Here is a 144179-nt window from a genome sequence, read left to right on the forward strand (position 1 = left end):
GTAGCTATATAGACTTGTCAGGGTCCTATTTCAGGATAGGGAGGATGCTGATGTTGAATAAACTGACGTTGGAAATAACACTAAACTGTGTGAAGAAACACTCTCACAAAAAAGATAGAATTTCTTAAAACAATGTAAGCATCATTTGGTTTATGTGTAATCTAAATGTAATTTAAAGTTAATGTGGAGTATAAATCAGGGAAATCGATGTATTTACTAATGAGGAAAAGAGTAAGATGATAGTAGCGTCTATTGCTTGGACCGTACTGACACCAGTGTGACTGTATAATATCTTATTTCATTCCCCATTACTGTAGTCTCCCTAAAAACAGAAATTGAAAACAATGGGTTTAATGTTTAAAGGTATCTTTTTTCGACATTTAGTTCGTACTAGACCGAAGTGATATGGAAGGATAAAACTTTTTATGTCATAATAGACTACACTGAAAGTTTCTTGTGAAAGATTGCATTGTGGATCTTGATCTTGGCAGAAACATATTAATATTATGATTTAATTGTCTCTGATCTTGATTAGTAGATCAGTAAAAACGAAATATAAGATAAATGAATTGTTATTCGAAGCTTTTTACACAAGTATTGTAATACTTCAATGTGAATTTATCTGTTACACCAGTTCCATGTAGTAAAGATTTACGGGCTTATTAGCCCCTTTTTGATACACAACAGTGTGGGAAACCATTTTTTCCCTAACTTTCCATTCTGGCTAGTGGAATATTGACTTTGCTAGCCAAATATAAATTCAACTAGCCAAATTATTTCCATTCATTAAAAAAAATGTCTATGCTCTTCACATTTTGGTTTTTTTTTTCTGTACAAATTTGCTACAAGAATTACATTTATTATTGAAGTTTTGATAATTTTCCACGAGAGACCCTGTTCTGTTGACATTTTGAACCGTAATAGAGAGTAGGTGGAGCTTTTTACTTTTGGAATGGAAGGGTAGCGGGCACGTAATTTTTCAGCGGAATTTTGAAATATTCTGTTAGATTCTGGTTTTAAAAATCATTTCTGCTCCGTTCCATTCCAAAGATAACAAGCTCCACCTACTCTCTATTACGGTTCAAAATGTCAACAAAACAGGGTCTCTCGTGGAAAATTATCGAAACTTCAATAATAAATGTAGTTTTTGTAGCAAATTTGGTATCAGCATACAGGAAAATGATTCTGGAATCGAACTAGGTAGGTGTGACATGCACAATTTCAACTTGAAAGTTGTTACAAGCTGTTGAAGGGCGATACTCTGCAGTACCGCTAAATCTCCAACTTTTTGTATGGCACATCATTCTGACCCCAACCCGACATATCAATATCCAAATAAAAAAGAGGAGGGTTGCAGGGTCAGAGGGAATTCGGACTATACTACCATCTGTTTTCTCTTGGAAGTGACTACCTTCTGCCTTTCCTTTTCTTTCTTCAACTATCTTTTCATTTGTGTTTAAATTTATCAAAAACTTTTCCATTTTCGAATATTCCCTCTCATTGAAGTTTTTCATGTACTTTATAGTAACAGAATAAGTACTCATTTCTGAACTTATATTTACAAAAAAATAAAATTATATTTCAACAGATTCATCATCATGAATTAAGAAAATGTTTATCATTTGCTTCTTGTTCATTTTTATTTTGACAATAAACAACTAATTTGCAAGGTAACATATCTTAAATTACCAAGATAATTTCATTTGAATACTAATATGAGATTGGAACCGTCGCATAGGTTTTGGCACATCCCGTTTACTGGAAATTAAAATGGCAGATCATAAACAATGCTTTACAAGTCAATAAAATCGTGCATATCATTCAAAAATTCACTTAACATATTCAAGCTAAACTTCTTAAAATGTAGGGAACATATTTTTAATGTAACGATGTTAACGGATGTTTTACTAAATAACTGGTTGGCTGGTTAACTTTCCTTGGAACTCGCCAATCAAATGACAGTCGCCAAATTGATGAATGTAAGCTAATGAGAACTTGCCAAATTACACATCTACTTGTATTTGGCAAGTTGGCGAGCAGTGGTTTGTTTCCGACACTGCACAACGTCACAAGTTAAGTATCAGTGTTAATTTAACCGTGTCTGGTTATTGTAAAATGATGACACTTTGCTTTACTTGCCTGCTAACTTTCAAAAATTTTTATTTGGGATTTTGCATATCATGACAACATACATGTACTACAATATGTAAAGGAACAATTTTGCAGGATGTCTTGCTAAAATATTTTTTTACCACTTTGATATAAAGTGTATCATGATAACTTTCAGTTCTACATGTAGAAATCAGACAAAGTATTGCATATGCATTTTATAAATTGTCAGTTAGTGAATTCTGGATTTTCTAGAGCATTTTTGCAAACAATTACTAATACATGTACATGTACCTCATGCTCTTATTATGTATCAATGTCATTAATTTCATGGAAAACACATGTTTTTTTATCAATCAACATCAAAGGGATTTGTAGCACCCCCGTGCTTCATAATATTTTCAATACTGTTACACTCCTCATTTATTTTTCTGTACTTAACAGAAATGACATTAAAGTGTAAGAATCATTGAATAAATTTTTGTACATGTAGTTGTAATCATAACAGGGTTTGAAATAAGCAGGGGCCCACTTGCCAATGACCCCTAAAATTTGGTGTGGGCTGCTTAAATTTCTACTGTGATGGTAAAGATCTATACATATTGGCTACAAAAAATTAGCTATATGTTTACAAGCAAAAATTTCAAGTTCAAACCCTGCATAAAAAGTAAATTACAGAAAAATTCTGAATCAATGACTCAGTGACTCCACTCAAAGCCACTGTGGAGAGTGGATAAATTAAAGTTAATGTTCACAGTAGTGTACATGTAGGTATCCATGGTAACTTAGTGTTATGAGACTAACCAGCAGGTACATGTATGTGGATTAGCTTTCTGATCTAATTGGAGTCTCTTTCTCTATCCTACTTTCAAATATGTAAAATATGTACACTTCAAATTTGTTAACTTTATTTATTCATAAACTGTAGTGTTAATTTCCACATAAGGACATTGTACCAAAATAAGGATGTACATGTAAATGAATGCTTGGAACAATTGACAATCGATCGACACTTAGTCAAGTTGTCCTGTTTCTTGGTACCGTACTTGCATGCTATCTACAGCTATTTATTATTTGAAGGTTGTGAGATTTTTGAGTATAGGTTAGTTTGCACAGTACACAAGTACTTAGATTGAAGAAGATTCTAAAATTGCCCTGGTACACAAAATGTAGAGTAAATTATTCTCCACCTTCAATTTGAAGGTGCCCATGCATGTTTATGAATAAATAATTGAGTTAATTTGTTCACATTTGAGATTCATTTAAAACATCACTGTACATTGTTTCTATAAAATGTTAATTCTTATTTAGGATTGTGACATTATAAATAAATTTTGTACATTTATTTATAGGTACGTTTTAACATGGCTGTGAGTTTGGTGATATGTTTGTTATCCTTCACCTTTGTCGTGTATCTTCTTCACTACTCCCATCACTCACTAACCATCCATAATGGACTGCAAGGAATTATCATACAGTTATGGATCTGTAAGCTAAAAATACTAATCTTCTTATTTTCTATATGTATATTCTTTAGAAAAAAAAATCCAAAAGATGTTGTTGTGGAGTCTACGTTAAATTCCTATAATTTTGCTATATAATAGTATAGCATCTTTTTATATAGATAGCAGTGCATGTTAGAATTTTTCCAGTGTAAATAAGTTATGTGAAATAGTCATGCACCGTAATAGGTCTATTACATATTTAATTTAATTTTTCGTGAATAATCTAAGTATAATCCTTTGTGCCACACACTTGTTAATTATATATCCTATTAATAACATTTACATGAGGACACACTTACATGCATGTGTAATTATTACACAATTACACATTGACAGATAGTTACATTTCTTTAAACAATTAGGCACCTACCATTTTTATTGGGGGAGGGGGCTGGGAATTGATGTGGGATAAGAATTTTTTTTCATCCAAGTGCAAAATTTTTACTTTGATTTCAGCAGCATACAAAATAAATATTTTTTTCAATGGTTGAGTAAAAAAAAAATTCCCCAAAATTTGGAACATTTAATCTATTTTTAAAAAAAGATCCCCCAACCCAGCTAATAAAAGAGTTAGTGCCTTAGCCAGTTAGTGAGTGAAATACATCCCAGGGAAAATGATATTAACTTGTAAGATTTCATTTCATTTTCTGTTATGGGAAGGTTTACGGTAATTTGTTGTAGCATCTTTACCATGTTCATGTATATAAAGGGAAAATCATTGTTATCTTCAAGCTGTATAATTTCTGTATTAAATGCTAGTGCTTTAGTGTTTAGTGTGATATCTTGTTTTTCTTATCTTCAGTTTTTTTTTATGTAATTGTATTTTATACTGTTCCCTACATGGTGAAGGTCTCTGTTTCCTGTTTCATGTTAAGTTGATGTACTTGGGTTTTGATGCATCTGAATTGTCCTGTTATTGACATTTCTTTTTTTTGCTGATATGAATATTTCTTGAGATTGTGAAATCACATTATACAAAAAACCCAATATATAGGCACCATATTTTACATTGAAATCTTTGGTTTCCTGGTTTAAAATAACTTCAATTATAAATTGTATGTTGCAGTAGAAATATAATAACACTGAGTTGAAAAATTTGATGTACATAATGCTCTCCATTTCAGTTCATTTTAAGTTTTATAAATTCATTAGGGCTATTCCAGTTAGATTTCTCAGAAGGGGATGGAACACCACAATTCATAAGGGGTAACCAAGAGAATTGATTTCATTTTTGCAAAGCATTAAATTATGTAAAATATTAGAAATATCCCCAACCAAGGTTAAAATATTTAAATGGTGTTCCACCTCCTTCATTGAAATTTTACTGGAATAGCCCTTAGTTTTATATTAAGTCAGCACTGTTTTATTGTCTTCATGATACCATTTGACTAACACTTCCAGTCTCACATTATTTCAGGGGTTCTAATCTCAGTGTTCAGTGTGACGGGATATGTATGTTATGATTTCTACAAACGTATAGTCACCCCCAACCATACAATAAGGACTTCTATCAATCATTATATAGCTGTGTCATCACTATCATGGATTGGTTGGTATAAAAGACAACATTTGGAAAGAGGAGCAAAGAATGTTAAACAAACTCAAGAACAACTACTCTTAAAAAGACTTAAAAGCAATAGTGATACTCTTTATGGGAAGAAATATAAATTTTCTGGGATCAAATCTCGTGAGGAGTATGTTCAAGCACATCCTTTAACTAGGATTTCACATTATGAGCCATTTATACAACAAATGTTACAAAAGAAGGACTGTGAGAATATTCTGACTCGTACCAAGCCTATTCAGTTTGCTGTGACTTCAGGGACTTCTGGGAAGAGTAGTATACTTCCTATGACAGGAGAACAACGTCTAGCGTTCTTCACACAGGGTATAGCTGTTGTATACAACAGTCTTCTCCAGACATATCCAAAGAACGGAAATATTCAGAAAAGTTTGAAACTGTTTTACACTCCCCGATGGAGGACATCTGATGGTGGACTACCGATTGGGCCAAACTCTTCATCACCGACTAACTCCAAGTCTCTATTGAGTATATACTCTACACCCAAACCAGGTTTTGACATTTTATCAGAACCAGAGGCTTTGTATGTACATCTGTTATTTGGTCTGAAAGATAAATATTTAGGAATGATAGAGGCTAACTTTGCTTCTATTATACTGATTGCTTTCCAAGCACTAGAAGCTCACTATAGAGATCTTATTCGTGATATTGAACTTGGCAGAGTGAATCCTGAACTGAATATACCAAGTGAAACACGTGAGGAACTGAACAAACTGATGTCTCCCGATAAGATTCGAGCAGATGAACTGAGAAATGCTTTTAAGGAGGGTCCTTCTGGACTTGCTCGAAGGATTTGGCCAAAATGTAATTTAATTCTTGCCGCTGACACTGGTGTCTTTACACTTCCAGCCAGTATTCTACAGAAAACTTACTGTAAAGGTATTGCATCCTATTCACCTCTGTATGCTGCTTCAGAGGGATTATTAGGGGTTAATATTTGGCCTGCTCAGACACCCAGTAAATATATGCTGGTCCCTGGATATATGTTCTTTGAGTTTATACCAGTAGAAAATTGTGATGAAGATCAACCAAAGACATTATTTCTTGATCAGGTATAACACATTTTATGCTAGAACTCCCTTGGGCATCTATGGATGGAATATAGCTGTTGCAATAATAAAAAAAACAACATCTTTTTGTGCTGACAATATACAAAATGTAATTCATCACTTATATATACCAGTAAACTTAAATTATAAAAAAATATAAGATATATTACACCTTACAAAAAAGAAATTCTTAAATAAATCAAGCTCATCCATTGAACATTTAAGTGACTATGATGACAATGTTCCAACATACTATAGGGATGAAGAAAAGAAAGATAACTCTGTTTTGGAAAATTAAAATAAAAGAAACCAAAAGCTGTATGTACTTACACTAAGGTTTGTTATTATTTATTTTTCACCTTATTTTTCCTGAATTTTAAAATTTGTTTCATTTTAAGTCATTGAAATAAAAACTCTTTAATTGGGGACACTTTATCTGATGGTAGGTTTATTTCCTTTTTGGAAAAAGACAATTGATTGTTTACAGTTAACATTAAATTGTTGATTTTTTTTACCACATTTTCAGCATTGGTTTGAAGTCTCTTTCCTAGCATTCTATTTTATACTTTCAGGTAGAGTTAGGAAAGGAATATGAACTGGTGATCACCAATGCTGGAGGATTATATCGATACAGGTTTGGTGATGTGATTAAGATTTCTGCATTTTATCATCAATGCCCTGTGATAGAATTCATGTACAGGTAACATTTCAATTAAGAAATATAGTGATATGTATTGTGTTGTCGAGAATTGTGTCAAACATTACAAGTATTGGTTTAATGATAGATAAAAGTTTAATAAAATGTTAATGAAAAAATTACCAAAGCTGTCAAGTTCTTACACAGCTAGTGAGAAGCATGTAGCCCTAGCAGAGCAGGTCTCACACTAAAACAACACACTCTCAGTAAAGAAAATAGTCTTGTGTCCTGCTACCAGCAAGAAAAATAGATAGTGTAGATAGGTAGTAAAAAAGTGTGTGAACCAAAATGACCATAAAATGTTTAGGATATGCACTAAACATTAGGGTAGGTAGGGAGCAGGAAACAAACATATTATTTTTTTTGCCTTACCAGTCACTCTCTAGAAGGTAACCACATTCTTGCACTCTCTATACAATTACACTATTACAGACAAATATAGTAGGCCTGAGATCCCATCCTTGTTTTCCTGACATATACAGTAGGCTTGACAACAAGATATCCCCACCCCTGTTTCCTGACAAATACAGTAGGCTTAAGATCCCCACACTTGTTTCCTGACAAATACAGTAGGCCTGTGATCCCCACCCTTGTTTCGTGACAAATACAGTAGGCTTGAAATCCCATCCTTGTTTCGTGACAAATACAGTAGGCCTGAGATCTCATCCTTGTTTAATGACAAATACAGTAGGCTTGAGATCCCCACCCTTGTTTCCTGACAAATACAGTAAACATGAGATCCCCACCCTTGTTTTCTGATAAATACAGTAGGCCTGAGATTTCCACTCTTGTTTCCCAACAAATACAGTAGGCCTGAGATCCCATCCTTGTTTCCTGACATATACATTAGGCTTGACAACAAGAGATCCCCACCCTTGTTTCCTGACAAATACGGTAGGCCTGAGATCCCCATCCTTGTTTCCTGGCAAATACAGTAGGCTTAAGATCCCCACCCTGTTTCCTGACAAATACAGTAGGCCTTAGATTCCCACTCTTTTTTCCCAACAAATACAGTAGGCCTGAGATCCCCACCCTTGTTTCCTGATAAATACAGTAAGCTTGAGATCCCCACCCTTGTTTCCTCACAAATACAGTAGGCCTGAGATTCCCATCATTATTTCCTGACAAATGCATGGCACTTGTCATTGACAATAAAAATCTGAAAATACTGCTATTATAAACAAGCTTAAATGTTACTAATACATTGACTGAAGAAATAAAATTATTTTATCATTAATTGCCTATCAACCTCAAAACAGTAGCTTGATATATTTGATACAATATTATACAAATTTTAGGCAAGGCCAATTTTTAAATGTTCGTGGTGAGAAAACCTCAGAGAAGACATTCTACAATGCTTTAATGGAGACTGTATGTAGATGGGATGGGTTAAAACTAACAGATTATTGTTGTGCTGAGAACTTACTGATTACCGAAGAAGGTATAAGTTACTTTAAAGAGCAACCATTTAATTTTTAGGGGTGGCTAGGATCAAATTTTTTTGGTGTAAAGCCTATCCTTTTTATTTTTGATTCCAGCTTGTCCTGGATTTTTTTCATGATATATATATACAAATATGACAAATTAAAGTGTTTACAAAAAACATATACTGATTTTTTTCAACAGATGTATCCTGCCTTTTTTCTTACCCGAATGGTCATCCTGGATTTTTTTTTTTGCAATATGCTACCATCCTGCCTTTTTTCTTACCCGAATGGTCATCCTGGATTTTTTTTTTTGCAATATGCTACCATCCTGCCTTTTTCTTACCCGAATGGTCATCCTGGATTTTTTTTTTTGCAATATGCTACCATCCTGCCTTTTTTCTTACCCGAATGGTCATCCTGGATTTTTTTTTTTGCAATATGCTACCATCCTGCCTTTTTCTTACCCGAATGGTCATCCTGGATTTTTTTTTTTGCAATATGCTACTATCCTGCCTTTTTCTTACCCGAATGGTCATCCTGGATTTTTTTTTTGCAATATGCTACCATCCTGCCTTTTTCTTACCCGAATGGTCATCCTGGATTTTTTTTTTGGCAATATGCTACCATCCTGCCTTTTTCTTACCCGAATGGTCATCCTGGATTTTTTTTTTGGCAATATGCTACCATCCTGCCTTTTTCTTACCCGAATGGTCATCCTGGATTTTTTTTTTTGCAATATGCTACCATCCTGCCTTTTTCTTACCCGAATGGTCATCCTGGATTTTTTTTTTGCAATATGCTACCATCCTGCCTTTTTCTTACCCGAATGGTCATCCTGGATTTTTTTTTTTGCAATATGCTACCATCCTGCCTTTTTCTTACCCGAATGGTCATCCTGGATTTTTTTTTTTGCAATATGCTACCATCCTGCCTTTTTCTTACCCGAATGGTCATCCTGGATTTTTTTTTTGGCAATATGCTACCATCCTGCCTTTTTTCTTACCCGAATGGTCATCCTGGATTTTTTTTTTTGCAATATGCTACCATCCTGCCTTTTTCTTACCCGAATGGTCATCCTGGATTTTTTTTTTGGCAATATGCTACCATCCTGCCTTTTTCTTACCCGAATGGTCATCCTGGATTTTTTTTTTGGCAATATACTACCATCCTGCCTTTTTCTTACCCGAATGGTCATCCTGGATTTTTTTTTTGGCAATATACTACCATCCTGCCTTTTTTCTTACCCGAATGGTCATCCTGGATTTTTTTTTTGGCAATATGCTACCATCCTGCCTTTTTCTTACCCGAATGATCATCCTGGATTTTTTTTTTGGCAATATGCTACCATCCTGCCTTTTTCTTACCCGAATGATCATCCTGGATTTTTTTTTTTGCAATATGCTACCATCCTGCCTATCTTTCAAATTTAATCCTAAGCTCCCATAACAATCAAACGGTTGCTTCTTTAGTTATGACTATTGTCTGAAGAGGCTGCCTCTGAGAAAATCTTGTAAAATCATCCAACTTTTTGAGAAACTGAGCTTGATTAAAACTTTAAGATCAAGACATCCCTTCTGATAGAAAAAATTAGAGCCACCATGAAAAACAAATGAAAAAGATATGAAAAAGCTAGTAGTCCTATATTTGTGTAATTTATATTCAGTTTCTTTATTTCCATTGTAACAAGGGACTTAGATATTTTTGAACTGATTTTTTAGGGATGTTTAATTGTGTAAAATTTTTTCCACAGTGGCCAGATTTTAAGGAGGAAGGATTGTGATCATACCAATTTACTTTAACCCCACCACAATTTTTATGCCAGTCCCAAGTCAGGAATTTCTGGCCTCTGTATGTCTTGTTTTGTTTTCACCTTTAGTTTATTTTTTATATTACTTTAGTATACAAGGGCAACTCTTTCACTTTTCCTGTGTATAATGATGTTTTTGGGCCAGCTTCAGCCTGCCCAGTGGTATGTGGGTTTCCTAGTTGTTTATTGATGACCAATAGGTGGCCTTGGGCTGACATTTTCACCCTGGTGGGGTTGTCTCTTTGACATATACATTTCTGTACATTTGTACACATTCCTATTCTCGTTATATGTTCTCAATTAAATATAAATATAAATTCATATATTTTCACTTAGATTGGGGCAAATATACAGTTCATCAATTTTAACTTGCAAAAATAGATAAATGTCCATAGTGGTCCTGATCATATGTTTCCATATGTTTTGAAACATATGACAATTTCCTGTGTATAATTCCATACATTTATTGTACTTTCTTTTAAAAAAAGATAAAAAATGTTTGATAAAAGTGTATTTCATAAGATTAACAGGAAATGTATATTTGTAGAATGTTCAAGCAAGGATTATGTTTCCTTTTTCATAAGTTTTAGAAAAGATCATTTATTCTTATATGAATGTATGGGATCAACCTTTAAAACATTTGTTTAACCATTAGTTCTTAGGCCTCGATCATGCCAGTGGTAGGAGTGTTCATTTATTAAATTCTAAATGCCTGCTCTAAACATTGAGTTCTACTGGTTCACACATTACAAAATTTTCTGTGAAGCCAGGTTCTATATACAGATGGAGTTATTGAGTTGTCATATGTTTCTGTCTATTTATAGGAGCTTCCAGTAAGGATTATGCTCCCTTCTATTATGTGTTTTTGGAATTAGAATCTGGAAGTGAGAAGCCTTTGCTGTCAGAAGAACAAAAATCTGAGGTAAAAATTATTAAGAATTATTGTTTTCGTGGTTACTTAATAAAATAAATACAATGGGATTTATTTGATTCTGTGAGATCTTCACCCTTGCTTTTCTTACTGACTCAAGAAAAACTAAACAACAAAGGTACTTTGAAACTATGATAGAATTTAGTAGGATGAGTTATTAATTTACACAATTGGTTGACCTTATCTTGAATGATTTATACTCGTGTCACCTATTTTTGCGAATGTAGCATTCATGTTCCAATATTTTGCTTCTACTTTTATAGAAATAAAGACAGTCAATTTAAGAATGAAAGTGGCAAATTTCAAGAAATTTCAACTAGTTTTCATTATCAACCTGCTCCCTGCACTAGGGCAAGGTCAAAATTATGTTTTTTGCAAACTATGTAAAATTGTATTTACGGAAACAATAACGGTCATGTTTAATACAGAACAGAAATATTTAGCCTTGGAAATAAGATAACTGAGTCGACAAATGATGCAAGAAAAGGATGAAAAACGCAAAATTTTCCTATGAAGAAAACCATACCCTCAAGGAATCCATTAGCACTTTTAGAACATCAAATGACTGACTCCAAAATCATTAGAAGTCTAGTCCTGCTTTCTTGTGGATTGAAAGTAGTGTGGCAGCAAATAAAAATGCATACTTAGAAATGTCTTTTTTTTTTTTATACTTAATCAATTTCTTTTTTAGGAAATTTACTCTTATTAACATAGAGCATTTCTCGTGAAAATACATAAGGACTGATGTCTTTAAAGTTCATCATAACTTTCTTAATTTGGATAGTGATCACATGACAGTCACACAAATTCATTGAGCTATGTTCATAGAAGATCACAATTTCAAAACAATTTTCATCAATTTAACGTGTCTAAATTATCTTGGGCATTGAATATGGAGACAAATGGGCATTAGTGATAGCAAATAAAAATGGAGGATGTTATTTATTGACAATTAACTTAACACTTTTCTGTCATCATGACCTGTAGCCCATCACAGGTTTAGCAGATAGTCAATTTAAGGAGACATGTGCTGTAGTCTTAAATTGGAAATTTAGTTTTCAGAATATATTTTAGAAGTATTGAACTACAAAATTATTATTTTTTTTTAGATTGATGAAACTCTATGTAACCTCTCCTATGTATATGGGTCATTCAGGAAGAAAGGTAGTATACAGAAAATGAAGGTCCATGTTGTTAAGTCTGGTACATTCCAAGGATTAAGACAGTTTGCCATAGAAACCACAGAAGCATCAGCAAATCAATATAAAATTCCAAGGGTTGTAAAGACTAGAGAAGCAGCTGCATTTATGATGAAAAATGTGATCTAATATCTTTTAAACTTATTTTTTTGTGGTTATTATTGTAAAATTGTTGAGATATTTATTTTGTTTATAGTCAGTGACAGAGTTAGTATTATATGTGGTGTGTAGTACCATATCACTCATGTGCTTTCCTATCTGTTCACCAATGCATGAAATGTTTTATTGAATTTAGAATACACAAGTCACAATCTCCGACTTGATTTAATTGTTCACAGGTTGAGTAAAGATTGATATTACTAATCAAACATAACAGACTTGATTTTCAGTTATGAAAGATTGCACTGAATTGTGTACTGGTAATATTTGTATTGTTAACCTGTAATACTGTAAACATTCTGATATTCGTGGTGTACTAATATTCACGATTTTTGTGATATAGAGAAAGCGAAAAATAGTACTTACGAAATGGATTTTGTCATCATATAGCACTAATAATTTATTTTTGAAACTGCGAAAATTGATACCAACGAATATGTTCATTTGACAGAATCCACAAAATTTAGCAACCACGAAAATTAATTGGTTTTACAGTATTTTATTATTATTTACATTTTGAATAAGATTGAAACTGTACATTTATTTTGAAGTTATTTCATAGTATATGTCTTTACTGTTACATATGTGTGTGTGATTTATTAAATGTAGCAAGTAAAATGATAATACAATGATTGCAATGAAAAAGATATAATTAATCACAAAACATTTTTTTATGTACATGTATTAAAAATCTTTCTTTATAAGCAGTGATTAGCCTATCTTCAGTTAAGGGAGTTCCTACTTGGAAATCTGAAGACTCAGACAATATGATTTTAACTTTTCCATTTGTAGAAATATGTTTATCCTGCTTGATGAAAGATTTCTGTCTTTAATCCTTTTTTAATATGCTAAATATTTTGTTTTTATGGTTTAATAGTGTACTTGTGTGTACCTTTTTTTTTTTATGCCATCACAGCTGAACATTGGAGATTATTGTTATAACCTCATCCATTACCTGTCCACTATGCAAGTCTCACACAATAACTCAAAAATGCTTGCCGCTTTATCTATACATGTATTTGGAATTTATTTTCTTTAATATTCCAATTTTTTGTTTGAAAATGCAGCAACTTGTGTGATACATCAGAATTTTCATGATGATAATTGATCCAAACAGCATGGGGAAATCAATCCTATTTTCATACAACTGCAAATAATTTGCAATCGAACTTAAGTTGTGGTTGATTGTTATGAAATTTTGATATGAGGTTCCTATGTAATTTAAAGTTTGTGGGTCCTTTTAGAAGAAGATACCATATTTTCAGTGCTCTTTCATATCTTCACTTATACTGTATGAATTCATTCTTTCATTTGTAAGTCTAAATTTTAGAGTTAAATATTTATTAGATACACGTTGTACATTTTTAATAAATATTTATTTACAAGTTGTATGTCCTTACTTGCATAAATATTTTATTGTGACCAAAGTTTGGTCAGTCATGTTTGGTGTTGAGTAATAAGTGAAGTTTATGAAAATAAACCCATGGGAGTCTCTTGTATATAATCCAGATTATATACAAAAAATAAAAGCTTTGCCGAGTACAGCCATTTGAAATGTGTTCACTGGAGGCAGGTGTGGACACAATATTAGTTTTTGACAGACCAAACATGGAACTTTTTAGCCCTTATTCTTAAACAGTTGGGGACTATAACCCTTCAATACCAACTATGCCAAGTCAACATAGTAATACTAAAGTTGTTGCATGAAAAAGCACCATTCCAATATGCAACCACAATTTTTTTCGTGTACGTATAAAAACTTACATTTTTATATAACAAGATTCTGTTAAAGTAGCAGTCTTTGTAAGAATCATGCAAAATCTGAAAAATGTGATGCACCCCAAAAAAGTTACATATTTACATTTTTGTAATTAAGTTATTTTATGGGTCTATATTGTGAAATATGTAATTATTCATTCAAATCTGCCTGCTCTTAGGAGATAATCAACATTGAAAATCCAATAGATTCTATTGTATTTGAGTATCATTTACAGAATTATCTTCCCTAATTTTAAAATTTACAGTGTATTCTTTATAATTTTTATCTCCTATGAACATGGGTTATATGAAAAACCATGTTATTTTCTGTTTACTATGACATTTTAAACAAAAAATAAAAACTAAAAATATGTAGGCTTTCCAACTATGAATCACATTTTGCATGATTCTTATGTGGAATGCTACAAAACACTTAAATCAATGAAAAGAAATGGTCAATTTTCACCTAGTTTTATTGAAATGCTCATTTTTGGCTCCCATTCTCTTTACAGCTAGGGTCACAATACTCAAAATCAATCTAGATCTTCCTTTTGTGGTTATAAATATTGTGTAACAAAATTTGTACAGATCTAAATAGTAATACTTTAATTATTGGTTGAACATCAAAGGTCTTTGTAAAACTTTTGTAAAGGAAAACGATGTTATTACAACATAGAGACGGGGCATCAGTGATGTCCTATATATACTTGAATGGCTCAAAATTGTTTTGTTGGGAGTGCCCTATATAGTTAGGAAGTGATTGAACTTTTAATGTAGATGCATAGCGCATGTTAATGAGTCTGGCATATTCCCATTGGTCTAGACATCAAAAATAGAACAACATAGCGGTGCATTATCAAGTCAAATGTTATTAAAGTAGCTCCGTCTCTCATTCACAGCCTAAAATCATGTTACGTCCTAAAACTTGCCTCCCCCCCACCTCAACAAGGATATTATGTGATTTAGTGTTTATGTCGATTTCCATTTTTCATGTTATATTTTGGAACCAATTTTACATGTACAAATGTAACCAAAATATGACCAGAAGTGCTAAAGAATGTACAGATTTAACGAGTTCTTGGCACAAATAAATTTATTTAATCTATTCATGATAACCAATTGATTATCCTATTTATTTATAGTTTTTTTTTCAATTATTTATTGCATTTACAATATTGTGATTGCCAGATTGATATTCCTCAAAACATGAGAAAAATATGTGTGAATTATCATAGATTTGTAGACATGGGTCATTCCATTAACATAACTGCTACCTACATACATTTTTTTAAAAATGTAAGTTTTATAAGCGCTGCAAATTTCATTTCGGGACTTTGTTTCGTCGACATCCTACGTGACGTCACGTATGTTGTGCAGCAGTGATACACATCATTTGAAAAATAATTGGTTAACTATGATGGTCGCGTTTAAAATTTGTGGAATAATTTTGGGATTTATTAATTTTAATCGGGTAAGTTACTTCATTTAATCATTTTCCATTGTAGACTAGAAAATATTGCCACAAATTAGCCATTATTTCATATGCAGTAAACAAACAGACGGTTATTTGGGTTGTCAAATATTCTGATGCTGTTGCTTTTTTGTCGCGCGACGATAGAGAAACTGGCAATAATTTTCATTCTCACTAGACTGACGTAAGATTGAAAATTATGGTATACCAAGATCAAAGGGATTTGAAATAAAATCGCAATAAATGCATTTTTACAATTAAGACAAGTGTGGTCAGAAATAAAACATCAATTGTCACACACTAAGGACAGGTGTGGTCAGAAATAAAACAATAATTACCATACACTAAGGACAGGTGTGGTCAGAAATAAAACATAAATTACCATACACTAAGGACAGGTGTGGTCAGAAATAAAACAATAATTACCATACACTAAGGACAGGTGAAATGGTCAGAAATGAAACATTAATATAAACTAAGGACAGGTGTGGTCAAAAATAAAACATTAATTACTATACACTTAGGACAGGTGTGGTCAGAATTAAAACAATAATAACCATAAACTAAAGTCAGGTGTGGTCAGAAGTAAAATATTAATTACTATACACTAAGGACAGGTGTGGTCAGAAATAAAACAATAATACCTATAAACTAAGGACAGGTGTGGTCAAAAATAAAACATTAATTACTATACACTTAGGACAGGTGTGGTCAGAATTAAAACAATAATAACCATAAACTAAAGTCAGGTGTGGTCAGAAGTAAAATATTAATTACTATACACTAAGGACAGGTGTGGTCAGAAATAAAACATTAATTACTATACACTTAGGACAGGTGTGGTCAGCAATAAAACATTAATTACTATACACTTAGGACAGGTGTGGTCAGCAATAAAACATTAATCAATAAAACATTAATCACCATACACTAAGAACAGGTGTGGTCAGAAATAAAACATTAATTACCATACACTAAGGACAGGTGTGGTGAGAAATAAAACATTAATTACTTTACACTTAGGACAGGTGTTGTCAGCAATAAAACAATAATAACCATAAACTAAGGACAGGTGTGGTGGGAAATAAAACATCAATTACTATACACTAAGGACAGGTGTGGTCAGAATTAAAACAATAATAACCATAAACTAAAGTCAGGTGTGGTCAGAAGTAAAATATTAATTACTATACACTAAGGACAGATGTGGTCAGAAATAAAACAATAATACCTATAAACTAAGGACAGGTGTGGTCAGAAGTAAAACAATAATTACCATACACTAAGGACAGGTGTGGTCAGAAATAAAACATTAATTACCAAACAATATTTTATTTGCATTCACAACAAAACTATGATGTTACTTAACACCTTCCTCAGCACTAAACAATATCACCTAAACTACTGCATTGTCATCAATTGGAAAATAAAATATTACTAAAAATCATTAAGATGTACAATAAGGGAGACAACTCAATTTCTACTAAAATAAGAATGCAAATAACATTTTTTGACTGATGAGAATTCAATTGAGTGATAATTAAAAAAAACATATATTAAATATATACCTATTTCCTGATACACATAACAAAAATAAACATGGAGATCTTGGTTGTACAAAAAGTGAACATGTAGTGTGACTTGCTGTTTATAATACTACTGAGAAAATCTTATCAATTAACTGGAGGCTTGAATCACTCACCTAGAAATAGCAGAATTATTTTAAATTAATTATAAAGGCAACAGTTATATCAAGAATCAGAACTCTTCTAATAAGATTTATCAGAGGAAGACTTCATTACAATCCACTCAGTGGTTTCAAAGGAGAAGAGTCATTTAATCACATCAATGAAGAGATACGAAGTGATAGCATTACCTCACATGGACACTGACTTTTTGTCTTTATGAGCTAAAAAAGGACAAAACTGATGGTGCTAAGGCAGACTTTATTTAATTCTTAACAGATATTAATTTTGTTTTGTGACTGATAGCCATTTTGACCTAAAATAATTGTTCATTGAAGAAAATTATAATGAAGGAGGTACAGAATAACTATAAGGATGTATTCTGTGTGCTTTCAATGATTCCTGTGTTTATCGAATAAAATAATATGCATTATTTTATGTAGTTGAAAAACCGGGGTTCTTTAAGTATGAAGACTTGACATGTACATGTAGGATAAGGATATTGTTCAATATACATGTATTATTATAGTAATCACAGTGGATAATAAAGAATTATTCCATCAACAATAAATAATAAAAAATAAAATAAATTGGCAACTAGTATATGAATATATTGTTCATTAACAAACTTTGGGACTATATATAGTTTACATTTAGTTTTTGTTCATTCTATTACAATTTCACACATGAAAACCACAGAGAAATAAATATTAAAATCAGTATCTTTGGCTTGAATTATACATGGATAGAAAGCAGCAACACTATTATCTTATTTGTAGAATATCCTTTGACATACAAAGTCTAACGATCTCGGTCAGTTGATTTGTTACATGTACATTGTTTGAATAGAAAATATATCTTAACCTGACAAATAATGTATACATTCAAATGTATTTATTCAAGGTCAATTTTTTATTGTTTTTTTACCATCAATGTTTAGATGACTTACTAAATTCCCTTAATGACTTATTTCAATAACATTTAAAATAAAACACTGACAGAAACTGTTGTCTGGTACACAGTAAATAATGGTTTATAATTACAATCCCACAAAACAACCCACAGTCAACAGCAATAAGTAACATGCACCTACAATGACAAAAGTACACATACAGTACATGGTATTTAATCAAGGTCATTTTTGGTAAGTATCATGTGATATCAGCATTTCCAAGGAAGTGCTCCATAGAATGTGTTTTTCACAGATTCAACAAATTCTCTTATTTCTTCAAGAAAAACATAAAGCCAAGCGACTATAATAGTGAAAGGAGAAACTAAGACAATTTCTGTTCATATAAACAGGTATAAATAATGAGACAGTAAAGTGATTATTGTCAGTATTATGGTATTGAATTTATAATATAGGCCTCTGATATACAAAGTAACAAAGTACATATAACAAACAATGAAAATCCACGGAGATGAGACAAAAAATAAATACTAAACAAAATGCACAATTACAAAATACATAGAACACAAGCAGGTGCAGGAACTATCAGAGCTTAATCTGTTCACATCTACAAACTTAAACTTACTAACAAAATCTTCAACTATCAACTCAAACTTCAACCAATCAGATGAATTCAAAGACTCTCAAATTATTTTATTTTAAATGAAACTTGGTCAAAAACTTGTCATATCTATTTTAAAGCATTTTTGACACCTAGTCTTAACATAACACAGAGCACTAAAGGAATTCAATTAATACAACTGTTCACCAGCACGTACATTTACTCTGTGTTTATTGTTATAAAACGAAGATAAACTACACCTATCATGTACACATGTACTTCATCAATTTCACTGATAAATACATGTTACATGTACATACATTATATATTGGCAAAACTACTTGCAACACTGCAAAAAAAAAAAAAAAAAAAATGTGGATTGAGTACTATTTAATTATATAACATTACACCTAGTCTGGACATAACAAAGACCTCAGAACTAAAAGAATTGAATCAGTACAAGTTATACTGTTTACACCTAGGTGAGAAATACTGGATATTTACAAATTTTGCCAATTAAAGACTCAATTTTAGAAATAAATTTTATGGGACAAAACATTACGTAAAAGGATTGAAACTAGTTCAGGTTTGTTTAATGTTGTAGCAGAAAAGCTTTGAATGGATTATGAAATAAAAAATTTCCAAACTAGATACAATAATACTGTGCCTGGTATACTACCCGTGTGCAGAACAGTTTCTGGTTTATATATAATGTGTATAAAGCCACATCTACAGTGGTACTAACAGATTAACTTATCAGAACTGGTCTCTGCCTCGACGTACACTACAACAGATTAAATGGCTTATCAATCTCGAATTATGAAACAGATCCTAACATGTACATGCATCTTGCCGAAAGGACAAATTTTCTAGCTAAGTGCTTGGAATTTTTTAGATGGCTGAAGAAAAAAAAAAGGTATCTGTAAATGAATGCAAGTTCAATTTTAATTGACTAACAATGGAATGGAATTGGTATAGTAATTGCATCAATTGGATACATGTAACTGTTCATGCATATATTAGTTCACACAATATATATTCTTCCTGAAATCTTAATGCTTATTGTCAAACCAGATTTAACAACAGACATTTTACTTTTACTTTCACGTTTTATCTTACAAGGAAAACTTGAAGACTGACCGACCTATATAATGCACCTTTTTATCACACAAAAACAATATAGACAACAAACTAACAAGTAAACAAGACTTTCATTCATATATATGTTATAAACATCTGAGAATTTACTTGCTTGGTATGTACTCAGCTGTACAGAAAATTCTCATGCACTGACTGATTATCAATTAATATGTAAAAATTGATGAATTTCATGATATCAACATTATGACACTTAACGTGAGCCAAAATTAACTACCTAACTGATGTGTTATTCTGAACATTTCAAAGTCTCTGAAATTTTTAGTAAGCAATAATTATGATGAGAAGCATTAGAATCTTATTTGTTTGTATAGCATGTGGTAAAATAAACATATTCATATACAAGGATGCTCTTTCAAAATGGGAGAAAACTGATGTTGTACCTTGCCAGAGGGTCACATAGATGCAAATTTTCAATCATTTCAGGATGTTTTAAAGGGAACATTGATTCAAAAGTAATAATGACCCTACTGTCTGCAGGGAATCTATTATGCTCTACAACATATATATGAATGAAAACTGAGAATCTACTTATATTTCTAACAAGATAACATGTACTACATCAGTATATATATAATTAAACATCCTTTAATTCAATAAATTAATAAATCTCTCTCAATGAGCAAAAACCTATAAAAATTAAATATACTACACACACACTAGTGGATCTTAGTCAACACACACACTCTAGTGGATCTTAGTCAACACACACACACTAGTGCATCTTAGTCAACCACACACTAGTGGATCTTAGTCAACACACACACACTAGTGCATCTTAGTCAACCACACACACTCTAGTGGATCTTAGTCAACACACACACTAGTGCATCTTAGTCAACCACACACTAGTGGATCTTAGTCAACACACACTAGTGGATCTTAGTCAACCACATACCAGTGGATCTTAGTCAACACACACACACTAAAGCATCTTAGTCAACCACACACTAGTGGATCTTAGTCAACACAGACACTAGTGGATCTTAGTCAACACACACACTAATGGATCTTAGTTAATAAATACCATACACTTGTGGATCTTAGTCAATAAATACCACACACTTGTGAAAAAAAAGATATTTACACAAAATACCACAGACACTCACACACATACATGGTAAACACTCATTATGTACATTCTTTTTCTCCTTAATTTATTACTGGTGTGAGAAACAATCAACAAACACACTGTGTAATAATTATGTACAACTATTAAGCACTTTAAACTTTATAAAAGAAATATTTTTTTTTTTTTAAATAAGGATTTTCAAATAATTGACTTGTGTAGATTTTATGTCAAAATGCACCAGGTGGGTATCTCATTAAAGGACTTCTTACCAAAATTGAATGAAAAAGAATGGTCAGTATTTATTTACTCTATCAAAATTAATGATAAGGAATAATCAAGAACAAAAATGCAGCTGCACTTCTTATGTATTCTGAGGTAAAAAAAAAATCAACAAATTCAATCTGCACTACACCATACTGTGCTAACTGCCTATAACCAGTGCATACAGAAACATTTAGTACTTCGTCATCTGTGATGACGTTGCAGGACTAGGTCGTGAACATCTTTTGATGAGATCATCATATGTCCCTCCGTTCAGGAAACACACAAGAACAACAGTCATATTATCACATCCTAATCCTCCCATCTCACAATCAGGTGCCAAACATCGTGTCATCAACTCTTCACAAATCTGAAACATTAACAATACAGAGGATTTTTACAGGAAAACACTAAGGATTGCAGGTTTTGAAATTCTACCAACAATACAAAGGAAAAATTGCAACATACCTGGATGTTTTATATGAAATCATATGAATAGGACCACTCACCAATATATGGAAATATTCATTTTTGTGCATAGTAAAACACATAAAAACATGATTTTCAAAATCATAAAATATCATTCTCTCTTCATTTAAAAAAAAACATACAAAAAGTCCTATGAAAGTCATGTAATCATCATACTTGTTTTCTTGAATTAATTCCATAGTCATAAATATTTGATTTTCACCACATCTTTCTAAACATAAGAAAAGCATTACATTACTTTTTTTCATGTGTAGGATAGAGGGAAGGGACAAAAAATACCGAAGATTGTACTGAAGGAATGAATATGCAGATAAGATGCAAATAATAATTTTAATACTTATCACTGATTGACCAATCTAGTAACCTTACATTTTCCTTTTTGAAACATGTGTGTTACAATGCTTTCAATTAAAAGAAATTATTTGAACTTTATCTAAAGACACTGTCATTTAAAATGCAATGAAATGTAGAACCTAATTTTCCAGAAAGAAAACCTTTTTGTCTGGGATATACAGTTTTTACAATCTACCCTTATACCTTATGAGATATTAAAGGCAATTAAAACTTACAATATCTGGCTGCATTCCTTGGGCAATTCTATTGCGTACAAATGTCACAACTTCTTGATTTGTGAGGACGTCCCATATACCATCACATGCCATGATAATAAACTCATGATCTGGGGTTAAATGTTTCTGTATCACATCAGGAAAAGCTAAAAAATAGTGGGAATATCTTGACAAAATCATAAACATCCTTATTAGATTCTTTTGAAGCATCTGAATTATGAGCATATCTACATTTGAAAACCATACCCTCTGCCCTATAGTAAGAACAATAACATCTGTTTGATCAAGTGTAAGTAGGACACTTTTTATTTTCCATATCTGTTTTATTAATATACTAAACATTTCTTTATATCACTGATACCCATCATTAAAGGGCATGTTAATTCTTTTGTAGTGCAATTAAAATATGTTTAAACTTGACTCTTTTGTGGATAAAATAGGTCTTTTTTAAAGCAATGTCTGAATGAAGAATTAATAAAATTCTAATCACTATATATAAGATTTTCAAAGAGAGTTTTAAAATTAATTTCAATCAAATTACAGACTTTGGACTAGAACTAAAAACACTGTGATCAAACTTGCAAAGAAAATACACTCTCCCTGCCCCTTCAGATGCAGTTAAATGTATAACCTCTCTGTTCAATTTTCTCCCTTTGGGGTGTTCTGACAGTTAATTTATTCCTTCATACACATATACACATTATGCCCAAGGGTTCTATAAAGTTAAGTGATTTAAAGGAGTTGGGCTTACAAGATTTTAACATGTAAAACCCTAAAGCTGGGAGAAGACTTCATCCTCCCAGATTTTAGTGGAGTCTGAGCTACTTCTGTTACTTTGTATGTATTAATTCAGTTAATAATGTACTTTGTTGTGTTAGTCTGTTGTCCATGTCTAGTCTTTGTCCCTGGATTCTTTTGATTTCCACTAGAATCTTGGTTCCCTTGATTACTCTTTTATAAGTTTGACTTACTTGTGTCCTATCTCATTTGTTCTAGTTAGCAAATAAAATTGCTATTAACTAAACCTGCAGTTGAATTATCTCCCTTTTAAGTGCTCTGACCATATCTAAATTCCTTCATGCACATCTACAAATAATGCCCAACCTTCCTATAAAGTTTCCTTAAAATCTCTTGTGTGGTTTAGGAGAAATTGCTCTTTCAAGATTTTAACATGTAAAAACCCTTTAAATTAAGATTATTTCCCTTTCCAGAGCTCAAACATTAATTATATTCCTTCATAGACATTTCCATATGATGCCCAACCTTCCTATAATATTTCATCAAAATCCCTTGAAAGGTTAAGGAGGAATTATGCTTACAAGAAATGTGGACAGACTGGGTGATTCCTGTAAACTCCCCTCCTAAAAAAACATTGTTTTTGGGGGAATAACAATGAATGTATTTTCTGCCTGCAGTTGAAATGATGCTATCTCAGAAATGACCTTCAAATCAATGCACTTACCAGTGACTATTTGGTCTTCTGGTTTTTTGGTTTCATTTTTCTTGAAAACAAAATCTCCTAGTGCCCTTGATAATGCTAAATTACCTACAAAATAAAGGACAATCATTCATACATAAAAACTTTGATACCTTAACATCATCCATATCTCTTATGATTTGAAGCATGCTTTTAGTGATTCAATAAAACGTTTATTATATCATAATTAAGACCTCTCCTTTCACATCTACATTTTTGTGATATAGCTAATTTTACCATTCTTCATCTGGAGTCTTAAAAGAGTAATAATATTCATGGAGACATACATTTACATATATGATGCCCAACATTCCTAGAAAATTTCATCAAATTCCCCTGAGCCAGTTTTGACAAATAGAGAGACAGACTGATTCCTATTCAACCTTGGGTACCGTACATACTCAAGTATAATTCAATCCGCCTGTAAGTCAAGCCCCCCTTTTTAGTAAAAAAAAATATTCTGGAAAATAGCCTTGAAACGCCCTTAAAGTCAGACTGATTTCTAACAGCTGCATTGCTAACATTCCTTAATTACAATGAGTATACCTGTTTGTTTTGATAACCAATAAATGTTGAAATAAGTAATTACAAGCCAGAGTTTTTAACTTCATAGTAGTAAGTAATTAAATTCTTGACAAGCAACATGATTGTTTTAATACGGCCATTTTTTCAATTCATTCTAATTTTGGTACAAACAATAACACAATTAAAATCATAAATATAAGTGAACAACAAAGAATAAAACAGAAAGTTTATGATACTCTAACAACTCATTTTTGAAGATATTTCAGAATGTTAAGAGGTTTTATTTTAAAGTGTAAGTTCCCAATTTTTTCAAAATTTAAGTATGCATAGTCCTTACTTTAGTTTTCCCTTTCTGCTAAAAATGCCTAGTTTTGACCAAAAATGCATTTTAAAGATGCATTTCTTTGATCTTGAGGAGTCATGTGACTTTCACATTAAACGGCAATATGTCTAAATACCACAATATAAATGTGGAACCAACCATGACCTTTAATTGCAACCGTCATTTATTTGTGTTTGTCTAATATTTTCTCATTGACAAAAAGGAACAATTTTTGATAAAATTTAAGTTTTTTAGGGTGTCAATATGACGAAAACAACAAAAAAAAAAGAGAACCAATTATACATGAATTCTAAATCTCTTACAAATAATTTTTTTTTTTTATGTCTCATTATATTCACATCCATGAATTTCTAAATTCAGCTATTTGTATACTTTTATTTGCAAAACATTGTCTTGGTCTATCTGAACTTTAATTCTAAAAGTAAGTCTTAATCAACCTTTAGATATCATATTTGCACAAGTTTTTGTTGTCTAAAAACTTGTCACATGACTTTCTGATTTGTGCATGTAATAAAGAGTTTTGAAACCCATAAGTGTTACACTAAACCTGTATATAATAAGTTCATTTAAAAAACAAACCATTGACTCGGTTAAATTCTACGAATCCTCCAGCTGCAGTAATTCTACGAGCCTCAGTCTCGTTACTTGGTTTATGATCGTATGATAACTGTTCTACCACACCACGTACACTGGCTATTGATCTTGAATCTCCTACATTTCCCTGTTAAGTCAAAAGTAAATGCACCATTAACAGTTAAATAGCAGGGATTCCTAGCCTTCTTGAAATGAAAAGAACATTTTTATCATAGACAAATCAATTTCTTACATCTAATAGGCAGAAAAAAACATCAATATTGCAATTGTCCAACAAAACTTAACTAGGAATAATGTAAGCTCCAAGTAGATTTTTGTTAAACTCTGCAGACCCGACAACAAATATCCACATTCAAACATACTAACATATGATATCAAACCTTCCTCTAAGGTTTCTGTGGTTCAAGATGAGTTGAACTTACTGGGTTGTAACATGTAAAAGCTTGAAGGTAAATTATCTCCCTTTAGGCCATAATAAAAAAAAATTCTTAGATTTTCAAATCAAATTTCCTTGAATATTACATATCTTGCCCAGTTATTGTTTTATAGTATGTTCTGGTTTGTTAATCATAATTTTTTGCTGTTATTTTCTTTTTAATTGAATCAAAATCTGATGAAAACTGGTGTAGGTGTATCAGCAGCGACATGTGTACTTCTTGTTTTTTAATTTGTTGTGCTGGTAAAATCGATCAGTAAGCACAAATATAATGATGATGATAACAACAACAACACAAGTTTTTCAGCACAAGTAACAGAACTGAAGGGAAAATGAAAAATAAAATTAGCCCCCCCTCCCATATTTTTCAGAAAAGAATCTTGGATTTTTTTAATTATGGCCTTACAAGCATTATTATTTTCCTTAATGTTTATGACCTTATAACAATTTATAAAAAGCAACTGAGCTGGACTGAATATATTTATGGACAGAAGAAAGGACAGATAGATACACTAGGGGATTCCTATGCATATGCACATGGACCCCCCCACAGAAAAAGAAATGTTTGTAGGGATATAAATACATGGTTCCCCATGAAAATTGAAAAAAAAATTATAAGCCTTGGATTAAATGGTTCTTTTTTTTACAGGAGTTATCAATATCCCTATATATACATGACCCCTACAAGACTTACACAATATAAATATCCGCCCTTTAGTAGAATAATAACAGCAGTAGTTCCTGCAAGTTCATCTTTCATCAAATCATCCTTCATCATTTCCTCATCCAAAGCTAGAAATCCCCTTCGTATTGACTCACTTATGTTTCCCTGAGCTGAAAAATTAACAAAATAAGTCAAATCAGAAGCATTAATACAAAAAAAAACTGACCAGAGAAAAGGTTCCTAGTCCATGCCAGGGTTGTAACTCAGCAAAAAAATCAACAAACTGGAACAAACTTCAAACTTGATCTGAACCTTGTCATGGTATAGCAATACGCCAAACATCAATTATGAGGAAGAAAAGTGTGGAAAATGGATTTGCCAGACTCACAGAGGGACAGAGTGCAAATTTGAAATTCCTCTTCAACAAAGGTCATTGTTAGGGGACTGTAATGAATTACGAATAAAATCATCTACACCTAAGGGCAAGTTACATTGCATGTGCACACATAATATAATATTAATATTTCTTAAACAAGGAAATTTCAAATTTTCAGCATTTTGCAAATATGCTTTAAAAAAAACTTACAGTAATTTGAAACATACATGTACATGTATCTGATGTAAACTAAACTCACAGTAATATGGCTGTGCTAAAATCTTCTTGTGTAAATTTTGGCTAGCATACTGAGCTACTTTGGCACCTGAAATCATCATGAAAAAACATGCATTAACTTAATACTACCCAACAAATGCAAATATATAACACTGTAAAGTGTGACTGTTTTGTTTCATTGTGTACAGGTACATGTAAAAGTTCTATGCTACATATCCTATATTTTCCCAGACAAAAGTATCCTGACTTCTTTTAAACTCAATATAAATGTTAATTAATCTATTCCTGTGATAAACATAGTACATGAACCAGCCCTGTGTACTTGGATTTTCCAAACTTTTAAAGTCTAAATGCAGATTAACTTTTCCCCACATTTGAAGTTTGCTTTCTACCTAAAAATAAAAAGCTCTACAGTGTGCACCATAATACATCTGCCATGGTAAAACCCTAAACAGAGTGGACACAATATTAGTTTTTGAATTTGATGTATCTTAAGCGTAAGGACTTACAATTCATTTTGGACACAACAACTATATTCCACAAAATTTTAGAGTTAATTCAAAATTTTCAAATCAGACCAAAAATTAAAAAAATTGATTTTTGGGGTGTGGCCCTTCCACCCCTTATAACTTGAAAACTGTAAGAGATATCTGAAATCTGATTAAAAAATGCAGAAAGGGATTTTCATGAAGTATCCTATTAAAAGATTTTTTAAATCAGACCAAACATTAAAAATCTGATTTTTTTCAGGTGTGGCCTCTTTCTACCCTTTATAACTTGAAAAACCTAAGAGATTTAAAAAATCTAACCAAAATTTATAAAATGAAATTTTTTGGCCCAACTTTGACCTTTTCTAAGTGAAAATGATCCAAAACACATAAAATCTGCTGAAACATTTAATCTGCCAGAATTAAATAAAGAACACAATAAAAAAGAATAATTAAAATTGAGAAAAATACTTTCTACATGGGTTTTAATAAAACACATATTTTCACCCTTTTTGGCACTTTTTCTTAAATGGTAGGGGCCAAAAAGTCCAAATTGATTAGGAACCTTCCTTAAGTGGTTAGTAAAATAATATCAAAATTTCGGAACAATTTGGCGACCACAACATAAGTAATTGCACGGAACAAGGTATCACCAGAAGCAGACTGTATGTAACATTAAACGACCGCAAATAATAAAATTTTTTGTGGTTGTATAAAAATTGAATTTCTATTTGCCAAAGGGAAAGTGGGCCATTATAAACAACTTTCCCACACCAACAATACACTTGCCACTTGAAATTTATGAGTCAGAAAATTAATGTAAACAATCTGTAATTTGTTATTGTTGTGATTAGTACCAACACATAGTTAATGATGAACTACTTAAACACCAAATTAGTGCTAAACAACCAAACTATAAGTTAATGTCTCTTAAAAGGTTTTGGTATACGTATACATGTATGTCACATAAAAGGTCTTGATATACATTTACACATGTCACTTAAAAGATCTTGGTATACATATACATGTATGTACACTTGAAAAGTCTTAGTATACATATACATGTACATTGTATGTCACTTAAAAGGTCTTGGTATACATATACATATGTCACTGAAAAGGTCTTGGTATACATATACACATGTCACTGAAAAGGTCTTGGTATACATATACACATGTCACTGAAAAGGTCTTGGTATACATATACACGTCACTGAAAAGGTCTTGGTATACATATACACATGTCACTGAAAAGGTCTTGGTATACATATACATATGTCACTGAAAAGGACTTGGTATACATTTACATGTCACTTAAAAGGTCTTGGTATACATATACATATGTCACTTAAAAGGACTTGGTATACATATACACATGTCACTTAAAAGATCTTGGTATACATATACTTGAAAGGTCTTAGTATACATATACATGTACATTGTATGTCACTTAAAAGGTCTTGGTATACATATACATATGTCCCTGAAAAGGTCTTGGTATACATATACACGTCACTGAAAAGGTCTTGGTATACATATACACATGTCACTTAAAAGGTCTTGGTATACATATACATATGTCACTGAAAAGGTCTTGGTATACATATACATATGTCACTGAAAAGGTCTTGGTATACATATACACATGTCACTGAAAAGGTCTTGGTATACATATACACATGCCACTGAAAAGGACTTGGTATACATATACATATGTCACTTAAAAGGTCCTGGTATACATATACATATGTCACTTAAAAGGTCCTGGTATACATATACATATGTCACTTAAAAGGTCCTGGTATACATATACATATGTCACTTAAAAGGTCTTGTTATACATATACACATGTCACTTAAAAGGTCTTGTTATACATTTACTCATACATGTATGTATTTCTTTTACAGCAGATTAAACAGCCTTGTATTAAGATAAGAAGTTAAATCTGAAACACATCACACTGATGATCAAATTTAACAGAACTTGAAACTGAAACCCAAGTACTACCATTCTCCATTAGAATGGATTTTTCAAAACAATTTCCTACTTGTATAATATAGTACATTGTAGTATGGCAAGGAGATTTGTCTCTATAAAACCATTAATTAGTTGTAAAATGCACAGACCTATTGATCAGAAACAAGTGTAATTAAGTTCTTCATATATATGCAATATCTGACTATTCAGGAAATCTTTACTCTTAATGGAGTGAAAATATGTTTACTGAACAACTTCCATATCAGTCAATTATAGGAAATCAATAACTTTCTCTTTACTACATTTCTTTAATTTGGAAACTGAAAATTTTAAAAATGATTTAATTGAACAACTTGAAGACAATTAAAAAAATCAATACAAGTACAAGAAAGAATTGTGAACATTTAAATCAGTAGCCCCTTCTTATCTTTTTACTGATTTTTTGCAGTTTTACCTTAATTCAAAATACAAGTTTGTTCACCTTCAACAAGCTTTTATTACAAGCTGCAAAACTTACACTTAAGTTGACAATGCAGATATTTATACTGTAAATGAAATGCATCAGCTTGGTATGGCTGCAGGTATTGAACCTGAGCAATTGTGACAACACTGGGCACAATATTCAAAATTGATATAGCTATGAATTCTGATTGTGATGAAATACATTATATCTATTTTTCAAAATCTGTGATTTTGCAATGAAAATTTATTTTTTTTCAACAATAAATATTGGATAGTGACCCAAACTTGAACTGGTTATGAAAATTTAAACATAATTCAGTTTGATAGATGGACAAAGTAAAAAAAATTACCTTTAATAAAAAAAAAATAACCACTAATTTGAAATAAAAGTCATGGATATCTCTTTTCACCTAAGTTGCAGATATTTAAGTTAAAAAACTCAAATTACATACAAGGAGTTAACAAAATTCACCTGTGGAGACCGTGACCTTTGACTGACATGTAACCTTGAGAATCAATAAAGGCTTTCAAAGCACATTTTTGAAAGTCTCATAGTACACTTCATACACTATTCGGTCTAAATCTGTTGAAGATTGATTCTAGAAAAAGACATATGGAGGTCATGAAAATTAGATGGGAAGATTTTACATATGTGTATATATGATGGGCAAATCAATTCAGTATATGTCCTGTTAAACAACCAGGCATTCTGCTGAATTACTGAGAGAGATTTCATTCAAATGTGAATAATTACATTTACATGTCTACAAGTATGGAAGTCAGTAAAAAAATTGGAGAAATAGAGGGGGAGATAAAGACTAGAAACTGATATTTATATGTAATGATATATATGTACCTCCATGTCCATCAAAGACCCCAAAATAACTTGTGTCCTTATCTCCTGGCATAGATAAAACTTCTGTGTGGGCATCTTCCATATCTGTACAACCATAAGGAAAGATAATCATTTCATTAACTACAGTACCACCTGAAAATGGCCCAATTAATCAATAACAAATAGTATTGCATCTAAGCTTAATTAGTGCTTAACAGATTCAACTTAATTCAAATTCAGTTTACCAGTCATGGACACTTACCTGTACATATAGATAGAAACAAAGCTCTCAGGTATTCTATCTTTAGATATAAACATTACTTTTTTAAATTAGGCTGAGTCATTGTACAATAATTTATATGAGCCACAAAATACTGTGACTACATATATTCACAAGTGATAGATGTATTATTCTGACCTTTTTATTATGAATTTACAAACTTAAAATTATTTTGATGTTGAGAACTTTTCAAGATGACAATGTATTTGGATCAATATTGTTGTTTTTAGGCAAAAAAAGGACAATATAAAGTGTCTTCAAAATGTTCTGTGCTGATAACATCACTGAGCAATACACTTTATAAAAAGCTTTTTTTTCTGGAGAAAGGCACAGCTTATACATACAATGTAGCTTTTATAACATTTGAATAAATGAGAATTTGTAGTACATGTATGTGTGTGTCTAATGTATAAAGGATACTGATTCTCCATCCCTGCATACATGATGATGCCACTTTGACAAAGGAGTTCTGGCAAGAGCTGGTTGTCTTGGTAGTTACTGGTTCAGACAAAGTCTGGCCCATTTTCTATCTGTAAAAATATGGTTGACATTTACATTTGTATATTAACAGAAATTGTCATTATTAGATTTAACACAATGTCATATTTGTAAAGATGTTGTACTTCAACTTTGACATGTATAAGAGGCTGGCATTCCTTTACATTCCAATCTCTTCATAGTGCCATTTTCCAAACTGTCCCCTCTGCCATGCCATGATGCTGTAAACTTGTGTTCAAAGCATATCATTATTTAAATTATACATATAATTTTTTTTCAAATATTCATGAAAAGGTGAAATCTTCCTTGCTATAATACAACTTTCACAATAATTATTTTAATTTTCAGTATATTGTCAGGACTTCAAACATTGTAAGGTACTAGAAGTTATGATGGTACCATGGTATTGAATGAAGATGAAATCAGGGTTAGAAAATTATCATGATGAATTGAAATATTGTTGAAGTACAACCATACAAATGACCATTGCCAAATTTATAATATGTGTTATGCAGAGCCTAAAACCGAGCATCGCACTTCTACACTTAACTCACTTTTGTTCAGGCATTGAAAAAAAGGACGATAGTTGAAAGGAGCGAGATGGGATCGGTAAACGGTTGTCCATATTAAAAAAAAAAAAAAATTCAGAGTACTAAATTTTGATACCGTAAATATTTTTTTAATAATATTTTCTTGGTTTTCGATTTGCTTACTATAATTTTAGATTAATTTAAAGGCTACTTTCACTTTGAATTCACTTCCTTGACCTATTTTTGTGGGCCAGTATAACACCTTTTCAGGTTTGACTTCAGGACTATTGTTAGCTTCGGTATTAGAAATAATTATAGACATATTTGTTCTCAATCATGTCAGTACTTTGATTCAATGGAAACATTTTTCTAGGGACATAAAATAACCTCAGTTTTTGACAAGTAATTGTTGAGTGTTAAAGATACTGCATCAGAAAAATAAGTTCAATGAAATAAAGATTAGAAGTTATACTTTAAGACAAATTAGGAATCAGCTTTCCAGAGGCCCATTTTTAGGCTCTAGAAAACAATTCATTCCTGTGGGATTTCCTGTACTTGGCGATCATATAGACTGGTACATATCAGTATTGTACATAATACTGTTATAAAAAATATTTCCAGCATTTTTTCAAAATTTATACAATGTAATATCCAGGTATTAACATACCAGTATTAATTAAGATATTAGTATGTAATTGCATCGTTTTGAATTAAATCAAATCACAAATAAGTTTAAATAGTGTTACATTGAACATTAATGTTTTCAAGACTGTATAAATACAGTGTTTAACCTTTTAATGAATTTTGATTTATTTACATTTCGGAGGAGGTTGTCTACAAATGCATTTCAAATAGTAACAGTGAGTGCCAGTTTTTTGCCTAGCCCTACTTATGGAAAATAGAAATTGGATCACAATATTCAAATGTACACCCCTTCCTCCTCCAGCCCATACCCCATCCCTGTAGATGAGCAAAATTGACTGACATTGAAAGTGAAATCTGTAGGTGATGTGGTTACCCACAGATTAGTCATCAGTTTTAGCTGTGAATTATGTTTCTCTTCAGTTTGTTATTTGGTAACTTGTTGATACACCATATGCTATCTAATATACTGCTTGTGAGGTTAAGATATAGCATCGAATATTGGATATCTAGTTTGGCATGTTTAAATCACAAATTGTGGAAGACAAATAGAAAGACTATCCCACATATTTAGTTTCAAAAACATTTCACATGGTCTTAATAATGAATATATTGAATATGTTTATTAATACATGTACAATGCGTGTTAGACTATTTAGAAGGTATAAATAAAAATTGTGAGAATATAAGAATCTTTTTCTTTTATTTCAAAAAACTATGATTTCCGACTATACATGTAAGTTATCATATTTGTTTCATTTCAAAAACTTTTAAAAATCTGCATGTTTCCGTGGCTTGCTCAGTTTAACTTATTCTTTGACTAAACAGTTTTTAGAAGCAGATTTACAGCACAGTGATAGGTCTATGTAATCAACCTTTTTAGATTTTGAAACCTCTGCTCGCCTTAACTCAAATTTTGAAAAAATCTGGAACTTACATGTACATTTTTAGGTTTCACCTTCCTCACATTTATTGTATATAATCAAAATATTTCATATTTTTACTTACAAACTCATTACCAACTCAGGGAAATCAAAGCTGGGAGCAAAATTGTAAACCTTGGTCACCAAATTTATAAATATTAATACATGTACCTGTTCATGAAAATTTGACAAAATTAATAGTCATGTCTACATAGATATCTGAACATTTCCATGATACAGTATAAACTCATCATACATTCAAATCATAAACTATGATATGGTGATGATGCATAACATAGATCTAGCAAAAACTGGCAAAATTATAAACCGAGAACAAAATTAAGAAAGCATTCATAAAACAATATTTTTTCGAACAGTGTATCGGTGGCCCTAGGTCAAATAACTTCTGGCCGACAATCAAACATTTCTTCAGTAATAAAGACATAATACTGAAAGAGAATGATCAATTCATTAATGACCAAGAACAAGAATTTAACAACTTTTTAATAAATGTGGCAAAGGATATAGGATCAGATTTAGCTACCAATGAAGAACACCACCTAAGTATAACACAAATAAATAAACAAGATATTGAAATGTTAAAATTTAGAGAATGTAGAAAAACAAATTGATGGAGCTAATATTAAGAAAGCAACAGGCAAAGATGGTATTTCTCAAAAATTGCTAAAACTTCCTAAACCAGCCTATCACAAATTTGATAAATAAAAGTTTAATAACATCTAAATTTCTAGAAAAACTAAAAGAGGTCCAAATTGTGCCATGCCATAATAAAATAAAGAACTAGATAAGTCTAATTATAGACTTGTAAGTATTCTTCCCTATATTTCCAATTTTTTGGGAAAGGTCATAGATGTGCAATTGAATGAATTTTTCAACCATAGTTTCCATCCCTATCTTCCAGCCTTTTGGGCTGGCTATGGTTGTCAAACCCCATTATTGAAAACTGTGAAAGACAGGAAAAAGGCATTGGATGATAATAAATTTATAGGTGCAGTTTTGATGGATTTAAGCGAAGCATTTGATTGCCTTCCACATAATCTTCTCCGACATTGTCTGTCAAACTAGGATTCTCATTTAGTAAGTGGGAGAAAATTTATAAAGGGGTGCCACAAGGGTCAATTCTAGGCCCGGTATTATTCAATATTTTTCTATATGATATTTTCTATTTCATTCATGATTCTTCTCTCTACAACTACATTGATCACAATACTCTTTCTTATGCTGGATACAATCTCGATGAAGTCAAAACAAAATTGTCAGATACTGAGATAGCTTAAAATTGATAGATTGGTTTGCAGTGAATCACATAAAGCCGACCTTGATAAATTTCAGGCATCAGTGCCATTGGCTAGAGAGTCCATGTATCTATATTTTTAAGGAATGTGGTGATTATATTATGTTTAATAGATAGAACTTCTTTAGACCAGCATTTTGAGCCCTCATTTACTGTAATCGAACAAGGGGTTGCAAAGGTATGACATTTTTAAAGTCCCAAAATCATCCCCCTTTTTTTCCACTCGCAAAGAAATCAGAAAATGACTTTAAGCCATTTTTTGAAGGCAAATACTGAAGCCATTATTGAAATGACATCATTCAACATTTATTTTCTCAAAGAATGGAGTCTTTTTATTGAAATTACTATGTATTATGATCAGCCTTTTCCTCTTTTAGGAATATAACCAAGCCAAGTACTACGGCAAGTCTGTTTTGACGGGGTCAAAACAGCCTCCATGACCATTTTTCCCTTGCCAAAAAATAAAAATGCTTACTACAAACTTTTTTCTTGGCTTAAATCATAAGAGAACTACAAGAATTCTTCAGGATAGTAGTGTTAATAATCAATCCAAACATAAAATTTAAGATTGATCAACTACTTTATATCCCACTTCTACCATTTCAGCATGTAATGGCAAAATGGCACTATAGTATCTGTAGTGCAGTGCATCCAATTCAGTATAAGACTAATAACCCATATCACTTAATGTATCATATCTTTAAAAGTAGTAAAGATATGATCAAGAAAATTGGCATGCATTGTCATTATAGAATAAGCAAAATTTTTATTTTGGTTTTGAGTGTTGTCATGGAGAAATGGCAGCCATTTTGAATCAAGATGGCCACCAAATTATGACAACAGTTGGTTTTTTTCACTTAGTCCAGATTTTTTAAGCTAGTCCTTTCATGTTTTGTTATTTCCTGTATTATGACATTATTTATTTGTGTACTGTAGTATATTACATGAGAGACGAAAGGAAAGGCAGCCATTTTAAATAAAAATGGCCGCTGCTCTCGTTGATATCCATTTCGCAAACGAAAAGTTTATTTTCAGCAATAACTTTCTTAAAAATCAACCTATTTCTACAATCTTGGTATCATTTTAATCATTTAAATTGAATATTGTAAAAGTACATGCACATGTATAGATTTGATAAATCAAGGATTTTTATAACAGACAATATAAAAATCCTAAGATAAGTGAGGAACTTTAAAATGGTAAGTTTCAAACTGGTTATTTTTTTTTAATGTTTACTTCTTGTTTTATCCAATGCTTCAGATGCTTGCATGTAAAATTGACCAAGTTTTGTAAGGTTACTGACTGAATTGATTTAAAATAGTTGTTAAATCAAAATATCATGATTCTGCCATAATAGCTTTACCCTATAATCACATATGTCATTTCGGTAAGCGACTGTATTTGTGCAATGTAAGTGGTTCTCTTTTGTGTGTATGTGAAGTTTTTACATCTTCAGGCAGTAATAAGCAGAGCGAAATGTTGACTTTACTTCATTTATTGCTTTTCTTGATTAAGACAATATTTAAATATAACTGCCATCATGATCATACAGTGAGTCAAGACAAACCAAATCTAATCAAAAAGAAATATAAAAATCTATTTAAATATCAGTTAGTAAGAATATCTGTTGTAATTGCAAGAAATAATTACAAGAAAAATCAGTATACACATGTAAGAATGTAAATACAACATGATAAGATAAAAAATTGAGTCAATGCAGTACTTTTGCAGTGAAACTGACTGTATTTTTTTAAATGGTGTGATATTTTAATAGAAAATATATTTAATTTTCAAAATATTAATCTGATAAAACCACTAGAACAGTTATGTCAAGACATAAAAAATATCTAATTTTTTTAGGTGTCTTAATTAAGAATAATACATGCATTTTATGATAGCAGATATGATGCATGAAGTCAATTTCCCTACAACATAACATATGATTTTCCTATAAAAAACAGCAATTACATCTATATGGAAAGTCCAAGGATTCTCTACAATAAAAAATCATTAATTTAGTATGTGCACTAGATGCTATAAATAGATAAAAATTGGTAAACTCATTGTAGTACTGAAAGTATAACAGATATTAATTGTCTTGAATAAGTGTACATGTCATACACAAAGACCTAGGAAAAATATTCATCATAATACTTTTTATATTCAGAACAAATAGATTCAAACTGTGTTAAAAACCAGGTTCTACCACTGGTGTCCTTGGGGTTGATCTCAAAATCCGAATAAAAGATAAAAAAAATTTCAACAACACTAATGTCATCTTTGTTGGGCCATTTGAAGACATTTTTCTTAAGGTTAGACATTGACCAGCAACATCAACCTGAAACTAAAACATTACAAAACTGTGAAATTAGTGTTACAATATATACCATTCAGCATGTAATTATACCCTAACTCTTGGTAATATTTATTTGTGTATCCTCATCTACATGAAATATGCATGTCCTCCATAACATGTGCTTTCACTTCAAGTCGGCCAGTGACAATGTTACAAAAATGAATCTGATGTCCAGCAGCAGGTAGCAATCCACATTTGAAGATCCAAAATTGTCTTGCGAACTCATTAGCATCATAAAGGAATTAAGAATTGACATCAGTTAACTGAAAGAAACAAGAAGGGACCACAAAGAACCAGGCTCAACAAGCAAAAAGATTCAATTAGTAGTAAAAAATGTTGTCAAAAATACAATTCTACTTAAACTTTAATGAATTATTATTAAAAAGCTAATTTAAAAAGTAAAATTTACAAACTGCTTTAAAATTCAATATTGCTCAATAATTCTAAAATGACTCTATCTAGATTATAGCATTCTGTACATTTTATATTCAAATAAATCTTATCAATAAAAAGTTTGACGAAAGAACTAACCAGAATAGTTTCTGTCTGTCAGTAGTTGATATATCTCCCCCTTGGTGATCCCATTTGTCAACAAGTACTCATTAGTAATATTGTCCAATTATGTACTTGTTGATACATCATTTAACAATTCTCCAAGTGTAATACATGTAGTTCTTGACTCAACAGTGGCTAATAAAATAATTACAGATCAATGACTGTTTGTTTATAACAATTAGTATAACTCACAATATTCATTAACCATAGCCAGCAAATTGAATTATATAATAATATATCAAAACACCATAGACTGTTCAGAATATAGTAGTTGAAAAAATTAAATACATGTACATGCACTAAAATGTACAAGTAACAACTAAGGACGGAATTACTTTCCCTATCAAAATGCTAAACACTTACTTAATACTGCTTGAATATTTTAAGAGCATTGTTAATGTTGGAAAAAAGTAAACAAGCATCCCCCTTTTCCTAAATGTCGTATTCGGTAATAAATCAATCATATTCGTAGCAGAAGAGAAAAATAGAGATTTTAAATCCCATTATTCTTTAAATAATAAATTATCATTGATGTAAATCCTATGTAGAAACTCCAAATTTACTTACAAGCACAGTGCGAATCGATAACGGATTCCGTTAGGTCAGGGTCAGCCATGACGGTAAAAGTGTCTCGAACCTTCTATAGCCGCCTATTCCAACGCTTAAAATAAATATGTTCCTGATTACAAATCGAGAGCAAATTCAATTAAATTTAAAGAAAAAAACTTGAAGAATTGGAATATGCATGTCGTTAAGCCGTACTCTGTATATTTACCTTATTTTTTTCTCTTCAAAGTATTGAAAACAAAATTTCAAGGTCGATTTGGGAAGTGTATCGGAAACGACTTCCATTCTAAAGATATTTAAATCCTAAGCTCTTATTGGGTGTTATTTCTATTTCAATATGACGTCAGGAACATATTCATTTTTAAGTTTGAAAAACGTATACTCCGCTGAAAAAATCGTGCCGCGCGACGTTAAATCCGTATTGGTACCGTTACAAAAAATGACGATAATTGATCCCCATTCCGAGAACTATAAACAACAAGACTTATATTCACTACAAAAAGTATTTTATTAATTATTTATTCATAAAAAAAAGTAATAGCTAATGTAACCTCCAAAATAGAAGGATTTTGGCAACGTAAATACTAAGTCAAATTCTTTACCAGAAAACAAAATGGCGGCCATATATGGTCGCATTGGCATCTCTACATTGGCCGAAAAACTTACGATAAAAACATTTCTTTCAATCTTTGTGATAACATTATAAAATATGAGGATGAAGTAAAACTTTTGTGAGTAACAATAGATCACCAGATAAAATTTGATACTCATATAGCCAACACTAGCAAAAAGGCCTCTAAACAGTTAAATGTTTTAAAAAGGATAGGGAAACACTTAAATTAATTGGGAAGGTTAACAATTTACCACTCTTATTTTGTCCAATCTTAACTATTGCCCTGTCACTTGGCACTTTTGAAGCGAGGTTAATACTAATAAAATGGAAAAAATTCAACAAAGGGCTCTTAATTCCATCTATAATGACTATACTAGCACATGTGAGGAGCTTTCATTAAAATCAAAAATGCCATCACTGAAAGTAAGAAGAATTAGAAATATTGCATCTGAAACTTTCAAGATAATAAATAGACAGAGCCCTGTATATCTACATGACCTAATTGAAATAAAGGAAAAATAAATATAATTTCAGATATCAGAACACAGCAAAACTACCTAGTGTCAGAACATCAAGGTATTGGTTAAATCCCTTTAAATATTTTGATGCAAAAACCTGGAATGACCTGCCAGACCAATTTCGTACAGAATCCTCTTTAACCCTATTCAAGGATCTTCTAAACTCATGGAACAGCTTTTACACTGTTGACTATTTATAGTGCTGCTCTTTCATTTTAATCTGATTTTGCATTTGCTTTATTTGTTGGCTAGTGATTTAGGTATGTCTGAATGAAAAGGACTATAAATACATGCCATGTATCGTGAAATAAATATTATTTATTGTAGTGCATCTATTACGATTTTAAAAGCTCCCAGGAGCTTATGTTGTATTGTTTTAAAATACTGATGTTAAATTAATCTTTAGTATTGCATTTCTATGCTAGATTTCATCATGGACATCAATGACCCTGGAATCATTCTTAAATTTTGAATTGAAGCCATGGCATTGCCATTGTCGTTTATGTCATCCTTGCAAAACCTTTTAATACAGGTTTCTTATCTGAATATGAATTAAACACCCTTACGAAAGACATGGTTTGAAAGCAAAATATAGATGAAAAAAGATCAAACAGATTTATCAGAGTAGAGCTTAGCTGAACACTTAAAATACTCATTTACATTTATGCTTTTCCATCCATAATAATAAAAAAAATATTTGTTTAGTACGGCAAATTGGATTCCTTTAATACTTCTGCACTTACATCTTACACTGACGAGCAATTACATTTATGACTGACAGTCTATAAACAGAAACTTCACGACGGCATGACTGGAGTAACAGTTTCTATTTTCATTAAATTTCCCATTGACTTATCACAACCTTTGACATAAACATTCCGCCATGTGGCAGTCTGAATTCTCTAGGGAAAAAGTTTTTCTGGAGAAAAAGAAGTTGATAGCATTCTTGTTAGAAAAACTTGTATCACTGAAATCATTACGGGTTAAAGAAAAGATACATAAAAGCGAACTTTACAAAATTAAGGAAATTTCCGTTAGCGGAGTAATTTTAAAAAGACTAAAAAGCTAAACTGATTGACGGACAAATATTGAAATAATTTCCGTACTTTTAAAATTGACACGAATAAAAGAACTATAACGAAAAAGCGTATTTTAACACAACCGAACCAATATTGAATAAAAAGAACATAAAATAACCAAAATAATACGTACATAGAAACAAAAGTAAATGAGCAACTCGGACTCCACTAAAAACTGGGAGCATATATGGACCAGGTGCACCGGAACGGAGAGCATCCTCTGCTTTAATAATGTCACCGAAAGATAAAAAAGTCTGATTGACTTGTGTAAATTTATTAAAATTATAATCAAAAGAGTGAGTCCTGATGTCTAATTTCATCAATACTGTAATATATCTAACATGTCTGTAAATAGTTTTGTATAGCATAACCTGTATATATGTTATATGTCTCTATACAAAATATGTGGTTTATGAGAAATAAAAAAAGATAATAAAGGAAACAATAGAACTATTTCGCAATCTTTCGTGTGAGCTATGGACAAGCTGACTTTTTAGCTACAATTGACTACATTTCTTGACATATATAATGACACAAGCTATTAAGTCCACCGATCATGACAATTGAAACAAGTGGATTAATAACTTGTTATTAATAAAAATCTGTATTGTAAATAATTTTAATAAAATTATATTGCTTAAACATTAATCATTTTATTTCAAAGATGAATTCAAATAATTGCCTTATAAAGATAGAAATATACTTTTTAAAATATCTATCGTTTTAGTATGCTACATTTTTTTCCAAAAAAAAAAAAAAAAAAAAAAAAATATCACATTATTATTGTACTATTGTGTCTTTAGTCAATGAAATCATTTGAAATATCATCCAACATTTTTATTGGAAAAAGTAAAATACAGGTTAATATAAACTATCAAACCCTTTATAGGACCCAATAATCCCTAAACTTTATTGATGTTGTTTTAGTCTAATAATTGGATGTTGGAGAAACGTGAACACACCGAATAGGTCAGCAAGTAGAGGAGCACAATTTGTTCCCATTGGAATGACGATCGTTTGTTGAAAAATGCGTCCACCACACTGGACAAATATGTTGTCGATAAAAATTCCAGCATTTTGAAAACATCTTCTGTTTATTTGGAATTATTATTTTTTTACAAAGTATGAGGAATACCAAAAACTATATCTTTGTATGTAGGTGTACCATCTTTTTGGAGAAACAACGACGTATAATGTTTTAACTGAGTAAACCAATTTGTTTACATTGACTATGTACTATGTATTCTCTGTTTAATCAATTCTACCTATGTAAAACTGAAGGTTATTTAGCTCTATAATGAGGTGGCAAAACTCTAGATTATTCAGCAATTCGTTTTCATGTGACATTCATTTACCTTTATCTCATACATATTTAAAATTTCATGTTCCAACGTACCAGAGGAATTAGGTATACGATTAAAAAATTTGATAATATTCAATTGAACTTTAAAATGTAGAGAGTTCTATTTGTTTTCGCTTGGAAAGCAATATTAGTAGTCTTATTATAGACACCAAGAATTTCTTTGATTAATTTTAAGTGTAAGAGTTCCTAGGGGTCTGAGTCACTGAATGTTTTTCCAGCTCTTCATGATCATATCTTAATTTCATATAGGCCAACAGGTATTACTAAAGATTCCAACAAACTTTTTTGAAATTTTAAACCAAGCCTCCCTTCCATTCCCCATCAAGTTTTTTTTTCATTCAAATTATCATTACAGGTAACTGCAATTTCAATGTAACTGTATAACTATATTGTCTCATCATTAAAATTGGTGACCGTGATTTTGAGTTATAATTGTGCGAACTGGGATTGACGGGCGGACAGACGGACAGACGGAGAATATCTAAAACCAATATATAGGGAAGCAGGGTAAATTTTCGGTAAGATTTACCAAAAAAAATGTAACACGTTGTAACAAATGCATTATCACTAATTAAATTCAAGTCCTGATTGACTAGAAACCGGCTTTACTTGGTTCACAAAGTAGAACTTTCCATTCAAATACGACACGGAAGAAATAGAAATCGATCTAAGTCCAAGATAGCGGACCCTTAACCTCTACCGGAACATATCAATTTATGTAAATAATAATGAATCATCTCGACTCTTGTATAATGTGTGTGTCATTTTCCATTATACCCAAAAACAAGGGTTATACTCTCGGTTTTAGTGTTTATTATGAGTCAGAAAATCGTTATACATATAACAACTTTAAAAAAAATATCCCATACTCTCTGGCTCTGTACTTGCGAGAATTATAAATATATATATATAGGTCTGAAAAATTCCCAACGATGTTAGAACTGTCAAATTTGCGATGCAAATTTTTGGTCGTTCCCTCCGCGGGACTCGAACTTGTACCGCTGTGACATCAATGTTCAATGCACAAAGTGCAGCGCCCTAGACTACTCGGCGATATAAAAATATAGCTTTCGCTGGCCGGGTCATTCCTCCTCGTATGATTTATCTAGGGCTGTAACTTAGTACACGGTGTATGGTAGTACGGGACAGTACATTTAGGTGTTATTATGTAGGATAGAGGATCAAATTAATGATGCATGTCACAACAAATCAATATTATACAACGTCTCAGAATGTGACGACCTCTACTCTGCTCCATATATATATATATATATATATAGAAGGGTCTGAAAAATTCCCAACGATGTTAAAACTGTCAAATTTGCGATGCAAATTTTTGGTCGTTCCCTCCGCGGGACTCGAACTCGTACCGCTGTGACACCGCCTGAACTAAGTCCAGCGCCCTAGACCATTCGGCCAGCTAGGCTATTGTATAGACGTTGTATATATATATATATACACACACACACACACACACGCGAATTACATAAAATGTATAAAGGGACTGATTGGGGAAGTACAGATTTACATAATATAGAAATGAAAGAAATGAAAATAATTAGTCTAGTTTCAGTATAGGAGTTTGGGTTGTGCGGCCAGATTTATAAACCTTGGGATCAGGGTGATGATTCTGAATTTCAATTAAATTACAAGTAATAATATTTCTAATAACATCAAAAACGTAATCAATTACAACTGATTACAATTACAAGTAACGATTACCACATGTCTGATTATGATGCTCTTTTCATTGTTTAATTCAATAAAAGCAGTTTAGTGTTTTTAAGTGTTTACCACCAATTGTGAGCCTTTAAATCGACCTGAATATGCTTGCATTTCGTTTAATGCAGACATCATGGGATTAAATATGGCGCTTAAAAATGATCTGAGATACATAATTTTCGAAAGTGTAATGTCATCCATATAACACGATGGCTAATGGAAGATGCTGAATTTTCATTGTTTTCATTAATGAAATGGACAGTTTAGAGGAATGTTGCCTCGGAGTTTTTTGTTTTTTGTTTTTTGTTTTTGTTTTTTTTTTGGGGGGGGGGTTAGATCAAATTTATTACACATAACATTCTTTTTGAGTTTTCTTCTTGCAAATCACACAGAATTATGTATTTTAAATGAGCAAATACTGTTTGAAAATATTTAAACAAATTTTCTTTGAATATTTAAAAAATGTGTTTGGCATTCACCTATTTGATAAAGTTCTGTACCCACAATTTTCTTTTTGAAATATGAAATAATGTCAGATAAGTGTTCACTACACAAATTTTATGAAATTTTATTTACAAGTTTTTTTTTAAATAGTAAGCGAAACTGTGAAGATTTTTTTAATCTATATATAAAATGTTGTAGAAGATCGCTTACATCTAGATTCAAGCATTACTCAGTACATGTATTTGAATCCTCCATTGCTGATGGTTCGATATTATTCAGGCACAGTGGCGGACCCAGAGTTCCAAAATTCATGACAGGATCACGGGTGAGGATCACGATGTGCCCAATTTGTCAACAATTTTTAAAAATTGCAATTTTTTTAGAGGGGGAGCGGTCCCCCTGGATCCCCCACTGAGGCATCAAGTACTCACTCTACAACATGGTAATTCTGCTGTACAAATGCAGATTTTTTGTAATGATCGTTGTGGTCAATGGTAAGAAAAACCTATATTTTTCTTCTTAAAATTTCATAGCGTGTTCTTTCAAAGTCGTCTTTTAGGCATATAAGGAAAATGTATCTACTAAAGTATTAGGTAAAACTTAAACTTAATATAATTACTTAAAATGATTTTAATTTCCGGAAAAAGTCTGCTACCATTTCCGTCAATTTTGTTGGTTTTATATTTAATATACAAAGAAATAGTCCTTATTTTTTCAGCCTCTTTTAATTTTGATTAGATTTAAATATGACTATTTTTTGACTATTTAAAACACTTAATGTGTGCACCAGTTTCTTTGGTAAGACACCACATAAAAAAAGTCTCACTACATTTTCATTTTGAGCTGTCAACAAATAAACAACTTCCGGTTTTGTTAAGGGCTAGAAAAACACGTGAAATGCAATGTATAGACAGCAAAAGACAATTTCTCTGACAGGATGGCGGCTTGCTGCGTTTTGGGGTGGAATGTTAGGTTCAATCGGTGCATTTATGTATGCAGTTGCCATATATCCCATGATGAACATAGAAAAATATCGTAAGTCATGCATGTCCAAATGCAAAGTAAAGAGTTACCACTAATACCAGAGCTTTTATGGTAGCCCAATTAAAATCATTAGTTTTATCAGGGATTGTATACAAAATTCCTGATTTTATTGAGAGTCAAATAATAGTGTACAAACACATAAAATACGTTTGTATGCTCTATGCACAGTGACTCGTAAAAGTGATTTTCTGCTAGCGCTTGATCTTTGTTTTTTTTTCCTGATTTTTGCGGTTTAAGGTAAATCACAAAAAAACATAAGAGCACTGTTTAGCAAATTATAGGCATGATATACTGATAAAGGGCCTCCCTGGTATATGAGTAGGAGAAGAGAAGAAACAAGTCTTGTCCTACCAATTTTCAAGACCCATGCATGTCCGGGTGTTAAAAGAATAGGCCTGCAGCAGTGCTAATCTTCTCATAAAAGGTGACTAAATAATGCTCAGAACTCTAGCAAGGGGCTAGGATGCTTTGCCCATTGAGCAACTGGGATATGTGCCCCAGGTGGTTGAATGGGGTACCCCTGGCGTGTTACATGCTGGGGTTGTCAGGGTATAGAGTGGTGCACTGTGTTGGGAAAGATGCCACACTCCTCACACGTTAAAGAACCCTACTGTGGTATTCTCCTGGAGTAGGAACCATAGGGCTCCGCCACAGGAGGCTAAATTCCCCAACCCTACCCACCTCTCCCTATTTCCAGTGGCAATCAAAATTTCTCGACCCCATTGTCCTTGTGTCCCATCCCTTCTTCATTTCATCATCATTTCATGTTCATTTTATCATCAATTTCATGTTCATCCTCTCAATATAGCTGAAATATTGCTGCTCGGACGTTAAAATCCAACAAACAAAACCAATTTTCAAATGCCTGAAAATTGTAACAATTTTTGCCGGACTACCACTTACTTGGCAATTTTCTGTAGCCAGACAACTTATCTTCACATTGAACCATGCAATTTGTGTTGTTCATGCTATGGAGGCAGCGATTTTTTAGGAAATTCAGCGGTTTTTTCACAAATCCAACATCAACCCAGACTGGAAATGCCACCCAGGTCTCACTAATTAGCGACTAGAAATGACAAGATGGGACAAAAAGTCTAGTAAAGTGACGCTTCTTGTCATTTCTTGTTTTTTACTATTATAATTCATGGCAAACTTTATGGTAGTTTTGTACATTCTGTCCAGATAATATGATTTATTCATTATCATTACAGAGCATCAACAGAAGAAAAACAGACAAGGAATGGATATAGAGAAATTACAACCTGGAGGTTGGTTTTGATATAGAGTGAAACCTGTCTAAACCAAACCCTTTTTTGGACTGTAGACTTAGTCCAGTTTAGACAGGTGTAAGGTTTACTCAGACTCAAAATCTTATGAACTGATTTGAGGAGCTGGTTCAGACAGGTTTTTGGTTTATTCAGGTTTTTTTGTCAGGTCCACTGTACAATATAATTTTAGTTCAGAACATTTATATACAAATGTAAGGATAACATACATGTACATGTATATGGGTTCTAGCAGAAATAACTTTACCTAAGACCCCTAAATAGACAAGTACACATTATTTTCACCTTGCCAACTTGTTCAAATCTGCCTCTTTGTTTTCTATGTATATGAAGGATAATTACAGTGTATTATGACCATAAAATTTTGTTGTTTAATGGAATAGTACTGTTGTTGATGGTCCCGTTAATGGACCTTGCTATTTTGTGATAAATGGAGTGTTAGTTGATTGTCTTTATGAATTTTACAACTATTAAATTACTTCTTTGTGACCAATTTCAGTTGATTTTGACTTTTAATTTGGGCCTGTTTTTCATGTTGGATTTGTATTTGTTGATTTCAATAAAAATGGAATTGCTGTGATTCTTTGATATGCTGAATCTTACAATGTTTTAGGTTTTTGATTTTAAGCTTTGTGTGGATTAGTCCACATAGATCTTGTCTGTTGCATTAAGATTGCGGCTGTTACTATAAAAAAATACATGTACATTCAAGTCAAGCATATTTTTAATACATAAAAAGTTTATATATTCAGTATTTCATATTTAAATTTCAAGTTTTAAATAATGCATTTGTTTGTCTGTGTATTAACAGAATGGTTTGTACATAAGGAATAGAGTTGGAATAACACATGTGAATTTACATCATATTTTGAGTTATCCTTCTTTGTATATTCTAAATACATTATGTTGTTTTTTCCAGTACAAGGTATATGTGCCAAGACTATTATCTGAATATAATAGCATTAAAACCTATGATTTTTCATCACTGTATACTTCTATTCCCCATACTCAGTTAAAATCCCGACTTAAAAACAATACATCGTTGTTTTTCCAAAAAAGATGGTACACCTAGATACAAATATATAGTTTTTGGTAGAGATTCCTCATACTTTGTAAGAAATAATTCCAAATCATCTTCCAAATATACAGAGGAAGATGTTTACAAAATACTGGAATTTTTAATCGACAACATATTTGTCCAGTGTGGTGGACGTGTTTTTCAACAAACAGTTGGCATTCCAATGGGAACAAATTGTGCTCCTTTACTTGCTGACCTATTTCTTCACTCTTATGAGGCTAACTTTACAGCTGATCTGATCAGAAAGAAAGAATATCGTTTTGCTAGATCCTTCAATCTCAGTTTCCGCAATATAGATGACATATTATCTTTAAACAATCCTAATTTCGGGGATTTGATACATCGAATCTACCCAAAAGAACTTGAGATAAAGGATACTACAGACACTGTGAAGTCAGCCTCATATCTTGACCTACACTTAGAAATCGATGGTAAAGGAAAACTATTGACCAAACTTTATGACAAACGTGATGACTTTTCATTCAGAATTGTCAACTTGGATCAAGGGAACCAAGGTCATAGTGGTAATCAAAAGAATGTAATCCAGGGACAAAGACCAGACATGGAAAACAGACACACACAACAAAGAACATAAAGTAACTAAAATCATACATGCAAAGTAACAAAAGTAAATGAGCAACTCGGACTCCACTAAAAACTGGGAGCATGGACCAGGTGCACTGGTAGGGTAAGCATCCTCTGCTTTTCTAGAAACACCCGCCGAGTTGCTAATAAAAAGTCAAGTTGAATATTCATACAACGACAATCTGACATAAGAACTAGCCTTTTGGAAGAACTATTCTTTTTTCAGTATCTTATTTCATGGTGGTTTTGTGATTTGATCGACAAATTTTATTCTGGTATGTATTACTAAATTTATTATGTATTTTAGGTATGAAAGTATGGTCGGATCCTTTTGCTGAATATAAAGGGAAGAAAGCTAAGAAGGAATGACTCTCTTATATGTTTTTGTTTTGTAACATATGAACTTGTATTTAGATAAAATATTTATTTATTTGATTATTTATTATAATGACTTATGATGATTGATCAAATGACTTCAGTCTAAGGCAAAATAAATAGAAATAATAGTCTTGTTTCCTGCTACCAGCAAGAAAAAAATATAGTGTAGGTAGGTAGGGAAAATATTATATTTTTCAAAAACATTTACATTGAGTTAATGGGGAAACGATCTTGGCTTAAACAGTACTTGAGCCAAAATGGTCATGTTTAGAGTAGGCAGGGTAGCAGGAAACGGACATTATTTATTTTGGTCTAAACTTCTATATGGCAGATATTACATCATTTGACTTTTTTATGATGAGAATGTTTGATAATTTAAACAGACCCTTCTGTGAAATAGTGCAACAGAACAGTTTATTCAATGTTTGAGCATGCACAGGCAACATCCTATTGGAAGTCATATCACCGACCTCAGACACATTCTTTTACTCCAAGGTTTCTTCACTTAGTACCTGACAAATAAGCAGAAGAGTGACAACTGGCATGATGTCAGTGTTTTGACACTATATAAATACCATGATATTGTGATGTGCTTTCCTGGATCATTCTTTGGTTTGGTGATTTTATCAGTTGCCGATCCGGAAGGGGGTTTAGGGGTTGGAACCCCTCCTTTTTATTGGAAAATTTGTCATTTTTCTGAGTAAAACTGACAAATATGGTTAATAATGTCCTAGTACCCCCCCTTTTTCTGAGGAACCCTGGCTGGTACCCAAAAGTGTCAGGATCCACCCCTGATTTTAATCATACACTGTACCTATCAGAAAAGAACAAGTTATGTTTGAAAAAACAAGTGATGTTTGAAAAACACCACACATGCTTATATCTATAACCACTCCTAGAAATAACAAGCCATTGCATAAATCCACACTTAAAGTCAAAATGTATCTTGATATGGCAACACTCCATCCACTACTTTCCTCACCAGGGTTTTAGATCTGTCTATACTGGCAAATATCGTTCATATGAAATTCATGTGAAAATTGAGCTTCACTTGAAATTTACATGATTGTCATGTGAAATTCACAAACTTCATGTAAAAATTTCATGTGAATTTTGCAAAAAAGACTCCGTCAAGAACTATATATGCTCAATTTGGGTGAAACTTATGTAACAGTAATCAAAGAAACCAAGGTTATAAAGACCAGACATGGAAAACGGACATACACAACAAAGAACATAAGTAACTAGAGTCATGCAAAGTACCAAAAGCAAATGAGCAACTCGGACTCCACTAAATACTGGTAGCATGGACCAGGTACACCGTTAGGGTAAGCATCCTCTGCTTTTCTAGGAACACCAACCGAGTTGCTCATAAAAAGTCAAGTCCGGGGTAGACGAAAGAGGAAAGGAAAACTATGACGCATCGAAACAAATCAATTTTCATGCCGAAGATGGATACACCGTAACGATCCACGAGTTCATGATGACGACCATAAAACTTTTGTAGTGATGACTTCAATCTTGTAGCGACATAGAACAATGCAATGTCATAATCTTTTAATCACATATTTGAATTGTTAGGTAATAACTCTTGATGACTATTTCAAACCATATTTTACAAGTTTCTTTATTTATAAACAAACCATATTGATGATGTTTTCATTGAAGACTGTCAATATCAGCTCGGGGCTGATATTGGCTTGAAACTGCCAGCATTATCAAAAGGGCTAAAACGTCTATTTTACTTCCTAGTATGTGTCAAATGGTATAACTACATTTTACGTAAATGTACTTTTACTGAAATTGCTAAAAACAGTAAAGAAAAAAAAGTTTCAAAATCCTGTTTCACGTTCAAGCTGCAAAACTCGACACCCGTTACCAGCGATTCCTCTCGCTTTACAGTGTAAAAGGGATGGTCAAGTGTGAAGAAGTTTTAAGCCAGTCTTTGATTCCAAATGTCGCTTAGAAATTCATGACAGCAAGAAAGGAAACGTACTTCTTCGTATCTAGTTTAATTTCTGTTCAGATATTTTCTGCATATATTTAAATAAGGCGACAACACTGAATGAGTAATCAAGGGAACCAAGGTTATAGCGGTAATCAAAAGAATGTAATCCAGGGACAAAGACCAGACATGGAAAACATATATACACAACAAAGAACATAAAGTAACTAAAATCATACATACAAAGTAACAAAAGTAAATGAGCAACTCGGACTCCACTAAAAACTGGGAGCATGGAGTTAAATGAATTAATCGAACAAGAGTAATCATGGAAACCAAGATTTTAGCGGAAATCAAAAGAATGTTATTCAGGGACAAATACCAGACATGGAAAATAGACAAACACAACAAAGGATATGAAGTAACTAAAATAATACATACAAAGTAACAAAATTAAATGAGCAACTCAGACGTCCCTAAAAACTGGGAATATGAACCAGGTGCACCGGTAGGGTAAGCGTCCTCTGCTTTTCTAGAACACCGCCGAGTTGCTCATAAAAAGTCAAGTCCGGTGTAGACAAACGAGGAAAGGAAAACTATGACCCGTTGAATAAATCAGTTTTCATGGTGTTGATGGATACACCATAACGATCCACGAGTTCATGATGACGACCATAACACATGAAATAGCCGTCTTCATCCATATTTGTTTAATTCTTCTAAATAGAATTTTATATGAAATATTTTACGCACGATAACATGAAAGTACCGCATTTCTAACAATATAAAATATTGAATTGAAAATATTTTATTGCACTTACAGACTAAAGGGATTGGACATAAATTATTTAAACTGATAAACGTCATCTCCCATATTACAGGAGTAAATAACTACCTAAAGGTTTTGTATGCATCAACAATAATAACTACGCAATATACTATTGAAAAAATACTTGTATTTAAATATAATATACATATACGATGAAACATAAATAATCTTATAGAATAAACTTTAATGTAGTCAATATAATATAACAGTTCTTTGAAGACGCATAGTTTGCTAAATAATATTCTGAATGTTCTTTACTTGATTGTTGTGTATCTATTAATATGTTTATTTAGGTTACAGACCACCAATTCAACCAATGAGCATTTGGAACGTACGCAAAAATAGTCCTACGCAGAAATTACCCCTGTTCCCCATAGTGCTGTGAAAAAAGTTCCCATCTTATTTAAAAAAAATTAAACAGTTTCTGAAAGGAAAAACATTTCTGTACAATTTATAGGTGCATTTGCTTCTTGTGATGTGAAGCCTAATCTCCATAATGATTTCTATATATATCCCTATCTTGTGAAAACACTGGGATTTCCCATGCTATTTATAGACCCTTCACTTCCGGTGACCAGTACTGCACTGCTGGTCGGCTAACCCCACATGCCATTCTGAGGATTGTGAGCTGACATATGTAGAATCATGCTGATATATAGTCCTCTGCAGGTTAAAGTTAAGGTAAAGTCCAGAGAAGCCATTGAATATTGTGAAATTAGCATAGAAGCCTATGGGAAGTGGAATTAGTGGTTTCTAGCCTTTATACACGGGTATTTCCGCGAGGGTTTATTATAATGACAACAATAATAATAGCATCAATCGCCCGATCAACCAACATGGGTTTTCAAATAAAAACATGACCCCTACTGCCATTGATGTTCGTTTCGACATACATGACCTACACAGCTGTACGGCGATTGTCTTGGCATTGGCAAAAAGAATCACTCTCTAATCATCGAATCTAACATATGGGTTTTAATTGGATTTGTGGTGCATGTTTCTCTTTGTTCTCGTGTTGTTTGACTTATTATCCATTTCTTTTTCGTGTTACCAGTTCAGCAACAACTTTCCCATCGTTCAGACCTTCATCTTTCTTTCGTTAAATTACAAAAAGTATTGACAAATAAATAAACTGTTTCCTAGATACTGTACCTGATTGCTCTGTATTTATTGATAAACTGATTATTTATGTCCATATATTTAAATGGGGCTATAATTGTATGAAACATGATTATATCATTAAGTCAATAATGATAATAATTAATCCTTTGTCATCACTCGCTTACACCTGACTGACCAAAATGTAGAGTAAAATAAAACAAATGACCATATTGTCTTATATGTTCTATCCAATTTGCCGACAATGACCTTCAACACATTTTTTTTAAGCTTTTGTTTTTGACAGGATAAGCCCTATGAACACCTCATTTCCTAAACACCTTACTTAACTCCTGAGTAAAAGTGGGAGATTTGCTGCATTTTTCTGTGTGCCATGTTGTAATTCCTTCGTATTGCATACCTTGTCCATCAGTCGTCATATTGGAGTAACCGACTTTATTTTGACATTGCTCCCCCATTTGAACTTGTGTGAAAATTTCCTCTATATCATTCCATCTTCTTATGACAAATAATATAGCTAAGAATATTTATATAAAAGGAAAAAGAATATTTATATAAAAGGAAAGCAAACCCCTTTTCTGGATACTTTTACGGATTGCTGTATATTTATTAATATCTCTTTTATTCATACCCAGGTATTTCCATGAACTGTATATATAATAACAATAAATGTATATAATAACAATAAATGTTGAGCAGTAATTGTTGATCAGCTTAATTGAAAGCTTCTACCTACACGGATTAAACTGAAACAAAAGGTAAGTTGAGTTACCTTCATAATTTCATCGCAATCAGTTTGTATTCCCATGCCAAAATAAACATTTATAGGTGAGACAATTTGACAATTTTCTCAACAACTCATTTCATTTGCAAATGATAGAAATACCCCAAACGGACAATCAAGTTTTTTCTACCAAACATCGCATACAGTAAAAAAGAAGATGTGTTAGAATTATTTATATATGATTGATGTTTTTTTTGTAACTTTCTTTCGAACCAAACCCACTCCTTGTGTTACTTTCAGCAAATAACATTACTGCTTTTTGTAAATTGGTAGAAATAAGGTGCAACTGTATTATTTGCTGATAGCAATGTGTGGGAGCGCGTTTGTTATTTCATAAAAAATGTCAAAAAAACCTGTACGACTTCGGAAGTTATGCAAATCAGATAATTTGGTATTGTGTATACGATCACGTCATATATCTTTTGAAAGTACGGAGTCAAAAATTTTCATAGAAAATTCCACTTCCCTTAAATTCTTCGGCGGATTTTAATCATAATGTATCATTATATGATTACATTGTGTACTAATATTTTAAATTTTTGGACTCTTCAAATGTTCAATTGAATACATAATGATTTGGTACATATTTTTTAAAACTAATTTCCCCTTCACTCCATCACCTGATTCTCCATTACAACCCTCATGCCTATTGATTGTGCCCTCGTTATCCTACGTGTCTGGATAAATACATGCCAACGTTTAAAGTAAGAAAGAGTAATTAAGGGAACTAAGATTCTAGAGGAAATCAAAAGTATATAATTCAAGGACAAAGACCAGACATGAAAACAGTCACACGCACTCCTTTTTTATGAAAGCTTTTGGAATACGTATTAGTTAAAATTAAAACAAATAAGGATCATAGATAAGGTAACAATGAAATGATGTTTTATTTTGGAGCTTACACATTTAACTATCCATTCATTTTGAATTGCAGATGAACGAAAGTTGGAATTCGTACGCCGAGCGTCTGATAAAAGCAGATAGTTTGATAATGGGTACAAACATTCTTTATACAGGCACATTGCAATCTATTTGCAAATATGGTACTATGCTTGATATTTCCCATGATAAGCTATCTTGCTTGCAGAAGATCACCAACATGTTTCTATATAACAAAACATTTATCCATAACTCGAAACAAATAGGCGATGCAATTTCTCTAGCTGGAGAGAACTACCTACAGCAACATATCCACCATCATGAAGCAGAAGAAGAATCTTTTCATACAATATTCTATACACAAAAGGATAACAGTGACGAAATAATATCTAGCCACAGAAAAAAAAACAGCTGATTATCTTTGTCTCCCCTAGAATAACTATTTTGATATTAGGCAAACTTGGTACTCTTCATAATTTTCAAAACATGGCTGATACAGGGATTCGGAGGGAATTGGATGAACTTGCACAACATCTGAAGACCGAATTATAGAATGAACAAACGACTATCCACATAGAGTTGAAACATGGAGATTTTTATCTTTGAAATAATGTAAAAATGTCATTATTTACAAACAAGACTACAGCTTTGTTTGCTTACCAGCACAACATTTTGAAAAAGGAATACTTTGATAAGTTTTCAAAAGGGTACCTACTATGTGAAATAGGAAGAGATTAATGGATATTCATTCACAGTCTTTTTTGATCTGATAAACAAATACAATAAATATCGAATGTCTCATGCCAGGTTTTGTTCTTGGACAATATTGAAATGTTGTTTTCTATGCATTAAAACTCATGTAAAGAATATTGAAAAAAAAACAAAAAATACTAAAAAATTGTTTTGTTAATTTTTAGTTGAGTCGGATTTGTTCATTTACTTTTGATTCTTATAACGTATCATTTTGGTTATTTTATGTTCATTGTTGTGTGTGTCTGTTTTTCCTGCCTGATCTCTGTCCCTGAATTGTGTTTTTTTCATTTCCACTAGAATCTTGTTCCCCTTGATCATTCTTACAAGCAAAATGTAATTCAAAGATCATTTTAATGGTTACGAAAGTAACGTTTATGTGTGAGTATCTGCAGTAAACAGTCAATCGTTGTTATATTGTACGAATAATAAAAAAAACTTAACTAAACAAACGCCATTTGACTGTGTGATTTTACTTTTTGTACCATCGGAAGGAAAAAAATATCAGATTCATCACATCGTAATGGTCAAATTCAGTCTTTCGTCTTTAAATCACACTGCGGTTTAAGAATCAAGATATGAAAAAAGAAATGTAAAGACAAAGAGGATTCTGAGGGTAAATGTACCATAAGATTGTCAGATAAGTTTCATATTGTTAACAATTTTGCCCGATTCTATCAGTTACTATTATCTAAAAGTTACGGAAGAATCATTGAATGGTCAAGTTATCTTTTTTCAGTAATATATCTCACTGGTTGACCTTAGTACCTGGCAAATAAGCAGAAGAGTGACAATTGATATGGAGTCCGTGTTTATAACACTATATATGTTTCACTAACAACTTCCGGGTTAAATGGCCACCCCACCCCCTATGTAGTGCCAAAAACAACCTTAATATAGAAATATGCATTGTAAGTGCATTTTTTTGTATGTATTCTGAACAACAGTAGTCAAAATGAATCTGAGAATGTGTACTTTAAAATCATAATTATAATTTACTACAAAAGAGTATAAATATTGTTTACAAGTGTCAGTAATTTGCCACTTTGCTGTCAGCAGAAAAGGTGAAAATATTGATTTTCAGTATCTTTTATTCAAGTAATTTTTGTGAAGAATTTCTACGGTCATTAGAATAATGATTTTGAAAGCCTTGTTTTTCAAGCTTCGCAATGGTATGCAACTTTAAGGTGTCATTTGTCCTGGGAATTCACAGTGAAACATTGAAAATTACTTGTTTAACATGTTAAGTAATGGAAACATCAGAAGTATTTAGTGAGACCTTATGTTTGTGAAGAGTTTTATCTGCTGATGTATTTCTGGCTGCTAATTCTATGATTTGGCGTACCTATCACAAAGACCAAGTGATGTTTGAAGAACACCACCGCCTTTTATCTAAACCCATTCCTAAAAACACCATGCCATTACATAAATCCACACTTAAAGTCACAATGTACCTTAATATGGTAACATTCCACCCGCTCCTCTCCTAACCAGGTTTTAGATCTGTCTTTACTGGAAAATATAGCTCATATGAAAATCATGTGAAAATTGAGCTTCACATGAAATTTATATGATTTTCATGTGAAATTCATAAAAAATTGTATATGCTCAATTTTAGGGAAAATTATGTGAATCCGTTTTCCCGGTGTAGGTATAATAAAGTTTATTGATGATTGCTTTACCTTATTGACTTCTTTTTATATCACTGCAAAAAATTGGTAACGATATGACACTGGTTTACTTGTGTCATTGTTGTCGTTCAAGTCACCATTGTCTGTAGACACTTCGTTCTCATGCAGTAAGTTGGATCAGAATAACATTTTACAAAATTGTTCTCCTAAACCACAAGAGAGAGGAAAGCTAAGACGCAAAATACATGTGTGTTCGGAGTATGGTATTTGAAAAAAAGAAAGCATGAAATTCACCAAATTACTCTTGGAAAAATCATGGAAACTGTACATGTTTGTTAGAAATATGATACTTGTTTATTAATGATAACTGTAAGGACAGATTGGTCTTACTTAACACTTAAATGTTTCCATTACTGTTTGTTTTACAATCAACATTTTTTAAAGTCACATTAAGGATTACTATGATACACGTTGCACAGATTGGAAAATAGAGGACTTAATAAACACTTTATGAGTGAGTAATCAAGGGATTCAAGATTCTATCGGAAATAAAAAGAATGTAAACCAGGGATAAAGACTAGACATGGAAAACAGACAATAGCAACAAAGAACATAAAGTAACTAAAATGATACATACAAAGTAACCAAAGTAAATGAGCAACTCGGACTCCATTAAAACTGGGAGCATGGACCTGGTGCACAGGTAGGGTAAGCGCCCTCTGCAGGCAGGATTTATTCACAAATAGACTTGAATTAATGATACCGGTATCGAATTCCTACTTTACCATATTTTCAGATTTGTACAAGTTGTGTTAAAAATTATTCACATATGTGTGATACTGAGAGTCGGTCCCCTATATTGACTTATATATTGATCCACACAAAAAATGCGACAAACGTGTTGACTTCTCATTTTATTGGTCTATGATAACATTTCTTCATTATTTGTAAATATCTAATCTTGCGATATATACATATGAAGCCCACAGAATCTACAGTGCCTAAATTTGTTCAAATATTTTAGAAAAGCTTTGAAGTCACCACTTCACATTATTTACGGTCGACATCATTCTATCGCCATTGTGCAGCTATAAGGAGAACAGATTTGTTTGCTATTTCTTAGGTTTTTTTCCGTATTAACCCGTTATTTGACAAGAAGAGACATTAACCATTTAATGTCTACACTTGCGTATATTTTCGCTTAAATTTAAAAACAAATCGGATTTGACATAATAAAAACAACTCAGTGGGCGTTTCTCGAAAAAGAAAGGTAGCATACCCTACTGATGCACCTGGTGCTTACTCCTAAAAATGGTGCTCATTTAAATTTTGTAACAGTGTCTATTTTAAAGGAACTGGAAAACAGATACAATAATTACATTGATTGGATATAATATATTTACAGAATCAAAGCATAAAACACCAATTATAGTACAATGGATTGCAGCAAAGTGCCAAAGTACATCTATGATTTAAATATTTTGAATATCTACATAATTGTTAAATAGAAAAGAAAAACACATTCTTTGCATGTCAAGTCAGAAATTGTAAATTTTACATTGTATTTTTTAAATATTTGGCCCGTGTTATTCGGCCTATATCAGCACTCAAACAGAGCTCTCGGGCTTGATATTGATACACATGCCGATATGGAACAATGCAATGTCATAATCTTTTAACCACACACTTGAATTGTTACAAAATAATTCTAGATGACTATCTCAAATCATATTTGACTGTAATTTCTTTATTTATAAACACATCAAATGAATTACAGTCATATGAATAATGAAATACGTAATATGAATGACGTCAGTTTACATTGACGACGGGCTGATATTTATGACGTCTTCATTGAAGACGGCCAATAGCCAGTTATCAGCCATATTAAAATGGGAAAAACGTCCCTTTTACTTCCAAGTATGTGTCAAATGGTATAACTAGATCTTAGATAAATGTTGACTGTACCTATACTGAAATTGTTAGAAAGTAAAGAAAAAAGTTTTAAAATCTTGTTTCACGTTCAAGCTGCAAAACTCGACACCCGTTACCAACCGATTCCTCTCGCTTGACAGTGTAAAAGGGAGTGGTCACCATGAAGTTTTCATAAAAACACAGGCGGCTGTGAAGAAGTTTTTAGCCAGTCTTTGATTTCAAATGTCGCTTAGAACTTCGTGACAGCAATAAAGGATACGTACTACTTCGTATATATTTTAATTTCTGTTAGATATTTTCTGTGTATTTTTAGTTAAATAAGGCGACACCATTGAATGCAATAGCTGTCTTCATTCATTTTTGTTTAATTCTTCTAAATACAATTTCATATTTTATATGAAATATTTTACGCACGATAACATGAAAGTACCGCATTTATAACAACATAAAATATTGAACAGAAAATAACTTATTGCACTTAAAGACTAAAGGAATTGGACATCAGCTATTTCAACTTATAAACGTCATCTCCCATATTACAGGAGTAAATAACTACCTCAATGTTTTGTATGCATCAATAATAATAACTATACAGTGTACAGTTGAAAAAAAACATACTAGAATACAAATAAAATATACAAATGCGCCGAAATATAAATAACGATCTTATAGAATAAACATGAATGCAGTTTATATAATATAATAGTTCTATGAAAACGCATAGTTTGCTACATGAAATGTGATACAGATTTGAAAATTTGTTTATTGTGTTCGTATTCATGTCCAATAGGAGCAAATTGTGTTCCTTTACTTGCTGACCTTTTCCTTCATTCTTATTAGGCTGACTTTGTAGCCGATCTGATCCGAAAGAAAAAACATCATTTAGCTAGATCCTATAATCTCAGTTTCTGCTAAATAGATGACGTATTATCTTTAAACAATCCTAATTTTGGGCATTTGATACATAGCATCTACCCCTTGAAATAAAAGATACTACTACCGACATTGTGAAGTCAGCCTCATATCTTGACCTACACTTAGAAATCGAAATGGTAAAGGAACAATATTGACCAAACTTTACGACAAACGTGATGACTTTTCATTCAGAAAGGTCAACTTTCCTTTCATCTGTGGCAATATCCCTTTAGCCCCTGCGTATGGAGTTTTCATATCACAACACATACGTTATGCCAGAGCTTGCCGAAACTAAGCAGACTTTTTGTATCGCGCTAGACTTTTTAAAATTAGGCTTCTGGGACAGGGTTATATTGCTACAAGATTGAAATCATCACTACAACAGTTTTATGGTCGTCATCACGAACTCGTGGATCGTTACGGTGTATCTATCAGCGTCATGAAAACTAATTTGTTCAACGTGTCATAGTTTTCTTTTCCTCTATCGACTATCCCGGACTTGACTTTTTATGAGCAACTCGGTGTTTCTAGAAAAGCAGAGGACGCTTACCCTACCGGTGCACCTGGTCCATGCTCACAATTTTTAGTGGAGTCCGAGTTGCTCATTGGCTTTTGTTACTTTGTATTATTTGTTGTGTATGTCTGTTTTCCATGTCTGGTCTTTGTCCCTGGATTACATTCTTTTTGATAACCGCTATAAGATTGGTTCCCTTGATTTCTCCTTAAATGAGAAAGACAGAACAACGTTAAATATTGGCAAAGTAAGAGACGGTTCTGAGTGTAAATGTACCGTTAGATTAACATGCACGTTTCATATTGTTTACAATTTTGCCCGAATCCGTGGTAATATTGCACTTTAGTAGATTTATAATGCCTATTCTTATTTTTTTGTGATACAGAAAGCCATACTAAGGCAACCACCTTCCTTTGAATGATCATTTTTCACTACAGTGTACGGCATGCATCAATGGCGTCCATCCATCCTTATCTGGGATGTCTGGTTTTGCTTTGTGTTCTAAAAGCATTTTGAATATTTCTGTATAACCATTCATGCATGCCAGAGAAAGTGCAGTGGCGCCATTTTCATTTACAGCATTGACGTCGACGTTTTTATCAAGCAAAGTATTAACAACTGATACCAAATTGTTCTGACTTGCAATGGTCAAAGGTGTGTTCCCTAGGCTATCAGATTTATTGACATCAGCGCCCTCTTTTATTAAAAGTATGGCCAAATCCTCCTGCAAGATATTGCAAGCATGTATCAAGGCACTTCGACCTTTTTTGTCACATAGATCAATGCCAGCATTATGCTTTAAAAGACTTCGACAGAGACTAACGTTTACTGGTGTAGCGTGAACTACAATGTCATGAAATTCTTTTGTTTCGCATGTGTCTTTTGTTGTAGTTAAATCTGTATAATAAAAGTAAAAAAAGTTAATTGTTGAATACCAGTCCACATAAAATTCAGACACTGCCAATGATAAAGAAAAACACACCAAACAAAGAATTCGTTTTCAGCCTTGATAAGTTTTTACATAACGAGTATCATTTCTGTATTGAGATATGCATTTTTGAAAAACAAATCATGTATTTATCTCACACTAAATTCCACAAAATCAAACAAAATCATGAACGATAACACTTGCAAAGTGTCAATTTCATGTATGATTTTTATTGCAAAAGCGACCGTATGAAAATCTAAGACTGGTTATGTGATCAGTTACTGGTTTAAACAAGAAATAAAAATGAATTTGTTGGGTTTTGATGTGCATAAATCACTTCCTGTATGATTTTTATCAAGACTGCTACTTAAATATATATATTTGTAAATATTTCCAATTTCGTACTTTTTTACTTTTACTAATAAATTAGACAAGTTTTACTACCTTTATATATTTTTTATAAATATGTTATTTTTAAGTAGGTCAATGAGTGCCAAGGCTACATCAGTTTTCAAAAACAGGGCAAAAACATTGTCTACTATACATAACAAATATGTTGTCGTACCAGCAGACAAAGCCCAAAACAACATTGTTTTTGTCTGCAAAACGTTTTATATCCAATGTTTATCAGAGGTAGACGTAGAAAATAATAGTTAAAATCCCGACTTAAAAACATTATACATCGTTGTTTTTCCAAAAAAGATGGTACACCTAGATACAAATATATAGTTCTTGGTAAAGATTCCTCATACTTTGTAAGAAATAATTCCAAATCATCTTCCAAATATACAGAGGAAGATGTTTACAAAATGCTGGAATTTTTAATCGACAACATATTTGTCCAGTGGTGTGGACGTGTTTTTCAACAAATGGTCGGCATACCAATGGGAACAAATTGTGCTCCTTTACTTGCTGACCTATTTATTCACTCTTATGAGGCTGACTTTATAGCTGATTTGATCAGAAAGAAAGAATATCGTTTGGCTAGATCCTTCAATCTCAGTTTCCGCTATATAGATGACGTTTTATCTTTAAACAATCCTAATTTCGGGGATTTGATACATCGCATCTACCCAAAAGAACTTGAGATAAAGGATACAACAGACACTGTAAAGTTAGCCTCATATCTTGACCTACACTTAAAAATCGATGGTAAAGGAAAACTATTGACGAAACTTTACGACAAACGTGATGACTTTTCATTCAGAATTGCTAACTTTCCTTTCATCTGGGGCAACATCCCTTCGGCTCCTGCGTATGGAGTGTTCATATCACAGCTCATACGTTATGCCAAATCTTGCTGAAACTACGCAGACGTTTTGTATCGCGCTAGAACTCTAACAAATAAGCTTCTGGAACAGGGTTATATTGCTACAAGATTGAAATCTTCACTACAGAAGTTTTATGGTCGTCATCATGAACTCGTGGATCGTTATGATGTATCCATCAGCAACACGAAAACTGATTTATTCGACGTGTCATAGTTTACCTTTCCTCGTTTGTCTACCTCGGACTTGACTTTTTATGACTCGGCGGTGTTTCTAGAAAAGCAGAGGACGCTTACCCTAACGGTGCACCTGGTCCATGCTCACAGTTTTTACTGGAGTCCGAGTTGCTCATTGGCTTTTGTTACTTTGTATGTATGATTTTAGTGACTTTGTATTATTTGTTGTGTATGTCTGTTTTCCATGTCTGGTCTTTGTCCCTGGATTACATTCTTTTGATTACCGCTATAACCTTGGTTCCCTTGGTTACTCTTTTTAAACATGTGATGAAATGTAAAGCGCTTGGAGTAATATTGTTTTAGATTAGCGCTATAGAAAATTGTAATAATAATAGTAATAAATAAATAATTATAATGAACATTTTAAATGTTTGTATATTATTATTTCTTTGTTTATTAAGTTACTTAAACGAGTAAATCGCATGCCGTCTGCGTTTCTTTTGTTTGTGTATGAGGTGGAGACAAAGTACTGTAGATCAACACGATTTTTGTATTTACCATTTCCTTCTTTCTTATTAGGAACTTGACACTAAAAATATAAAAGTACTTGTAAACATTATCGCATCGCAGAAAATTACGACTGTGTATTGCTAAGTTTTCAAGTGTTACGATAATGAACATTTTCTCAATTTTATTTCATACCATTTGAACAGTCCTCTGCTTCTTTGACTGCTTTGTAATCTTGTTGTAATGTATCATCCCTATTCTCATCTGGAATAATGAATTTATTTTTTTATCAATTAAATATAAAAAATATCCATACATTAAAGTGATATTTAATGTGTGTAAACAATTTTAAACAGAGTTTGTACCAAGACACGTTTTGTTTCATGGGAATCAAATGGAGTTTGTTTCATCGAAGGGAGTGGTTGTTTTTGTCAAATATTTTATCAAGTATATTAAGAGAATTTATTTTTTGTGCTCAAGAGCTTCGATTTTATACTAATAAACGTTTTCAATAACACTGCAGGAACATACCTCTAACTCTTTTATCATCATTCTTTTTAATTCTTTCATAGCAGCTTTTGTAAATCTTGATCAATAGCAAAACTATAAAGATATAGATTTTTCAAATTGACATATTCGAAATGAACAAAGTTAGACAACACCTAAATGATACAAAATCAATGAATATTCATCACTGTAATTTGAGTTAGGCACAGCCTACAACCGAGTTTTTTTATGACGTTTGTTACGACATTGAAAAAAAGAGAGGATGACTGAAAGGCAGAAATAGAAAATGTAAAAAGTTGTCCATTAAAAAAAAAATAACTAGCGAACGCACCTGCTCTAGATACTGCAAATTATTCTTTTTTTGAAAATCTTTTCTTGATTTTTGAATACATATTTTAATGTCAAATCAATTTAAAGGCTATTTTTCACTTTGAATTCACATCCCTGACCCATTTCTGCGTGTCTATCTGATACATATTCCGGTTTGCAATGGGCGGTTTTAAAAAATATATTTTACAATACAAAACTTAAAAAAAAGGGTCTGGTTGATAGTAGGAAACATAAACGATCATTATATACAATGTAGCGTACAAAATAGGTTACGATAACCCTAACACTAAAAGTAATCAAGGGAATCAAGATTTTAGGGGAAATCAAAAGAATGTAATCCAAGGACAAAGACCAGACATGCAAAACAGACACATACAACAAAGAACATAATTATAACCAAAATAATACTCACACATCAACAAAAGAAAATGACCAACTCGGACTCCACTAAAACAGGGAAAACTAAAAGCGAAAACTAAAGTACTATAAAATATAAACTCTAATTTAAATTCAAGATTGACATCAAGTGCTCAAGCAAACGTATGACTATAAAATATGATTTTTAGGAATATGTCTGTGTATAAAATCTGTCATTGCGTAAACCATGATAATACTATGCTTAAATTTGTATCATTAGAATAAGAAAAAAAAAAAAAAGATTTTTAGACAATTCCAAATTAGAGTAAACAAAAAACTTACAATGACAATATGTAGTATAAGCAGTTTAAGGGCTAAAACTTAACTAAAACATTATTCGGCTAGCACGAAATTCCCGACAGTTTATCAACACTTTAATCAACAAGATCATTCAATCCTCTCTATGAAAGTTCGTATTTTAGAAAAAAAAAACATCCTACAGTTCTGTTCTAAGTAAAACCTATAGTATGGAAAGAGAGGAGTACTGGATACGCAGAGTAGGTACTGCAATACCGCACGGATGCAATTACAACATCTAAAGTATAAACCTTTCAAGCCAATATAACAATAGCATAAATATGATGAATTTATTTAACAAAAATCCAAGACGGGAAAGGAGTCATGACCATCGCCACCATACGTCACCTAAGTTACATGATATCTCCATAGATGGCCTCCTTCCTTTCATACAAAAACCTCTTGGACTTCATCACATAAGAACCAAACCTTATTCTATACCCCTCACTCTACTACACTCCCTTTACAAAACAAGTCTTGACACTCCTGTTTCTGACCCACCTTTTAACTTATATACTCACAATTGTCAAAAAGGGTCTACATTTCTACCACACTTGTTACTCCCGTAGTGGTATTAATTCAATGTGGATTCTGAAAAATTCGAACGATATTTGGAGACAATCAGTTCAAGACTATTATCTGAATATAATAGCATTAAAACCTATGATTTTTCACACTGTATACTTCTATTCCCATACTCAGTTAAAAAAAAATCTCGACTAAAAAACTTTATTCATTGTTGTTTTCTCAAAAAAGATGGTACACCTAGATACAAATATATAGTTCTTGGTAGAGATTCCTCATATTTTGCAAGAAATAATTCCAAAACATCTTCCAAATATACAGAGGAAGATGTTTACAAAATGCTGGAATTTTTAATCGACAACATATTTGTCCAGTGTGGTAGATGTGTTTTTCAACAAACGGTCGGCATTCCAATGGGAGCAAATTTGCTGACCAATTCCTTACACTCTTATGAGGCTGACTTGATGGCTGATCTGATCAGAAAGAAAGAATATCGTTTGGCTAGATCCTTCAATCTCAGTTTTCGCTTTATAGATGACGTATTATATTTAAACAATCCTAATTTCGGGGATTTAATACATCGCATCTTCCACAAAGAACTTGAGATAAAGGATACTACAGACAATGTGAAGTCAGCCTCATATCTTGATCTACACTTAGAAATCGATGGTAAAGGAAAACTATACGACAAACGTGATGACTTTTCATTCGGAATTGTCAACTATCCTTTCATCTGTGGCAACATTCCTTCAGCACCTGCGTATGGAGTGTTCATATCACAACTCATACGTTATGCCAGAGCTTGCCTAAACTATGCAGACTTTTTGTATCGCACTAGAACTCTAACTAATAGGCTTCTGGAACAGGGTTATGTTGCTACAAGGTTGAAGTCATCATTACCGAAGTTTTATGGTTGTCATCATGAACTCGTGAATCGTTATGATGTATCCATCAGCAACACGAAAACTGATTTATTCAACGTGTCATAGTTTACCTTTCCTCGTTTGTCTACCCCGGACTTGACTTTTTATGAGCAACTCGGCGGGTGTTTCTAGAAAAGCAGAGGACGCTTACCCTACCGGTGCACCTGGTCCACGCTCCCAGTTTTTAGTGGAGTCCGAGTTGATCATTGGCTTTTGTTACTTTGTATGTATGATTTTAGTTACTTTATGTTCTTTGTTGTGTATGTCTGTTTTCCATGTCTGGTCTTTGTCCCTGGATTACATTCTTTTGATTTCCGCTATAACCTTGGTTCCCTTGATTACTCTTGCATTAAACTGTAACTTATTTAGTCATAACAATGCATTAACTCTGTGAAAGATCATTCGCCCGAAAAAAAAAAAACAACAACAACAAAAACAAAACTGCATTGCATCTAGATAAAGCTACATGCAAAATCAAGTGAGTACCTCAAACAACGTTGGAAAATAGTCTTGGATTATCGTGAGGTACTTATCAACGGACGGAAATTGAAATTCAGTCCTGTTGTGATTTCGCTAGTAGTGGAATAATGATTATGTTTTTTTAATTCATTTCATTCCTTACGTGAATGTTTCGTGCACATGTTCATGTTACAACTTATTAAAACCAAACAAAAGAATATCCATATTATATTCTCATTAACACATGTCAAGCTCTATAGAAACTTTCCTACCCATCGCGCTAAAAGAATTTTTTATAGGATCAAAAACATAAAAAATCATTCAGTATAATTAAACAATTATCCTAATACACTATGTAATTCAAGAAATTTGTTATGATAGTAGAACTAAAAAAATCATCAATAATTGTTCTAAAAAGAATTAGATACTAATAGTAACTTACACCTATTTTTGGGATTTCTAATTACGACACAAGTGGCTGTTGATATAAACTGTACTTTTTGACATTAAAGCACTTACCTACTAAAAGCATCAGGCAGATTAATACTAACGTCACTCCATATCTACTGTATGATGGAACTGGTATATTTTCCTCATCATCATCTGATTGAAACAATTAAAAAGTAAATTACACATTCGTGTATTTTTTTAAAATAAAAAGTGTAGAGGCATTAATATGGGGTTAAGTTACAACCCTTAATATAAACCCAGACTTGCTTTGGTGCTAGGACACTTTGTGTTACAAGAGTCAACACATTGACCGGACTTCAGGAAAATGTTTCTGGCCATTCATTCGTAATTTGTGTATAGTTAAAATTCTAAACCCCCTAAAATTGATCCAAGTATGACCTAATATTTTCGACCAATATTTTTTAACATCCATATGTTTTATCTGAAATTAAATGAAATATTTTTCTTGGTTTGTTTTTATCCTAATTCTAAAACGATTGAGAGTGTAACCCCCGAATTCCATACCAACTTTCCCTTTATGGTTGAAAACCTTGTTGTAAAATTACGTAAAAACAACTTATTACTACTTAAGTTATCGCAAAAATCATGCGTCGACAACAAGGAAGACAGTGTCATAACATTATAGGACCATAACTTTTTGCGGTTGTATCGAAACTGCTGATAAGGAAAATTGGTGTATTTTTCATAACATATTTGCATCCAAGAAACAACTATATATAATCACAAACATGTATGTTAAACTATGTTATGATGTATATATTCACTAAATTTGAGAGCGAACACTATTTCTTTGCCACGTTTATGATAAGAAATGACCAAAAACTACACAAATAAAATAAAATTTGAATTTTTGATAAACTTCACAGAATGTTTTTGTCCCTTTTATTTTAGACAATTAAGGGCCTTAATGTCCAATATACTATGGCTGTTGTTTTATTCAAATTAAACTAGATCCCGGTAAATAGTACATATTGTAAGAAACAGTAGGAAACTTTTTTTATTCTTGGGAAATTAATCTTTTTTTTTTAATGGAGGGATGGGGGTAGGAATTTATTATATTTGATAAGCTTGTGGCACAAGGCAAGCAGTATTTGACTACACATGCTATTTCATAGTAATTTCAATTTTTGTATGTTTGTCAAACCAGTGTTCACTATGGCAAGGTTACACTTACCCACTTCCATAGATTTTTGTCATTTTATAGGCTTATGCCACTCTTTATAAGGAATAACTTGTAGCTGCACAAGATTTTTGGAGTAGTCATTCATGTTATATCACTTCTTGTTATGATTCACGACTGTTATTCAACATTTTTTGTACTTTGTTTTGTTCAGCGTCAAGAAGTCGCCATTTTCGGGGATAGGAGTGAAACGTCAAAGAATCTCTTTTATTTCATCATGTAAAATAATTTTATTACATTAGGTTCATTGCAAAGGTCCCAGTTTTCATTTTTATGTAAGGGGCACCTTGCCACACTTGAACATGCATTTCGTTATAAAGAGTAGTAGAGGGTACAATTTTGTCAAAGGAAACTTACGCATTGTTGTTTCGTCTGCTATATTGATTCGCATTTATGAAAGTGGTGTCCGATTGTTTGTTTTATGACAACTTGTCCATTTCTTACTTTCACTCGAATTGTTTTATTAACATATTACTAAGGACAGTTAGCCGACAAGTTGACATAACTTATTTTTGCCGTTTTAAGCATTTCCCATTGTCTATACACCCCGCCCCTTACAAAAAAGACAATCTGCCATTGGTCACTTTAGGTCACCTGGTACATATTCCCAACATATATATAAACGCGAAAGTATTTCAACATGGCAGATAGCTGAAAGTATCTTCGGCGGCAATTTACAAATCCAGAATTTTTGCCAGAAGTCTTTCCAGACTTTAGGTGAGGAAATTATACCAAATATGGATTTTACTTAACTTAAGGAAGATAATGATTTCATATGTCCGCCGCTGATATTACTCTCTAACGGAAGTTTAACGGAATAATAAAACCGCTTTCATGAAAGCACAGTGCTACCTCCCACCACGTCGGACACCACTCGTACAGTTGATATAGTCATAATACGATTGTATAATATTGTATAATATAAACATTATTATTATTATAATAAACGTTTTGAAATTAACAACAAAGACCCTATCTTATGAGCAGTGTCAGGAAACATTGGGAATCCATGCTCACGATTAAACAAAGGAACGCATACCAGATCCGATCTCACGGGACAAAGACTAACACCAGAAAACCCTATGCATATATATACACAGAAGTAAAACCTATAAAACGTGAACCCATAAAAATGAAAAATACAAATACAACTATTAAAATCGAACAGTTATATGAATATGGCGCTACATGTTCTACATGTACATTACGGTAACCACTGGCAGGTATTACGGGCAGGATACCGGCGAGTCCCTTACAATATGTTAATCATCTATTTATGTACTTACCTTCAACGTCAACTTGTGATGGAGAAGGAGGCAGCCTGGTAAAACATCAACACGAACAATTAAAAGCCAACATATTCATATTGGAATATAACTTAAAAAAATCAGAGTATGTTTTGAATCAAAGTCCAAGCACACAAACAAAAACAAAACGTAGAGGTCACATTTTGTTTGCAAGAATTATTAAAGAGCAATTAGTTTGTACTGTATTGGAACTTGTAAATAATATATATATGTGCCCAAACTGTCTTCATTTTCAAATGAAAAGGTAAAAAGATCGATGAAATAAATTATCTTTGTTTATTTGTCAGCAAGCATTAGCAGTAGAGACAGTAAGCTGTGAGACAAGTGCTTTTAATTATCAAATCAAAATGTATTACAATGATTAATAAGCGAAAATAGAGATATAAAATAGAAACAAAATTAAACGTTTCAAAATTAAATGTATCCATCAGCACCATGAAAACTGATTTATTCAACGGGTCATAGTTTTCCTTCCCTCGTTTGTCTACCCCGGACTTGACTTTTTATGAGCAATTCGGCGGGTGTTTCTAGAAAAGCAGAGGACGCTTACCCTAACGGTGCACCTGGTCCATGCTCCCAGTTTTTAGTGGAGTCCGAGTTGCTCATTTACTTTTGTTACTTTGTATGTATGATTTTAGTTACTTTATGTTCTTTGTTGTGTATGTCTGTTTTCCATGTTTGGTCTTTGTCCCTGGATTACATTCTTTTGATTACCGCTATAACCTTGGTTCCCTTGATTACTTTTTCATTTAGAAGTACTAGTATACTAAAAACGAAACAGTGCACACCTTACGAGTTTAATCATTTTAAAACGGATAGATTTTCTATCTTAATATTTTTAATATCTTTAAAAAGATAGGAAGTGAAAAAAAAACAAAATAAATTCACAGATCTTAAAAAAACGTACATTTTTAACCGGATTGTGATTAAGATTTCCAAGATCAACGTTTGATCATCATTCTTATGTAAAGATTACAGTATGAATTTTGCAGTAAAATCGACCCTTTTTAGTTTTAAGTTGAAATTTACTTTTTTCATATATTTTTGCCAAAAAATGATCTTACCATCATAATCTTGGCATTGAGTAAACATCAAACGAATATTTGTAATCTAAGGTATTAATTTGCAACTGAATTTCCGTTCCTATTGTTGCACAGTTTCTTTTTTCCAATAGTACAATTTCACAAAGTTTTAAAGGTTTGTTGAATAATAATTTAAATTGCACTTTAAAGAGTTATTAAGGGAACCAAGGTTATGGCGGTAATCAAAAATCATGGTGCAGATGGATACACCATAACGATCCACGAGTTCATGATGACGACCATAAAACAATGGAATTCAGCGATTAAGAATTATTTTAATTAATACCTTGTTTACATGTCAATTATTTTAACTACTTTTGTAATCGTACATTTTATTAACCCATCGATGACAAAATTTTATGCCACAAAACACTTTGGGTATTCTATGTATTTGTTAAAAGGTCAACGAAATAATACCAAAACTCGAATTTTTGGAATAAAAAGACTAGATTGAAGAAGTAAAGGTTTACAGTTAAAAATAATTTCAATTTTACCAATTTTAAAAAGTACTTAAGTACTGATGCAGATTAAAGAGAAAAGAGCTTACATTGAATTGTTTTGTGGAAAGATTTCTGGACAAAAGAAACTTCCAGTCCAATTCTGCATGTCGACGCATGTGTAATCTAGGAAGGTACAGATAGTACATAGCGTTTATTTCAGTTTAAACCATCTTATAAAAGTATTTCAACATACAATTATGATCGATGTTTTAGTTTGATAACTGATATATGAACTGAACTATGAATATGAATGTGTTAGTAAAGTTTGAAGTTAAATGTACATGAGCCATTTTGACATTTTTTTCATGTTAACAGAAAACATCTAATGGATCCAAGAAAGTAGAAAGAGAGAATAACATTTTTCATATTGACTAAAATGGTAATTGTTTCTACGATTGATGTACAATAATGAGAAGTGCACTATATTTTTGGAGGTTAATCTAATAATGCAACTTTGTAAAATGTTTGTGGAGTTAAAGCAGGTAATTGCTACTAAGTTTGCTACTAGCTTAAAAAGGATTTGAAAGATGAATGCACATTTAAAGGGTTATGTTCGGTTATTAACAAATTAAGTATAGAAAACGACTAAGTCAAAGCAGTAATTATGATGCATAATATTTAGTAAAATGTGTGCTTATTTTTGCCAACTGAATCGGGTTTTTTTGCAGATCATTCTTGCAGACATGGCGAGGAGCTAAAATGAATGAATTCTGCCGAATGGAAAACTATGTGATTTCATTACATTTTTATTGTAAAGATTTTAGCGACAGGCTATAACACCTGAAGTAGCAGTCTTTATAAAAAATCATGCAGGAGGTGATTTATGCATATCAAAAACTTTTTCATATTCAGAAATATTTACATGCCAAATAACCAGACGTAGTGTGTCATTCAATTATTGTACTTCTAATATAATATAAAAAATATAAATAGATTGTGTATCAAATTAACGTCCTTTAAGATTTTTCGTTCATGATTTGGATTGATCAAGTTGAAAGAGTAATCAAGGGAACCAAGTTTATAGCGGTAATCAAAACAATATAATCCAGGGACAAAGACCAGATATGGAAAACAGACATACACAACAAAGAACATAAAGTAACTAAAATCATACATACAAAGTAACAAAAGTAAATGAGCATCTCGGACTCCACTAAAAACTGGGAGCATGGACCAGGTGCACCGGTAGGGTAAGCGCCCTCTGCTTTTCTAGAAACATCCACCGAGTTGCTCGTAAAAAGTTAAGTTCGGGGGTAGACAAACGAGAACAGGAAAACTATGACCCTTTAAATAATCAGTTTCCATGGTGCTGATGGATACATCATAACTATCCACGAGTTCATGATGACGACCATAAAACTTCTGTAGTTAAATCTTGTAGCAACATAGATAAAAAATAGAAAGGAATCCTAAACATTTAATTTTTTGTTATTGTTGAAACATGTGTGTTATATGTGCGGGGCGAAAAACCACTCGTAACCAAAATTAATTAATAAATAATAAAATTAATGGAAGTTTCGATAAAAAAATAACATATTGTGACGTCATTTTGACGCGTAAATATTGCAATGGCACGTAGATCTTGTTTTGTTGATTAGGTTTAGTAATCTTTTTGCAAGAAATGTCTTGCTAACTTTTTAAGTGGATAAGCGGAATGACTAGCGAGTGAGTAGAAATTATAATTGCGTGTACGAACGTAACCTCCAAGTGTCCTTGGCACAGTTAATGATATTTTGTTACTCACGAATTTATTTTCTTTTCTATTGAATGGATTCATTTTTTACATTGTCATTTATAAAAACTGAATTTTTGAAGCAGCAAACATTATGTTTCAAATCATCAATGACATCAAATAAAGTTAACAATACAAGAAGAGAAAAGTGGTGTGATGTTTTGGCAAAAGCAAGAATCGTAATTTATTACACAGGAAGCGTACAACAATACACTCCCATATATCTGACATCGTTGAAACTTATCTGGTTGTATATGAATCTATCAATTTACTATTCGAATGTTAATTTACAGTTTTCTTTGATTGAATTTGAATTAAAAGGATTTCAATAGTTAAAGAATTAAGCAGCATATAAGCAATGCAGCCGTCACCAAAAACGTCAAGTGATTTTATATTTTAAGAAAATTGTTTGTCAAGAATGCATCAGTGTTTAAGCGAATAATAACAACACACTGCAACGTTAGAATCTATTCCATTTGTTTTGCTATAAAAAGAGCTCTATATTTAAAGATAGGTAATAACAAATTGTAACGTAAAAATAATTATTTAAGACAACGATTTTATGTACAAATATACCAATCGTATACATAATGCAAATGTCTATACATTGTACATATGTACACGTCTTCAACGTCTCTTCAGCAGCATTAGAACCAAATACTGGAGGGAACAAAAATACATGAACATTTATGTTAATGAAGTATGTAACATCTGTCAACTGAATAAGCAGAAAAGTAGGAGAACCTGGAAGCAAATTCAAAGGGAAACAATGGTCTTTTACTTGGTGCAGCGGTCTCACTCACCACTTTCGGGTTGAAATGGTCACTTCCTATGTAGTAACAGAACACATTGAAGAAACGGTCCGAATAAAGCTGAGAATGTATACTTTAATATTATTTTGTTTTAACTACAAAAGTGTTGTAATATTGTTTACATGTGTAAGTAATTTAAGTAATTTGCCTCCATGCTTACAATTAGTCGAAAAGATAAAATGTGAATTTCGGTATTATCTATTCAAGTGAACTTTGTAAAAACTTCATCGTACCACCCGTATAATAAATTAAAAGCTTTGTTTTCCCAGCTTCGCATGGTATGCAACAATCATCTGAGAATTCATAGTGAAATTTTTAAAACTCCTTCATTTTTAACAAGTAAAATAATGGAAACGTTACAATTCGTAAGTTACACCAGATCTTATCTTATGACATGCTGACTGGTAGCTGGAGCGTTCAGAAAAAGAAGAAAAAAAATATGTCTGATTATATTTGACACATCTAGTGAAAGGAAAAGAATCGTACAATACTTAATTGGCGAACTCTTTTTCATGCATGTTGTTAAAGTAAACCACAGACAATATTACAAGTAGAAATGACGTTTTAATGACAAGATTTTGATATTTCAAAGTAATAAACGGTAAAAAGAAAAAAAACATTGCTATGACCAGTCTATCAATAAAGACCAACACATAACAAAATCAAAGAATAGACTTATAAATTTGAAAACTACAACTGGATACAAATTGAATTTGTTTTTCAATTTGAATGTGCTGGCAAAATTTAAAATATCCACTAATACCTTGAGATAAAACATGACTCCCTGGACAAGTCTTCAAATAACAGGAACAGTCGTCAACGGTTGGTTGACATCCACATTTATCTCTCGGTTCGTTGACATAACTATAATCTTTAGTATAGTCACATCGGCATTTTACGTCTGTTCGTGTCGTGCCATTGTCAACTAATACAGAACCCTCCTCAGAACAAAAAGACTTCGCAAAAATACAATTACTTGTTTCGTTTGTTAAGAACTTAACAGGTTGAAATCTTTCTTCGGTACATTCCCTAATAAATATTCCACCAAGGTATGTTACCATAGATCCTGTGGTAAAATTTTATTTATAAAAAAGGAGATACCAGTAGTTATTCTCTGTACATAATTTGACCAAAACGTATCAATTTGTATAAACTAAATACGTCGTCAAATATCATGATTCAAGTTAACGTCAGAAGGATCGACATTTTTCTTTAGACATATGATTAAAAGGGCATGAATGACTCTAGATGCACCTTGTTCTTTAAATTTTTATCATGTTTTATGTATAAATTTGTAACATATGTTCGACATTTAAGAAGGAATAATCAAGAGCCTAGGAGCATGCCTTCAAAATTAATTCAATTGTTTCTTGGTAATAAGATTTGGCCTGAATTTATGATTTCATTTAATCTATCTTTAATAATGTACAACTCAAGTATTATCAGATGCATATAGCAGTGATATAAAAGAGTAATCAGGGGAATCATGATTCTAGCGGAAATCAAAATAATGTAATCCAGGGACAAAGACCAGCCGGGGAAAACAAACAAAAATAACAAAAATAATACGTACAATATAACAAAAGCAAATGAGCAACTTGAACTCCACTAAAACCTAGGAGCTTGGACTAAGTGCAACGGTATAGTAAGCGTCCTCTGCATTTCTAGATACACACACCGAGTTGCTCATAAAAAGTCAAATCGGGGTAGACAAATGAGGACTGGAAAAACCATGATACTTTCGAAAATCAGTTTTAATGGTGCAAATAAATACACCGTAAGGATCCACGAGTTCATGATGACTCTCATAAAACTTCTGTAGTGATGACTTCAATTTTATAGCAACATAACCCTGGTTAAGAAGCTTAATTGTAAGAAGTGTAGCGCGATACAAAAGGTTTGCGTAGTTACGGCAAGCTCTGACATAACATATACGTTGTGATATGAACACTCCATACACAGGTGCTGAAAAGTGGCCACATATGAAAGGTAAATAAACAATACGGAATGAAACATCATCGAGTTTGTCGTATATATTTGTCAAAGTGTTTCCCTTACCGTTGAAAGTGTAAGTCAAGATATGAGGCTGACTTCACAGTGTCTGTAGTATCCTTTATCTCAAGTTCTTTGGGGTAGATGAGATGTATAAAATGGCCGAAGCAAGGATTGTTTAATAATAATAGGTCATCTATATAGCGTGAATGAAGCATATAAAGTATTTATAATCTCATACAATATTCAAAGCATTTTCTGTATAAGTGATTTCTTACTTAAGTGTTTAATATTTTTTTTTTAAATACTTTTTTTATCAGCCTGGAATTATAATAACAATAATAATACTACAAAAACAAAATTACAGAGATGATCATATTACTATTTTCACCTGGTCTCTGTACGATTGGAATTTGACATTTTGATCCAAAACGTTCCTCGTTCTCATCAAATATGCATGAATACCTATGTGTCCTATTACATAGTCGCTGGTCATAAATGTTCCACAACATTGCCTCTGGACATTGCAGCTTATACGAGTATGGCATCTTATGGTAAAATAAAAAAAAATAATAAAGAATTCATAAATAAAACATGTCATAGAAAATAGAGACCCATCGACCGAAGATGAATATGAAACGTTACAATATACATTTGTTTTATAAATGCAACCCTCTAAAATAGTGAAAGAATAATCAAAGGAACAAAGGTTATAGCGGTAATCAAAAGAATTTCATCTAGGGACAAAGACCTGACATGAAAAATAGACATACAAAACAAAGAACATGTAGTAACTAAAATCACATATTCAAAGTAACTAAAGAAAATTAGCAACTCGGACTCCACTAAAAACTGGGAGCATGGACCAAGTGTACTGGTAGGATAAGCGTCCTCTGCTTTTCTAGAAAAACCCGCCGAGTTGCTCATAAAAAATCAAGTCCGGGGTAGACAAACGAGGAAAGGATAACTATGACACGTTGACTAAATCAGTTTTCATGGTGCCAATGGATACACCAGAACGATCCACGAGTTCATTATGAAGACCATAAAACTTCTGTAGTGAAGACCAATTGTGTAGCAAGTTCAAGATATGATGCTGACTTCATAATATCCTTTATCTCAAGTTCTTTGGAGTAGATGCGATGTATCAAATCTCCGAAATTAGGATTGTTTAAAGATAATACGTCATCTATATAGCGGAAAGTGAGATTAAAGGATCTAGCTAAGCGATAGTCTTTTTTTATGATCACGTCCTCTATTAAGTCAGCCTCATAAGAGTGAGGGAATAGGTCCGCAAGTAGAGGAGCTCAATTTGTTCGCTTTGGAATGCCGGACCGTTTGTTGAAAAGCGCGTCCACCACACTGGACAAATATGTTGTCGATTAAAATTTCCAGCATTTTGTAACATCTTGCTCTGTATATTTGGAAGATGATATGAAAATTATTTCTTATGAGGAATCTCTACCAAGGACTATATATATTTGTATCTAGGTGTACCATCGTAACAACGATGTAAAATGTTTTAATTCGGGATTTTAACTGAATATGGGGAATAGAAATATACAGTGTTGAAAAATAGGTTTTAATGCTATTATATTCTGATTATAGTCTTGAACTGATTGTTTCCAAAAGATCTTTCGAATTTTTCAGGATCCACATTGAATTAATACCACTACAGGAGTAACAAGTGTTGTGGTAGTATTGCAGACCCTCTTTGACAGTTGTGAGTACAGAAGTTAAAAGTTTTGAAAGAGGTTCGATGGTACATTTGCAGACCCAGCTATGTAACTTTGTTTGTATGGATTCATGTGGAGTTTAGGAATCCAGTACATAGACAATCATCATCCTTGGTCGAGACCAAAAAAGATAGCACAGACTTATGGTTTTCCACAATCTCTTCTTTGGAGAGAGTGGTAGCGGTATATGTTGTATCACTGCTATTATTTTCTACGTCTACCTCTAATAATAAACATTAGATGTAAAACATTTTGCAGTCAAAAATAATCTTGTTTTGGGCTTTGTCTGCTGGTAGAACAACAAATTTGTCATCTATAGTAAACAATGTTTTTCCTACATCGGGGTCTTTGAAAACTGATATAGCCTTGGCACTCATTGACCTACTTAAAACTTTCATTCGTTCCAAAATTAAGGACCTCACGGCCTTTAACCACTCTGAAAGAGAATCAATGTCTGCTTGTTCTCGTTTTATCCATTTTCTTGCATAGTCTAGTCCTCGACGGCATCCATAAGAACTGAAAGTTATAATTCCAATTTACGGAGCGCGGTTTATGGTACCTTTAGAAAGGATATTACGCAGAGATTCGTTTTTGATGATGGTTAAATCTCCCGTAACGATGTGATAAGAAGGACCATATTTGAATGGAGAGTTTTTGCAAGACCAATTAGGTGGTTAAGCCTTGAAGTCCGCAATCCCGAGGTTCTGCAATAGCATTTTATAATCGACAAGTTTAGATGCAATGGGTGAAGTATAGGAATATGAAATAATTGGTTTGGGTTTGTCTTTGAAATGTGGAGGAATTTTTGTGATGGGGGATGTTAGCCAAATTAATTGGATCTATATCTTTTTTCTTTTTGCTTTTCACGCAAACTGGCATAAAGAGTCTGGGAACCAATATCAAAAATGATGGAAACAAGTCTGTATAATAATGAGGTAGGTTCAGGAACAGTAGTGTCAAGACTTGTTTTGTCAAGGGAGTGTAGTAGAGTGATAGGTATAGAATAGAGTTCTAATGTGATGAAGTCCAAGAGGTTTTTGCATGAAAGGAAGGAGACCATCTATGGAGACACCATGTAACTTAGGTGACGTATTGTGGCGATGGCCATGTGGCCATGGCTCTATGTCTTACCAAAATACCAAAAAGCGTAATGTTTTGGACAATACCAAATGAAGTTTGGCTGTTTGCATGGCAGAAAAGGGAAATGAACTACATGTATATAATCAAATAATAAGACAATAAAGCTGTTGTAATTGAGATGAATGTTTGCATATGTTAATATGGTCTCCAGTATTACATCAATTAATTTTATATTGATCCTTTAGAAATATGTTCTATAATTAGCACAATTTATCTATACAATAGCTATTTTGCTTTCTGTTAAAAAAAAATAGTGAACAACACTTCTTCACTAAAAAAGTTCTTTTTGATTTGTTACTTACTTGCAGATAATGTATGCCAAACAACACTACAGTATAACTCCTAGCAAGAATTGCAACTGTTGTCTGTGCAAGAAAAATATGAAAACAGTAAATTCAGTAAATTCAATATTCTTTGCAAATTCATTTTAGTTCTTTGTAGGTTGTACCGTTTAAGTAAAGTAAAGTAAGTTCTGCAAAACAATTATCATACATATATCAATATCATTTATCATCATGTACATACACTTAGCGTAAAATTGTCATTCATACTGAAGCGAACTTGTATGCAATCGGGAAATATGATAACGTATTAACACTGCATAGTGTAATGCTTTAGAAAATAGTTCAATGACTGTGGTTTCAATAAAGATCTGAGAGTAGATAGGAAAATATAGATATAACAGATTTAAATACTATAAACGTATTAATTTTGCGATTCTATCAACATTTTGGTGTGTATCAATTGTCACGATTTTAAAAATGATTAAAGTTATACTGTGTTAAAATCAATTTTACGGATACAATTTAGGTGTTTTATTTTTTTTTTTGGGGGGGGGGGGTTACGTCAAGATTAATTTTATTTTCTTCAGCTTAATTTTTATCTCTTTTTATTTTGTTCGTTATATAAGCATGCAGATCGTCCGTATTTCCTGCATTCACGGGGACTTTTTTGTACTGTAGTAGATTTCGTACAATTAATTTTCTGGAACAAGGTTGTGTTGCTACAAGCATGCAGATCGTCCGTGTTTCCTGCATTCACGGGGACTTTTTTGTACTGTGCTAGATTTCGTACAAGGTTGTGTTGCTACAAGATTAAAAGCTCCATTATAAAGTGTTATTATTGTGATCATGAACTAATGGATTGTTTTGATGTTTCAAACTGCGCCATGAGAACTGATTTGTATAGCGTATCACAGGTTTCCTATCACCTTCTTTCTACACGGGAAGTGGCATTTTATGAGCAATTTGCGGGTATTTCTATAAAAAAAAAACAGATGAGGGACGTTTCCTTAAATGGTTCAATTTTGTTTATATTCAGGCCATGCGTACTTTGACTTTGATGTACGTGAATTGTTCCATTATTGACACGTCAGTAGTTGTTTGTCAATATTGAATAAGTTAATTTACACGAGTGTTAATCCAAAATGCAAAGTGGAGTGTTTAGTAAATAAAACAAGAAATTGCCCATAAAGGGAAACCCCGGTGAACTGCAATCAGTACAATTTGTTTTGGACAACACAATCAAAGAATGTAATTAAAACACAACTTCCTAACAAATTGCACCTCCAAATGTAATAATTTACCACTCTATTTATTTAAAAACAATTTTGCAAATTTTTTTAGAAGGAGTTTCAGACATAAATGGGAAGAAAATAGTTCTGACAGGCGGACGGAAAGATAGACAGACGGACGGTAAGACAGGCATACAAGGCGATACCTATTTACTTTTTTGATGGAGGTGTTAAAATGTGGCGCGAGACAAAGGACGTTTCTTGACTTTTACTGTCTATTGTCAAAAACGTTAGATTTGTAGCTTTATGCGGCCATTTCAGAATGCACAAGTTTGGTTTTTCCAAATATTTATCCAAATATTTATTTTTACCTACTTTTATTATTTCTGTTTGTGGTGTCAAAAAACTCCAACTGTTTATTGCGTTGTTTTAAAATAAGTGTTATATATTTTTACCGAATGTTAGGGGGAGTGGGGTGATAAGAACAATTGTTCGACAATTTGATAATTACTGAGTAATGTTTAAATCACCAGTAATTGTTAACAATCTTAACAACTGAGAAATTGTTTTTAAAATCTATAACACATACATACCATATCAGTTTACCATCACAATTTTTCAAGTATACGTAGCATTAAGACACCTACAAAGGAGATTAAAATAATGCTAAGGTATCATATGTCTCATATGCCAAAGAAAACATTCAAGAGTGATACAGCATTTAGTTTTATTAAAGATTTTTACATTGGTAAAAATTCGACATGAACTAAAGTGACCCCTTTTCGTCCCTTTTCATGAAGGGTACAAGTCACAATTCTAAATTCAATGTCCCAACCACCATTTGAAGGTATACTCTTCGTGGTACGATTTCAAAGTGACTCATTTACTTGAACCATTTTTTTTATAAAGACAAGGGGGTGTAATTGTTTCCGTTTTTATCAACCTTAATTAGTAAACTGATTTAGTCACAACACTAAAAATCAACCCAGTCTTCTTTTATGGTATGGCAACTTGTAGTAACACTTTTCATGAACTCGTGGGTCGTTACGATGTATCAATCTGCATCATGAAAATTGATTTGTTCAACGTGTCATAGTTTCCCTGTCCTCGTACGTCTTCCCCGAACTTGACATTTTATGAACAACTCGGCGGCTGTTTTTAAAATAGCAGAGGACGCTTACCCTACTGGTCCACCTGGTTCATATTCCCGGCTTTTAGGGACGTCTGAGTTGCTCATTTAATTTTGTTACTTTGTATGTATTATTTTAGTTACTTCATATCCTTCGTTGTGTTTGTCTATTTTCCATGTCTGGTATTTGTCCCTGAATAACATTCTTTTGATTTCCGCTAAAATCTTGGTTTCCATGACTACTCTTGTACGATTAATTCATTTAACTTCAAGGCGCTGACTAGACAATATGCAAACGCTTGTTCCTGGCCCAAGTTTTGGCTCTCTACACAAATCATTGCATCACCTTGTGCAACATTTCATTCATTGCAAAATAATGACAGACATATGTAAATTGATGTTTTTCTCATTTTTGCGTCCCAAATTCCACAGCAGTTCCAAAAACAACCGATTAAAAATCGATCCCAGTCTTCCATTTGAGGTATGGCATGGTGTGGTAAGATTAAAAAACAATAATTGAAGTTATTCGTACATCTGGAAACCACATTGTTTATTGACACCGGTTGACGACAACAGCATGGAACAAACCGTCCGCATTTTGTTTGCTTTCGTTTTATTAATGGAAACAAATTGTGCTCCTTAACTTGCTGTCCTTCTCCTTCACTCTTATGAGGCTGATGTTATAGCTGATCTGATCGGAAAGAAAGAATATCGCTTAGCTAGATCCTTTAATATCAGTTTCCGCTATATAGATGACGTATTATCCTTATACAATCCTAATTTCGGGGATTTGATACATCGCATCTACCCAAAAGAACTTGAGATAAAGGATACTACAGACAATGTGAAGAAGTCAGCCCCATATCTTGACCTACACTTAGAAATCGATGGTAAAGGAAAACTATTGACCAAACTTTACGACAAACGTGATGACTTTTCATTCAAAATTGTCAACTTTCCTTTCATCTATGGCAACATCCCTTCATCACCTGCGTATGGAGTGTTCATATCACAACTCATACGTTATGCCAGAGCTTGCCGAAACTAAGCAGACTTTTTGTATCGCGCTAGAACTGTAACAAATAGGCCTCTGGAACAGAATAATGTTGCTACAAGATTGAAGTCATTACTACAGAACGTTTATGGTCGTCATCATGAATTCGTGGATCGTTATGGTGTATCTATTTGCACCATGAAAACTGATTTATTCAAAGTGTTATAGTTTTCCTTTCCTCGTTTGTCTACCCCGAACTTAACTTTTTACGAGCAACTCGGTGGATGTTTCTAGAAAAGCAGAGGACGCTTACCCTACCGGTGCACCTGGTCCATGCTTCCAGGTTTTAGTGAAGTCCGAGTTGATAATTTGCTTTTGTCACTTTGTATGCATGATTTTAGTTACTTTATGTTCTTTGTTGTGTATGTCTGTTTCCTTGTCTGGTCTTTGTCCCTGGATTGCATTCTTTTGATTACCGCTATAACCTTGGTTCCCTTGATTACTCTTTCATGTTATAAAGGGGAAAGCTATATTATGAAATCTATCGTATAAATTCTGATAATTAACATTGAAAATAAGGCGTTTTGCAGACAAAACAATGTTTTTTTTTGGGCTTTGTCTGCTGGTACGACAACATATTTGTCATGTAAAGTAGACAATGTTTTTGCTACACCGGGGTCTTTAAAAATTGATGTAGCGTTGACACTAATTGACCTTCTTTAAACTTTCATACGTTTAAAAATTAAAGACTCCACAGCCTTTTCCCACTCTCACAGTAAATTGATGTCTCTTTTTCTTGTTATATCCATTATCTTGCATTGTCCTCCACGGCATCCATCAGAATTTTAAAGGTATAATTTCAATTTATAGAGTGTGGATCACTGCACTTGGAATCTGTATTAAGGACCTTACAGGATGATTCGATTTCGATGATGTTCAAATGTCCCGTGATAGAAAAACTAAATATAAATGTATTTACTGGTATGCCAATCATTCACCCGATCCTTCATTCACTTGCATTTTGTAATTTTACAAAGTAAAGCGTATATGTTTTCATTTTCGTGGTGCATCAGGATGACTTAGACCCTTAGATAATAAAGTTACGAAAACCTTGTCATTTTAACACCATGGAGCGCAAATATATAGGCCTATACTAAAGTAGAATCAAATAATGTTTTGAGTGAGCAGGCAGTATTCAAAAACATACATGCAAAACATGGACAATTTTTCTAACTTGCACAAGAAGTCATTCGCTCAACGATTGCGTTTAAATAATAATGTGAACAATCACTCATATCTTCGTTAATTTCAAAACACAGCTTAAGCAAAAAAGCCAGTTATTGTTAAAAAATGAGAAAATTCTATGTTTAGAAGTAAGTCAGGATTTGATGTTTTTTGTTTGCTTTCTGTTTGTTTGATGTCTTATTATATATGCCAAAGTTATTATAATTTACACATAAATTACACATATTTTTCACTATTATCGTTGCATGTACAGTGATAATCATAAATGCTCTGCAATTAAGGCCATATTATTAGAAAAAAACCCAATTTCTTCCCCATTATATACATATTGTAAAAGCATATTATGTGATAGTCTTTTAAAGTGGTAATACACATTTTCTTATCTGTATAGAAATTATTTATAGTCTTACTCGATATAAATTGAAAACTAAGACAAGTACAACGATCTTTCGGCAATCTAAACAAATATTCAGACTAAAAAATATCAGCAATCAATATTCATTTATGCAAAAATAATCAGTCAATTGTATCGAAAGAACATGTATCTTAAAAAATGAATTGTTTGGTAGTTGCAATGACTTAAAATAACTTAGGGTTTTCTGTAACTATATTTATCTTGGATTGCAACGCCCTTTAAATAGCTTACTGATGCAAAATAATACTGTTAGCAATTCTTTTATACATAACATAAACATAAATATATTTAAATATTGTATTGGTCTATAAAAATCTTGGTAACAATCGACAGAATAAATTATTGACCATTTTTGAAATCTGTGTATTGTGTATCAGTATTATAAACATCAACTAAAATTTGATGAACAATCAATCATATCAGTTGATGAGGGTATAATACAATTTTACGACACAGATAGGTGTGATTGATTTCTTTATGATGATTTTAATCTTACCTGTTTATTTTAAAAATAATCCACGTAGGAATCCCAAATGGAAAGGTGACGTAACATTGTATAAAATACATCAATATTTCGCATAGCGTGTGACCTATGACCTTTTAACTTTTACATGAAAGAAGGGTCAAATGCATTAGTATTTACGTAAATAGTAGAGTAATTTCAATGTATTCAAAACAAAAAAAATGGACGAAATATATATATTTTTTAACTTACTGGTGATTAAATCTAATGAAGTGAGCAGAATAAATTGCTTGAATTGATATCACGACGATAAACGGAAGTAAACAGAATTAGGACTGTCTGTAGGTGTGTATCGTATAAAAATCGAAATCACAAATAACCATTGCCTTACACTAATTCACATCCAAAAATTTTGATAACAAGTGATGGAAATTTGTATTTCCAAATTTATATCACATTAAGTGAAAATAATTAACTGAATTTGGATTTGACATTTTTCTTTATTGATATAAATTATATCTGATGTTTTTGTTACAAACTTCTCTTCCACTTTTATTCAAATTTCCCGAATACAATAATAAATCCCCAAAACAAAATTGAAATGGCAATTTAATGAAACAAGCGCTATCAGTTAGTCATATTAGTTAGTCGTATTTTAGACTTTTTTGCCATGTCGCAAATTGTGTAAAGCTTTTGACTTTTGAACAGAACAAGTAAACGATACTCCAATGCACAAATGCAATGTAATTTATTGGACATTTATTTGAGTAGATACTTTATATATTATAAACAAATCAAAAATGATATCCACTGAGATTCCATGTTGTAAGTACTATAAAATTGTGCGTGCGGTTTGTCTTTATTTCCTTAGTTTCAGTCTTTATAATTAATTGTATTTAATCATTTTTTTACATTTCTTGCAAGAACTCGGTTTTTGTCGTTGAAAATTTTGGTGATGTATTACACTATGTTTGAACCAATGCCCACGGTGCAGATTGAAATCAATCAGTTTATGACGAGCAGAAAACGTCTGTAGTGATGCCTCTACTCTTGTGGCAACATTACCCTGTTCCAGAAGTCTAATTGTAAGATATCTAACGAAAGTTTGCGTAGTTACGGCAAGTTCTGGCATAAATCTTTTATGCGTCTACATAAAATGAAATATGAGAAACGGTTAGTAATGTATTCTACTATGTTTAAACCATAATTAAACATCTAAAAACAAATAAGTAACGATAAATACATTGCTGTACATTTAATGCTATTCAAAATTCGCCGATTTCCCTGGGAAATGTTTTATCATTACATGAAGCAATTCCTGTATTACTGTATCACTGTCAGAAGTTCATTTATATTTATCATTATTAGTCCCCTCTCCAAAACGGATGATAAGTGAACACTTAGCCGGCGTACCGTAGACAATGTACCTAAGAATAAAGGGATAATTTTCATTTTATAAATACTCATTTGCTTTTGTTACTTTGCATGTATGATTTTAGTTTCTTAATGTTCTTTGTTGTGAATGTCTATTTTCCATGTTTGGTCTTTGTCCCTGGATTGCATTCTTTTGATTACAGCTATAACATAGGTTCCCTTAATTACTCTTCTTCATTTTGTATCACAAATACGCGACCACTTTTATAGCAAGTAATTAATATTAATGATATTAATCTTATTCAATTAAGACAGCGCCTGCCGTTATAGAAAACCTTGTATAATTGTGATCTTCAAAACAGGAAATGAATACGAAAACTAATATTTTCTGGTTTTTAAGTTTAATATATAAATTCGCATAGTGAATAAAACAGCATTCATTAACCCTTTAAAAAAATTGTTTCCGTCCTTAATGCTATATTATATCATTATATATAGTTTCTTCATTGCAAAAAATGAATAAATCTTTGTCTTTGTCCCTGGATTGCATTCTTTTGATTACCGCTATAACCTTGGTTCCCTTGATTATTCTTCCATGTCTGGTCTTTGCTCCTGGATTACATTCATTTGATTACCGCTATAACCTTGGTTCCCTTGATTAATCGTTCCTTTCATCTTTCGCATACACAGGACTTAACCGTTTATGAGCATCTCGATGGGTGTGTCTAGAAAAGCAGAGGACGCTTACGCTACCGGTGCACCTAGTCCATGCTTCCAGGTTTTAGTGGAGTCCTTGTTGCTCATTTGCTGTTGTTGCTTTGTATGCATTGTTAATGTTATTTTATGTTCGTTGTTGAGTTGGTCTGTTTTCTCCGTCTGGTCTTTGTCCCTGGATTACATTTTGTTTATTTCGGAAGAACCTTGGTTCTCTTGATAACTCTTTGATCTCTATATCACTTGATTTGTTCAGACGTTTTTCATTAGATTGTTAGAAATATGAAGATTTTGTCAGGGTTTTCTTTCCTATAAATTTTCATTTGCAGTGCATTGTAATGAAATCATAGCTCAATTAACAATGGTGATATGGAAACATTGCAATTTTTCTTAATTCAATGATGCAAATAGTCGAATTATTCTTTCAAAATTGTAGGTTTTTTCATGTCATGTTTCACTCATTGCTTGATTTTTACAGAGACTGAAACTTACGGTGATTTCAATTGATAAAACGATGTTTCCTTTTTTAATGTTAAAAGGAAAGACGAATTCCTCTTCCAAATGAATTAACTATGAGTTCAAGTTTTTAAATATGCCTACTTTTCTACTACTGCACATAGGAAATTTTACAAAAACATTTGCTAAAATTTGACAAAATATTAGTACTAAGAAAGCACAACATAAAATTACAATCTTAATTTAAAAAAAAACCAAGTATTTAAGTGTACATTCAAGCTTTGAAACTAATATACATTTATATTCCATTATCACGATATTTTGAATATGTAGCGATATATTATGGAATAAATTTTTCAGTTCTATATTTGATACTATTGGCAATCAGTACAAGTTAGTTTAGTAGTTAATTCAACGATGTTCAGTCCACCCAAATATGTTTACTAAATCAGTCCGACACAAACATATTAAAATGATTGATTTTTCGTGAAGAGTACTACAATCAAAGCTCAAATTTAGGGATAAAATCTTACTCATTAGGGTGTTTAACAAACTGCTTAAGATGGTTTAAACAAATACAATTATAGGTATAAAATGAATGGAAGTTGTAGATTGCGGCCATTCGCTCATTGAAATAGTACTGTATGTCATCATCAGTTAACCGTTTTTAAAAAAAAAGATACCAAAATAAAGAGTTTCAAAGAAGAAATATTTTGATATTTGAATTTTTATTTCATTTTTATTTTATAATATAGTGCTTGAATATTATAAAAATCTTGAATTTAAGCATATAATCTTAAAAGAGTAACAAGGATGATTCGAAGTCTAACCAAAAGAAAATATCCAAAAGATTAATACAGGGAAAATAGACAAACATTTCAAGGAACAGAACATAACTAAAGTGACACAAAAAATGTAAATGACCAATCCAGACTACAAGAAAAACTGGGAGCACCGACTAAGTGCACTAGTATGGTCAGCATCTTCTGCTTTTCTAGTAACTACCGTTCATGCCCGGAAAAGACGATAGAGGAAAGGAGAACTACAACGCATAAGAAAAGCTGAATTTACTAGGAGGAAAAAGGAAACACATATAATTATATTGTGCAATCCACAGATTGAAATGATGATTTTAGGTAGTAACATATGTCTTGGCTCAACCTAATCCCCTGTCTTGGTATTTAATTATGTATTCAATCCAAAGGGATAAAACGGTATTTGAATTAATAATATGGCAATTTTAATTTTAGAAAGGAGTAAATTTTACATTTCAATAGGCATACCGCATAAACAATATTCGGTCATAAGAAAGACTAAGTTTTTGAATCTGACAGTTCAAAATATAATTCACAGGAGCTATATTTTTTATGGTGTTAATTGTTGAACAATATGAAATAGGGATATTTTTTTTGCATGTGAGAAAGACTTTATACGGAATGAAGGTCAGAAATCGTGTATACCATGTCCTGAAGGATTGTATGGAGATCAATGCATAGAAGTATGCCACTGTACAAAAGGACAAAGGTTCAAATAAATATTAAGAAAAAATAAAGATGTGTTTGCAAAGTAAAACACCTTATTGATAAGCGCTATATACACATGATGATGAAACATCCGGGTACTTGGCATTTGTACATTAGAACAATTCCCAAATTGTAAAGGCGTGCTCCTAGCCGATCCAAATCCTACAAATTTACTATCACTTGCATAAAAGATTTTGACAAAGATGGTGAAATATACACGAGACTTGGTTTACAACTTATTTCCTGATATTGGTCAGCAGTTGAATAATATTAGAATTCCATGATACCAGAAATGTTATTAGTTGTGATGGTGTAAAAAACAATATACACCAAATATGTTTTAGCTTCATGCACAGTTAACCTTAACATAAGAGTTTCTAAATGAAATAATTTTAGCATGTAGCATATGCTTTTATTTTTTGTATGTGTGAACGTAAAAAGAATATAAGGATAATGGTAATCATTGTCTACTAAAAGTTATAAATCAAAATTTGATTGTCGAGAGTCGTTCATTTTAATGACATATGTCTTAATTTGAAAACAAGTATGTCAATATCTTGGGAGAAATCGCTTATTATATTCATATCGTTCTGTATAGGTAAACAGAATGACAAATTTCTATACCAATTCCCGAATGAAATGTTTTTTTCAACGTTATTAAGTTACAGTCCGTAACTGCTTAATTTACCGACAACTATTCAACTTATAAATCTCGGAACAATTTTCTATTTCCACTAAAAACTGGGAGCATGGACCAGGTGCACTGGTAGGTTAAGCTTTTCTAGAAACAAGCGCCGAGTTGCTCATAAAAAGTCAAGTCCGAGGTAGACAAACGAGGGAAGGAAAACTGATCCGTTGAATAAATCAGTTTTCATGGTGCTGATGGATACATAACGATCCACCAGTTCATGATAACGACCATAGAACTTCTGTAGTGATGACTTCAATCTTATAGCAACATAATTCTGTTCCAGAAGCCTATTTGTTACAGTTCTAGCGCGATACAAAAAGTCTGCTTAGTTTCGGCAAGCTCTGGCATAACGTATGAGTTGTGATATGAACACTCCATACGCAGGTGATGAAGGGATGTTGCCACAGATGAAAGGAAAGTTGACAATTCTGAATGAAAAGTCATCACGTTTGTCGTAAAGTTTGGTCAATAGTTTTCCTTTACCATCGATTACTAAGTGTAGGTCAAGATATGAGGATGACTTCACAGTGTCTGTAGTATCCTTTATCTCAATTTCTTTAGAAATTAGGATTGTTTAAAGATAATAGGTCATCTATATAGTGGAAACTGAAATTGAAGGATGTAGCCAAACGATATTCTTTCTGATCAGATCAGCTATAAAGTCAGCCTCATAAGAGTGTAAGGAATAGGTCAGCAAGTAAAGGAGCACAATTTGTTCCCATTGGAATGCCCACCGTTTGTTGAAAAACACGTCCACCAAACTGGACAAATATGTTGTCAATTAAAAAATTCCATCATTTTGTAAACATCTTCCTCTCTATATTTGGAAGATGATTTGGAATTATTTCTTACAAAGTATAAGGAATCTCTACCAAGAACTATATATTTGTATTTAGGAGTACCATCTTTTTTGGAAAAACAACGATGTATAATGTTTTTAAGTCGGGATTTTAACTGAGTATGGGGAATAGAAGTATACAGTGTTGAAAAATCATAGGTTTTAATACTATTGTATTCAGATAATAGTCTTGAACTTAGTTTCTCCAAAAGATCTTTCGAATTTTTCAGGATCTATATTGAATTAATACCACTACGGGAGAAACAAGTGTTGTGGTAGGACTGTAGACCCTCTTTGACAGTTGTGAGTATAGAAGTTAAAAGTTTTGAAAGAGGTTTGGTGGTACATTTAGCAGATCCAGCTATGAAACGTTGTTTGTATGGATTCTTGTGAAGTTTAGGAATCCAGTACATAGACGGTAAATCACAATCATCGTCCTTGGTAGAGAGACCAAAAGAGGATAGCACAGATTTATGGTTTTCCACAATCTCTTCTTTGGAGAAAGTGGTATCAGTGTAGGTCTTAATACTGCTATTATTTTCTACATCTACCTCTGATAATAAACATTGGATATAAAACGTTTTGCAGACAAAAACAATGTTGTTTTGGGCTTTGTCTGCTGGTACGACAACATATTTGTCATGTATAATAGACAATGTTTTTCCTACATCGGGGTCTTTGAAAACTGATGTAGCCTTGGCACTCATCGACCTACTTATACTTTCATTCGTTTCAAAATTAAACACCTCACGGCCTTTAACCATTCTGACAGAGAATCAATGTCTTCTTGTTCTCGTTTTATCCATTTTCTTGCATAGTCCTCGACGGCATCCATAAGAACTTTAAAGTTATAATTCTAATTTATGGAGCGTGGTTCACGGTACTTGGGACCTTTAGAAATGATATTACGCAGAGATTCGTTTTCGATAAAAAAAAAAACAATTACGCACTACTCTTTAATTACATTGTACATTTATAGGACACAAGAACCACAAGCCTAGGTTAAATTTACAACCAAACAAAAGTTGCATATAAATGTATTTCGAAGAGTTTTTTTATCGTGATTTTATAAAATTGATTTTGCCTTTCGACATTTCATTTGTCTACATATTGTCTACTTTATGATATTGGATTTCATTTCAACTACAGGTGTAACAATGTTCACGGTTGTGTTTTGAAGAAAAGATTATCCGAATGAACAACTGGTAGTTTTTTTAGTGATTAATGCGCAGTTAAGGTACAATCATTATGAGTTTTTCAATAAGTTTATGAAAAAATAGAGCAGTTTCGGCATATTCAAGTGACTAAAGTATTATAATATTGTATGTTCTTTGTTGTGTGTGTCTGTTTTCCATAACTGGTCTTTGTCCCTGGATTACAATATTTTAATTTCCGCTTGAATGTTGGTTCCCTTGATTACTCTTTCTGACTGCTCTTTGAAAAGGAATCAAATATCATGTCGCGGTCTACAACATCCATAATATATAAATATATCAGTAAGAAATAAAAAAGATAAACCTATTGTTGAGTAAAGCAAACAAAAAAGACAATTATTAGCATTAATCCTTTTCAAATATATATATATATATATACAACGTCTCAGAATGTGACGACTCTATTCGCTACACTGCTCCATCGGATCAAATTGATACAGGGAAGATAATGTAGACTTATAGAAGGGTCTGAAAAATTCCCAACGATGTTAGAACTGTCAAATTTGCGAAGCAAATATTTGGTCGTTCCCTCCGCGGGACTCGAACTCGTACCGCTGTGACATCTATGGCAACACCGCCTGCACTAAGTCCAGCGCCCTAGACCACTCGGCCAGCATCGTTGTCTGGAGTGTTTTTATATCAGGATTATCTAATAAAATTGAATGTAGAATGGGTATGGAGATATTTTATACCAGGATTACCTAATAAAATTGCATGTAGAGTGTATTAAGTGATTTTATATAAGGATACCATAATAAAATTGCATGTAGAGTGTGTATTGAGTGTTTTCATGTAAGGATACCATAATAAATTTGCATGCAGAGTGTGTATTGAGTGCGTTCATACAAGGATACCATAAAACATTGCATGTAAAATGTGTATTGAGTGATTTCATATATGTATACTATAACAAAAATGTATGTAGAATGAGTATGGAGTGATTTTACAGAAAGATTGCGTGACGAAATTGCAACTAGAGTGTGTATTGATTGATTTTCTAACAACTGTCAAAGAGGGGCTGCAGTCCTACCACAACACTTGTTACTCCCGTAGTGGTATTAATTAAATGTGGATCCTGAAAAATTCGAAAGATCTTTTGGAGACAATCAGTTCAAGACTATTATCTAAATATAATAGCATTAAAACCTATGATTTTTCAACACTGTATACTTCTATTCCCCATACTCAGTTAAAATCCCGACTTAAAAACATTATACATCGTTGTTTTCCAAAAAAGATGGTACACCTAGATACAAATATATAGTTCTTGGTAGAGATTCTTCATACTTTGTAAGAAATAATTCCAAATCATCTTCCAAATATACAGAGGAAGATGTTTACAAAATGCTGGAATTTTTAATCGACAACATAATTTGTCCAGTGTGGTGGACATGCTTTTCAACAAATGGTGGGCATTCCAATGGGAACAAATTGTGCTCCTTTACTAGCTGACCTATTCCTTCACTCTTATGAGGCTGACTTTATAGCTGATCTGATCAGAAAGAAAGAATATTGTTTGGCTAGATCCTTCAATCTCAGTTTCCGCTATATAGATGACGTATTATCTTTAAACAATCCTAATTTCGGGGATTTGATACATCGCATCTACCTAAAAGAACTTGAGATGAAGGATACTACAGACACTGTGAAGTCAGCCTCATATCTTGACCTACACTTAGAAATCGATGGTAAAGGAAAACTATTGACCAAACTTTACGACAAACGTGATAACTTTTCATTCGGAATTGTTGACTTTCCTGTCATCTGTGGCAACATCCCTTCGGCTCCTGCGTATGGAGTGTTCATATCACAACTCATACGTTATGCCAGAGCTTGCCGAAACTACGCAGACATTTTGTATCGCGCTAGAACTCTAACAAATAGGCTTCTGGAACAGGTTTATGCTGCTACACGATTGAAGTCATCACTACAGAAGTTTTATGGTCGTCATCATGAACTGGTGGATCGTCATGGTGTATTCACCTGCACTATGAAAACTGATTTATTCAAAGTGTCATAGTTTTCTTTCTTTTCCTCTTTCGACTACCCCGGACTTGACTTTTTATGAGCAACTTAGCGCTTAGAGGACGCTTTCCTTACCAGTGCACCTTATGTTCTTTGTTATGTATGTCAGTGTATGAACAATTAAACTTCTACAGGTCACCACAGGTCTTCAATGATGGGCAAAGCCCTTACCTTAAAGCAAGCTGTAAAAGGCTACATAATAAAAAAATGAGGAACTATTAATAAAACAGGAAAATTGACATATTCTACAGAAAAATGAGTAAAAGAAATAGGACTTACCAAAAAAAAAACAAAAACAAAAAAAATAAAAATAAAAAAAAAATAAAAAAAAATAAAAATAAAAACATAAAAAACAAAAAAAAACAAAAGGAAACAGGCTCATGAATTAAATTCTTTTCCAAAGCAAAATCTTAAGATATCACATTAATACATTCCCTAGTCAGTAGTGAATAAGACACATGTATGAAAACATGTATTGGAAATGCATATATTTGTGATAAAAATTTAAGTCATGCATATGTACATGTATTATGACTTTTCCTAAAAATTCCTAAAACATGTGAAAGTAAATTCGGAAGTTAATAAATAATAGCCACAGATATTGTTCATATTTGATTTTTTAAAAATTATATTTGTGTATCATAGTACATGATGATATAAATGTCATGTATTTGATCTTTGTTTTCGTGTGAGTCTGAGAATGGATAGATATCATTCTTTTCTTTCCTCTTTCCCTCTAAGCAGCTGAAAACAACTTTGTGTGTGTGTAATCAACTAAATGTTAAATTGGAAGTGGAATAGACTAATGAGAGGAAGGAATAAGCCCATGAAATATGCTTTAAAGATTAAATTACAAAAAAAGATTGAAATAACAAACATGGATCTCCTGTTGGTGATCGAAGTTATACATTTTCTGCTTAATTTTACTCTGAATTATACTGTTATCATTTTTAATCTAAAGCATGAATTGGCCTCGAGGCTGCCCTTTTGGTTCGATGTTAGCTGCAAATGCACGATGCATCGTCGATGGTCCACATAGCTGATCCGGGCCCAATACGAGTGTTCGAGGAAAATACGCATTTAATGACATCTTAATTAAACAATTGACCGAAAACAGACGTTAACACTTGCCCTGTATTAATATTAATACAGGGCACATGTCCTATAAAAATTTGTAGAAACAGATTTCATTGGAATAAATTTTTGTGGTTTTGTCATTGAAACGACATAAAAACTTTCGAAAGAGTAATCAAGGGAATCAAGGTTCCAGCGGAAATCAAAAGAATGTAATCCGGGGACTAAGACCAGACATGGAAAACTGACAAATACAACGAAGAACATAAAGCAACCAAAATAATACATACAAAGTAACAAAAGTAAATGAGCAATTCGGGCTCCCTTAAAAACGACGTTAACCGTCTTTGGCCATCATTGCCTTATTCCATTAGCTTCTGTGTCAGTCGTAAAGTGACGACATTTTGCAAACGTTTTAGTCATGAAATAGGAAATTCGAGGAGGAAACAACCTGTACTACTATTTTATATTAGAATAAAATATCTTCAATACGAAACAAATCCAAAACATGATTAAAGCTGTATTAGCTGCCAAATTTGTTCAATTTTAATTCTACTGACTTTGAAGCAATTGAAGCAATAAATGTCAATAATACCTACAGAATATTGTAAATACAACTTTTTTTTTAATTAGAGAAGATCAATAGCTCTGGTCTAATAATTTTTCGCCATTACTTCCGGAGATTGCTGACAGGACATACAACTGGGTTAAAAATACTTTAACCTCGGTAAAAAAATTAAAAAAAACGGATACACAGGTGAGCACGTGTATTGTTTTCATTTCATTTCATCTTTTTCTTGATTAGTTTTCAAATAAATAATGACATATTTGAGCCACATTTTGTCACAATACGTAAATTTCAAATGGATCCTTGCAGTATATTTGAACTTTTATCTTTTACGGCTTGAGTCCGTCGGTCATCCTTGCCGTTGAATAACCACTTTCGCTTTGCAATCAGATTTCTAATTAAAGAAGCGACCCTTACAGCACATGCGCGAATTAGGTCACCAGAAGTGACATGCATACGAATTTATCTAGGTCGAATTTTTGTCTTGCAGGACAATAAATATATAGACACCTATTTAATGTATTCAATGCATTTTATTGGTGGATATCAAATGAAATTATACAGGAAAAGTATAATTTAGTAGAAATAATTCAAAGTTAAAGCATCTTTAAACAGAAACAAAAAATTACGAAAATGACAGCTAATGCAGCTTTAAAGAAGTGTTTGTTATTATATTCACTCAATTTTGATTCCACTTATTGTTTACAAATTTCAAATAGAACACTTCGAGTTGAGCCGCCGGACCCCGAGGTAACGTTTATGTAGAAAGATGGCAAATCTATTAAACAATCTATACTCGGCGTCACATAAATAAGATACTGTTTAAATTTGAATAAAAATATTTTCTACGACTTTATTGACACCTACCGTCGTTTAAATTGTCTTAAATGACTTGCTCATTCGTTTTGCCAAACGGCATCTCCCTAAACATTGAATCGTTAAATTGCGGTGAGATTTTAATTCTCTGTCCCAATATTGACGAACTGCGTTTGTAAACAAATCGTCCCGTAGAAACCAACATGGCGGATATTAGTATAGGATTTTCCTGTAAGGATTTGATACGCACGATTTAAGCTAATAAGCGTCTCGTTGGTACTAACACGTCGTGCATATATGCGAACTATCTTCAGATTAAATTAAAGAGAGACAACTCTAGCGGTAAGTCCCGACGGTTTAAAAAGTAGAGCTGCTATTCGAAAATGTGCTGTATGTGACGTCGAGTATAACAGTAATTAAATATGAAAGGGAATACATCAAAGTGAATTTCTGCTGTACATATAGACAAATATGAACATTTCACTTCCGATATTTTCGTGCTTTTCACGATGAAATGGATTGACAAATTTTGAATTATCATTAGATATTTGGATCAAAATGGAAAGACTACAGAACAAAATATCTCTGTTGTGCAAATTATCATGAAGATCAAAAGTTTCAATGTGTAGGTAGGTACTAAAACTAGGGACTAAGTATCACCAGCGTTAATAACACTTATTTTAAAGGAAAACATGAAGTCCTTTTCGTGCATTTAAATGTGTCTATTTTCGTAGTTCTTGTAGTTAAAACTAGTGCAACGAAAAAAAAATTAGCAATTAAAAGTGATTTATTTGGATATTGTTAGTGTTTTTTAGTTGAACAACACCGTCAAAAACAATATGTTTACTAATATGAAAGCATAATGACCACGAAAATAAGGTACGTAATCAATTTAGCCGTATTATTTTGCAACGTCTTTTTGAGAGCTTGTATATGTACAGTCTGAATACATCATTGAACATTTTCCATTTTTTTTCAAATCACTTCGGCTAATTTCAATGACTTTCCATAGTAATTACTATTGATAAACGTCAATTTATAATAAATTTTGTTCATGGGTTCTATTTGGTAAAAAAATGTGAAATTTGCTTGATTTATTTATCAGATTACTAGTACTAAAATACAATATGGGATATCAACTTGAGCATTGAGTGTAAATTTATTATAAATTTGATAAATTTCATAGTTATGAGTGTCCTTTACTATAATAATTTTGTTAACAAGAACAAATATATGCAGTAGTTTTTTCAAACATCTTTATTACACTTACAACCTTGTTTATTTGATCATTACGACACAAGCATATAAGGACAACTATCCTTAAACGCAATCTGCTGTAATAGTACTAGTACTCTACACAGATTGCGTTTAAGGATAGTTGTCCTTATATGCTTGTATCGTAATGATCAAATAAACAAATACAATAGGAAAATATTTGAAGTATATAGCAAAAACAAAACATTTGATGATTTGCCATGTGAGAAAGGTTTTATACCAACAGCTGATAAAAATCCTGTAAACCATGTCCTGATGAATTGTACAGAGATAAATGCTTAGAATTATGTTACTGTACAGAAGGACAAAGGTTTGTGTCGCCGAAAATATTGATTATAAAATTAAGATAACATTTCTTATTAATTATACGTGTCTCTGTATTTTTTAAAGCAAAACTTATATAAAAGTAGTGCATCAAAAGAACAAAGGTTAACGTACTGTTCCATATAAGAATCTAAACTAACAAATAAAGGTGGTTGGTACATGATGACTTTCTAATATAATTTAATTTTCCTTTTAAATGTTCATGTACGTACGAAAATGATTAAAAAACAAATAAAGAAATGGTATACCACTAGTTCTATATCTTGACTCCTTGAATTCATAGCCCGTTCTTTTCAAACATCTACCTCAAATCACCTTTTGCAACATTGTGCTTTCGTGCTCTTTTTACAAATAAAATCTTCGAAGAGCAAACATGTATAAATGTAAAGAAGAAAGCATTTGGGATAATCATTTTAAACTAAGCAAAATCTGCAAGTAGTGTGTGTTTTTTCAACGCTCTCCCACTTCAACAAAACTGTTTGCAAAGTATATTTACAAATTAATGATATGACACAAGTTAGCTCCTCTACTCAAAGTGCGTTCTACGGAGAAAAATATTTTCAAAGTTAAAGATCAATATCAGAAAACTTAAGAATTAATTAAATACTTGTCTTCAAGATAAGCAAAAACAAATAAACGACTTTCGACAGTGAAACATTCGCAACATCCATTTATTACTTAATAAGTTAATCAAAATGACCTTGTTACGCCAATTAAAGAATGGATCTTTTTTTCTAGTGTTTACTAAGTGCAGATATTATTAGTTAGTTACTGCTCTCTTTCCTGATCATTATTCGACAAAAATATCTAATTACAAATAATTCCTATACTTATCAATACCACATTTTGCTTAGCATGTAGATAAAGACAAATTGTAACTAAGGATTTTCGGTGGTAATGTTCAGCCATTTTGTCAGATTTTTTGGACTTCTCTTATTTTATCCATTTCATTGTATTTATATTTTTTGCCCAATGATCCCAACTTTTCTTTTCATAGTTTCATTAAACACATCTTAAAATGTTGTTTAGAAAGTTTTTAAAATCATTTTTTGTTATAGATATGACTTAATAAGACTAAGACAAAACCTATGGGAAATCTCGAGAAATCCTTTCCCGACCAAAAGTTCAAATGCTTATATCTCAAAAACGAGCACACTGACCAATCATTTTTTATATTCATAATGTTCTTGCATGATAAATCTGAAAAGGTTTCACAACTTTTTGAAATCTCTGTTATTTTTAAACACAGTAGCGGTCATCTTTAACACAATTTTGCAAGATGAAACTAACATGTCTTTTGAAATGCTAAAATAAATAACATAACTGAGGACAGTAGAAATGAAATTTACACACTTTATTACACTTAGAGAGAAACCACGTATGATATGTCTAGATTAAAGGGTTTTACAGTCTGTAAACAACCTAACAAAGTTATATATACATGTACATGTACTTTGAAGAAAAATAGGAAACTTTATTATTAAAGAGTAATCAAGAGAACCAAGGTTATAGCGGTAATCAAAAGAATGTAATCTAGGGACAAAGACTAGACATGGAAAACAGACATACACAACAAAGAACATAAAGTAACTAAAATCATACATACGAAGTAACAAAAGTAAATGAGCAACTCGGACTCCACTAAAAACTGCGAGCATGGACCAAGTGCACCGGTAGGGTAAGCGTCCTCTGCTTTTCTAGAAACACCCGCCGAGTCAAGTCCGGGGTAGACAAACGAGGAAAGGAAAACTATGACACGTTGAATAAATCAGTTTTCATGGTGCTGATGGATACACCATAACGATCCACGAGTTCATGCTGACGACCATAAAACTTCTGTAATGATGACTTCAATCTTATAGCAACATAACCCTGTTTCAGAAGCCTATTTGTTAGAGTTCTAGCGCGATACAAAAAGTCTGCGTAGTTTCGGCAAGCTCTGGCATAACGTATGAGTTGTGATATGAACACTCCATACGCAGGAGTCGAAGGGATGTTGCCACAGATGAAAAGAAAGTTGACAATTCTGAATGAAAAGTCGTCACGTTTGTCGTAAAGTTTGGTCAATAGTTTTCCTTTACCATCGATTTCTAAGTGTAGGTCAAGATATGAGGCTGACATCACAGTGTCTGTAGTATCCTTTATCTCAAGTTCTTTTGGGTAGATGCGATGTATCAAATCTCCGAAATTAGGATTGTTTAAAGATAATACCTCATCTATATAGCGGAAACTGAGATTGAAGGATCTAGCCAAACGATATTCTTTCTTTCTGATCAGATCAGCTATACAGTCAGCCTCATAAGAGTGAAGGAATAGGTCAGCAAGTAAAGGAGCACAATTTGTTCCCATTGGAATGCCTACCGTTTGTTGAAATACACGTCCACCACACTGGACAAGTATGTTGTCGATTAAAAATTCCAGCATTTTGTAAACATCTTCCTCTGTATATTTGGAAGATGATTTGGAATTATTCCTTACAAAGTGTGAGGAATCTCTACCAAGAACTATATATTTGTATCTAGGTGTACCATCTTTTTTTGGAAAAACAACGATGTATAATGTTTTTAAGTCTGGATTTTAACTGAGTATACAGTGTTGAAAAATCATAGGTTTTAATGCTATTATATTCAGATAGTAGTCTTGAACTAATTGTCTCCAAAAGATCTTTTGAATTTTTCAGGATCCACATTGAATTAATACCACTACGGGAGTAACAAGTGTTGTGGTAGGACTGTAGACCCTCTTTGACAGTTGTGAGTATAGAAGTTAAAAGTTTTGAAAGAGGTTTGGTGGTACATTTAGCAGATCCAGCTATGAAACGTTGTTTGTATGGATTCTTGTGAAGTTTAGGAATCCAGTACATAGACGGTAAATCACAATCATCGTCCTTGGTAGAGAGACCAAAAGAGGATAGCACAGATTTATGGTTTTCCACAATCTTCTTTGGAGAGAGTGGTAGCAGTGTAGGTCTTATCACTGCTATTATTTTCTACGTCTACCTCTGATAATAAACATTGGATATAAAACGTTTTACAGACAAAAACAATGTTGTTTTGGGCTTTTTCTGCAGGTATGACAACATATTTGTTATGAGCTTATCAAATTAGATTTCTCTTTAGGCTATTGGTATTGTGTACATTATGATACTGTATTTGTACTCACCTACAGGTGTGACAATGTTCATGGTTGTGTTTTGAAGGAAAGATCATCCGAGGCTACAACTAGTAGGTTTTTAAGTAGATCGAATCACAGTTAAGCTATTAGGTTTATGAATCTTCCAAAAAGATAATAAAAAAGAACTCTGATCCTATTTCAAGCATTTCCAGCAAAAATGTTAGTTAAGATATATGTGACTTGTACCGAGAACTGCCATCATTTTCTGATTTTGTTCGTTGAAACATAGGAGAGAAGGAAATGTCATCTACAGAAACATTATGTGGCCGTCTTCAAAACGTATAATAATAATTCCTATTATGATGGAAAACAAACGAAAAGGAATGCTGTTATTTAGCATTTATGTCTCTTTTCTATTTTCAGAGGGGTCACTCTGAAATACAAAACACATACTTTTCCAACACAATCTGAAACGCAGTAAACAGTTAATCCTATAAGTACTCATGGTTAGTTTTCTGTTGGTTTTCTATTACCTCATAAACAACAACGTCACATTTGGCACAGGCTGATTTATGAAGAAAAGAAAAGAATGAACTATGCATGTTTTTTTAATCATCGCTGTAAGGAACTCTGAATATTACAGTATTAACTATAGCAATTTTGATATTTTGTAAATACTTGGAAATATATTTGAACACTCCCTGCAACAATAACTGCCGTTGTCTTTAAATATAACCTGCAGTAATTTCTATTCAAAAGCAAAAGAAAATATTTTAACAAGAAAAGATTCTGATAAATGATAAAATGTCAAAAGAGTAATCAAGGGAACCAAAATTCTAGCGGAAATCAAAAGAATGTAATAACTTATGAGTTGTGATATGAAAACTCTATACGCAGTTGTTGAAGGGATGTTGCCACACATGAAAGGGAAGTTGACATTACGGAATGAAAAGTCATTGCGTTTGTCATATAATTTGGTCAATAGTTTTTCCATACCATCAATATCTAAGTGCAGGTCAAGGTAGGAGGCTGACTTAATAGTGTCTGTAGTACCATTTATCTCAAGTCCTTTTTGGTAGATGCGATGTAAATCATCCCCGAAATTAGGATTGTTTAACATTTTAAGAGCTGATTATTAATATAATATTTTGATGATTGCATTATCACAGTAGTTTCACTTTTCTGCTAAATTTTGTTATAATACAGATAACTTGATAAGAAAAGACGATAGATGTTGTCCTTTTATTCTAATTACTATGTACTGAGTAAAGTTTATTTGAACAGGAACAACCATTAGAAACAAACAAACAAAAAACACAGGAGGTATGTGAGATTTCATTATCACAGTTTTGCATTTTATACAAAATATGAAATCTAAAACTTCGTGACATGAACCAGCTATACAGCTCTAAAACAACCTTTTTATTCTTTAGATAACAAACTATTTCTTGTCTTGTCTGAAAACGACTTAAAAGTATATTATAATGGATGCAAATAGTCTTCCAACTTGGTGGACATACACACACACAAACGTCGATAAATAATCGTATTTTTTCACTTAAAAAAATAAAATTGCATTTAAATGGATAAGTAAATATAAATATCAAATTATAATTTCCTACAATTTGATGCACTTATATTCACATGAGCAATATTTGACTGCGAATTATCTTTTTGTTTCTAATACCATGATTTAAAGTAAGAATGATATATCTTTTATCACAGTAGTTAAACAAATCCAATGCTTGTCATGCATGTTATTTTTCAATATATAGTATTATATTGTAATTATATACGTGTTTCACTGAAAAAAAGATTTTGGGCATATTTAACCTTTTTATTTTGATATAGTTCAAAACAACATAACCATCTACATAACATGTGCTGCTGCTGTCATTAGTATTGGTCTGATTGGGTTTATTTACATAAAACGACATCTCTCAATGTTTACCTGCAAAAAGATAAGTGCTCTTGTGGAAAATGAACAAGAGGAATCCGATGTACACGATGACAACGCTGGAGAACTACATGATTTGATTGATGATGGAGAACTGTAAATTATAATTGATGTGACTTAAAATCCTTAACAAATTTTATGTCTTATATTCCATTGAAATGTTTCATAGTTTGAACGGTGCTTTATTGCAATCTTTTGAAATATGTAAAGCTGATTGATTATTAATACTATCTATCACCTGTTGAACTTTGATGGACTGAATAAGGGTTGCGGAAAATAAGTTTAACATCAAGTATCACAAAAACGAAATAGTGAAACACAAATAAGAATAGCAATTCATGAATAATACACGTGAGCTTTCTTCGTTTATTCAATTTAACATGAAATGTAAATAATCCCTATTAGTTTCATGATAACATATAAATTTAATATGACCTGATGTAAGTATTGATAATGAGAGACGGCGTTGGAATAAACAGAAATACAACAAACATTTCGCGTTTAAAATGTGTTGTTTTTATTTGTGTGAAAATTTTCTTTTACGTACTATTTTCTATTAAAATATGACTTGTTCTTTGCTTTTGCTTCAACATTTTATTTATTATGAAATGTGCCATATCTGTTTAAGAACTTTTAATCCATATTTCATATTGTATATATTAGGTCTGACATAAACTTAAAACATTATCATAATAAATCCGGCGTAAAGATGTCGCGTTACTTTTTTGCGGGATGCTCATGATGATTATTGCCTTGCGCCGCGCATGAAAAGTAACGTAGTACCTTTTTTATTTTGTAATGGCAATCAAAAAGATGCCATCATTAACTCAAAAAAGATATATAAAAACTGAATAACAAACGAGTAAACCAGATTCGACTAAAAATCTTGTGTATGAAACAGCGTCAGTGGATGAATTACGCCAATGTGCAATATTGTAAAAGAAAATAAACGAATGGCTAATCCGTTTTGCCAATTAATTCAATTTCAGCTTCAATGTCTTTAGTTGACTTTTTTCTCGACCCAAAATATGGTATGTAAATTCCGCTGTATGAGTAGTTAGTTTGTAATGTATATGCAGAAAATATAAAAAAGAGAAAAGGTGAAGGTATTTCCTATCAAACAGAACAGCCTATTTCTCTTTTTTTTTTTTAAAGATTAACTAAAGAAATATATAGGTTACATTTCTTTTTTTTTCAAAATGTTCTAAAATAACAGTCGTTAAGATACATTTGGAGTAAAATATGTTTTTATATTCCACATGATTGCCACTTGCGGTTGTTTCCAACTACCCTGATATTGTCATTTATTATCCGAACTTTCCTATTAAACTTTTCTTTTTGACTACTGCTGCAAAGGTTTTATGCATTTCAGTAATTTTGTTTTTCCCTTTACTTAAGCAAATATTGAAAAAGATATACCTGGGCAAGATGGAGTATTTTTGCAAATATCCTTCTTGACATGATATATTCGTTTATTTACGCCGATTATTAATTTAATAAGTGTTCTTACTTGGGTGTGCAGGAGCATCAATTTCACTATTGCTGTGTATAGTGCTGTTTTGGAGTCACCTGCAACCTGCCCTGTGGTTTCTTCGTCATTGATTGAAGACCATTAGGTTGCTTTGGACTGACAATTTAATCCAGGTGTGGTTGTCGTCTCTTTGACCTATTCACCATGTTTAAGGTTTTTTTTTCATTATCGTTTCCACTTCCATATATTTCTAGATCTTCTATATGGCTGCGTTGGCGTCTGACAACTTTGGCTGTTTGACCTATACAAGGATTCGTACCTTATTCTTCAAAATTGATGAATTGCGTTACATAACTTTGAGCGATGAAAGAATATCCGAATGAATTATTGAAGAATGGAACTCCTAATGGTAAAAGACATACATCACGGCCAAGTGAAAAAGACATATTTTAATGCATGTACCCCTGCAGTTGTAGAAAATGACCGAAATCTTAAAACATGTTTAAATCATTTTGCTATAAACAAATCATAATCTGAGATTCGTATATCAGGGGTAATTAATATTGCAATATCTTGTGAAATTCAAAGGAATGTCATAAAAAATTAAGGTTTGATATGAAATTTGCGATATCTATTTACAAGTTCTTTTGTATATTTGATTGTCGAATTATAATAAAAGTAATACGGACGGATAATGTATATGTATTTTGGAAATATTTGGAACTCATACTGAATCATCAATGGACTATTGAGAATTAAATTGCTAACACAATGGTAAACATTGTCAACTTGACAATTATTTTTGAAACAATTACTGAACAATAGATGAGTCAATTCAATATTCTTGCCCTCGTACACAAATAAATCATTGAAAACCCCATAAATATAACCATTAAAAGTATCACATAACAATCACTGGTTGATTCCGCTATGCGATTTTAAAAGGAAATAAAACATTTGAACATTTGAAATAATGCACTTAAAGGCCATTGAATATAAATGATTTTAAGGAAGAATTGAGATTCAACAAAAATAATTTATTGTATTAGAGAGCAGATTTTCGTTTACTTAAACAAACTCATAATGCTTTTTAAGCCGACGTTTGGTTGATTTTAATGTTTAATTTTTCATATGTTAACCGAAAAATCAATCATCCAAACATTTAAATTGTGATTACTAAAGAACACTTTTTGATTACTCTTTAATCAAAGGTTCAAAAATGAAGAAGCGAACAGGGAGAACGCACTATTGGGAAAAAATTGCGTGCAAGCGCCTAACAACATCCTTTCAATGTATATTAGAAGCTATGTAAACATATATGTGATTCCGTGGTTGGTACTTCTGTATATATTAACTTCCCCCAAAATACAAGCATGTACTTTTACGATGTGTTTTTTTTTTGTCTTTAAGCTGTTCATTTGTGACGTTACGACATTCTGTAGAAGGAATATATTCAAAATACCTTGTTGTATCACCCTTATTTTTCAAGGTCTTGATACGTATTTGCTGTATCTGAACCGATCCGTGCAACAACAATTTTGATCGGTCATCGATGATCGATCAGTTTCCGATCAGTCATTTATCCGTCAAACCGATCCATTAGACCGGTGATCGTATCACGAGCGGTCACTGTATTTTACGGTTTTTGTTGTTTTCTTTGTTAATTTTACACACATTTACATAATACAATAGATTTAGACATCAATCTATAATTTTATTTCACATTTCTTTTATTTTAAAGAGATCATCCGTCATTTTACATAACAAAACTGCAATCAGATCGGTCACCGGTCATCGATCTGTCAAATTGTTGCGCGAATTGTTTCACGGACTATATCAACGCTGGTTCACCAGTCTTACTTTAAAGATTAAAAAAAAGTCTTCCCTGTTGGAGTCTATGCTCTCTTCTTTTTCTGTATCATCACCATTGTCATCATTGCTGGTATTCAATATCTGATCTTCATTTATTTCTCATTATTTTACTCGCTGTTCCAAGTTTGCGATCAGGGAATCTTTGAGTAAACTTGACTTCCCGGGAGATGGTTAGTGCCTGAACTTAAATAATTACACACACTCACAAAAAGGTTTACAAATCTGAAATTGAATTTACCAGGAGAGTAGCATCTTCAGAATATTGCAGGGAATTATGCCAATAAGTTTGAGTGGTATGGCAAACTCAATTTTATTTGTGTGTAGTGCTTTGGCAAACTTCTTTCCAGCTTTGGTTAAGTGAATAATGCATTATACAATAAAATACAACATTTATTACATTCAAACATGTTGGAAGAAATTCTTTTAAAGAACTTGTGATCAGAATTTGAATACAGGTGATATCAATAAGGTCCTACATCATGTACATGTAGACAAGTTTTGTTGCTGTGGTTTTGAATAAATATTCAAATTGGTTGATTTTCAATAATATTTTCTACAAATACATCATTGAACACATTGATTGTGAAATTTACTGTATCATTGTATATATATATTTACATACTAAGGTCCTAAACAAGTATTGTTTTCTCACTTTTTAGCAAACCAGAATTTCACCTAGATACAAATATATAGTTCTTGGTAGAGATTCCTCATACTTTGTAAGAAATACTTCCAAATCATCTTCCAAATATACAGATGAAGATGTTTACAAAATGCTGGAATTTTTAATTGACAACATATTTGTCCAGTGTGGTGGACGTGTATTTCAACAAACGGTCGGCATTGCATTGGAAACAAATTGTGCTCCTTTACTTGCTGACCTATTTCTTTACGCTTATGAGGCTGACTTTATAGCTGATCTGATCCGAAAGAAAGAATATCGTTTGGCTAGATCCTTCAATCTCAGTTTCCGCTATATAGATGACGTATTATCTTTAAACAATCCTAATTTCGGGGATTTGATACATCGCATCTACCCAAAAGAACTTGAGATAAAGGATACTACAGACACTGTGAAGTCAGCCTCATATCTTGACCTACACTTAGAAATCGATGGTAAAGGAAAACTATTGACCAAACTTTACGACAAACGCGATGACTTTTCATTCAAAATTGTCAACTTTCCATTCATCTGTGGCAACATCCCTTTGGCTCCTGCGTATGGAGTGTTCATATCACAACTCATACGTTATGCCAGAGCTTGCCGTAACTATGCAGACTTTTTGTATCGCGCTAGAACTCTATCAAATAGGCTTCTGGAACAGGGTTATGTTGCTACAAGATTGAAGTCATCACTACAGAAGTTTTATGGTCGTTATCATGAACTCGTGGATCGTTATGGTGTATCCATCAGCGCCATGAACATTGATTTATTCAACGGGTCATGGTTTTCCTTCCCTCGTTTGTCTACCCTGGACTTGACTTTTTATGGGCAACTCGGCGGGTGTTTATAGAAAAGCAGAGGACGCTTACCCTACCGGTGCACCTAGTCCATGCTCCCAGTTTTTAGTGGAGTCCGAGTTGCTCATTTACTTTTGTTACTTTGTATGTATGATTTTAGTTACTTTATGTTCTTTGTTGTGTATGTCTGTTTTCCATGTCTGGTCTTTGTCCCTGGATTACATTCTTTTGATTACCGCTATAACCTTGGTTCCCTTGATTACTCTTCAACATTACCACCAAAGGAGGTCAAAGTTTTTATCTACTAGATTACTTGAATAGTACCATAGATTTATACTCCAATAAAGTAATACATTTAAAAGTGTATACAACTCGTTTTATCAATTCTCATCGACATTTCTTCTCTTCTTTAGATGCTTCAGTAATGAAAGGGACCATGTATGTTGCATAAAATTTGCCCAGTACTGGTCTTATTTCAGACCAGTCGATTTGGTCAAACTCTATCTCTACTATTTTAAAGTCTATTAAACAATATATAACACAAAATCACAATTCATTGCCTGACATATTGCTATTTGGCCTTGTACTTGAGCGTAATATTTGTGTGACCTTTTCAATCGTATTTCATTGTCGTCGATTTCACCTAAGAAGTCTCGGTCTTTACAGAAAGCCCGAATGGATTTAAAGCGCCATTTATACGGACATTTGATCGCCAAGATCCACGATCTACACGTATCCGTTTTGTTAGTAACGATGTTATCTGGACTTGCGCCTAAATAGCAGCAAGTTGCACAGAGAAAGAGAACACATTCACGCGCACTCACATTTTTATTATGCCGTAGCTTTTTATAGGCAACATACTTTTTCCTTGCAATAGCCTCTTGTTTTCTACCCCATTCCAAAGCAGGAGTATCAACACATTTACTTTGTTTGAAAACTGTTCTAATAAACGTTTTCCTTTTTTCCTTTTAAAATTGCATAAACATTTGAACTTGTAATTCTGAAGTGTCTCGCGGATTTCCAAAGCGGATTTGCATTTTGTCCCATAGTTCTTGTTTCAATTTCTTTTAAAGTGTCTTTTGGAATGTTTGAAAACTTTTCAATGATGCTACTTTCGTCACGATGTTCTTTTTGGCAATAGATATAACATCAATATATTTGTCCGATTCTTTAAAGATAAATTCTGAGGTTGAAACCTCTTCAAATCGCGATACATTTAAATCATTCGAAATATCGACATTATTCAATTGCGGTGGTATTAGATCGAACAGTACTGGATTTGCAATTGCGAATTCATTCGAGATTTGATTGATTTCAATTTTTTTCTTATTTTGATTTACACCGAAATCCTCTCCATACTTAATTTTTTTAAACTGTAATTCAGTCACTTTCTTTGGCTCTTTCTTCCTCTTTCCTTACTCCAATCACATTACTTAGATGTACATGAAACTTCGGCCAATTTATTCGCATTAGCCTCGAGTGTAAATAGGAGACCTGAGATGTGTGTGCAACCTTCGCCTAACCGAAAGGAAAAAAGAACCTTCACTTGTCAGATCCCGACAGACGGTTTAACGCCACTCGCAGTCTAAACAAGCCATACAAATACTGACGACGAGATTATAAAAATTAATTAATGCTAATAATGAATTATTACAAAATAAATGAAATAACTGTTTAATCTTGAATACTTTAGAGTAGATACTATTACAATATAAACAAATTAAAAATGATATCCACTGAAATTTCATGTTTTAATATTGTGCGTGCACTTTGTCTTGACTTCCTCAGTTTCAGTCTTTATATTTAATCGTAATTTATCATGTTTTCACGTTTTTTCCAGCATCTAGGTTTTTGTCGTTGAAAGTGCTGGTGATGAATGCATTCTACTATGTTTAAACCAGCTCCCATGATGCAGATTGATACACCGTAACGATCAATTAGTTTATGACGACCAGAAAACTTCTGTAGTGATGATTCTACTCTTGTGGCAACAATAACCCTGTTCCAGAAGTCTAATTGTAAGAAATCTAGCGAAATTTTGAAAGTTCTGGCATAAATCTTTCATGCATCTACATAAAATGAAATATGAGAAAGTGTTGGTAATTTATTCTACTATGTTTAAACCATAAACAAACATCTCAGGACAACTAAGTAACGATAAATAAATTTCTATACATTTAATTTCATTCCAAATTCGCCGATTTACCTCCTACATTTCGAAAATGTATTTACCTTATATGAATCAATTCATGTATCACTCTCAGAAGTTCAGCACGCTAACATTTATATCATTATTAGTACCTTCTTCAAAACGGATGATAAGTGAACACTTAGCCGGCGCACTGTACCGAACAATAGATAGATACTTTTTATTTTATAAATGTTCTACATTTTTATTTATCAATACGCGACCTCTTTGTTCAATTGTTTCCGTCCTAAATGCTATATTATATCAAACTTGCCTTGGTTTTATGTATAGTTTCTTCAGTGCAGAAAATGAATATATCAAAATACATTCTCACGTTTTGGAACTTTTTATATATAATGTTCTTATGGTGTACTGTCATCAAGGCTACGTATGGCGATAAAAGAATTTGCTCAAGAAAAGAAAGGTAAGCTTCTTGGCTGATGCGTATGATGATAAAACTTTCAGTGCAAGTAATTATACGCTTTAAAACCTTATAAAAAGAAACCTTTAAAAATTCTGTATTAAAACAATTTCTCTGTTTTTTTTCTGCTCGCCTAATGTACCACCAAACCTGTTATAAGTCAGGATCAGAAAAGCTTACGCCTTTTTTTCTAAATTTCAGTTGTTTTCCGATTTTCTAAGAAGTCTATGTACCTTCTAAGTAGTTTTAATAGAACTTCAAATTGGTGTGTATTATCTTATTAAAGAAAAAGAAAAAAAATATTTATGAGATACTTCAGTAATTGAATGGGGTAAACGTCCCATTTTATGGTATACGGAAAGTGGAAGAGTAATCAAGGGAACCAAGGTTATAGTGTATATGGGGATTGTACTTTTGCGAGGGTGGTTAAAGAAATTGGTCTTTAAAGTATTCATCAATAAAAAATAACGAATTTAATTGAAATAACGCATGTAAAATATTTTTTTTCGAATTGTCATTAGATATAAAGATCAAAATGGAAAGACTTGTTACAGAGTAAAATACATCTGTTGTTCAAATTATCATGAAGATGAAGAGTTTCAGTGTACCGGTATGTACGTATTATATGACGAAGTGTAAGTTTTTTTTGTAAGAATCAGACAGAATGGGAATCAGAAACACGCATGTCAAAAACTACCGATCTGACAACATAATTTCACTAAAAGATTACTTTTCAATTTGCAAACACCATTATGATGACTTTTCATCATAACTTGAGATAAAAGATACTACAGATACTGTGAAGTCAGTCTTATATTTTGACCTACACTTAGAAATCGATGGTAAAGGAAAACTATTGACCAAACTTTACGACAAACGTGATGACTTTTCATTCAGAATTGAACTTTCCATTCATCTGTGGCAACATTCCTTCGGCTTCTGCGTATGGAGTGTTCATATCACAACTCATACATTATGCCAGAGCTTGCCGGGACTACGCAGACTTCTAGAACTCTGACAAATATGCTTTCCTTTCCTCGTTTGTCTACCCCGGACTTGAGTTTTTATGAGCAACTCGGCGGATGTTCCTAGAAAAGCAGAGGATGCTTACCCTACCGGTGCACCTGGTCAAACGTGATGACTTTTCATTCAGAATTGTCAACTTTCCTTTCATCTGTGACAACATCCCTTAGGCTCTGCGTATGGAGTGTTCATATCACAACTCATACATTATGCCAGAGCTTGCCGAAACTACACAGACTTTTTGTATCGCTCTAGAAGTCTAACAAATAGGCTTCTGGAACAGAGTTATGTTGCTACAAGATTGAAGTCATCACTACAGAAGTTTTAGGCCGTTATCATGAACTCGTGGATCGTTATGGTGTATCCATCAGCACCATAAAAACTGATTTATTCAACGGGTCATAGTTTTCCTTCCCTTGTTTGTCTACCCCGGACTTGACTTTTTATGAGCAACTTGGCGGGTGTTTCTAAAAAAGCAGAGGACGCTTACCCTACGGGTGCACCTAGTCCATGCTCCCATTTTTTAGTGGAGTCCGAGTTGCTCATTTACTTTTGTTACTTTGTATGTATGATTTTAGTTACTTTATGTTCTTTGTTGTGTATGTCTGTTTTCCATGTCTGGTCTTTGTCCCTGGATTACATTCTTTTTATTACCGCTATAACCTTGGTTCCCTTGATTATTCTTTCATTACGTATTGTCAACTTCTCTTCCATCTGCGACAACATCATTTCAGCACCTGTGTATGGAGTTTTCATATCACGACTCATACGCTATGCCAGAGATTGCCATGAGTACGCAGACTTTTTGTATCGCACTGGACTTCTTACATGATTTCTGGAACAGGGTTATGTTGCCACAAAATTGAAGTCAACACTACAGAGGTTTATGTTCGTAATCATAAACTCGTGGATCGTTATGGTGTATCCTTCTGCACTAATTTGTTCAATGTGTCATAGTTTTCCTTTTCTCTTTTGTCTACAACGTACTTGATTTTTTATGAGCAGCTCGGTGGATGTTTCTAGAATAGAAGAGGACCCTTACCCTACCGCTGCACCTCGCCCATGCTCCCAGTTTGCTGTGGAGTTCGAGTTGCTCATTTACGATTTTGCTTTGTACGTATTATTTTTGTTATTTTATTTTCTTTGTTGTGTTTGTCTGTTCTCTCCGTCTGGTCTTTGTCACTGGATTACATTCTTTTGATTTCCGCTAGAAACTTGGTTCTCTTGATGACCCTTTGATCTCTACATCACTGGATTTACTCAGACATTTTTTAATATAATGTTAGAAAAATGTTTTTCACTGGGTTTTCTGCCCTTCAAATGTTCATTTTCAGTGCATTTCAATGAAATTAAAAATTAATTAATTAAATTGATATGGAAAATCTTGCATTTTATCTTTGATTCAACGGTGCAAAAATCGTCATATTTTTTTTTTTCAAAATAGTAGGTTTATTCATACTATGTTTCACCCACTGCCTGCTTCTTACAGAGACTGAAACTTAAGCTGATTTCAATTGATAAAAACATTAATTTACATTTCATTGTCAATTGTTGGATGCAACAACAAGTATAGTAAAGTCAAGTATATATTCAGAATTTCAGCAAGTGTCATCGATGTTAAAAGGAAACACGAATTATTCTTCTTAATGAATTGACTAAGTTCAAGTCTTTGAATGTGTCTACTTTTATATTACTGATGAAAATAGAAAGTTTAACAAAAACATTTAGTAAAATTTGACAAAATATTAGTACTAAAAGAAAACACAATATGATATTAGAATCTTAATTACAACTTGAGTATTTAAGAGTTCAATTTATGTAAGTTTATATTTCATTATCATGACACTCTAAGCAAGCAGATATATATTATAGAATGAATATTCTGTGCTATCTTTGATATTTTGGTAAAAAGTACAAGTTAATTTAGCAATAAATTTAAAGACATTCACCACAATATGTTTACTTAATCAGTCCGAAACAAGTATACTAAAATGATTGATTTTTAATCTCAACGCGTGAAGAGTACTAGTACCATTGTTACAGACGGCTCAAAGTTATATCGACTTCTTTATTTGGGTGTTTAACATACTGCTTAAGATGGTTCAAACAAATTATAGGTATAATATATATATATATATATATATATATATATATATATTAATTTAAGTTTGCGGCAATTTTTGCGCTTATTGAAATAAAACTGTATGTCATCAATTAACCAATTAGTTAGTTTTTAAAAGGATTCTGTTATAATGAGAATCAAAGAAGTGATATTTTGATAATTCAATTTTAATACCATTTTTATCTTGTAATATAATGCTTGAATATTATAAAAAAAAATCTTAAATTAAAGCATATAATCTTACAGAGAGTAACGAATATAATTCGAGGGTTAACCTAAAAAAATATCCAAAAGAATAAAACAGGGAAAATCGACACACACTTCAAGGAACATGAAACAACTAAAATGACACGTACAAAAAAGTAAAAGACTAAGCCAGACTGCAAAACCCTGGGAGCATCGACCAGGTCCATCAGTATGGTAAGCACCTTCTACTTTTCTAGTCACTACCGCTCATTCCTGGAAAAGTGGAAAGAGGAAGGAAAAATTATAACGCATCAGTAAAGCAGTTAGCTGAATTTACAAGGAGGATATTTGGAAACAAACATATTTATAACAAACCACAGATTGATATAAAATTGACTACGCTTGATGTTCTTACGTAGTAACATATGTCTTGGCGCAACCTAATCATCTGCTTTGGTATTTAACGATGTATTTAATCCAAAGGGATAAAACGGTATTTAAATTTATAATATGGTGATTTTAATTTTAGAAAGGAGTAAATTTTACATTTCAATAGGCATACGACATAAACTATATTCAGTCATAGGAAAAACCAAGTATTTGATTGATTGATTGTTGGGGTTTAACGCCCGAGCAGCAATATTTCAGCTATATTCAGGCGATGAACATGAAGTGGATGATAAAATGAACATGAAATGATGATGAAATGAAAAATGGGATTGGACACAAGGACAATGGGGTCGACAAATTTTGATTGCCAATGGAAAAAGGGGAGAGGTGGGTAGGGTCGGGCAATTTAGCCTCCTGTGGAGGAGCCCTACGATTCCTACTCCGGGAGAATACTACAGTAGGGTTCTTTAACGTGTGAGGAAGTGGCATCTTTCCCAACACGGTGCGCCAGTATGGTTTCCGGTCAGGTTTTCCATATTATAGCCTGACAATCCCAGCATGTAACACACCAGGGGTACCCCATTCCACCACCTGGGGCACACAACCCAGTTGCTCTGTGGGCAGAGCGCCCTAGCCCCCAGCTAGGGTTCTGTGCACTATTTAGTCGCTTTTACGACAAGCTTAGCGCTGCTGCAGGCCTATTCTTTGGACACCCGGACCTGCTCTGGATCCAAGTATTTGAATCCGACAGTTAAATAATAAAACTCACAGTAGCTATATTTTTATGGTGATAATAGTTGAAATATATGAAAACGTCGCAAAAGCTCTTCAATGTAAGAATATTTTGTAGCATGTGAGAAAGGCTATATACGAAAATCTGAACAGAAGTCCTGTACACCATGTCCTAATGGATTGTATGGAGATCAGTGTATAGAATCATGCCGCTGTACGGAAGGACAAAGGTTCTATCAAATATTACATAAATGATAAAGATAGTTCTGTCAAGTAAAATACTTTATTGATATCAGTTATATAAGCATCATAACAAAACATCCAGGTATACGGAATTCGTAAATACGTGCTCCAAGCCAATTAATATCCCATAAATCTACTAGCAATTGCATAAAAAAACTTTTGGCAAAGAGTGTGAAATATAGACGGGACTTAGGTTACAAAGTTTCCTGTAATGTTTAAAATGATAATGCAAATATATCACTAAATTGTTTCCTGACATAAGTCAGCAATTGAATAATATTGGAATTCCATGACACCACAAAGTTATTATTTGTGTCGGTGTACAAGACAGTATACATCAAATATGTTCTAGCTTCACACACAGTTAAACTAAAGATAAGAAATTCTAAATTATATAATTTAGCATATGTTATTACCTTTTTGTATGTGTGAACGTATACCGAATATAAGGATCATGGTAATAATTGTCTACTAACAGTTATAAATATAATGTTAACTGTCGAGAGTCTTTCATTTTAATGACAGATGTCTTAATTGTAAACAATATTTCAATATCTTTGAGGATTTCGCTTATTATACACATATCGTTCTGAATAGGTAAACAGAAATTGCTATACCAATTCGGGAATGATTTTTGTCCAATGTTATTACCTGTTGAAAGTTATAGTCCGATATTGCTCAATTAAATGACAACTATTCGACTAATATATCTGAGAACAAATTTCTGTTGCTGGTACTACATTTAGAAAACGACATATCACAATATCAATGGCCATTTCCTTTTAGCATTTAGGTAAGGACAGATATGTTAATAATAAAAATGTGGCTTGATACAACTAATATTTCTGTTGAATTACTAAATTTTAGAATGAATATAAACAACCGCTGAAACCTAAATTAATACACAAAACCCTTAATTACATTGTACATTTAAAAAACACAAGAATTGCATGCGTAGTTTAAATTTACAACCAAGCAAAAGTTACGTATATATATATATATATATATATATATATATATATAAGATATTTATCGTGATTTTATCAAATTTATTCTCCTTTTCGACATTTGTCTACATATTGTCTATTTTGTGATATTGGATTTTATTTTGACTACAGGTGTGACAATGTTCGCGGTTGTGTTTTGGAGGAAAGCTTATTCGAAGGAACAACCGGTAGGATTTTGAGTGATCAAATCATTTAAGCTATAAGCATTATGAGTTTTCCGATAAGTTTAAGAAAAAAAACTAGAGCACTTCCGGAATAATCAAGTGACTAAAGTATTAGATTATTTTATGTTCTATGTTGTGTGTGTTTGATTTATATGTCTGGTCTTTGTCCCTGGATTACATTCGTTTGATTGCCACTAGAATCTGTTTTCCCTTGATTACTCTTAAAACGGGTAAAACACATGACTTGTCAAAATTTGTTGACTATTCTTTGAAACCTCGAAGGGAGTCAAATCACATCTATATATATATATATATATATATATATATATATATATATATATATATATATATATATATATATATATAAACATTAGGAAGATGGACCTATTGTGAAGTAAAACAATCGAAAAGAGGACAATTATTAGCTTTAATACTTTTCAAATGTATTTTATTTTTCTATTTAAGGAGTCACTCAGATTGACAACAAGCATACCTTTCCAACACAATCTGAGCCGCAGTCAACAGTTAATCGTATAAGTACTCTAAAGTCGTATGGTTAGTTTTCTGTTGGTTTTCAATTACTTCAGAAACAACAATGTCAAATTTGTCATAGTTTTACTAGAGACTGATTTATGAAAAGAACAAAAGAATAAACTATGCATGTTTTTTTATCATCGCTGTAAAGGAACTCTGAATATCACAATACTAAGTATAACAATTTTGATATTTTGTAAATCCTTGGAAAAAGTATTTGAAAACTCTCTGTAGCAATAACGGCCCTTCAAATATAAACTGCAGTAAATTCTTTTCAAAAGAAGAAGAAAACAATTTACAAGATGGGATTCTAATAAATGATAAAATGTCGAAATAAAGGATATAATGAACATAATATTTCATTGGTTGTATTATCGCATTAGTTGCACTGTTCTGCTTACGGTTCCTGATTCAGAGAACTGTATACTAGACTAAAGATGTTGCTCTTAAATTATATTTACTATCTAAAATGTATACAGAAACAACCATAAAAAACAAACGAAGGAAACAATCAAGAGGTATGTGAAATTTCAAGAGTTATAATTTGCATTTTAGACAAAATTATGAAATCTAAAACCTCGAAAAATGGACCACTTACAACGGTAGAACATACCTTTTCTGCTTTAAATAAAAAAGAAGTTCTCCTTGTCATGTCCGAAAAAGAAAGTTGAGCAAACTGATAAGTAAAAAAATATGAATTTAATATTAATTTCCTGTACGTTGAGCATTTTTTTACATGAGCAATATTTGACTGTGTATTATCTTTTTTGTTTCCTTAATTTAAAGTAAGAATAGGATATATTTTATCAATGTAATTGTACAAATCAAATGTTTGTAATGTAAATTTTTTTATAAATATAGTAAGTGCTTCATTATCAAAGATTTGGGTTCATTTAACCTAATTTGTGGTTTTTTTTCTTGATATAGTTCAAAACAACATAACCGTCTACATAATATGTGCTGCTGTCATTAGTATTGGTCTGATTGGGTTTATTTACATACAACGACATCTCTCAATATTTACCTGCAAAAAGTCAAATGCTCGTGTGGAAAATGAACAAAGGGAATCCGATACAAACAATGACAACGCCGGAGAACTACAACGCCATGAAAGCGTCTATGATTTAATTGATGAGGGTGAACTATAAACTATAATTGATGTGACTTAAAATCCAAAATCAATTTCATGCTTTATATTCCATCGTAATGTTTCATATTATGAACGGTACTTTATTGCACTCTTTTGACACATCTAAAGCTGATTGAGTATTAATAATATCACCTCTTGAACTTTAATGGACTGAATAAAGGTTGTGGGAGATAAGTTAGCATCAAGTATCACAATACCGATTTAGTGAAACACAAATAAAAATAGCAATTCATTAATAACATACTGGCGATTTCCTTGTTTATTCACTTTGAAATGAAATGTAAATAATCCCTACATATCCGTTTTACGGTAACACTTGAATTTGATAGTACCAGACATAAGTATTGATAATTAGAGTTGGAGTGAACAGAAATACGACAAGACTTTTACGTTTAAAATGTGGTGTTTTTATTTATATAAATACCTTCTTTTATGTACTATTTTTTTCTATTAAAATATGATGTGTACCTTTACTGTTGCTTCAACACTTTGTTTATTGTGAAATGTACTATGTATGTTTTACGAACTTTTAATACATATTTCATATCGTATATATTTGGTCTGACATAAGCTTAAAACATTATAACAATATATACGGCGTAAATATGTCGCGTAACATTTTTGCTGGATGTTTTCAGGTTATTGCCTTGCGCCGCGCATGAAAAGTAACATAGTGCCTTTTCTTTCTATTTTATTATGGCAGCCATAAAGATGCCAACATAAAAAATGAATAACAAATGAATAAACCAGACTCGACAAAAACTCTTGTGTATGAAACATCGTCAGGGATGAGTTACGCCAATGTACAATGTTGTAAGAATTAAACGCATTGCTAATGCGTTCCGCAAATTTATTAAATTCAGCTTCAATATCTTAAGTTGACTTTTTTCTTGACCCAAAATATGGTTAGTTCCGCTGTATAAGTAGTTATTTTGTAATGTAAATAAAGAAAATAAAATAAGAGAAAAAGGTGAAGTTCCTATCAAACAGAACAACCCATTTCTCATTTATTTTAATATTAGCTAAAGAAGTAGATAGGTTGCTTTTCTTTTTTTCAAAATTTCCTAAATAGGCGTTAAGATACATCTGAATCCAGATAGTAATAACGCTAAATGAGTAACATATGTTTGTATATTCAACATGATTTTCACTTGCTGTTGTTTCCAACTCCCGTTTTTACCCTGATATTGTCATTTGTTATACAAACTTTCCTTTTAGACTTTTCCTTTTGACTACTACCGCCTAGGTTTTATCCATTTCAATAATTTTGTTTTTCCATTCAGTTAAGCAAATATTGTAAAAAAGATATACCTTAGCAAGATGGAGTATTTTTGCAAAAACCCTTCTTGATATTATATATTCGTTTATTTACACCGAATATTAATTTGATAAGTACTTGAGTATGCAGGGGCAACTATTTCACTGTTGCCGTCGTGTAAAAGGGTGTTTTTGAGCAAGCTGCAACCTGCCCTGTGGTTTCCTCGTCGTTTATTGAATACCACTAGGTGGCCTTGGGCTGACAATTTCATCCAGGTGTGGTTCAATCGCGTTATATTTAAGGTTTTTCTTCGTTATCGTTTCCATATCTTTCTAGTTCTGCTATACGGCTGCGTTGGCGTCTTACAATTTTGGCGGTTTGACCAATGCAAGGATTAATAACTTTTTTCAAAATTGATGAATTAGGTTGCCTAATTTTGAGCGATGAAAGTACGTCCGAATGAATTATTGAGGAATGGGGCTCCTAGTGATAAAAACATTCATCACGGCTAAGTGACAAAGACATATTATAATGCATGTTCCTCTGCAGTTGCAAAAATGACCGAAATCTTTAAACATGTTTAAATAATTTTGCTATAAACAAATCAAAATCTGAGATTCGTATATCAGGTGTAATTTATGTTGCAAATTCTTGTGAAATTCAAAGGAACGTCATAAACATATTAAGGTTTGATATAAAATTTCCGATATTCATTTTGTATATTTGATTGACGAATGATAATAGAATGTATTACGGACGGATATAATATCCATATTTTGGGAATATTTGGGACTCACACTGAATCATCAATGGAATGCTGAGAAGTAGTTTGCTAACACAATGGTAAACATTGTCAACTTAACAATTATTTTTTAAACAATTACTAAACAATAAATGAGTCCATTCAATATTTTCGCCCACGAACACCAATAAATTATTGAAAACCCCTTAAATATAACTATAAAAAGTTTCACATAACAGTAACTGGTTTATTCCGCATTACAATTATAAAAGGAAATAAAACATTGGAACAAAACAATGCACTTAAAGGCAATTGTATATAAATTATTTTAAAGAAGAAATGGGATTTAATAAAAATAACTTATGTTATTAAAGAGCAGATTTTCGTATTACTTGAACAAACAAATAACGCTTTTCAAGCCCAAATTGGGTTGCTTTTAATGTTTCATTTTTCAAAGTTGTCCGACGGAACCACAAATCAATAATATCAATTAGGAAACATTTAAATTGTGACTACTACTCAACACGGGTTCAAAAATGAAAGTAGCGGACAGGGGAAATGCTCTGTTGGGAAAATATCGCATACAAGCACCAAACAACATCCTTTCAATGTTTATAAAAAGCTATGTAAACATAAAGTTGTGATTCACATGGCTGGTACTTCTGTATATATTACCCCCCCCCCCACCAATATAAGCACACGGATTGGTAATTTCTTCTTTAAGATATTCATGAGCGACGTTACGACATTCTGTAGAAAGAATATATTTAAAATACTCTGTTGTATCACCCTTCATATTTTCAAGGTCTTGATAAGAATTCATCAACGTTTTTTGACTAGTCTTATTTTGAAGATTAAAAAGTCCTCCCTGTTTGAATATATGCTCTCTTCATTTTCTGTATTGTCATCCTTGCTGATATTCAACATCTTATCTTCATTTATTTCTCCAGATTCTACTCGCTGTTTCATGTTTGTGATCAGAGAATCTTTGAAGTAAACATGAGTTCCTTGGAGTTTATAAGTGCCAAAACTAAAATAATGACGAACACACACACAACAACGACCACACTGATCTCCAAATTGTAAGGAAAGCTGGCTTCCAAGATTAATTTCTTCAAAAAGATAAAAATAATCCCGTAAAACTGAAATACTAACAAATAAAAGAAATTAAAAACAATAGTGTGTTTGTTTCGTAAGAGTAAAATTGCGTAAAGTAATAAAGACGAACATTTTCAAATATTAAAACCGAAATTAAGCGAAATTGAAAAATTCGACCAAATAAATCATAACAATAATATTACACATTAACATAAAAAGATTCCTTTACCAATGTTTTCATCTTTGAAGTGTGTAAATATTTGCATTACAAGATGAAATCTTCACCATTTTATCCGGGAAAAGCTTAAACGATGACGAGATTGATTATATAACATTAATAACAAGGCAAAAAAGGCATAATTAATTTTGAAATTTTGAATTTCAAGTAATCACTAATGTTAGCTGTACATGTACTGCTTTTAAAGATATATTGCATTTAAATTGTATAATATTTTTCGGTAAAAGTTACAATGTTTTTTTCATTCCTATATAGAAAAATAAATTTTGAGAACCTCTTGCATAGAACGGAGACACCGTTACTTGTTGATTTTACCAAAAGCTATATTTTGGTTTTCATTAACATTTTAAAAACCACATGTGTTGTTTGGCACAAAATAGAAATGTTCACCCTAATACTGTCCGGCATGTATTAATATTTTGTAGATTTCTTTTGTTCATTTAAAACGCACCCATGAATACTGTCATATCTAAAATAATGAAATGAGAGATTATAAAAAGGAAAATAAATACTCGACGCTTTTAGACAAAGCATATATGTTACTTTTCCATTAATTTGCTGTAACTTTTTAATATTTGTGAAGAGCGAATTTTAAATGTTTACTTATGTCATTTATTAATTTCGTAACATAGTTCATTTACCTCAGCATTCTTTGAAACTATACACACGGGACAAGTCTATCTTGGAACGTGGCACTTATTAGTCATGTTTCAAAACAAAAAAATACCAAATAGAGTCTGTAAACAAACATATCCAGGAGTTAGTTTCTTAGATGGAATCTAATTGATTTAAAGTGTATTCGAATTCTAATTGTTATCCTAAAAATCATGTCTGGTAATGTCATGCAGTTACATTTACTTGAGAAAATCATATAGCAATCTTAACGTTCAGAAGAAATATATTAATCAAGTGTAATTTTTGGGGTATTGTTTTGTCTTCCCTTTATTGTCTTGTCGAAAGGTGTCACCACGTAAGCACTTCTCAAGCAACACGAAGTACGGGGCTTGGACAAATCAAATATTTAACTGCGATATCAAATAATCTGATGGCTTAAACAGTATAGCTATGTGATAATAATTTGTAAAAAAGTTATACACTCACACAACCTTATTTGAAGACTTAATTTCAAAGCTATAATATATTCTGTTGAAAATTATGCCAGAGCCTGGATAAAGAGAGAAAAGGACCAAGAACCAGAAATCGAGTCCTGTCAGATCGGATACGTGCCATCCGATGGTTTTTATGGAATGGTATTGACAATCTCCAGAAATGAGTCAATAAGACCCAAGTCCGTATTCAGCGGTTGTGAGGCACTTGAATGCCTTTTATCACTACATGAGAAATATGTCATCTACCATGTGGACAAGCTTCAAATAACATTGTATTTGGTTGTAAAGCCCATTACCTCAATTGCCTTATTACGGAAGTGGCTTGGACAGTAACATCGTAAGTAATGCCACGTACAAACAGACTACTTTTGACAAAGATGAAATCCCTAATAATCACAAGTCCTTTATGTCTTTTCTCAACAATGAAACAAAATGTGAGGAGTTACCTTACTTGTATTGGATCCCCACACTTCATAAGAAGAACGTGAGCTTTAATTGGGTTGAAATAATACCATTTACATTACACTCTTCGACAGTTTAACTAAGTATTGGTGTGTAAATGTTCGTATTTGTAGATTATGGCAACAAGGAGAACGATTTAAATAAGGTATATGATATATAATGTAATTTATACTTATTTTGTTATCAAGCAGACATGACACCATAACTAACTCTACATTAATGCACGTGTATGTTTATACAACTGAGATTTAAATATTAATAGTTTTCTAGTTTAAAGAGAAACAAGATAAATGTTCTACACAATATCTAATTTTGGAAGCAATGGGAAAATTAAAAATAAATTTAAGCATACATTTTGGCATATTGTGAACAAGCTCATAAGAGAAAATCTACCTCCTTCCTATGGACTTTCATGTTACATGGTGTTAAAGTCCTTAATAAGATAAGATCCCTTTCACTCATGTGAATAATATCATATTTCTTTATGCACATGTACATATAATGCCCAAAATTTTTATACAATTGTATGAAAATAACTTGAACAATTTAGGAAACAATATGTTTTTTTTACAATATTAAGTACCCCCCTTTTGGAGTCCTTTGTTAATAATCAAATTCCTCTGTGCACATCGAAAGCCCAACATTCCTATTAAACTTCATTAACATCCCCACAATTACAATGCCTAATTAAAAAAAAAGATATATTAGCTCATAAATTGTTCAAATGATCGTCATCTCTCTACCAAAGACGAAGATAATTGTTGTGATCTACTATATACTGGAATACATTGACTCAACAAGAATCCATACAAACAACGCTACAAAGCTGAATCTAGAAATTTGTACCACCAAACCTCTTTCAAAACTTTTGACTTCTATACTCACAGCAGTAAAAGAGGCTCTCCAGTCGTACCACGTCACTGGTTACTCCCGTAATAGTATTAATTCATTGTGGATCCTGAAAAATTCGAAAAAAATCAAGATTATTATCAAAATACAATAGCATTAAAACCTATGATTTTTAATCTCTTTATACTTCTATTCCCCATACTCAGTTAAACTCTCGGCTCAAAAACATTATATATTGTTGTCTCTCCAGAAGAGACGGTACACCTAGATACAAATATGTATTATTTGGTAGAGATTCCTCATACTTTATAAAAAAAAAAATACAATTCTAAATCATCTTTCAAATATACCAAAAAAGATGTTTTCAAGTGCTGGAATTTTTTATCAACATCATATGTGTCCAATGTGGTGGACGCGTTTTGCCACAAACGGCCGACATTCCAATGGGAACAAATTGGGCTCTTTTACTTGCTGTCCTATTCCGTCACTCTTATGAAGCCGATTTTATAGCTTATCTGATCCGAAAGATGAAACATCGTTCAGCTAGATCCGTTATGCCAGAGCTTGCCGAAACTACGCAGACTCCCAGTATTCAGTGGAGTCCGAGTTGCTCATTTACTTTTGTTACTTTGTATGTATGATTTTAGTTACTTTATGTTCTTTGTTGTGTGTGTCTGTTTTTCATGTCTGGTCTTTTTCCCTGGATTACATTCTTTTGATTACCGCTATAACCTTGGTTCCCTTGATTACTCTTTTAATCTCAATTCCGCTTTATACATAACGTATTATTGTTAAACAACTACCCTAGTTTCGGGGATTTGATACATCGCATCTACCCCAAAGAACTGGAGATAAAGAATACATGTCACTGTGAAATCAGCCCCATATCTTGACCTACACTTAGAGATCGACGGTAAAGGGAAACTATTGACCATACTTTCTGACAAATGCAATGACTTTTCATTCCTTATTGTCAACTTTGCTTTCATCTGTGGCAACATCCCTTTAGCACCTGCGTATGGATTTATCTCACAGCTTGCCGTTAGTAAGTAGACTTTTTATATCTAGGTAAAATAGGCTTCTTGAACTAGGTTACGTTGCTACATGATTGAAGTCATCGCAATAAGAGTTTTATGGTCGTCATCATGAACTCGTGGATCTTTATGTACGGTGTATCCATCTGCACCATGAAAATTGATTTGTTCATCGTATCATAGTTTTCCTTTCAAGTTTCGACTACACTGGACTTGACTTTTATCAGCATCTCGGCAAGTGTTTCTAGAAGATCAGAGGACGCTTACCCTACCGGTTCACCTGGTCCATACTCCTAGTTTATAGTGGAGTCCGAGTTGCTCTTTTACTTTTGTTACTTTTTATGTATAATTTTGGTTATTTTATGTTCTTTGTTATGTGTGACTGTCTTTCATGTCTGGTCTTTGTTAATGGATTAATTTTTTTTCAGGAAGAATCTAGGTCCCCTTGATTAATCTTACCAAAAATGTTGATAGACAGACTGGCTGATTGTTATGTTAACAAATATTGTAAACGTTTTGCAAGGTGTAAAACATGGGACTGAAACATTCAACGACATACTATTTTTTCAAAGCGCAGATAAACAGTAAAATAGTGAACATAAGAATTCCAAAAAGTAAAACAAATTAAATAAACATCTATTTTATACACTTCATGTATTGACAAAGTACATTGACATACACCCACACTTGCCAATTGTAAAATCAGAAAAAAAAGTTTAATATGAAACACAAACTTGGGGAAAAAATTACAAGTACTTTAAAAAAAAACTTTAAACGTCTATCTATGTGAAATTTGACATTTAGAAATTAAAATTCTTTATTCTAACCTTAAGTCACGTATAAAGTAAAAAATATATACATGGCCATTTACTGTATGCACAGTATGAAATATGCAATGTTTAATTTGTTGGGTTAAAGGTCGGTCAGATTTCAATTTCCTATATTGAACTGACAAGTAATGTACAAGTTCATCTAAGAAGTAGGCACTCGATAATATTGTCAACTTTTCATAACGGTGTAAATTCAGCTGGAAAGTATTTTTCTGCTTTTTTTACATTATTTACAGAGAAGTGACAAAAATTTCAGTAGCCTGAAATTGCCCCCCCCCCCTTTCCTTAATCACAGCACGTACCATTGTAAATAAATAATCTATGTAATTATTACAGTTAATAAGGGTCAAGATCTCCCAGACTTATTTTATATCACCAATAAGATCTTGCTGTGTTCTTGGTTCTTCATTTGTCTTATGAAATGTTAAAATACACAAATTCTCAATGGAGTTAAGATCTGGAGTTTCGGGAGAGGTTGGCAATTGTTTATTTTGCATCCACAATTTTATTGAACTGGAATATTTTGGGTCATTATCCTACTAAAACATAATTTGTTATTAAATTACATTAATTACAAGTATGTGGTCAACTGCTTATCACCAGTATCAACATTAATTTGGAGACCTTCCAAATTCGTATCATATTAGTAAATGTTGAACAAGACATTACGAGTGTACTGTTCACTTATATACTTATAAGATTCTGAATAAAATACCTGCATGAACGATGTGCATTGGTATATGTTGTGCGAAAGCATTGCAGACAGAAGACGGTCATTAAAAATACCGGTACATATATCGCGGTTCATGTATGTATAAGCGGGTTGGAAATATGTTTTTATTTACATGAAGTAAATTATCTGGCACATTCATAACTACTTGTTAAACATAAACATTATGCATAAAATATTAGTTTCATTAGACTTAATGGAAATAGAAACAAGTATCTGTGTCATGCGCTATAACGTAGTTACAACGAAACTAAGGCAAGACACTTTAAATAACAAACTTGACAATGTATGTTTTCTTTTTGGACAAGAAAAAACTTATTTTTATACCAAAAGTGTCCACATAATATTCATGAATTACTAACGACTATGCCTCAATTGTAGTAAATTTTCTTGTCAGTTTTTTGGTTTTATCACTCTACCAAAACAATTCCAAGACAAGATTTCGCAACATGTACTCTTAACGACCAAAGCTTTGCAATTTTCTGAGCCTTTTCACCATCGTTTCTTTAGCGATGTCGAGTCGAAGTTTGTATTTCAACAGCAGTTTCAACGGTAAAAAATACGTCGTCAATTAAAAATACTTTGTGGTTGAAAATATTCAAATTACTTAATTTGAGCAAATAATGAGGTATAAATATTTAAGTAGTTGTCCTTTTAAGAATCATGCAAAATCTGAAAATGTGATACACCCCCCAAAAAATACATGTTTTTATTTTTGTAATAAAGTTGTTTTATAGGTCTAAATTATGAAATGTGAAGTAACTAAATGAAAAGGTAAGGCAGTATCGACTATGGTAAAGTATTATGTAAACCATTAGAACGAAGAACAGGATTTTCACAATCCGGTGAGAAAGAATGAAGGCAGAAAGCATGCTAAATATTTTTGATACTTGTGACAAGTTATCTTAAAGAAGGCATGCATTAACTTAAGAATAAATAGGTAACAAAGACTAGTCTTAAATAGACTATAGAAGTAAAAATCAAACTATTTCAGACTAGTTCTTTATAAAAAAAAATAACTCAAATACTAAACATACTATATGCTAAGGCGTTTAGATACATTTGAAACCAATTTTTTTTTAATAAGGGTTAAAGACGTATAAAACATTAAATGGAAAAAGGCATGTGTTTGATGCATATTTCCTGGCAGCTGTAAAAATGACCGAAATTTCATTACCATATAAGACTTCATTCCTAATACATTTTCAAGTACTTTTGTAATTGACAAATGATAATAAAATGTATTGCGGACGGAAATGGTATCCCTAATTTGGGTAGCATTGATACTTACACTGAATCATCAATGGATTGTACCACTTAGTACTAGAAAGTTCTTCCTTCTAATTCGAGTTTGTTTATACAATTGCAAAATTAGTAACGTAAGTTCCATTTATATGCACAAGTTTTACATATGTGTTCAAAAGCGAAATTGATAAGAAATTACATGAGTCTTTGCAGTGTGTGTAAAAAAATAATAATCAGGTCACTCAATATTCGGCTTCTATTGACACATCCTCACTATGGATGGAAGTCTTTCTTTATAAAACAACGAAAAAAATCCATTTCCTACTATTTTGGAGAGGGAATCACCTTAGGATTGACAATTCATCTATTTGATGTTAGAAACATTCACTGAAATCAAAAGTGGCTTTAGGAAATTTCCTCTGACCCTGCAACTTTTATGGTCGTCACCATGAACTCGTGGATCGTTATGGTGTATTCATCTGCACCAAGAATACTGATTTATTCAATAGGTCGTAATTTTCCTTTCCTCGTTTGTCTACCCAGGACTTGACTTGTTATGAGCAACTCGGCGAGTGTTTCTAGAAAGCAGAGGACGCTTACCCTACCGGTGCATCTGGTCCATGCCCCCAGTTTTTAGTGGAGTCTGAGTTGCTCATTTGCTTTTGTTACTTTATATGTATGATTTTAGTTACTTCATATTCTTTATTGTGCATGTCTGTTTTCCATGTCTGGTCTTTGTCCCTGGATTACATTTGTTTGATTACCGCTAGACCTTGGTTCCCTTGATTATTCTTTTCCTTGATTACTCTTTTGTAGAGCACATTATATAATAATAATTACTCTATGCGCTTTACAAAAATACAAAATATACAGCAAATCACATATAAAAATGAAAACCAAATTAAAGGAAAAAACAAACAAAGCTAATTTATCACTTGCATTAAAAAATGATGATGAAATAAAATATTAATGAGATATTTGGCAAAAATTTTGAAAAGTTAATATGTAAAAACTGACCAGTAATTTAAAAACAAAGTTAACAGTTAAAATAAACCAAATATTAAGAGCAATAATAAAATGGTCGAAATATGATAAAAATATTACAGGATTGCAAGCAAAAATAAAAATAGAAATAATTTTTGGATATACATATATATAAACATATCTACAAACCTAAAAAATGAAATAAATGAAGTCAGTTCAATTTAAAAAAAAAACATATCCATCACATACGGTTGATCTATACTAAAACACAGCTGTCCAAAACTAAGAAAAAGCCAGTCTAAAAAGGTATGTTTTCAGGTCTTTCTTAAAAATGTCTAAAGAGGTACAATTTCTTATAGTTGGAGGTAGATTGTTCCAAAGCATTGCTGTTCGGTACCTGAAGAAGATTGCTACATTGGGATCATAAAGTTCTTGCAGGCCTACAGATTGAAATTAGTTCTTGTAAGTATACCGGGGCGTTACCTTGGAGAGCTTTAAACACATATAAAAGTATCTTATACTGACAGCGGTATTGAATCGGAAGCCAATGTAAAGACATCAATATAGGCGTAATGTGTTCGTATTTCCTTTTCTTTAAAATGAGTCTTGCCGCTGAATTTTGCACTCGCTGTAATTTTGTGATGACACTAGTATTAACTCTATGTAGTAAGGCATTTCCGTAGTCCAGCCTTGATGTTACTAAAGAACAAATCAAAGTTTTACAGACATCTTCGGAAATGTAAGGTCTTATACGTCCTATGTTGCGAATTTGATAATAACAAGCTTTACTGACGCCACTAGCTTGTAGTTCCATGCTTACCGAGCGTTCGAAAAATATGCCTAAGTTTTTCACACTTGGTACATCGCTAATAATATTTCCATCGAACGAGAGCTCAAGATTTGATAACTTATTAAGCCTGTTTTTCGGTGCGAAGACGATAAGTTCAGTCTTGTCGTGGTTGAGTTTAAGGAGGTTAGGAACCATCCAAGCACTAATGTCGGAAAGGCAGTTTTCTAACTTAGTTGATATATCGGACCAGTCATTGAGAGGCTTAATCACAAAGTACACTTGTGTGTCATCAGCGTAACAATGATGCAACATATTTTGGCGTCTGCAGATTTCACCGACCGGTTTTGAGAACATGCAGTAAAGTTTGGGTCCTAAAACGGAACCCTGGGGTACACCATATCAAAGACACTTATCGTCGGAAAGTGTAGATCCAATCGAAACACATTGAGTCCTGTTCGTCAAGTAGGATTGTAACCATGATAAAGCTGTTCCAGATATTCCAAAAAAGAAAATTTGAGACGATTCATGAGAATATTATGGTCAATGACATCAAATGCCGCTGATAAATCTAGCATCAAAAGTACGGTACAACAGTTTTTGTCAAGAGCAGACGTGATATCATGATGGACGCGTAGAAGGGCGGTCTCAGTAGAGTGGAATTCTCGATACGCAAATTGAACATCATCATATAAGGAATTCAATTTTAAGTGACACAATTCTCGATGCAACAACTTTTCGACTACTTTCGAAACGAAAGGTAAGTTTGAAACTGGACGATAGTTCTTCATTATCTCCTTATCTAAATTGTTTTTTTTAGTAGTGGACGCACACAATTGCTCTCTTGAATGCTGGTGTAACTGTTGCTTCGGATAAGGATTTGTTCACAATGCCTGTAATTGTAGGCAGCAATGGTTCTAAACAATCTTTGATAATATTTGTTGACATTGGATCGAGCTCACAGGATTTAGACGGAGCTGATGAGATGATCTTTTGTACTCCCTCACATGATGCAAGTGAAAAGGTTGTCAATGGCTAACCAGTGAACCTTATGTCAGCTCTTAAGATATCCAGTGTAGTGTCTGCAGTGATTGACTTAGCACTGAGTTCGTTACGAATTATTTGTATTTTCCCAAGGAATAATTCTCCGAATTTGTTTCCAAGATCCTTTTCACTCTGATGTGAAGGGAGGGCTGTTTGATGGATATTCCCCACTAGATTATTAGTAAGTCTGTGAAATTTTTTCTGATCGTTGCCAATTTCAAATATACTATTAGAGTAATAGTCTTTCTTGCTTTGTATGAGAAGTCTGTTTGTTTGCCTACATTTATCTTTAAATATTTCACGATCTACTGTTAGCCCAGTTTTCCTCATTCTACGCTCGGCTTTCCATTGATCTTAGCTGTACGAAGATGATCGTTATACCTTTCCGTATATCTCTCTTGTGATGACTACATCGAGAGTGTGTCCCTTGATATGAGTCGCACCTTGAATGTGTTGCACTAATCCGCGGTCTTCCAAAGATGGAAAATCGAGAAATCGATGGGCAGTGACGTCATTCGGATTGCCAATATGAAAATTCAAATCACCAGTTAAGACAATTTCCCCTGGAATTACAACAAGTTGATCTAGGAAATTATGCCACTCATCGAAGAAATTAGCAATTTTAAAATTGTTTGTTCGTGATGGTGGTGGGCGGTAAATAATGCACAAGCGAAAATGTTTTTCGATAGTTCCAACATTGAATTGTAAAACTTTGAAATGCGTAAAAGTTTTGTCTGGTTTGATTAATTTGGTTTGTGTTGTAAATCAAAGCAACTCCACCGCCTCGTTGTCCGGTGATATGGTCGATCGCATACCCGTCAGAGTCAGTTCTGCGATACCTCCATTGTCTACCGTAGTTCCAAGCCATGTTTCGGTGATCGCTAACAAGTCTGCACGAGTAGATAAAATATAATCGCATATTGATGTGGTCTTGTTCTTTACTGATCTAGCATTCAACGAAATAAGTTTTAAGTTTGAATATTTATCACCATTTGAAGATGTTGTAGCGATATTTTTCAGGAAAGGTGTTCGTGATATGGATTGTCTACTTTCGTTCAGGCGTGATTTTGATAAAATTGGAATTGCAATTTCAAGGTTAGCGCTGGTGTAATCAATCTGAGTGTTGATTGTAACTAAGTTGGAAATATTAACACTTGGAATTATTTTTGCATTTAAAGTCTCTGCTGGGCGACACTCTAGTTCTGATAGGTCGAAAGAAGTTCCTCCCAGCTTTTGTACCGCGTCTAGTGCGAGAGGTCAGTTTCACGTTACACGCACTGTATTGATTACATAAACGTGTGAACTGTTTTTCAATGCATTTCAAAATAACCCTTTTGTTGTCGATAAATTCATGGCTGAGTGACTACTTTAACATCAATATAACTTTTCATAGTTCCTAATATGTCCGTTACCAGTGCCCTGATCAAATATTGTAATTATAGTAGAACTGAGGAATTGTCAGACTTGTTTCCTACATAAATGTCAGCATTGGTGAAAAAAATCAAAAAAGGATGATACTTAAAAGAAATCTAATCTGCCTAGTTATTTACTAGCCCCTCGCCATGTAAATCTATGTGCGTCAGGGTTACGTTCTAGCCATATATCATGAATATTTAAGAAGAAAATTGTTGAGAATTTTGGGTGTTTCTTAATTGATACTTATGTGTCTGTTTTAGTCCATGACAACATTCCGATTACAGGCTGTGATAATAAATGTGTTATCTATTAATCAAATTTTTGACTCTTAATTCTCGAGTAAAAAAATTGTTTGTCTTAATTTTGGTCATACACTCTTACCAAAGTAAACATCTGGTCGTTCATCGTTAAGTCAAGGATCAGCTAATTTCTGCTTCAAAACTTTTGTAAACTTATAAACTAGATGTTTTGACTTTGAATAGCTAGCCTGTTGATCATGTGTATTTTTATAATTATTACTTTTTTGTATGTTATGTGTAGGTTATTTCGAAACTGATACATTCGTCATTATTTCTTGGGCCAATCGAATGGAAAACATTCGTAAACATAATACCCGTATAATTAATGTATCAATTTTCAGTCAGATCACGGTCCCCTTTGCTTCACGACCAGTCCTATTTTTCGTAATCTTTTATTTACCCAGATTACTTAAAATAAAATTGGAAATGCGATAATAATTAAATAAATTTCGAGCATTTTAAAATCATACATAAGTATACATAAATATACATGAATGTTTTTTTTAAGACTTCTTTGGACATTCCTCCGAAGTCTATTTGTCTCAATGAAAGATGAAGTAAATTCTAAGTGTTATTTATACTTTTTCAATGTGGATCCTAAAAAATTCGAAAGACCTTTTGGAGACAATCAGTTCAAGACTATTATCATAATATAAAAGCATTAAAACCTATGACTTTTCAACACCTGTATACTTCTATTCCCCATACTCAGTTACAATTTCGACTTTAAAACATTATACATCGTTGTTTTTTTTTCAAAAAAAGATGGTACACCTAGAAAATATATAGTTCTTGGTAGAAATTCCTTATACTTTGTAAAAAATAATTCCAAATCATCTTCCAAATATACAGAGGGAGATGTTTACAAAATGCTAGAATTTTTAATCGACAACATATTTGTCAAGTATGATGGACGCATTTTTCAACAAACGGTCGGCATTGCAATGGGAACAAATTCTGCTCCTCTACTTGCTGACCTATTCCTTCACTCTTATAAAGTTGACTTTATAGCTGATCTGATCTGAAAGAAAAATATCGTTGAGCTAGAACCTTTAATCTCAGTTTCCTGTACATAGATGACGTATTATCCTTAAACAATCCTAATTTTTGGAATTGGATACATCGCATCTACCCCAAAGAACTTGAGATAAAAGATATTACAGACACTGTGAGGTCAGCCACTTATCTTGACATACACTTAGAAATCGAAGGTAGAGGAAAACTATTGACCAAACTTTACGACAAACGTGATGACTTTTCATTCAGAGTTGGCAACTTTCTTTTCATCTGTGGCAACATCCCTTCTGCGGATGGAGTTTTCATATCACAGCTCATACGATATGTCAGAGCTTGCCGAAACTACGCAGACTTTTTGTATCGCGCTAGAATTCTAATAAATATTCTGGAACAAGGTTACGTAGCTACATGATTGAAGTCATCACTACAGAAGTTTTATGGTCGTCATCATGAACTCGTGCATCGCTACGGTGTATCCATCTGCGCTATGAAAACTGATTCGGTCAACGTGTCATAGTTTTCCTTTCCTCTTCGTCTACCACCGACTTTTTATGAGCAACTCGGCGGGTGTTTCTAGAAACGCAGAGGATTCTTACCCTACCAGTGCACCTGGTCCATGCTTTCAGTTTTTAATGAAGTTTGAGTTGCTCATTTGCTTTTGTTACTTTGTATGTATGATTTTGGTTGCTTTATGATCTTTGTTGTGTGTGTCTGTTTTCCATGTCTGGCCCTGGATTACATTCTTTTGATTACCCTATAACCTTGGCTTCCCTAATTACTCTTTGATTACCTCTTTAACCTTGGTTCCCTTGATTACTCTTTTGCGTTTACATGTGCAAAATTTTAATTTTATATACCCTTGTGGATATCTACATTTATTTCTTTACATCTGCGGTGATGTATATATACAAATGATATAAATGTATGTTTGTATGTATTTGTATTTACAAACATGTACATGCAGTATTTGTACACCCGTGTATATTAACACACATGTAAATGGGACTTAAATAAGCAAGGGTTTTTTTTGTTAATGATGGAAATAACTAAACAAAATGAATAAGTCTATTCGATAACATAAATAAATAATTGAAATTAAACCGAAACTAAGATAATATGAACATGTCAATAATACAGTAGTGTGGTCACAGATTGGTTCATAACTGCAGATCTACATGTATTCGAAAATAAAATACTCCAAACAAAAACAATGCAACTTAAACTCCTTGTTTATTTGTATTAAAACAAAGAGTACACTTGTTCTGTTGTAATGCAACAGTATGGTGTAAGTTGGAGACAATACACCTGCAGCAAACACCCTTTTCAACGATCAGTCTCCGATAAGTCATCGATTCGTCAAACCGATCTATTAGACCGTTGGTCATTTTACATAACAAAACTGCAATCAGAGCGGTCACTTTTCATCGGTCATCGATCAATCAGTCAGCATTAAGTCCAACATCAAACCCTGGTGTTTTCAAATATATAGTTATTAATGTGCCATGTTTAATGGTGATAAATGTTATTACCTTAATCTATTTTTTTCTATTTCGAATAACTTCTATAATTTCCCCATATTTACTTTATTTACATCATAAAAAGTCAAGTCCGGAGAAGTCGAAAAAGAAAAGAAAAAAACTATGACACGTTGAACAAATCAGTTTTTATAGCGGAGATGGATACATCGTAACGATGCACGAGTTCATGATGACGACCATAGAACCTTTGTAGTGATGACTTCAATCGTGTAGCAACATAACCCTGTTCTATTTGTTAGAGTTCTAGCGCGAAACAAAAAGGCTGCGTAGTTTTGCAAGCTCTGGCATAACATATGAGTCGTAAAGTTTGGTCAATGATTTTACTTTACCATTGATTTCTAAGTGTAGGTCAAGACATAAGGCTGACTTCGCAGTGTTTGTAGTATCCTTTATCTCAAGTTCTTTGGGGGTAGATGCAATGTTTCAAGTCCCCTAAATTGTTTAAAGATAGTACGTCATCTATATAGCGGAAACTGAGACTAAAGGATCTAGTCAAATGATATTCTTTCTTTCGGATCAGATCAGCTATAAAGTCAGCCTATAAAGGATACTACAGACACTGTAAGGTCAGCCTCATATCTTGACCTACACTTAGAAATCGATGGTAAAGGAAAACTTTTTACCAAACTTTACGACAAACGTGATTAGGTCAAGATATGAGGCTGCAAAACACGGCGGGTGTTTCTAAAAAAGCAGAGGACGCTTACCCTATCAGTGCACCTGGTCCATGCTCGCAGTTTTTTTAGTGGAATCCGAGTTGCTCATTTGCTTTTGTTACTTTGTATGTATGATTTTATTTATTTTATATTCTTTGTTGTGTATGTCTGTTTTCCATGTATGGTCTTTGTCCCCGTAAAGCATTCTTTTGATTACCGCTATAACCTTGGTTCCCATGATTACTCTTACAGCACAGAATACAAATTGTTCCTTACAGCACACACGCACTTTATTTTGTTTATATTCATTATGATGATAAAACTATCTAACTTTCAATAATATCACCCTGATGCAAAATTAGTCTTGCATAATTAATAACGTATGGATTTTCATCTCAATGATCCCCTTGCGACTAATTGATGAACCTGAAGAGCAATAATTTACATTTTCTGAATTGGCAATGATGAGGTACACGCGTGTTTCTAAATGAGTACATAAACAGAACAAATGCCATTGCATATATTGTAAAATTTGATTTCTACCAAAAAAGCATTATTTAAATAAATCAAGATTAATAACATTTTTCTCAGCAAATACCTAACGAATTAGCTTTCTCACAAATGCCTTGAACAATATTATAACATTTAAAACTACAAAATGTTTTTTTGGCGACAGAGAATGATATTTCTTCGTTTCTATTACTAGTAACCTAAAGATAGAGACCAAAGTCAATTTATTATATCAACAATACCCCAAAAATTAATATTAGGATATTTCAGATAAATCAATATCCAAAGTACATGACCTTAACGTGAAAACATGAATTACACTACTGTAGCTAATGAATTTTTAGTTCGACGTATTGTCAATATATTAAGAATTTACATTTAGCTCGAATCTTTCTCATCTGTAAAGACAATGTGCAATAAGACTAAATAAATGTATGTCTTTCAAAAGTTTAGATTGGTGAAGTCATGGACGACCCAGTCAATACTTTTTAAGCCAGGAGTGGTTTCGCGTAAGTTAACAAGAATATAGTATATGCTTTGAGATGTTTCAAGTTTTCTATAAATGCGAAGCACAGGATACTTACCCTACCGGTGTACCGGATCAATGTTCCAGGTTTTTGTTAGCGGATTGCTTGTTTTTATTATTATTATTATTATTATTATTATTATTATTATTATCATTTCACATTCTTTGCCGATGGTATATTTGCCCTGTCTAGTCTTTATTCTTGGATTATATTCTTTTATTTTTGTTTTGTTTTGTTTAGAACATTGTGAAAAATATTCGTTATTTGTACTGTTGTGGATCCATAAATTTGCTTAAATAAAAAAGGCAACTAAGATGCCATTTTCGTATCTCAATGTTTTTAAATAACTCCTAATGAACTCCAAAAAATGCTACTCAAAAACAGTTTGAAAACACAACTGAATGCCTAAAACTATTGCACAAAAATAAATAAGGATAGGTAGTGATCTGTAAGTTTTCAACTTTTGGGTAAACTCCATCTTGGTTTTGATAAATAACATACGCTACAAAAGTGAATAAAAATGTCCATGAATAATATTGCCGTCAAAACAGCTACTGGCTTCTTAAAATTTTATCTGAATATGTTTTTATTCAGCTAAATGCCTGGTGAACACATTTCACACAGGTTAGTACTCAGGCAGTGTACCTATTGTAACATATTTATAATGCCATGGATAGAAAAAAAGACCTCTTATTAGCAATCCTAGCAATGCTTCAATCAAATATGTCAGCACGACAAGTTGTAAGCACGTTTGTGGAATAGCCCGAAGCACAGTTTCAAGAATGTCTAACCGGTTTAATTTCTTGAAGTCTGTTGATGACAAACTAAGGTTAGGAAGAACTAAAGTAACAACTCCTCCTCCGGACAGAATCATTAGAACACTTACATCAAGAAATCGAACGATCAATGCATTCTTTCTTAAGTGGAAAATAAACAGCCGCAGGTCTAAATGAGTCGGATAAAACAATACATAATCTTTTATGGGATGCAAATTCGAAGTCTTTGATGCCATGTTAAACGTGTGCTAATAGGCAGAAGTCATAAGATGCAACGCTTAGACTGGAGTCGACGACATATGCGTTTGAATGCCTATGAGTAGAGTTCAAACTGAAGCTAATTGACGGGTGCAACCGTGTGTATAGGCGTCAGGGAGAACTTTAAATAGTATGATAGCATTGGAGGCGGATTTGTCATGGGTAGAGTGGTTATAACTCCGCTTTACTGCATTAATGGTAATCTTAATTCACAGCGAGAAACTAGCGTGATTTTGAGACCATTAGCTATGCCATTTTTGCATCAAAACGGACCTCAAGCAATCTTCCAAAACGATAATTCAAAGCCAAATTTCACCATATTTTGTTATTTTATTTTTTCAAAGGTGAATGGTAATGGTGAATATGTCAAAGAAATAACTTCCCCCACCCCGAATGAAAAAAGTAATCTCAAGGCCTTACAAGTACAGATTGGACAGTACATCAGTAACACATCCCAAACTCTGCAGGATCTTAGCTATCGTTTAGTAATAGAATTTCAAAGCATCCCACAAACAACAATAATTCGTGGTTGAGTTGACAGCATGAAAATACGTTGCCGAGTTTGTATAGTCACTACAGGAGGCCACACCAGTTACCGGTCAAAGCCCAGGAAAAATGTGAAAAATTATGTACTGCAAGTTGACCCCTGTCATGTTTTTAAGAATAGCTTTATGATTTAAAAAAAAGATTTTACACAAAATAAAATAAAGATCAATCAATATGCATATTCTTCTTCAATGTTTCAGTTTTTGCGAAGTTTATAATCAAGCAGTGTTGTTTTATATTTCCAAGTGCCTCAAAACTTTTCATGAGTTATATAGATATGTTTCGATAAGTAAGGAGTAAAGTGGTGTTTATGGTCTTTAGAAAACATCGATCAACGATTAATTCTATTCCCTACAACATTTACTATTTCGGTTGAGCTACACCCTTTGCTAAAAGCGGCCCGTTTGTGTTGTCCTCATCTTGATGTAAATATAAGGCAGGCCACACAACGTAACTTATTACTTTGCCTGGTTTTGTATACTCAGTATATAGATCTTTATTGAGTAATTGTCCTTTCAACGATTCCGTTTCTAAATAAAGAGGAGGATCTTGTATCACAAACAGCCAGCATAACTCTACACACTTTCTGAAATAGTCAGTAGCCACGACTTCTTCCAATAAACTTTGGTCCAGTTGAGGTTCGCATTTTATTATCTCGTTAAGGAACACATCATCGTCTGTTATTGTCTGAAAAAGCAATTTGAAGTTAAAACAACTGTCATACTCATCCTTAATCTAGTATTAATCTCGATTCTCAAATAAATTCCAACAAAATCAAGTTTTAACATTAACTTATAATTATTGAAGTTCTATTTTTTATCAATTCTATGGGTAATTTTTTTTAAATAATTTTATCAAAGTATAATTATCCGCGTATTTATACCATATGCTTTAATACTTTTATTATAAAAATGTGATTATTTGTAAGCTGAAGTATGAAGAATAGGGACGCATCTGCAGTAAATTAGAATTAATCAATTTTCGCATATGCTTTTCAAACGTTGTTTTCTTTTTTTTGTCTAATGCACTTCTTTAAAATCAATTATGTCAAAAGATCTCAGTTACTAACACACCTTCTGTAGATTTAAAATCATTCCGTCCGCTGCGTTTTTCCGACATTCAATGATTCGATTTCGTTCTGATGGGTAATCAATCCAAGTTCCATCAATCTTTAGACGGTTTAATAAAAAAAAAATTAAATTTAGAGAATATCAATGAGTAATCAATATTACACTTACAGTTTTATTTCATAATAACAGCATTATGTCGGTTTTTTTTTTTTTACCCAAAATGATAAAATATGGTCGTGTATAAAGGGTTAACGATGTTTAATTTGAATACAAACAAAGATTACATCAGTTGAATTCCAATTACAAACAGGCAATATGTGTACAACAATATCGTGCCAAAGTAATTTCAAAGGACAAAAAAAAATAAAAATTGTGAATCCAGTCCATACTTTATCAAATATCAAATCAAAGGCGTGTGATATACAAGTATTGATAACTCGTTTCAGTATTTTACTAAGCTTGTAGTGTTTTTGAAACTATTTCATCAATAGTTGTTTTATGTAGATGTGCTGCAAAATGAAATACGTTTACCTGTTCATGTGATGGAAACTTTAAAAGAAAGAAATGTTCGGTTATCATTCGTAGTTGGAATAATGATTTTTGTTGACATGTCCTGTAAACAACCTTCAAAAAATTGAACGCTAAGTTTGAAATAAATCAATCAAATGTAGACTGTTTATATTATTAAACTAGATTTTTGTATTTTTGATGCAATATAAGCATTTAAGCACAAGGATATAGTATGAATAAGGTCAGATTCAGAACTGTATATTAATGCCGATAACGTAGTTCTTAAAGACCAATACATGTACCTGCAACATAAGTACATATTTATTCCTTTTAGCCATATATGTATATATTCTCACGAAGTTACTACTACGGATCGTGCTTTTTTCTCTATAAACACTACTTTAATCCTGGATTCCTTAATTTCCCAGTATGTTTCTACGGACATTTGGAGGATTATTTTGTATTGTATAAATCTCTGATGTGATCAACCACTTTGTAATGAGTTCGGCACGCTTAGCTTACGTTGCATTGAATATCTGGGATTTAATTTCTAAAGGGGAAATAGAATTAGAACAACAGATGATTTATAAAGTGTATATAGACACATATTGCATATATCACAGACACAAATGAAAATTGATTTCACATTGTAAATCTTTGTAAAGCATAAAGTATCTTATTTCATCAAATGTTACCTTGATGGCAGAGAATAGATGGTAAACACAGTTTTTCACATTTTCATGTGATTTACTAAACTTTTTTTCTAACGTTTCCATTGCATCAGTCCATTCGTTGTCATACAAATCTTTATACAGCTCAGCTAATTTTGTCGGCCGCTTTTTATCACCGAGGTTTGTAATGTTTGGGTTGTTGTGGGTTAGTCTGTCACCAGCTATGGAACTTAACCTATACGACAATATGGTCATAGTTATACATAAAGTTTTATTAACTTAAAGAAAGTATATATTTTTCACAATTTTACGAAATTATATAAGTTCAATAAAAAGATACAAATATGCGTCGTTTTAAGATATTTTACAGTTTTGTAAAAGATATATTAAAGTTAATTTCCCCTCTTAATGATAAGCATTACTGTCTTGGTTAGTGGGGTCAAAATATTTTGTAAAAATTTAATATTCTATTCTATAGCAATAGGTGTAAACATCCTGTTCTAGAATTTCTGTAATTACAAAAAAATACTAGCTCAATACCTATTCATTGCCATGTCTCTTTCTGACTGAATTCTCGATAACTCATAATTTTGTGTTATGACATATTTTTCAACAAAACGCAAATTTGTGGTAAAGTCTTCCGGACATAAGGAACAATCACTCCCATCTACCAAAGGTGCCAATCCAGACGTTCTACACACGTTACACAATTTCTCTGCTGTAGAAGACATTGCTTTTATTTCTGATTTCCTGTACACAAAAAGCTTAGAATGAAGACATATATCTTTGATTTAACTGTAAACTTGATATTTTTCTTGTATCATTTTACTCTGTAATTGTGACTTCATAAAACGTTATATGTTGATTCTTGAATTAAAATTTAGCTTATAAGGAATGATTGCATTATTTTCGTGTCTGTTTGAAAAATGCGTTAGGTGTACAATTGACAAAAATTCACTGTGCTGATTATTTAGTGAGCACCACATGATAACGGTTAACCCTAGATAGACTAAAAATTATGAACATGTCGTCTCAATACTCAAACAAACCAACGTTTAGTGAATGCAACTTCGATTAGACAATCGTGATTTTTTTTAATATAGGCAGAGATCAAGTTCAAACAGAGCAAACGTTTTTGTCCATTTTCATAATTTTTTACTATACCCTTTCTTAGATCACCTAGCATTAATAAGATATTGAATTTTTGTTTCATCTAGTATTTTTATTTGTGATCAAATTCATTGTGCATACTTCGGTATTCCATTAACAAGTTACAGCATTTATTCACAATGTTATTCTTAATAAAGTATTAACATCAAAGGTTCACGTTGAACGTAAATATAATTCATAACAAACATTTAAAAATGAGAAATAACTTTTAAATAAGTGAATCTGTATTATGTATTTGGAAATTTGGTAAATACCGTTCTTTGAGTTCTTGTCGAATTTTTTCTTTCTTCGGTTTTTCATTTGAACCAGTTTGAACTCCTATATCTACAAGTTTTGGCTGTTCTGAAACGTCTTGTGAACTGAAACACAACGGATAACTTTTATTAATGAGATGGGAATTCAAAATGTGCTATTAAAATTTGTGATTTGTGATTTTAGTACTCATTTGACTTATAAGTTCGTCAAGTACAGTTAAACAAACAAAACTGACAGCTTTATACAATTTTAAGTAAACAGTATAAGGGACAAAGCATTAATATACATTTAGTTGATATTAATATGAAAACATGTATCATATTAAAAAAGATACATAACCAGTATTTTATTACAAACCTTTCTCTGATTCTCACAGTTCTTGTGCCACTATATACTGGTCTTGTTTGACTGGATCCTATTGTAAACATCTTACTAGAATCTTTACTGTAAGTGCCATTATTTAATGTGTGGTTAACAATGGATTTCCTTAAAACAATTTTATAGTAAAGGAAAACATGTTATAAATCTCAAAATTAAATTTTCTTGATTTGTTGTTTTTTATTTTTGTTCTTGTTTTTTAGTTTCTTTACACGTTCAATTTTAAAATTATTTATGGTTATTGGTTCTAATACTTTAATACTGTTAATGAGATTTTACTCCTTGAAAAAGGTTTACAGCATACCGAAATTTTCCACATATATTTGACTGGTATTTTTCATTCGGAATAAACACAAGATTCTGCTTAAGTGCAGTAGAAATCTAAAATGTTATTCCTTCTTATAAGGTTATCAACATATTAACGCCTAATTTACTTACACACTTCATAAGTCATAGAAAAGTAACATACGTCAATCGTATGTGACACTTTCTGACCTATTCCTTCACTCTTATAAGACTGACTTCATAATTGATCTGATCCGAAAGAAAAAATATCGTTTAACTAGATCCTTTAATCTCAGTTTCCGCTACATAGACGACGTATTATATTTAAACAATCCTATTTTCGGGGATTTGATAGATCGCATCTACCCAAAAGAACTTGAGATAAAGGATACTACACACACTATGAAGTCAGCCTCATATCTTGACCTATACTTAGAAATCGATGGTAAAGGAAAAGTATTGACCAAACGTGATGACAAACGTGATGACATTTCATTCAGAATTGTCAACTTTCCTTTAATCTGTGGCAACACCCCCTAAGCACCTGCGTATGCAGTGCCATATCACAAATCATACGTTATGCCAGAGCTTGCCGAAACTACGCAGACTTTTTGCATTGCGCTAGAATGCAAACAAATAGCCTTCTGGAACAGAGTTATCTTGCTACAAAAATTGAAGTCTTAACCACAGAAGTTTTATGGTCGTCATCATGAACTCGTGGATCGTTATAGTGTATCCATGTGCACCATGAAAATTGATTTATTTAACGGGCATGGTTTTCATTTCCTCGTTCGTCTACCCCGAATTTTTATGAGCGACTCGGCAGGTGTTTCTAGAAAAGCAGAGGACGCTTATCCTACCGGTGCACCTGGTTCATGCTCCCAGTTTAAAGTGGAGAGTTGCTCATTTGCTTTTGTTACTTTGTATGTATGAGTTTAGTTACTTTTGGTTCTTTGTTGTTTATGTCTGTTTTTCATGTCTGGTCTTTGTCCCTGGATTACATTCTTTTGATTACCGCTATAACATTTGTTCCCTTGATTACTCTTTCAACATGACAATGTTATATATGATATATGAATAGATTAGCAGATGCATATGATAAAACGTATAAACGACAAGGAACATGTATTGAATTATACAAATATAAAATTGCTGGGAATGACTTAAAATATGATAAAAGTTTTTAATGCATTCTTAAATGCTTCGATTGCCTTTGTAACACTGCATCTTTTACGAAAAATATCCCCAAATAAAAGTAATTCGAGTCGGAAATCTATATAAGGTACAATATTCCAATCTATGTGTTGCCATTCTTTTAGCCAAAGAATGGACAGTATCTTCGTGTTCTCACCTACCAAGACAACTGGACTGATTTACATAATTATATCTGAATGGATGAGCATTATCGATTTCCAACAAATAACATGATAGATAATTCGTAATACTTTAATATCTGATGGATCACTTGAATATAAATGTCTATATTCATCATTATTTATAAAACACTATATTCAGTTAAATTTCATTACGCGGCATTAAGATAACCTACCCTCAATATATATTGTAGAGACATGAAATAACAATACAAATATTTGAAGCGGGAGTTGAAACTTTTATTTGCATGTACATTACATGTTTAAGTTACAATTAGTAAAAGGAGATGGCAATAGACTTACTCTGTGTTTGTGGACGAATGAAATATTTCTGGATTCCCGGTCTGATTATTTGCATCTTTGTTACTACAAACGACAAAAAAACGAACAAACAAACAAACAAAAACAAATGACACAAGTTTGGTCATCATGTACTATATTCAATCCAAATTCTATATTAACATATCTATTTCCTGTTTTTTTCGCTTTTGTCCCGTTGTTAGATTTACATAACTCGAGAGTGTCTGTATTGTTCTGATGTGTACAAATAATCAAGGACTGCTTGCTCGATTGATAATTCCATGTAAATATTTGTATAAGTAATTTATAAGTAAGGGCATGTATTCCACCGAAAATACTGCATAATTAAGTTTTGAATATATGAATTGTTGTTACTTAAAAAACCATATCAATAAACGTAAGTTGAATAACATTTGGAAATAAATAGATGTAGAGAATGCTTTATTTTATTCTTCGTTTTATATCAGACACGAAAATAATCATGTTGTCTTTGAACATTGCCATAAATGTTCATTAAACACGCGACTCTAATCTTAAACGCTTGAACTAAAGAAAATAAATCAACAGTTCATTATAGCGTATGGTCAATTGACCTGTTGCAAAATATGCAGCAGTACACGTCAGGATACTAGCCTTTTACAAACTCAGAAAAATATATGCATTGTAGCTCTTTTGGATTTACAATTTACTCAAGAACAAATTGTCCACCAGCAGAAGCAACACTGCTATTTATTCATATAATAAGACTACCTTCAATATTTTGTATAAAACATATATACTTACGTATCATTATTTCCGCTTATGACTACTTTCTAGAACGAAAAATGAGGACACAGTATAAGAGATTTTTGTTGAAATCTGGGTTTTGATTGAATAACAAAAAAAAAAAAAAATACACAAAAAACAAACAAACAAACAAAAAAACAAACTAGCACAAAGAAACAATTGCATTGCAGTATGCAATCTTCTAACATTTTTAAATGTTACATAGGCAAAAGATTTTCTAAAGAAAATAAAGTAACAAAAATGAAACATACAAAGTAAAAAAAGTAAATGAGCAACATGGACTCCACTAAAAACTGGGAGCATGGACCAGGTGCACCGGTAGGGTAATCGTCCTCTGCTTTTCTAGAAACATCCGCCGAGTTGCTCATTCAGGTCTGTGTTGAACGAAAGAGGAGAAGAAAACTATGACACGTTGAACAAATGAGTTTTCATGGCGCCGATGGATACACCATAACGATCCATGAGTTCCAGATGACGATATACAACTCCTGTAGTGATGACTTCAATCTTTTTAGCAACATA

At 32.4% G+C, this 144179-nt stretch overlaps 5 protein-coding genes and 2 long non-coding RNA genes across 13 annotated transcripts in view; 4 read left to right on the forward strand and 3 right to left on the reverse strand.

Annotated features, from left to right (window-relative positions):
• The first annotated feature begins 300 nt into the window (after nt 1-300).
• LOC148604117 (GH3 domain-containing protein-like) lies at nt 301-13850 on the forward strand. Of its 2 annotated transcripts, XM_088549410.1 has the most exons (7): nt 301-363; nt 3462-3597; nt 5032-6248; nt 6818-6945; nt 8241-8383; nt 11001-11098; nt 12217-13850. In XM_088549410.1, the coding sequence occupies exons 2-7, from the start codon at nt 3474-3476 to the stop codon at nt 12433-12435; spliced, it is 1929 nt and encodes a 642-aa protein (XP_088405536.1). In that variant the 5' UTR covers nt 301-363; nt 3462-3473; the 3' UTR covers nt 12436-13850. The 2 variants fall into 2 exon arrangements, with proteins under 2 accessions (XP_088405536.1, XP_088405537.1); XM_088549411.1 differs by lacking the exon at nt 3462-3597 and having other exon boundaries at nt 302-363.
• A 5647-nt stretch (nt 13851-19497) lies between these two features.
• LOC148604118 (putative protein phosphatase 2C T23F11.1) lies at nt 19498-40534 on the reverse strand. Its single transcript, XM_088548343.1, has 10 exons — nt 40395-40534; nt 31555-31664; nt 30876-30959; nt 27114-27179; nt 26509-26648; nt 25364-25505; nt 23902-23985; nt 22440-22585; nt 21582-21751; nt 19498-19674 (listed from the first exon to the last, which is right to left on the reverse strand). The coding sequence occupies exons 2-10, from the start codon at nt 31655-31657 to the stop codon at nt 19647-19649; spliced, it is 963 nt and encodes a 320-aa protein (XP_088404469.1). The 5' UTR covers nt 31658-31664; nt 40395-40534; the 3' UTR covers nt 19498-19646.
• A 4568-nt stretch (nt 40535-45102) lies between these two features.
• Nucleotides 45103-48687, forward strand: LOC148604119 (uncharacterized). The gene is made up of 3 exons (XR_015916149.1): nt 45103-45294; nt 46515-46571; nt 48560-48687. It is a non-coding gene; the product is annotated as an uncharacterized LOC148604119 (long non-coding RNA).
• A 9260-nt stretch (nt 48688-57947) lies between these two features.
• Nucleotides 57948-84281, reverse strand: LOC148604120 (uncharacterized). Of its 3 annotated transcripts, none has more exons than XM_088547936.1 (11): nt 84232-84281; nt 80327-80376; nt 78523-78585; nt 75736-75892; nt 74116-74418; nt 70856-70931; nt 69206-69240; nt 66786-66871; nt 63342-63414; nt 63006-63074; nt 57948-60828 (listed from the first exon to the last, which is right to left on the reverse strand). In XM_088547936.1, the coding sequence occupies exons 2-11, from the start codon at nt 80327-80329 to the stop codon at nt 60353-60355; spliced, it is 1341 nt and encodes a 446-aa protein (XP_088404062.1). In that variant the 5' UTR covers nt 80330-80376; nt 84232-84281; the 3' UTR covers nt 57948-60352. The 3 variants fall into 3 exon arrangements, with proteins under 3 accessions (XP_088404062.1, XP_088404063.1, XP_088404064.1); XM_088547937.1 differs by lacking the exon at nt 84232-84281 and adding an exon at nt 84013-84139 and having other exon boundaries at nt 63342-63413; nt 66788-66871; XM_088547938.1 differs by lacking the exons at nt 57948-60828; nt 84232-84281 and adding exons at nt 62774-62892; nt 84013-84140.
• An 11214-nt stretch (nt 84282-95495) lies between these two features.
• LOC148604121 (uncharacterized) lies at nt 95496-102518 on the forward strand. Of its 2 annotated transcripts, XR_015916085.1 has the most exons (5): nt 95496-95901; nt 100040-100095; nt 100409-100491; nt 101270-101308; nt 101837-102518. It is a non-coding gene; the product is annotated as an uncharacterized LOC148604121 (long non-coding RNA). The 2 variants fall into 2 exon arrangements; XR_015916086.1 differs by lacking the exon at nt 101270-101308.
• Nucleotides 102519-109185: 6667 nt separating this feature from the next.
• On the forward strand, nt 109186-117379 carry LOC148604122 (uncharacterized). 2 transcript variants are annotated; one of them, XM_088549741.1, is made up of 6 exons: nt 109186-109358; nt 109877-109965; nt 113927-114038; nt 115170-115225; nt 115688-115777; nt 116684-117379. In XM_088549741.1, the coding sequence occupies exons 1-6, from the start codon at nt 109186-109188 to the stop codon at nt 116902-116904; spliced, it is 741 nt and encodes a 246-aa protein (XP_088405867.1). In that variant the 3' UTR covers nt 116905-117379. The 2 variants fall into 2 exon arrangements, with proteins under 2 accessions (XP_088405867.1, XP_088405868.1); XM_088549742.1 differs by having other exon boundaries at nt 109210-109358; nt 109877-109969.
• Nucleotides 117380-136965: 19586 nt separating this feature from the next.
• The window catches only part of LOC148604123 (uncharacterized), an 8955-nt gene continuing 1741 nt past the window's right edge, over nt 136966-144179 (reverse strand). For both annotated transcript variants that reach the window (XM_088549859.1, XM_088549858.1), the window contains 9 exons: nt 143655-143683; nt 142875-142937; nt 140893-141021; nt 140535-140639; nt 139651-139860; nt 139135-139345; nt 138461-138553; nt 137933-138028; nt 136966-137546 (listed from right to left, as the gene is read on the reverse strand). In XM_088549859.1, coding sequence (XP_088405985.1) covers nt 137223-137546; nt 137933-138028; nt 138461-138553; nt 139135-139345; nt 139651-139860; nt 140535-140639; nt 140893-140963 — 1110 coding nt within the window. In that variant the 5' untranslated portion in view covers nt 140964-141021; nt 142875-142937; nt 143655-143683 and the 3' untranslated portion in view covers nt 136966-137222. The remainder of the gene's footprint in view (nt 137547-137932; nt 138029-138460; nt 138554-139134; nt 139346-139650; nt 139861-140534; nt 140640-140892; nt 141022-142874; nt 142938-143654; nt 143684-144179) is intronic.

This window comes from Perna viridis, chromosome 10 (assembly GCF_037379345.1).
Source record: "Perna viridis isolate PV_CMFRI_1.1 ecotype Kerala chromosome 10, ASM3737934v1, whole genome shotgun sequence".
NCBI classification, from domain to species: Eukaryota; Metazoa; Mollusca; class Bivalvia; order Mytilida; family Mytilidae; genus Perna; species Perna viridis.

Bases quoted from the DNA above. Each gene is read 5' to 3' on its own strand.
- LOC148604117 (XM_088549410.1), top strand. From the start codon at position 3,474: ATGGCTGTGAGTTTGGTGATATGTTTGTTATCCTTCACCTTTGTCGTG. The intron at 8,384-11,000 runs GTATAAGTTACT...GTCTATTTATAG, and splicing joins CTTACTGATTACCGAAGAAG to GAGCTTCCAGTAAGGATTAT. The intron at 11,099-12,216 runs GTAAAAATTATT...ATTTTTTTTTAG, and splicing joins CAGAAGAACAAAAATCTGAG to ATTGATGAAACTCTATGTAA.
- LOC148604118 (XM_088548343.1), bottom strand. From the start codon at position 31,657: ATGGGCCAGACTTTGTCTGAACCAGTAACTACCAAGACAACCAGCTCT. The intron at 27,180-30,875 runs GTACATATATAT...TGATGATTTCAG, and splicing joins GGTCTTTGATGGACATGGAG to GTGCCAAAGTAGCTCAGTAT. The intron at 26,649-27,113 runs GTGAGTTTAGTT...TTAATTTTTCAG, and splicing joins TTTAGCACAGCCATATTACT to CTCAGGGAAACATAAGTGAG.
- LOC148604120 (XM_088547936.1), bottom strand. The intron at 75,893-78,522 runs GTAAGTAACAAA...TTTTACCATAAG, and splicing joins TTGGCATACATTATCTGCAA to ATGCCATACTCGTATAAGCT. The intron at 70,932-74,115 runs GTATTAGTGGAT...GTACCTTCCTAG, and splicing joins GAGTCATGTTTTATCTCAAG to ATTACACATGCGTCGACATG.
- LOC148604122 (XM_088549741.1), top strand. From the start codon at position 109,186: ATGCTATATTATATCAAACTTGCCTTGGTTTTATGTATAGTTTCTTCA. The intron at 114,039-115,169 runs GTTCTATCAAAT...TTTTGACTACAG, and splicing joins CGCTGTACGGAAGGACAAAG to GTGTGACAATGTTCGCGGTT. The intron at 115,778-116,683 runs GTTAGTTTTCTG...TTCTTGATATAG, and splicing joins AAGTACTCTAAAGTCGTATG to TTCAAAACAACATAACCGTC.